The 144,179-nt window shown below is 45.9% G+C and overlaps 1 long non-coding RNA gene across 1 annotated transcript; it reads right to left on the minus strand.

The window, feature by feature from the left end:
* Positions 1 to 2,987: 2,987 nt before the first annotated feature.
* On the minus strand, positions 2,988 to 5,021 carry LOC136610614 (uncharacterized). Its single transcript, XR_010790126.1, has 3 exons — positions 4,917 to 5,021; positions 4,643 to 4,699; positions 2,988 to 3,033 (listed from the first exon to the last, which is right to left on the minus strand). It is a non-coding gene; the product is annotated as an uncharacterized lncRNA (long non-coding RNA).
* Positions 5,022 to 144,179: the final 139,158 nt, after the last annotated feature.

The raw sequence follows: 144,179 nt of genomic DNA on the forward strand, positions 1-144,179 counted from the left end.
AGAAAAAAAATGTTTTCACATTGTTAAAATATCTGTCACTATTACCCTATTTTTAAATGCTTAATTAAAAAAATAGCATGGAGTAATTATTTATATGCATACATACCTTTCCTTTCATGAACATGCAGAGCAATTCTTGGAGTTTCACAAGCGCTTCTGGAACATCAACCTGTTGATAACACTGATCATTAACTGATCAAATTCTACCAAAAAAATTGTCCAATGTGTTATATAATATTAGGTTATTAAGCTGCGATATATTTTAACTATGTTTATAGAACAAATATATTTTCAATTTAACATTTTAGAAATTAGAATAAATAGGTACATGAGAAAAATATAAAATTATTATTTCTTAGATCAAAAATGAATCTTATTTATGAGACTACCTACAAGTATTAACAGCATGACTATTATCCCAGTACTTAAAGTCCTATTCTTCTCTTCTCTAATTTAATTAGTTTTTATAGACTTAGTCGTCAGTTTTGTTAAATTTCTCTTAGTGTATCACCTGAATCAAATCTATTCTTTCATAACTTTTAAAATCTCTTCAAGGCCAGTTTCAGACAAGCATATTTTCACACATCTGTTATACGGATCTGTAGTACACATGTGTTACAGATGACATTACAATTGGATGTCATCAGTAGGGATGAACAAACTTTTGCAAAGTTTGGATCAGCCCATTCGCTGAACGTTTGTAAAGTTTTGTTCAGATGTAATTAGGTTGAACTGAATGGTATGTTCACCAAAACTGTTGTAGAACACTGTCTAAGAGGCATAACACTCTGAGATAGCTATACATGGATTTTATGGTTCTTAGGCAGTGTTATACACCACTGTTCAGCACTAGAGTTGAGCAAACCAAACCAGTAGAACTCTGCTAAAAGCTTGGTTCTGATTTGTGTCACTAGTCATCAGTATTTGATTTGTATTTGCCTCTGTATTTGCTATCATTTTTTGACTTTCTACTTGGCAAATACAGATTAATATTTGTCCAATAGAAAATAACAGATATGAATGCAAAAATGGACAAAAGTAGGTCGTGCTGAGTTTTTGAAACGTGGCTGTGAAAAATAGAGACATGTGAATAGATGCATAGACTTACAATAGCTTTGTATTACAGTCCACTAAATACAGCATTAACCCATTCCCGCTGCAGGGCGTAAGTTTACGTCCTGGGAGCGGTGTACTTCCCGCAACAGGGCGTAAACTTACGTCCTGGAGATAGCGCTGGATCATATGTGATCCAGCGCTATCCCGCAGCGGGAGCCGTCTGTCAGTCACAGCCGGCGTCTCGCTGCAGCAGCGGGGGGACATCAGAGATGCGCCCGCCACTGTTAACCCCTTCCCTGCCGCGATCTAAGTAGATCGCGGCAGGGAAAGAGTTCATAGCGGGAGCGCGGCTCCCTCTGTGTCTCCGGCCGGAACTCGCGATGTCATCGCGAGAGCCCGGCCTGTCACCATGGCAACAGGACGCCAGACACTGGCGTCCTATATTGCCTATGCCTGAGATCGCTGTATGAGCGATTAGGCATGGGAGAGCAGTAGCTCTGCCATGCCTCATGACAGCGATCATCAGGGCAGTGATTAAAGTCCCTCAGAGGGACACAAACAGTGTAAAAAAAAGAAAGATTTAAAAAATGAATTTAAAAAATGTAAAAAAAAAAGAGTAAAAAAACCATTTTTTATGCTTTTTCTCAGATTAGCATAAAAAAAGGTAAAAAAAAAATAAAACCCCACATATTTGGTATTGTCACATCCGTAACGATGCGTACAATAAGTTGCACATGCTTTTGACTGTGCACCGAAAAAAACGCTAAAAAAAAAGCTAAAAAAGTGAGGCAAAATGCTCATTTTTAGCATTTTGCCTCACTAAAAACGCAATAAAAGTGATCAAAAAAGTCGTATGTACGCCAAAATGGTACCAATAAAATCTACAGCTCGTCTCGCAAAAAATAAGCCCTCATAGAGCTCTGTACATCAAAAAATAAAAGTTACGTGACTTTGAATGCAGCAATTTAGAATAGAAAAAAGATTTCCAAAAAAAAGGGTTTTTATTGCAGAAAAGTGGGAAAACCTAAAAAAAATGTTAGAATTTTGTTATCGTTGTAACCGTACCGGTCTGCAGAAAAAATGGAAAGTCTCATTTATGCTGCATGATTAACGGTGTAAAAAAAAAAAAAAAAAATCTATGGCAGAATTGATGCGTTTTCTCTCTCTGCTATCATTAAAAAAAATATTTAAATTTTACAATATAGTCTATGTACCCAAAATTGGCATCGATAAAAACTACAGTTCGCCACGCAAAAAACAAGCCCTTATACGGCCGCGTCCACGAAAAAATAAAAAAGTTATGGCTTTTGAAAAATGGAGATGGAAAAATACCAAAAAATCGCTTGGTCCTCAACGCCAAAATAGGCCATGTCATGAAGGGGTTAAAAGATGATCATTTGAAAGTAGCTTAAGATGAAGCCACTGAGTTGCACTGAGAGCTCAGATTACAGAGGTGCATTCATAATTTTGCAAGTTTTAGAGCTGAAATCGCACAATTTTTTTTCTATACAGTGTCTTCTTAGAGCTTTACCTAATGATTTATTCTGGGAAGTGTCAAATTTGCACCAAAAACTGTACAGTAATATGTTTGAAAAGTTAACTGTTCTCCTGCATTTTATAAGCTTTGCGGGTTTGTCCATGTCCAATGTAAACCAGCAAAATTTTCAGTTTTATAGTTCTAAGATATAACACAGACTGTAGTCCAGAAGCAGTTAAAGATATGCAGTCAATGTTTATAGTTATTCAGCTTTTTATGTATAATTTATCTACAGTATATTTAAACTGTAAAATATTTCTCAAAGTCGAACATACCATAAATCAACATATCTGTCATAACTCCCAAAGGTGTCATAGATAGATAGATAGATAGATAGATAGATAGATAGATAGATAGATAGATAGATAGATAGATAGATAGATCTTGCTGTCTTACCTTAATCAACTTTTCAAGGCAGTCCTTTGGGATGGTGGGTATACCTGTGCAATTGCAATATCAGGAATTAGGAGTAATGGCCCTTTTACACAGGCCAATAGTCTTTTAAATGATTGCATCACTAAAGTTGTCAGCGCAGAGCATTTACAAAGAAAGACTTGCCGCTGGCTCAGAGGTTTTTCATCCTCTGCTCCCTCAGCGCTTCACCTCCTACGTGAAGCGCTGATTGGGTAGCACTTACACAAGATGAGAAACCGGCTAGCCAACAAGTTTTTTTAAGTTGACTGAAAAGTCAGCCTAAACAACCGCGAACGACAAGTGAGCAATTTTTTCACATTCACACTGTGATCATTACATGTAAATGGGCCTTAAGCAATCTAAAATGTTAAATTAGATCAAACTGGATTATACAGCATCAGTCAAGATACTCACAATACTACTATGATCATAAATTGAGTAATAATTATGTTATTTGACAGCTATTATTTTAAATGTTGAAAAGACATTCTGCTGTCCCCATATTTGTATTTAAAACAAATGTTAATCATGACAAGAATTATTTTTTTTCATAAAGGGAAGCTTTTTAAATATGTAACAACTACTCACCTGGATGACCTCCGCCAGTAGTAGTATACCCATTTTTCACAAACTCTGTACAGTATTTGACAAAAAAAATATATACTTTAAATAATCTGTTTTCTTTTACCTTTTTCAAACAGAGTGGGTTAATATCTAGATTAAATTGCATCTATACATTCAATAGGAATGTTCACATTTAGAAATGAGTGAGCATACTCGTTAAGGGCAGATACTCGAGCGAGTATCATCTTTTTTGAGTACCTGCTTGCTCGTCAGAAAAGATTCGGGTGCCAGCGGGGGTTGGCGGGGGAGAGCGGAGGGGAACGGAGGGGAGATCTCTCTCTCTCCCCTTCCCCCACCCCCGCCGGCACCCAAATCTTTTCTGGTGAGCAAGCAGGTACTTGAAAAGGACGATACTCGCTCAAGTATCTGCCCTTAACAAGTATGATCAGTCATCTCTAATTGTGAATATTCCTATTAAATGTATAGATGCAATATAATTTAGATATTAACCCACTCTGTTCGAAAAAGGTAAAAGAAGACAGATTATTTAAAATATTTCTTTTTTGTCAAATACTGTACAGAGTGTGTGAAAAATGGGTATACTACTACTGGCGGAGGTCATCCAGGTGAGTAGTTGTTACATATTTAAAAAGCTTCATACAATCTTAAGCTCAAAAACAGTAAGTAATAAATATATATACAAAGTTATTCAACTTTTATGTCAAATATATCTATAGTATACATAAATTGCGAAATGGTGTTCAAGGGTGAATATATCCTAAAAGTATTACCTATTACTCTATAAAGGTGTTAAAGGTGTGGAAATTATGCATTTAAATTTTTTAGCTTAAGTAACATTTAAACCACCTCTCTGGGATGATAGATTAATCCGCACAACTGCAATATTAAAAGTCAGACAGGAAGCAAATGAAAACATCAAAGTGGATTACATAAATCAAAAACTATACTTGCATGCTAATAAGTCAATTAAAAATAATGTGCTTGAATCTAATGTTGCCAGACATTACTTTAAAGGTTAAAATAAAGAAGTTTATAATAAATGTCCAATACCTTGCTGAGCTCCACCACTAGCAATAGAGCCTCTTTTTCCAAAGACATTGCAATGCACTATATGAAAAGAAAGAAATAATTTGTCATTCATTACCACCTTCAGATAAAGTAGGTCTATGCATTTCAATGTATCTCTGCCTTTGATACAGTTTTGGACAGTAAATCTTAGTAATTCAGTAAATTTAGACATTCAGTAATTTAGTAGTCCCTAATAATATTCTGATTCTAATAGATTTACAGCATTACATTTATTAGCAGCAATATACAAGCTTACCAATGTAGCAGTTTAGAGCCACAAAAAGAAAAGCTATTGCAGCCTTCATGATGGGAGACAATAAAAATGGCTCTTTAGTCAGTTGTGTAGATGCTATGAGATTAGCTGGAGATTTATTAAACTACCTCTAAAACAGTAGTATTTATACCTTAAAATAATGCATTTGTCAATATGTCATTGAAATTAAACATGACCTTAGGGTTGTGAAATGTTTTTCCAATTTAGGCAAACTCAAACATCCCAAAGTTACAAAATAAACCCAACCATTGTATTGTTTTTCATTCACCCAGAGTTTTCTAGATCACCCTGTTGTTTAAATATTTAGCCTCTCATAATTACCTGTCACGTATCACCACTTTATATTTCCTTTTAAGAGATCACTTCCTTACTGACACATATAACTGGAATGTGAGTAATTTTGTCATATGCACAGAAGTCCTTAACCTGTCTCTGATCCAGACATATCCCAAATGATGAAATACAAAAAGGTTAGATTATATAAGCGTATATAATATATATGTCTATATTTATATCCCCCCCTAATGAACTAGCAATTAGTTATCATTAGCCATCGCACGTGCAAAGGTGCCTGCAAAACAAGCAGTTCATATGCTGCACAGAGACATATAGGTAGCGCCCAGAGGTGGCTAAGGCACATGATAGCCAGAGCAGTAACTTACAGCAACTCGGCCCTAAGCAACATTTAAAACTGGGCTCCAAGCTGTAATGCTTTATTTATAGTAGCGGTCTCTTCCTATTGCCATGAAAGACTTTATGAGCTCTCTAAGTTTATAGGACCTGGGTGACCTGCCAGGGCTCACTGGCGACTTCTGGTGCTGTCCCCGGCTCTGTAGCTCTCAGCTATCAGCAGCCGGGGGTTTAAAATCCCCACCTGCTGGTAGATCTGATTGTGATCACAATCAGAACTACCAGCAGGTGGGGATTTTAAATCCCCAGCTGCTGATAGTTCAAAACAGCAGTGCAGAGTCTGGGACAGCGGCAGAAGTCGCCGCTGAGCCATGGCAGCCGTCAATGGCTTTTCAGGGAAGGGCTTCATAAAAGTAATTTAAAAGTAGTGTAAAAAATAAGATTAATACTCACCTGCCGGGGCTCAGCGGCGACTTCTGGCGCTGTCCCTGCTTCTGTAGCTCTCCGCTATCAGCAGCCGGAGATTTAAAATACTCGCCTGCTGGTAGGTCTGATTGTGATTGGCTGAAGGCTTTTAAAATGTGTCTCTTATAATAGCAATACTTTAGTACCATACCTTTTTAGAAGCAAAAAGACATTATGGTGAGTTGACACCCCAGACATTGAATGATGGAAAGCGGATAATATCCATTTCAGCACAATAGGATAAGGACTGGACCAAAACAGACACCAACCTAGACCTCTAGAAAAAGGAAAAGACAATAAAAGTAAATGTGTTAGCTGTGAGAGAAGATAGGGATATGTAGTAGGAAACCTATACACCCTGCACTTCTCAGGGCCTAATTCAGGAAGCTGGGAGGAACTGAGGACAAGTAAAGGGAATAAAGGGGTGAGGGAGGGGGAAAAATAGGGTTAGGGAACAATAGTACAAATAAAAATAAACATTACTATCCCGCAAGACACCCAAGCCAGCTCACTGAAAACTCCGAGACGGTCTGTGTATATGCAAGGATATAGAAATATGGGGGACGCAAACCCTAAGTATAACAAAATTGTTAGAGTATTTTTAAACTAAGCCTGATCAGAAAGGCATCCTTAGGGAGCTCAGTAACCTGGGGAACAATTATAATTCTTTAACAAATGATTAGACAGATTCAAGGTATTTGAACCAAAGACAAAAAAAACTATATCTGAGCAGGTAAACCCGGATATTATGCATGTTGCCCGCCAGACAAACTGGAACAGTGATATCAAAACTGAATCTCAAAACCACCCAACTATTAGTATCACTCAAGCAGCAGTCTCAGTCCAGCATTTCAAGTGCCACCCAGTGAGGCCTCCTACCTCTTTTTCTTATTATTACTCCTGGGTGATTCAGCATTCCCTGCCACCTACCAGCACTCTGGAGTGGATATTTGAGGAAACCTTGGCAGTTCTGGGAGGGGTAACCAGCAGGGGAGGTCAATTGACTCAAGGTCCAAAAGTTGCCAGAGTGAATGTTTAATCTCCTGCCTTTGTAATTAACCCATAGGCCAAAGGGAAACAGCTGAGCATACTTTATATCTCTAGCCCTCAGACCGTCCAGTAACGGTTTCAACATGTGGTGCTTAGCCAGGGTTGATGGTGCCAAATTCTGGTACAGCTGCATGGGTGTGCCAGCATGTTACAGATACCTGTGGTTCCTTGCAGCCACCAAGATTGACAAGACATCAGGGAAGTACAGGAGCTTGCAAACAATGAGGTCTCTCGGCGGTTCTGTGCTAGCAGACAGAGGTCTTAGCACTCTGTGAATGTGCTCAATAGAAATAGAGGCTGCTCTGTCTGCACCCAATAGAGACACAAAAAGCTCCATCACCACATTGCGTAGAGAGTCCACTGTCCAAGATTCTGGCAGACCTTTAATAGGCAAATTACTCTGCCTGATGCAGTTTTCCAGGTCTCCTTGCATTATAAGGGCTTTGTTTAGGTGAGAATGCTGTTCTTTAATCACCCTTGCCATCTCCAGGGAGTGGGTAGTGATGTCGGCTGATGAGAATTCTAAATCCTCAACCCATCTCCCCATGTGTCTGATTTCATCTTTGACTTCAGCTAGGTCTGACATCACGGGGCGCATTGCCCAAGAATTCAGTTCCCTCATGAAATCCTTGGAGATCTGCTTACCTCCTTCACCATCAGTAGAGATCTCTTCCTCCCGCTCTGCACAGAGGGCTGCTGTCGCATCCTGACTCGGCATCAGTCGCATGGGGAGATCGGGCAGTTAATTCTTTCAGGAATATCTAAATCTGATTGACCTCTAACCCAGCAGGGTGGGGGGTTCCCGGATGTTCTCCCCCTTTTTCTCTGCTCGTTTTTCCCATCTTAAGCTGCTGCTTGCCACTACTGAGGTCCTGTAATGGTGCCACTGTAACAGAGCTCTCACATCAGGCTCCCCCACCCTCTCTATTCTCCTTTGACAGTACAGTGGGTGTCACAATATGTTGGGGTGCTGTTAGCTCCTGAAAAAAATGAAATGTCTATTTGTTTGAACTTCTTATGCATTACTATAGACACGGTGGTAATGGAATGTAGCTTAAAGACGGACAAATTGGACTCCTTGCAGCAAGAGGTCATAATGTTTTTGAGATGACCGTATTTCGTTTGTCTTTTGCATTGCCTTTTTTGGGAGTACTACAATTGGGGCAATTCGTTGTGCCCAGCCGACACATGCGCAAAGCAGAGCTGGTGTGTCAGAAGTGAAGTTTTTTATGCGGGCCTCTGCGAGGCTCACACAGTAATAGTACATGCCGTGATTTCTTTAACGCCCGAGTTTTCACGCGGGCAAATCGCGACCGTCTCCATAGGATTGTATAAACTCATGCAATCCTATGGCAGCATGCATGAGTGGAAATTCTGTGGAATATCCCGCTACGGAATTTCCGCCCGTGTATATTTGGCTATACCCTAGCTTTTTCATTGCAAACCTCTTCCCTCTAGAATCACTAAGAAAACAATAGGCATAATCTCTTGGTCTGACCACACTCCAGAGCATGCTTCTATTTCTGGGAAATACAATTCTCCCCATAATTATGTCTGGAGGCTTAGCTCCTTTATTATTTATTTTAGAGTCTGCTAAATATGCCCCTCAAGGTAAATTTTTCACTATAAAACTTTTCAAATTTAATGAGAACAACCGTGTTTCTCCATTTGCTTTTCGGTGTGATCATAAGGCATCCATTTATGAGAGGGCACTTTTATAGGCTTCATCTTATGAAAAGAGAGATACTATTACGCTCTACAAATAGAGATGAGCGAGCACCAAAATGCTCGGGTGCTCGTTGCTCGAGTGAAACTTTTCACGACGCTCGAGAGTTCGTTTCGAGTAACTAACCCCATTGAAGTCAATGGGCGACTCGAGCATTTTTGTATATCGCCGATGCTCCGCTAAGGTTTTTATTTGTGAAAATCTGGAAAACCCAAGAAAGTAATGGAAACGACACAGAAACAGATAGGGCAGACGAGGGGCAACATGCTGGGCTGCATCTCAGGTTCCCAGGTCCCATTATTAAGCCACAATTGCGGCAAGAGTGCCCCCCCCTAACAATTTTTACTTCGGACAAACCCTTATTACCAAGGCACACCTTAGCTAAGCACCACACTACCTCCAACCAAGCACAATCACTGCCTGCGGGACACACCACTGCCTCTTCTCCTAGGTTACATGCTGCCCAACCCCTGCCCCCCCCCCCCCGCGCACGACCCTGCGTCCGCAGTGCACACAAAAGTATCCCTGCGCAGCCTTCAGCTGCCCTCATGCCATACGCTCACTTCATAGCCACACCACGCTTATGTCTATTTATAAGTGCGTCTGCCATGAGGAGGAACCAGAGGCACACACTCTATGGGAAGTCTGTGTGCACCCACAGCATGGGTGGGTCCAAGGAACTTAAAAGACAGTGCACATAAAGAAATCAGAGTGCCCAAACATGGCAGACTCTGCACAAACCCTCAGCAATTGCGGGCATAGAGCGGACTCCGATGCTAGCGTAGCTGTGAATGTGTCATTAGCGCTGTATCGCTCCTCTTGTTTGTCCCAATGCAGTGCCCCGGATAGCTGTGGTAACGCGAGAGAAAATGCATGTTGGCTTCGGCCCACACTCCATGCCCTAGTCAGTCTGGGTTTTTTTTTTTAAGTGCCAGGCAGGTACAACTCTGCTATGGGAAGTCTGTGTGCACCCACAGCATGGGTGGGTCCCAGGAACCCAGAGAAGGTACGTAAAGAAATCCCATTGCAGTGCCCCGGATAGCTGTGGTAATGTGAGAGAAAATACATGTTGGCTACGGCCCACACTCCATGCCCTAGTCAGTCAGTGTTTTTTGGGGGGCCAGATAGGTAGAACACCGCGATGGGAAAACTTAGTGCACCCATAGTATGCACAGACCCCTGTAATATTCCTGTAGCAAAGGTATAAGCTGACCCAAGTAACAGTTATGTTGCAGAAGTCTAGGGAGACCCCAGTAACATTTCAGTAGTAACAGTATAGACAACCCCCAGTAACATTTCTGTGGTAACAGTATAGGCAGACCCCAGTAACATTTGTGTAGCAGCAGTATAGGCAGACCCCTGTAACATTTCTGCAGCTGAAGTATAGGCAGACCCCCGGTAACATTTCTGCAGCTGAAGTATAGGCAGAACGCTGTAACATTTCTGCAGCTGAAGTATAGGCAGACCCTTGTAACATTAATGCAGTTACTCTCCTCTCCTTTGGCCCAAACAAGTTTGTCAGATGCGCATTGCTGATCACCTGACCCCAAGCAGGAGGAGAAGGTGGCCTTACAAGGCCAAGAAACCATGACCAGAGCCCGTTGTAGCCTGTGTGGGAAGGATGTGAGCGGGCCCTTGGCCAGGCTCGGTCCCAGCAAATACCTTGTGAGAACCAAGGTGCTGCAACTGACATAGCAATGGGCAGTCCATGTGCACACACAGTATTCATTCTGTCTAGGTGTCGGATAGCTCTAGCGACACTGCAAGGTGAAAGGCATCTGCACTATGCACCCTACCCAAGTCAGTCAGTCAGTCACTTTGTGCAGGACAGGGAAATCACCGCTATGGGAAGTCTGTGTGTACCCACAGCATAGGCGAGTCGAAGGAACCCAAAGACAGCATTAAATATGAAGGAATCAGACTGCCCAAACATGGCAGACTTAAAGTGCGCTGAGGCCATAGGCCTCTGCCCACACCCTTAGCAATCGCGGGCATAGAGCGGACTTCGATGCTAGTACAGCAGTGAATGTCTCATTAATGCAGTTACGCTCCTCTCCTTTGGCCCAAACAAGTTTCTCAGATAACTGTGGTAACACGAGAGAAAATTCATGATGCGCATTGCTGATTCCCTGACCCCAAGCAGGAGGAGGAGGTGGCCTTACAAGGCCAAGAAACGATGACCAGGGGGCGTGGCCTAGCCAGCAGCGGGAACGGGCGCCATCTCAGAAGCTCCTGAGCTGGACGCGCTGCCGAGTGAGATTGCACCCGACTCAGGTGTAATCCGAGGGCCAGGAGCACACCGCTGACACTGCGGGAGGGAGAGCTCCCGATAGAGACCACCCGGAGCTCTCTGGCCGCATCTGCCGAATCGCGGCCTACTCCTCCAGGAGAATCCCCAGGCTAAATTACAGGCCCCGCCGGACCGGAAGTTGCGGAGGCGATCGCGCGCGGCCGTTTCCAGCGGCCAGAATACACAGCGGACCACAGCAGCACCCAGCCCAGAACCAGAGGAGACCAAGGCTTGCCCTCCTGAGGCTGCAGAGGAGCGGAGGTGAGAGGTACCCGAGAGGGGGGGGCCGCAAGTGCAGGGCCTCTGAACCCCTGCCCAGTGGCACTCAGACCCCACCACAAGCAACACACAGCAGGCTGCGGACCCCAGACTACAGACTGCAGAAGAGCCACAGGGGGACACACTACCCTCCCGCCCCCCCTCGCCCCCCAACAACAACGCTGAGAGCCACCAAAAAAGAGGGGGCCGGCGCCTACAGTGCTACAAAACCCTGCTGAAGAGACCAAAAGACCCCTAAGCATAAGGGCAGACCCCCACATCAGCTCAGCACCTAATACAAGAACATAGAACTGTATAGGGAGACATCCCCCCCCCCTCCTCTCTCATACCACTCATCCACACACCAAACTCCCCGCAGAGGAAGAAAACAGAGAGCCCAGCTCTAATTTTTTCTGGAACTCCTTGAGGTGGAGATCCAAAGTGAACACTGTAGCAAAAACTGGCGAAGCAGAACTAAGATAAAAATCTAACTGAACAAGAGCAGAGCCTGACCGCGGAGAGCGATGGCCGCTTGATTAGCATGCTCCATCGATAAGAGACGAATACAGGCATCTAGAAGCAGCAAACTTATAGGAAAATGGGGAAAATCAACAAGGAGAAAGGAGGTGAGCATCAGGGGACGCCGCGGCCAGTGTGGGGGCAGACGGATCTGCAAAAATATCTAAAAGACCGGAGCTCACGCAAGCAAGACGGCGCCGGCGGCTCAGATTGCTACTGATACAGAGCGGGAGGGGGAATCCTCGTCTGAAGGAGAAGAGGGAGAGCATATCTCCAAAAGATTTATGAGGAATCTTCTCACCCAGACTATGAGACCAGTAATGGCGGAGTTAGCGGAGATTAAAGAAGAAGTCAGACATATGGGAAAACGCGTGGAAGATCTGGAAGGCTCATCAGCAACAATAGCGGCACATGCTCAGGGAATGGCGCTAGCTATCAAAGAACAACACTTCCAACTCAATAGGACTCTCCTCATGCAAGAGGATATCGAAAATCGCAACCGCCGCAGCAACGTCAGAATAAAAGGTATCTTTTAGCTGCTTCAATACTCATCGAGCGCTCACACAGGGCCTTACGTCCCCCACCCCCTGCCGGGGACCCGCCAAGAGACATTATTTGTAAATTGCTTACCTTCCCCGATGCAGTGGCAATCTTGGAGGCCACAAGAAACCGCAGAGACCTGCAATACGCAGGAGCACCTATACAATTATTTCAAGATTTGGCCCCTACAACATTAGCCAAGCGGAGACTCATGCGACCATTACTGGACAAACTAAAAGCCAGAAATATCAAGTATGCGTGGCTATTTCCCTTTGGCCTAGGCATTACTCACAAAGGAAAAAGACTCAACATACGTACGCCTGAGGACCTGCAAAACTGCTGGCAACACCTCGACCTAGAGCCAATAGAAATCCTCAACTGGCAACCTCTCCCCGAAATGCCAAATCTTCCTCAACTACCAACACCGGAAAGCTGGAAAGTGGTGAATTATGCAAAATCACCCAAAAGCAAGCAAAAGAAGAAGCCTAGAGAAGAAGACATGATTGAGGACACTTGAATACCAACTGAAACAATAGTGAACCTCCAGACCAGGAATGGACTCATTGACCTTCCAATTGAAGAAAAGTTACCAATTACATTCCGCCTTAACCACGGGCCATCGTTGACCCTTGGTCGCCTTTCCTTTCCTTTGTGTTCTCTGTTTTCTGCTCCCCTTTACCTTTTTTTTTTTCTCCTCCTATCCTACTGCGACTATTTACTCTCCTCTCAGAGCGAGCTCCGGGATAGAAGCATCATCCGAAAAGGAACCCAGGAACAATCCCCATCTGTTCGCAGAGGACGTTTTGGAATATTCCCTACGCTAGAGATGCCTGTCAGTCTCAACCCGATCAGGACCTGAAAACTTAAGTAAAATTTTGAATTGCTATTTATACTCCTGCTCTATCCTTGCAGGCGTTCCCGACAAATTTTAGTCGAGATCGCCTGTCACTCCCCTCATTAAGAGGGATAATTATTTTGGCGCAGCCAAAATCTATTATACATATATCTGTTTATTATTACTGTTTCAGCCCCCCACCTCCCACCCTTTCCCATACCGATCCAAACAGCACTCCCCTACCTACCTCTCCCCCTCTCCCTAATTACTCTACTATTTCCTTCGCTGAGCCACCAGGTTCTAGTCCAAGGAATTTAGAGTAAAACTAATTTGTATTATCAAAGCTAACAGTTACCAATAGATAAGTCGAATATTGTATAATCTCTAGACAGCTTTCTTTTTGTATTCACTAGCAGCGCTGAATCAACGCCCGTTGTTGCCTATCTCGGTCCCCTGGTAATGCCCTCGGAGGCGATCCGAATTACATCATTTAACATTCGCGGCCTCAATTCACCACAGAAAAGACACAACATTCTTCAACTTTTGAAGAGGTATGGCACCAAAATCATTCTATTACAGGAAGCACATTACAAGGGAAACAAATGCCTGGCCCTCCCAGGAAAACTATTTACCCAGAACTTCCACAGCTCATATCCCTCGTCCGCTTCCAGGGGAGTCTCCATACTCATACACAGCTCCATAAACTTTACATGCAATGCAGAGTATTCAGATGAAATGGGGAGAGCACTCTTCATAAAGGGCATACTTAATAACACCAAAGTAACCATAGCCAATCTATATGCTCCAAATACCAACCAGACCGAATGGCTTATTAAACAAATCAAAATCCTTAAGGAATTTGCTGAAGGCCATATAATATTAGGGGGGGATTGGAACATAACCCTTAATCCTCTATTAGACACCTCAAGGGGTAGATCTCAGATCCCACAGAGGAAAATAACTGCCGTCACTAAAACCCTCCAGGATTTGAATGCAGTGGATGTTTGGCGTCTATTAAACCCGTCCTCAAGGGACTACACCCACTTCTCTACACCACATGCATCATACCAGAGGCTGGATTATATCTGCATCTCAACAGGCCTTCTAAAGAAAGTGGAAGGAGCTGAGGTGGACATAATGACGATCTCTGACCATGCCCCGATCCATGTGGATATTATAGTGGGTAAGAATGACCCCAAAGAATGGAGATGGCGCTTAAATGATTCCCTTTTAGACGCCCAAGAAGAAAAAGAAAAACTGATAGAGAAAATAGAGGAATATTTCAAATTAAATTGTGATACAGATCTTGGGCTTCCAATGATATGGGACGCACACAAGGCCTACACACGAGGGCTCCTTATTGCCCTTGGATCAAGGACAAAAAGAAAGCAACAACAAGAGATAGACAGATTGTTCATGCAAATTGCTAAACTAGAACGAACATCTAAACTATCCATAACAAATACAGTTCTAGAGGATTTAACCGCTAAAAGGAGGGAACTTAAGCGCCTCTTAGAATCAAGATTCAACAAAAACACATCTCACTAAAACAAACTGTCTTTCTCCAAGGACACAAGGGTAGTAGGTTTACGACAGCCCTTCTTAAAAAATCCCGCTCCAAAAACTTCATAAATACCATAAAAGATCAAACGGGGAAGAAGGCCACAACATCCCAAGAAATAGCAGAAGTTTTCCGACACTTCTACACCCAACTATACAATATAAATGAAAACAGGGGAATGGAAAGAGAACAAATTATAAACGAAAAAATAGACTCCTTCTTAAACACATTGACGCTACCAAAGCTAGGGGAAGAAACAACACAAACTCTAACAATCCCGGTAACAGATCAAGAAATAGAAGAATTGATTGATGCGATCCCCCCTGGGAAAAGCCCAGGGCCGGACGGCTTTTCTTCTGCCTATTACAAAGCTTTTAAAACCACACTCGCCCCGAGACTCAAAGATTACTTCAACGCACTCCTACAAGGCGAGAGCCTAACGAAATATTCCCAAGAAGCATTGATCACCCTAATCCATAAAGAGGGCAAAGACCCAGAACTATGCACGAATTACAGACCAATATCCCTAATAAACCTGGACACTAAATTATGGGCAAAACTCCTGGCCAAAAGAATAGAAAACCTCGTTCCATCCTTGATTAATAGAGAACAGACAGGCTTTGTTAAGGGAAGAGAAGGGAGGAACAATTGTATTAGACTTATACACGCCACGAGATATGCACAGCTTCATAGAGTCCCGGCAGTACTAATAGGAACAGACGCAGAAAAAGCGTTTGATCGCATTAACTGGCACTATATGAAAAAGGTCCTATCGCACTTTAACTTCCCCAAACCTTTCATCGAAGTAATTTTCTCGCTATATGACAGCCCATTTGCGAGACTCAGGATCAATAACACATTATCTCCAACTTTTGAAATACGGAACGGAACCCGACAAGGGTGTCCACTTTCCCCGACCCTCTTTGTGCTGGCTCTGGAGCCGCTGTTACAGAGAGTGAGACAGCATCCCGAAATCAAAGGAATTACTGTAGGCAAACATACGCTCTCACTAGCGGCCTTTGCCGACGATATAATGTTTACGGTATGGGGGCGTGGCCAAGCCTGCAGAGTGTGAGGACGCACTGAAACGTGGCTCCGGAGCCATAGAGGTTTTCAAGGCTTCTTTTGGCGTTTTTTAGCCAGCAAGTGCCTCTCACACCATCTGACAGAACCTTCCTGCAGTGCAAGGCACAGTTTGAGCGGTTTCCCCACGAAATCGGGGCACCAGGAGTCCCGGAGCACAGAGCCGGAGCGGAGCCCTGCAGGGGAGCGGGGGTGAGGAGAGGGAGCGATGCGCACGGAGGAGCATTAAAGAATCTGTTCCCTTGAAGCGGAGGATCCCCGGTGAGCTCATACCAGCAGCGCTAGCGGAGAGAAGCTGAGGAGAGCTCGGGGAACAAGAACAGCTGACAGGACGCTCCTCCAGACAGCCCCGCGAGCGGGAGCCGCGGCAACCGGCAGGAAGGAGAGAAACTACGATCTCTAAAGCTGTGAGTACCGGAGACCCTGTTAAGCCTACCCACATACTAGGCAATCTCCCCAGAGCTAAAGGAACATCCATTTTAACTATAACTCCAGCTCCTCTCCAGCAAACCTGTTTCCCGCCTGAATCTCCCGCCTTACCGCCCCCCCCCCCTTCTTCCCCCATCGTGCCTGCGGCCATTAGAGAGAGCAGAGGATCGAGCCCAAAGGGGCTTTCAGCCCAAACAGCACAAGCTAAAGCTAAATAAAATCTGCAAAAGGGCGCTGCCCTAATTTTTTCGGAGCTGGTTTACCCAGCTCCATAACTCCTTCAATTTTTGCAGTCTTCGGACACACGTGGGCTAGCACTGCATCCCGCTAAATAATTTTTCACCACCAACAAGCATATAGCTTACTGGATTACTGAGAAGAAGAATCCCTGCCAAAAGCATTGTTCAAATCCTCTACAGAACTGTAATACACAGATCTACAACACAATTTTTCAGGACTATATATATATAAGTCTGCTAAAACCACAAAATGTAATTTTTCCTCTGTCATCTTGCAACACCATCTTTTCATGGGCTGAAGCTCACCTACAAAGATGACAGGCTGAATTCTAACTAGTGTGGAGGAAGTCGCACCTCGACCTGACCCATAGCGCCAGACACAACAAATTACGGCTAATTCCCGGGGCCCTTCTGACCGTCAGACAAACTTCTATGAACCTCTTACAATCACACAGAATGGTGAAGGGTAGCAGAGATCGCAGCTGCGATCCACCAAATACACCAAAAGGACAAAAAAATCAAGTCGACATGCAGAAATTTCTAAAAAAGAAAAGCTTACAATCTCCAAGTACTTCTGCAAAACCGCTCCCCTTACAAAACCCTTCTGACCAAGCAACCCCAGACTCAGAACTAGACAGTGATATGGAAGAAGAATAGTGTGACCTCAATGCCCAAATTTCCAAATCTTTCCTTCAAAAAGCACTCCTGAAAGTCACCCAACCAATAATGTCAGAACTGGCGGACATCAAAACCGAGTTACAACAAATAGGCCACAGAGTGGAGGACCTGGAAGGCTCATGCTCAGCCATTATAGAACACGCAAAAGCCACCACGCAAGTAGTAGGGGTCCACCGCTCATATCTTGACCGAGCGCTTACTTTAATTGAGGATCAAGAAAATCGCAGCAGGCGCTGTAATGTCCGGATAAAAGGTCTCCCTGAATCCTGGGCAGCAGAATCCTTACGCAAAGTGGCTGAAGAAATTTTCACAGACTTACTGGGAGAAGAGAGAGTCACACAAATCCAAATCGAGAGAATACACAGAGCAATCAGACCCAAACCAAAAAACGGTGACCCGCCAAGAGATGTTATTTGCGGTCTACTATCTTTCACAGACACAAGTGCTATTTTAAATGCCGCCAGATCTCGTCAGAATTTTAAATACAACGACGCGACATTACTCTTCTTCCAAGACATAGCGCCATCCACTCTGGCAAAAAGGCGGATACTGCGACCGCTTCTAGAAGCTCTGAAATCAAAAAGAATCCAATATTCCTGGCTGTTTCCATTTGGCCTAGCAATCAATGATGGAGGACACAGATTGACGGTCAGAACCCTGGAAGATCTCGAGGCGATTTGGCAACAACTGAAAATAGATCCAATAGATATTCCTTCCTGGATGCTGACACAATATGATCTAACTATACCTCCGCTCCCGGAGGGAGAGTCCTGGAAGTCAACAACAAAGTTCAAATCACCTAGAAGCAAAAAACATGGCGCAAAAACCGCATCTTAGGACACTTTAGGGGACTTCTTCTTGTTGTTGGAGTAGTGACGACCTCCCAAAGGAGTGGCGCTGTGGACCAACGAGAGTGAGACTCAGCCACGCGACTTTGGCTTCCTGAGAACTATACGGCCTTCTTCACACTGCCTACTTTACCAGTTACGTTATTACAAAGGAGGTGATGGTGGGCTTCCCCTCGCTTGACTCAAGTACGCATGGAAGAGATCTTGTGATCCCCTCTTTTCGCGCTTCCGGACTAACATAGGAGAAGGGAGTGAGCACTGGACGTTGAGACAGAGGATCTTAAAATCTGCTTTGATGGAGGCGTTTTAGCTCTAAATGATTGTGATTATGCATGAGGGGAGTTCGGAGCGGGGGAGTGGGACCTGGGGCTGGGTGGGGCCTGGGGGTCGTACGGGGGTCGGCCCGCCGGGTTCCTCCCTACCCGGGGATCGCAGCGAGAGAGCTGCCTGATTGGGGTGGCCCACCTACGTGCTCCGGTTATAAGATGTTCCTAGGCAGATTGTGTCATGTTGGCTGCGAAGGAAACAGTTGCACTCATTATGGTTTTAAGTTAACGTGCCTTTTTTTTCCTTCCATCTCTCATCTCGTCTACTTTCTACGGTCCCGATTAGCCTTTCTCCATATCCAGGTTGAGTCAAAACAACAGGACTTTGCCAATGGAGGGAGATGTCCGTCCAGAGGGCGGAGAGAAATTCCCCGGACGTCATAGGCGGAACTGAGAATAACACCTGTCCGCGCGCCACCAGGGGAGGTCGCACACGTGAGTGAACCTACTACACACAGAACTCTAACATCCGCCCTTATTCAGGGGCAGTACCAAGATGAGAAAGACACCGACAACAGAGACCCGCAAGGGGAGGTTGTCGGGGTGCTTCTGATCCACACTAAACAACCACAGACCATATAACAGTAGACTGGACACCTACCCCCCCAGTCAAGAACCCAACGTTAACTACAGTTCTTCTGCTAACAGTCTATCCTGTTTTCCCCACTACCTCCACCCTCCGCGCAAATCTATACGTATACAAAACCCAGAAAGATGTCTGCTAGACATCTTGATAACATTGAAACCCCACAACATAAACGGAAAAAACAACAAAAAAACTCCACATCTCCTCAGACAGGAAGCGTAACATTCACCACCTTCAACGCTAAAGGTTTAAACTCCCCTAACAAAAGACATCATATGATATGGCTACTGAGAAAAAGCAAAACCAAAATCGCATTCCTCCAAGAGACCCATTTTAAAAGTAACAAGATCCCAACCCTCCCAAAAAACTATTTTAAACAATGGTTCCACAGCTGCAACCCTTCCTCAGCCTCTAAGGGGGTTACTATTGCAATTCACAAAGATCTACCCTTTCAGTGCGAAAAACAACTAACAGATACAGAGGGACGCTTTATATTCGTTAAAGGTAAAATAGGGGGAGTCCCGTGCACCCTAGCTAACATCTATGTACCCAATTTGAACCAAACCAAGTGGCTCACGGACACTGCATACACTGAGAGCCTTTGCGGTGGGCCATGTGATTTTGGGCGGGGATCTTAATGTGACATTAAACCTGTTACTAGATACTTCAAGGGGCAAGTCCCAGGTCTCGCAGAGGGCGCTTAAAAAAATTCATTTATCTTTGCAGGAACTAAATTTAACTGACTCTTGGAGATACAGACACCCAGGAGTAAAAGATTTCACATTTTACTCGCACATTCACACCTCTCACCAGAGACTCGATTACATTTTCGTGTCAAACAATCTACTAAAAGCAATCCACAGTTCCCAAATAGACTGCATAACAATTTCAGACCACGCCCCAATGCACACGAGTCTTAGTATATTTTCGAACAACCTAGGGGAATGGAGATGGTCTTTGAACGAGTCGATACTAAGAGAAGAGGAATATAAACAAGAGCTGATAAAAAATCTCTCTGAATTTTTTTAGATTAATTCAGAAGACAACACAAATGCTCCCTTGATATGGGAAACGCACAAGGCTTTCGTGAGAGGCCTGTTCATCTCCCTAGGCTCGAAACTTAAGAAACAGAAACAAAAGAAAATAGATGACCTTTTAACAAAAATTGCTTCCCTAGAGCAAAAAAAAAAACTTGCACTAGTAGAAAAGGTACAATCCGAACTAATTTTCCTCAGGGATCAATTAAAGTCAATTCTGGACAAAAAGTTCACTAAATCCTCTATAAATTACAAACAAAAGCTATATGCTCATGGGGATAAGGGAGGCAAGCTGATGTCAACCCTCATTAAAAAAGCGAGGGAAAAAACTCATATTAAAGAAATCAAAAAAGCCTCGGGTGGGAAGGCTACATCATCCAAGGATATAGCGACAGAATTCCATAACTACTACACAAATCTATACAACATTGAAGGTACACTCACACAAACAGACCTTGAAAGAAAACACAAGGACATGGAGATTTTCCTTAAAAAGCTCTCTCTCCCCAAAATTAACACAGAAGAAGCCACAGATCTTCTGGCCCCTGTGAGTCAAGAAGAACTGACAGAAGTAATAAATAGCTTCCCTAACGGCAAGAGCCCGGGCCCTGATGGCCTCACTACAGGCTACTATAAAACACTACTACAAAGTCTGGAACCCCATCTTAGAACGACGTTAAACGCAATTATGAACGGAGCCACATTCCCCACACAAACGCAGGAAGCCCACATTACCTTAATTCATAAAGAAGGCAAAGACCCAACCCAATGCAACAACTACCGTCCAATCTCTCTACTGAACGTAGATATAAAAATCTGGGCAAAAATAATTGCTAATCGCCTGAGCAGAATTATACCCAAACTAGTTTCTGACGAACAGTCAGGTTTCGTCAAAGGTAGAGAGGGAAAGGACAACGCCGCAATACTACTGCACTCGATACAATATGCTAAGAAAAAGAACATTCCCCTAATTTTCCTGGGGATCGATGCTGAAAAAGCTTTCGATAGGGTAAATTGGTCATTCATGCGAGCGACTTTAGACAAATTTAATTTCCCTCGCCAACTTATCGACGCTATCTTCTCCCTCTATGCAAAACCCTACGCCAGAATAAAAATTAATGATACCTTATCTCAACCATTTAACATAACAAACGGCACGCGCCAGGGATGCCCACTTTCTCCCACACTATTCATACTTACATTGGAAATTCTCCTTCAGGCGGTTAGACAATCTCCCGAAATTCGAGGCTTAGAGGTTGGAGGGGATTGTATACAATCCGCTGCCTTCGCGGATGATGTACTATTCTTAATCACAAACCCGGCACAGGGTCTCAATAGCCTAATTCACCTGCTGGATGAATACGGTAGTTTTTCCAACCTAAAAGTGAATTTTAACAAATCGGTAATTCTTAATATTTCGCTGCCCCCCCACAGGGCAAAAGAAGTGAAGAGATCATCCCCTTTCAAATGGACAGATCACTCATTAGACTATCTTGGTATCAAAATCACAAATAACCTCTCCAAACTCTATGAGAACAACTTGGGACCGGTAATAACAGAAATCACATCACTCCTTACCGCATATAACCTACCCATAATTTCATGGTTCGGGAGGAAAAATCTCATTAAAACATACATTTTACCCAAAATCCTATACAAATTACAAATGCTACCAATACATATACCCAAATCCTTCTTTAAAAAAATCAATTCCCAATTCTCACGTTTCTTCTGGAAATACAAACGCCCGCGCCTGGCATATTCTTTAATGTCTAGAAGAAGACAACACGGAGGAGTGGGTCTCCCTAACATATTGGAATACTACAAGGCAATAAACCTAAATAGATGGCTGGGAATGGTGGCCCCGATCAAAAGCCATAAATTGAGAAAAATCGCGCAACAAACCTATGGAAACAACCTCATAAGAGATCTGTGGCTTCCCTGCCCAAAAACATACCGGGCCAAAGATTTTAGTATCCTGCTGAGAGGCATCTGCGAGACCTGGGACACCCTTTCTCACAAGTTGGCTCCCTCGCCATCGCCATACGCACCGCTAAGTCTTCTCCCCAACACCATCAAACATCCTAAGACCTGGATTCCAGAGAACCTCTGGAACATCTTTGAAGAAAACACAATTCATGACCTTCAAAACATCATGCATGAGGAACCCTCCACTATCATTAACTCTCTAGGCTTACAAAAAAAACTACAAAACCTCCACATTATGCACATTGAGAACACAATCGCTACATTTAAAAAAGATTTCCCCTCTACTAGACCAACAACGGAATTCGAAAGGTTATTAAAATCCCAAAATACAGAATTGAGGAAAATTTCCTCTTTGGCTAAAAATTTCACAACGCCTCACACACTGGGCAGACCAACTTACATCGCCTCGTGGGAGAAGGAGTTGGACATTAAGTTATCTGAAGCAGAAATTAAAACGATATTTAAAGCTTCTTATGGCGTCTCTCCATGCGTCCGTCTCCAAGAAAACAATTATAAATTACTGTCTAGATGGTATAAAACCCCTGAGTGGTTGTATAACTACAAACTGGCGGAATCAAACGGGTGCTGGAGATGCCAGGAGGAGCTGGGTTCTTACTTACACATCTGGTGGAACTGCAAGCTAATTAAACCCTTTTGGGCAGAGATTGAAAGCGAAATGCATAAAATCCTCGGAAAAGCAATTATCTTAACCCCAGACACAATAATATTAAATAGACCAAACAAGTCATTTAATCCCCTAAAGGACAAACTAGCCGCTTTTATGGTAACGGCAGCTAAAGCCTTAATCCCGCTACATTGGAGAAACCCAACACCCCCCTCCATCAAGATGTGGAAAACAAAGATCAACCAGATATACCAGTTTGAGGAGATCCTTAGCTGGACAAACTCGACATACCCAACATTCTTGACCATATGGTCGCCTTGGGTAAACTTTTGCTCTAGCACCACATCACAAGGCTGATTTCCCGGAGAGAACCCCTCTACACCCGAGATGAGGGGCTCCACCAGAGCCTCTATTATATCCTTTCCAGCTGATTCCACTGGAGAAGAGACCAGTTCGCGCTGAAGCAGAGACAAACCCAAGTGGCGAACAAGAAGAGACACTGGCTGGAAATAATTTACCTCACACAACAAATTTAACCCTTAAATGTCATACACCGGAACAACATACTCACATTAGCTCTGAACCCTATCACCCCACCGGATTCGAGACATGACAGATTAACCCCTTAACCCCCTCCCTCTCACAGAGCCACAGAACTTTAAAGTGTCCTGAGATTTACCAAGTTGGAGACATTGGGAGAACGCTGCTCGGGTGCTCGCGTCCCCGCAATCCCCCGGCGGGGGCGTGACCGCCTGCATCCAGGCGTCTTAATCTTAACCTTAACCTTAACCTGAAAAACACCTCAGGGACCTAAGAGATATGTGGAAGTAATATTGTTACTCACAAAAGAATTGAAGTAGGTGACGTGTGGGAGGCACCGGTGTATACACCTCGACCACCTAAGTGGCGTTAAGCGCAGATCCAAAGTCTGAAGTCTAAATACGGAGATTTGACATTGCCCCCCCTCTTCTCCCCCCCCCCCGTCTCCACCCCTCCCCCTTTGTCCCCCCCCCCCCTCTTAGCCTTTAAGCCTTACCTTACTGATAAGTTGTAAAGTTTTTATAATTATAGGTACTTGAATGTGATGACCTATGCCCACTCTGGCCAGATAATTAAGCTTCAGAGTCGGGTGTCTGACCAGGCTGGGCAGCCCAGATATATGTCCGTTTGATAAGGGTTTACAGTCATGACGCTTATACTCGCACACAAATTCTGTTAAATACTCTTTGTATTTCATGTTATTGAATTATGGACAAACAGTTAGTACTTATGTAAGGTTGAATACCCTGTATGAAAATCTTTTTCAATAAAAAGTGAATTAATAAACAAAAATAATGTTTACGGTATCAGACCCAGAGAGGGGAATCCCAAAACTAATAGAATACCTAGACGGATTTGGAGCCATTTCGGGCTTTAAAATCAACTATGCAAAATCGAACATTCTAAATATTTCAGTACCCTACGCTCGCAGCACAATATTAAAAATACAATCCGGGTTTACATGGTCGGAGACGTCGATAGATTACCTAGGGGTGAAGATTACGAAAAAAACAGAGGACCTATACTCTACAAACTTTCTACCACTATTACCTCTTATAAAAAAATTATTACGCTCCTACGATCTACCATATATTTCATGGTTTGGCAGGAAGAACATTCTAAAATCATATGTCCTCCCAATTATATTTTATAAATGACGCATGCTACCGATCTGCATCCCCGGGTCATTCTTTAGCACACTCCGATCTGTTCTCCGGTTATGTTTGGAGACGGAGGAGACCCCGTCTAGCACATAGCCTACTAATCAAAAGAAGATGGGAGGGCGGAATAGACATGCCTTGCGCACACAGCTTATACCGAACAACCCAACTCTGCTATTGGATTGATCTTGTGAGTCCTACAGGAGATCCCCTTCTACAATCCTTTGCCACCAAAATACACGGAGATTCGTTACTTGATGACCTCTGGTTCCCCAACAAGTACACATATAACACAGCTAAATTTAATCCACTGATTAAAGGCCCCTGTGATGCCTGGGATAATCTGAAGAGTCAGCTCGCACCGGATCCATCCCCGGAGACCCCTATATCCACTCTACACAAATTAATAGGCACTCACATGGATAATGCAACTAGAAGTACCTGGGAAAAACTCTCAGGCCTAACGGTGGGGGATGTTCAAACCCAGGCAAATAAAAAAGCTGAAGAAATCCTACAGACACTGAAACCGGAGACATCATTCTCCTTCCTGCAAAAAGCACATATTACCAAGACAATAGATGCCTTTTGCAAATTATTTAAATCCACCAGACCCAGAACACCGTTTGAAAAAATGTTACATGAGGGAGTACCAAAACGCAAACTGATTACTCAACTACACAAGAAATTCATCTGCCCCCCCGTAGACTCAAAACCCGGATTCTTAAGTTCATGGGAGAAGGAACTCGATATATCCCTAACACAAACGGAAATAAAAACTATATTGAGGGTGGCTTATGGTCTGACCCCATGCGTGACGACCCAAGAAAGCCACTACAAACTAATGGCCAGATGGTATAGGACCCCACAATGGTTATTTGCATATAAATTAGCACCACACGACAGATGTTGGAGGTGTGACACAGCAGTGGGGTCCTATAAACACATCTGGTGGGACTGCCACGTCCTTGGTAAATTTTGGAGAGAGGTAGAAAAGGTGTTGAAAAATATAAAACCAGACCTCAAATTAACAGCTGACAAAGTATTTCTCTGGAGACCCTCCAAAGACTTTCATCCATTTAGAGACACACCAGTTGCTACTCTGATAGATGTGGCTAAAACACTAATCCCCTTTCTTTGGCTGCAAAAAACTCCTCCTACCCTCAACCAATGGAGGGAACTAGTGGACATGCTATATAATCTAGAAGAATTATCTAGTTGGAAAACGGGCACACACGATAGATTCGTAGAGAGATGGAACCCCTGGAAGCGGATACCCTAAAAACGTATTCAAATGGGAATGAGTGGAGAATACTAATTAATAGGGGAGAGGTCCAGAAAAACCTGGGTTACTCGGGCGAAAGACCCCAAAATCAGACCACTGGGTTGACATGGGAAGGACCCCATGGATAACTTGACACAGATGAACAGAGAATGGGCAGGACAACAAATAAGGCGAATGGGCCCCCCCCCCCCCCACCCAATACTTCATCACACGAAAAGACCCAGGGGACCGAGATGGCAACAGTTCAGCGAAAAATCTGCTCCACCACCGTGCCTCTACCCAGGTACATCGGTAGCCTACTTTCTCTCATTTTACCTTTAATCGCTCCCCCCCCTTCCCTTACTCCCCTCCCACCCCCCCCTCTTCCCCTCTCATACACTTCCCCTGTTCTTTACCCTGTCCCAGGGGAAGCACAATGTTAACTATTTAATTAGAAATAAAGTGAGATCCAGATGTGCAGGGACAACATCAAGAAGACCCAAAAAAGAGCGGATTTTTGCAAATATGGGGGGAAAAAAAACCCAAAAATCTGGCTTATACTGTACTGAACGGTATACATCGCAAGATAATGAATCCTGTCATACTGTACAGCTGGAATACCTAGTGCAAATGTTATATATAGAAAAACTCAAAAAATAAAAAATAAAAGACTGATTGCTAAAAATGCATGAGCAGGGCAGCGCTCCGCTCCGCCATGCTGGGCCCCTACGGCTCTCCTGGGTCTGATGCGTTCTGAGATACCGCAAACCAATCACTCTCGAGGACGGCTGCCCCTCTGTTCTCCCCTGGTAGTAGAAGGTGACCCGCCTACCTTCTTTAAGAGCGCCTCTGCCTAGTCAGGACACCATACAAACTCTGAGAGAGAAAATAGGAGTATCCAGTTAGCGGGCTTACCCCTGAGAGTACGGAGCCACGAGAAGAAGTAAACGTGGCTGATCGGAGTTCAGCTCTTGCAGCTAGTTAACTTAAGTGCACCCTTCTCCCCCCTTCCCTCCTCTCCCATCCCCTCCCAGCGTTACTATTCTATTTACAATTTATAAGTTCTATAAGATTTTTAAGATACATAATCCACCTTCATGTGAAGATCGCCTCCACCCATCCTGAACCAGAGAATAAAGCCTCTAAGCACAAGTGTCGTGTTTGGGGAGGGGGGATCGCGATCAATAATTGGATTTAATCTTTATGTACCGTCATGTTTGTATCCAAAATGTAATTTCTAAACAATCCTTTTTTCATTGTTCAAAGTTTACAGCCAACCGGCATAATGCACTTACTACCTTGCTATTACACTGTAAAAGAAAAACTTCAATAAAAAGTGATTTGTTAAAAAAAAAAAGAAACCATGACCAGGGCCCGCTGTAGCCTGTGTGGGAAGGATGTGAGCGGGCCCTTGGCCAGGCTCGGTTCAAGCAAACACCTTGTGAGATCCAAGGTGCCACGACTGACATAGCAATAAGAAGTCCATGTGCCCACACCGTATTCATTCTGTCTAGGTGTCTGATAGCTCTATCCACACCGCAAGTGGAAAGCCATCTGCACTATGCACCCTACCCAAGTCAGTCAGTGACTTTGTGCCGAACAGGTAAATCACCGCTATGGGAAGTCTTTGTGCACTCACAGCATAGGCGAGCCGAAGGAACCCAAAGACAGTAATAAACATGAAGAAATGATAGTGCCCAAACATGCCAGACTTTCACTGTGCCGAGTACATAGGCCTCTGCACACACCCTCAGCAATCGTGGGCATAGAGCAGACTCCAATGCTAGTACAGCTGTGAAGGTCTCATCAAAGCAGGAACGCTCCTCTTATTTGGTCCAAACCAGTGTCTCAGATAACTGTGGTAACACGGGAGAAAATACATGATGCCCAGTGCTGATCCCCTGACCCCAAGCAGGAGGAGGAGGTGGCATTACAAGCCCAAGACACCATGACCAGGACCCGCTATAGTCTGTGTGGGAAGCACATTAGTGGGCCCAGGGTCAGGCTCGGTTCCAAGCCTCCACCTTTGTTACCCAAGGTGCCCTGAGTTACATAGCAACGGGAAATCCATGTGTCGCAACATAGATAGCTCAACACTGGAAGGGGCAGTCTTTAAATTGCTTGGCCTAGCCTATGCTGTAAGTGCACAAAGATGGTATTACACAGGAAGAAATCAGAGTGCCCAACCATGGCAGAGTTTCGCCCCGCCAAGCAACTTGGCCTCGGACAGCAATTCTGGCCTAGTCAGTCACTGTATTATTTGTGCCACATAGGTAAAACACAGCGATGGGAAGACTTAGTGCACCCATAGTATAGACAGACCGCTGTAACATTCCTGTAGCAAAGGTATAAACAGACCCCAGGAACATTTCTGTACCAGCAGTATAGGCAGAACCCTGTAACATTTTTGTAGCTGCAGTATAGGCAGACCCCAGTACCATTTCTGTAGTGGAAGTAGAGGCAGACCCCAGGAACATTTCTCTAGCAGCAGTATACGCAGACCCCTGTAACATTTCTGTAGCAGCAGTATCAGCAGACCACTGTAACATTTATGTGGCAGAAGCATATGCAGACCCCAATACCATTTTTGTAGCAGCAGTATAGGCTGAGAGGAAGGAGGAGGAGCAGCCAGAGGATTCAGAGTTTCAGCAGTGGATTGCGTAGAAGACTGGGTGCCCGATACATTGCTGGATGTATTTTCTGCCATCCACGACAGGACCTGCTCACACTGCTCTGTTTGAAATAAAGGTCTACCACGTGGACCCATAAATTGTGATATGAAGCTGGGGACCCCAGAAACTTGCCTCTCTCCTAATCCCGCAGCAGCCGGCTGGGATACACCTGGACCAGGAACTCGGCCTGTGCCCACACCTTCGGTTGGAACTCCGCATCCTCGCCTGCGTCCACATCCTCGACCCCTACCCCTACCCCTCAGCATGATGGATTACAAATAGAGCAGACACAGACTGCTGTAAATAATTATGCAATTATATGCGTACACTTTCACACAGAGAGTGGAATCGTAACGCTAACTTCAGGCAGAAAAAATGGAAGTAAGGCCACAAACAGGCCTAGCAATGCAATAGTGATGCACCAAAACTCCCACCAGGCACCCAGTAAAATGCAGATGGTCAGAGGTAGCCCAACGAAGGAGCTTTTGGGGGTTTTTTTGCAAAAGGAAACAGGCTATATACTGTGTATATCACTTTCCCTCTATAAGTAGCTGTGTTGGCCGTACGCTGAGCGTTAAATTCACTGCAGACACAGGCTGGTGTAAATAATCTTGGAATTATGTGCGTAGACTTTGTCGCTGAGAGCGTTATAGTAAGGCAAACTCCAGGCAGAAAAAAATAGTCAGGAAGTCCGCAAACAGGCCTAAGTGCAATAGTGATGGACTAAAACTCCCACCAGACAACCAGTGAAATTTAATCAGTCAAAGGTAGCCCAAATGAGGAGCTTTTAGTTTTTTTTGGTCAAAAAATACAGGCTTTATAGTGTGTATATCACTTTCCCTCTATCAGTCGCTGTGGCCATATGCAGTGCGTCTCTAATTCACTGCAGACACAGGCCGGTGTAAATAATCCTGGAATTATGTGTGTAGAGTTTGTCGCTGAGAGCAGTATAGTAAGGCAAACTTCAGGCAGAAAAAAATAGTCAGGAAGGCCGCAAACAGGCCTAAGTGCAATAGTACTGGACTACAACTCCCATTAGACAACCTGTAAAATGCACACAGTCACAGGTAGCCATAAGAAGGAGCTTTTATTTAAAAATTTTTTGGAAAAAAGAATACCGGCTATATAGCATGTATATGACTTGCCCTCTATCAGGGGCTGTCGACCGTACGCTGTGCGTGAAGTTGAAGGCAGACACAGAGCGGTGTAAAAACTTTTGGAATTATTGGCGTACAGTTGGAGGCTGACAGCGGTTATGTAACGCTAACTGCAGCCAGAAAAAAATTATACAGAAGAATGCAAACAGGCCTAGCTGTGCAATAGTGATGGACTACAACTCTCATCAGACAACCTGTAAAATGCACACTGTCCCAGGTAGCCTTAAGATGGACTGTTGGGGTTCTTGTACACAGGATCCTACACTACCACTCTCCCTATCTCAGCAATGCTGTCCCTATACTATGTAGTACAGATTGTAGCCTGAGAACTAGAGATGAGCGAGCACCAAAATGCTCGGGTGCTCGTTACTCGAGACGAATTTTTCGCGATGCTCGAGGGTTCGTTTCGAGTAACGAACCCCATTGAAGTCAATGGGCGACTCGAGCACTTTTGTATATCGCCGATGCTCGCTAAGGTTTTCATTTGTGAAAATCTGGGCAATTCAAGAAAGTGATGGGAACGACACAGAAACGGATAGGGCAGGCGAGGGGCTACATGTTGGGCTGCATCTCAAGTTCCCAGGTCCCACTATTAAGCCACAATAGCAGCAAGAGTGGGCCCCCCCCCAACAACTTTTACATCTGAAAAGCCCTCATTAGCAATGCATACCTTAGTTAAGCACCACACTACCTCCAACAAAGCACAATCACTGCCTGCATGACACTCCGCTGCCACTTCTCCTGTGTTACATGCTGCCAACCCCCCCCCCCCCCCGACCCAGTGTCCACAGCGCACACCAAACTGTCCCTGCCCAGCCTTCAGCTGCCCTCATGCCACGCCACCCTCATGTCTATTTATAAGTGTGTCTGCCACAGGAAAAGCAGGCACACACTGCAGAGGGTTGGCACGGCTAGGCAGCGACCCTCTTTAAAAGGGGCGGGGCGATAGCCCACAATGCTGTACAGAAGCAATGAGAAATCCAATCCTGTGCCACCTCCATCAGGAGCTGCACACGTGGGCATAGCAATGGGGAACCTATGTGCCACACACTATTCATTCTGTCAAGGTGTCTGCATGCCCCAGTCAGACCGCGTTTTTTATATATATAGTCACAGGCAGGTACAACTCCGCAATGGGAATTCCGTGTGCACCCACAGCATGGGTGGCTCCCTGGAACCCACCAGCGGTACATAAATATATCCCATTGCAGTGCCCAACACAGCTGATGTAATGTCGTGCTTAATGCAGGTGGGCTTCGGCCCACACTGCATGCCCCAGTCAGACTGGGGTTCTTTAGAAGTGGACACATGTAGTTACAACTCCCTGTGGACCCACAGCATGGGTGGCTCCCTGGAACCCACCGGCGGTACATAAATATATCCCATTGCAGTGCCCATCACAGCTGATGTAATGTCGTGCTTAATGCAGGTGGGCTTCGGCCCACACTGCATGCCCCAGTCAGACTGGGGTTCTTTAGAAGTGGAAACAGATGCATTTACAACTGCCTGTGGACCCACAGCATGGGTGGGTGCCAGGAAGCCACCGGCGGTGCATAACAATATCCCATTGCATTGCCCATCACAGCTGAGGTAGTAATGTCATGTTTAATGCAGGTAGGCTTCGGCCCACACTGCATGCCCCAGTCAGACTGGGGTTCTTTAGAAGTGGAAACAGATGCATTTACAACTCCCTGTGGACCCACAGCATGGGTGGGTGCCAGGAAGCCACCGGCGGTACATAACAATATCCCATTGCATTGCCCATCACAGCTGAAGTAGTAATGTCATGTTTAATGCAGGTGGGCTTCGGCCCACATTGCATGCCCCAGTCAGACTGGGGTTCTTTAGAAGTGGAAACAGATGCATTTACAACTCCTTGTGGACCCACAGCATGGGTGGGTGCCAGGAAGCCACCGGCGGTACATAACAATATCCCATTGCATTGCCCATCACAGCTGAGGTAATAATGTCATGTTTAATGCAGGTAGGCTTCGGCCCACACTGCATGCCCCAGTCAGACTGGGGTTCTTTAGAAGTGGAAACAGATGCATTTACAATTCCCTGTGGACCCACAGCATGGGTGGGTGCCAGGAAGCCACCGGCGGTACATAACAATATCCCATTGCATTGCCCATCACAGCTGAGGTAGTAATGTCATGTTTAATGCAGGTGGGCTTCGGCCCACACTGCATGCCCCAGTCAGACTGGGGTTCTTTAGAAGTGGACACATGTAGTTACAACTCCCTGTGGACCCACAGCATGGGTGGCTCCCTGGAACCCACCGGCGGTACATAAATATATCCCACTGCATTGCCCATCACAGCTGATGTTATGTCAGCTGTAATGCAGGTGGGCCAAAAATTTATTGGATTACACTGTAGGCGAGGGCCCACAAAAATTGGTGTACCAACAGTACTAATGTACCTGAGAAAAATTGCCCATGCCCAACCGAGAGGGCAGGTGAAACCCATTAATGGCTTTGGTTAATGTGGCTTAATTGGTAACTAGGCCTGGAGGCAGCCCAGTTAAAATAAAAATTGGTTGAGGTGAAAGTTTCAACGCTTTAATGAGCATTGAAACGTATAAAAATTGTTTCGAAAAATTATATGACTGAGCCTTGTGGGCCTAAGAAAAATTGCACGTTCGGCGTGATTACGTGAGGTTTCAGGAGGAGGAGCAGGAGGAGGAGGATGAATATTATACACAGATTGATGAAGCAAAAAGGTCCACGTTTTGGATGGTGATAGAGAACGATGCTTCCATCCGCGGGTGCAGCCTACGTATTGCTTAGGTATCGCTGCTGTCCGCTGGTGGAGAAGAGAAGTCTGGGGAAATCCAGGCTTTGTTCATCTTGATGAGTGTAAGCCTGTTGGCACTGTCGGTTGACAGGTGGGTACGCTTATCCGTGATGATTCCCCCAGCCACACTAAACACACTCTCTGACAAGACGCTAGCAGCAGGACAAGCAAGCACCTCCAGGGCATACAGCGCGAGTTCAGGCCACGTGTCCAGCTTCAACACCCAGTAGTTGTAGGGGGCAGAGGCGTCACCGAGGACGGTGCTGCAATCGGCTACGTACTCCCTCACCATCCTTTTACAGTGCTCCCGCCAACTCAGCCTTGACTGGGGACCGGTGACACAGTCTTGCTGGGGAGCCATAAAGCTGTCAAAGGCCTTAGAGAGTGTTCCCCTGCCTGCGCTGTACATGCTGCCTGATCTCTGCGCCTCCCCTGCTACCTGGGCCGCGGAAATGCGCCTTCGGCCACTAGCGCTGTCGGATGGGAAGTTTACCATCAGTTTGTCCACCAGCGCCCTGTGGTATAGCATCATTCTCGAACCCCTTTCCTCTTCGGGAATGAGAGTGCAAAGGCTCTCCTTATACCGTGGATCGAGCAGTGTGTACGCCCAGTAATCCGTAGTGGCCAGAATGCGTGTAACGCGAGGGTCACGAGAAAGGCATCCTAACATGAAGTCAGCCATGTGTGCCAGGGTACCTGTACGCAACACATGGCTGTCCTCACTCGGAAGATCACTTTCAGAATCCTCCTCCTCCTCCTCTGGCCATACACGCTGAAAGGATGACAGGCAAGCTGCATCTGTACCCTCAGCAGTGGGCCAAGCTGTCTCTTCCCCCTCCTCCTCATGCTCCTCCCCCTCCTCCTCAATGCGCTGAGATATAAACATGAGGTTGCTCTGACTATCCAGCGACATACTGTCTTCCCCCGCCTCCGTTTCCGAGCGCAAAGCGTCTGCCTTTATGCTTTGCAGGGAACTTCTCAAGAGGCATAGCAGAATAATACAAAAAGCAAAAAACTTTTCTATTCACTGCGCTACACTCCCAACCCAAATCGTCCTGTGGGAATAAGCTACTAAAAACATACGTCAATAGTAAGCTATAATTTTATTCCCCATATTCCACATGACAGATATATTAAAAGCAACACGTTTCTGCGTCCACTGACGCCTTTATCAAGAGGCATAGCAGAGGAATGGTGACGCTAATGATTGCAGCATCCCCGCTCACCATCTGGGTAGACTCCTCAAATTTTCCAAGGACCTGGCAGATGGCTGCCAACCAGGCCCACTCTTCTGTAAATAATTAAGGAGGCTGACTCCCACTGCGCCGCGCAAGTTGGAGTTGGTATTCCACTATAGCTCTACGCTGCTCATAGAGTCTGGCCAACATGTGGAGTGTAGAGTTCCACTGTGTGGGCACGTCGCACAGCAGTCGGTGCACTGGCAGGTTAAACTGATGTTGCAGGGTCCGCAGGGTGGCAGCGTGCGTGTGGGATTTGCGGAAATGTGCGCAGAGCTGGCGCACTTTTCCGAGCAGCTATGACAAGTGGGGGTAGCTTTTCAGAAAGCGCTGAACCACCAAATTAAAGACATGGGCCAGGCATGGCACGTGCGTGAGGCTGCCGAGCTGCAGAGCCGCCACCAGGTTACGGCCGTTGTCACACATGACCATGCCCGGTTGGAGGCTCAGCGGCGCAAGTCAGCGGTCGGTCTGCTCTGTCAGACCCTGCAGCAGTTCGTGGGCCGTGTGGCTCTTCTCTGCTAAGCTGAGTAGTTTCAGCACGGCCTGCTGACGCTTGCCCACCGCTGTGCTGCTACGCCGCGTGACACCGACTGCTGGCGACGCGCTGCTGCTGACACATCTTGATTGCGAGACAGAGGTTGCGTAGGAGGAGGAGGAGGGTGGTTTAGTGGAGGAAGCATACACCCCTGCAGATACCACCACCGAGCTGGGGCACGCAATTCTGGGGGTGGGTAGGACGTGAGCGGTCCCAGGCTCTGACTCTGTCCCAGCCTCCACTAAATTCACCCAATGTGCCGTCAGGGAGATATAGTGGCCCCGCCCGCCTGTGCTTGTCCACGTGTCTGTTGTTAAGTGGACCTTGGCAGTAACCGCGTTGGTGAGGGCGCGTACAATGTTGCGGGAGACGTGGTCGTGCAGGCCTGGGACGGCACATCGGGAAAAGTAGTGGCGACTGGGAACCGAGTAGCGCAGGGCCGCCGCCATCATGCTTTTGAAAGCCTCCGTTTCCACAAGCCTATACGGCAGCATCTCTAGGCTGATCAATTTTGCAATGTGCACGTTTAACGCTTGAGCGTGCAGGTGCGTGGCGTCGTACTTGCGCTTGCGCTCAAACTGTGGCGCTAGCGACGTCTGGACGCTACGCTGAGAGACATTGCTGAATGGGGCCGAGTACAGCGGAGGTGAGGGTGTGGGTGCAGGCCAGGAGACGGTACTGCCTGTGTCCTCAGAGGGGATTAGATCTCAGTGGCAGGTTGGGGCACAGGGGGAGAGGCAGTGGTGCAAACCGGAGGCGGTGAACGGGCATCGTCCCACCTTGTGGGGTGCTTGGCCATCATATGCCTGCGCATGCTGGTGGTGGTGCCTCCCCAGCTGATCTGGCGCGACAAAGGTTGCACACCACTGTTCGTCGGTCGTCAGGCGTCTCTGTGAAAAACTGCCACACCGTAGAGCACCTTGACCTCTGCAGGGTGGCATGGCGCGAGGGGGTGCTTTGGGAACCAGTTGATGGATTATTCGGTCTGGCCCTGCCTCTACCTCTGGACACCGCACTGGCTCAGCCTGTGCCCACACCCTGACTTGGGCCTCCGCGTCCTCGCCCGCGTCCACGTCCTATAGGCCTACCCCTACCCCTCAGCATGGTGTATTACCAGTAGTGCAGAAACAGAACGCTGTAATTAAATGTGCCGCTTATTGGCCTGTGGTTGGAGGCTGACTTCGTTTACGGAACCCCAGAAAATAATTTGGCGCAAGCCTGCTGTAACACTTAGCTGGCTGCGTATTTATTTGGAGAACTACTACCCCCAGCAGACACGGACCCAGAACACTGAGCAGATTGACAGGCAGGCCAAATAGATTTTTTTCAAATATTTTTTTCAAAAGGACCACTGCGTATATTCAATCTATAATATATGTCTTCTGTCCCTGCCTACACAATTCTGTCCCTGATGTGTGTGTCACGGAACTGTAGTGTTGCACTGTTATTAACTGCAACAGACCGGTGATTTCAGAGCCAGGAAATAATTTGGCGCAAGCCTGCTGTAACACTTAGATGGCTGCGTATTTACTTGGAGAGCTACTACCCCCAGCAGACATGGACCCAGAACACTGAGCAGAGTGACAGGCAGGCCAAATAGATTTTTTTCAAATATTTTTTTCAAAAGGACCACTGCGTATATTCAATCTATAATATGTCTTCGGTCCCTGCCTACACAATTCTGTCCCTGATGTGTGTGTCACGGAACTGTAGTGTTGCACTGTTATTAACTGCAACAGACCGGTGATTTCAGAGCCAGGAAATAATTTGGCGCAAGCCTGCTGTAACACTTAGCTGGCTGCGTATTTATTTGGAGAACTACTACCCCCAGCAGACACGGACCCAGAACACTGAGCAGAGTGACAGGCAGGCCAAATAGATTTTTTTCAAATATTTTTTTCAGAAGGACCACTGCGTATATTCAATCTATAATATATGTCTTCTGTCCCTGCCTACACAATTCTGTCCCTGATGTGTGTGTCACGGAACTGCAGTGTTGCACTGTTATTAACTGCAACAGACCGGTGATTTCAGAGCCAGGAAATAATTTGGCGCAAGCCTGCTGTAACACTTAGCTGGCTGCGTATTTATTTGGAGAACTACTACCCCCAGCAGACACGGACCCAGAACACTGAGCAGAGTGACAGGCAGGCCAAATAGATTTTTTTCAAATATTTTTTTTCAAAAGGACCACTGCGTATATTCAATCTATAATATATGTCTTCTGTCCCTGCCTACACAATTCTGTCCCTGATGTGTGTGTCACGGAACTGTAGTGTTGCACTGTTATTAACTGCAACAGACCGGTGATTTCAGAGCCAGGAAATAATTTGGCGCAAGCCTGCTGTAACACTTAGCTGGCTGCGTATTTATTTGGAGAACTACTACCCCCAGCAGACACGGACCCAGAACACTGAGCAGAGTGACAGGCAGGCCAAATAGATTTTTTCCAAATATCTTTTTCAAAAGGACCACTGCCTATATTCAATCTATAATATATGTCTTCTGTCCCTGCCTACACAATTCTGTCCCTGATGTGTGTGTCACGGAACTGTAGTGTTGCACTGTTATTAACTGCAACAGACCGGTGATTTAAGAGCCAGAAAATAATTTGGCGCAAGCCTGCTGTAACACTTAGCTGGCTGCGTATTTATTTGGAGAACTACTACCCCCAGCAGACACGGACCCAGAACACTGAGCAGAGTGACAGGCAGGCCAAATAGATTTTTTCCAAATATCTTTTTCAAAAGGACCACTGCCTATATTCAATCTATAATATATGTCTTCTGGCCCTGCCTACACAATTCTCTCGCTGGAGTATTACTGCAGGGCGCAATGCTCTGCACGGCCGATATACCAAAAAAAAAAAAAAAGTGCAACACTGCTAAAAGCAGCCTCCACACTACTGCACACGGTTAGATGTGGCCCTAAGAAGGACCGTTGGGGTTCTTGAAGCCTACAGTAACTCCTAACGCTCTCCCTGCCTCCACACTTCTGTCCCTGGACTATTACTGCAGGGCGCAATGCTCTGCACGGCCGATATACCAAAAAAAAAAAAAGTGCAACACTGCTAAAAGCAGCCTCCACACTACTGCACACGGTTAGATGTGGCCCTAAGAAGGACCGTTGGGGTTCTTGAAGCCTACACTAACTCCTAACACTCTCCCTACAGCAGCTCCAACACGATACCACTGTCCCTCAGCTATCTCACAACGCATCTGAGGCGAGCCGCGGGAGGGGCCGATTTTTATACTCGGGTGACACCTGATCTCCCCAGCCACTCACTGCAGGGGGGTGGTATAGGGCTTGAACGTCGCAGGGGGAAGTTGTAATGCCTTTCCTGTCTTTCAATTGGCCAGAAAAGCGCGCTAACGTCTCAGAGAGGAAAGTGAAAGTAACCCGAACATCGCGTAGTACTCGTTACAAGTAACGAGCATCTCGAACACGCTAATACTCGAACGAGTATCAAGCTCGGACGAGTACGTTCGCTCATCTCTACTGAGAACGCTACAGCTGTAATGGGGCTGCACGCCCGATATACAAAAAAAAAAAATATTTGCAAAACTGCTACCAGCAGCCACAACAGTAATGCACATGGTCAGATTTGGCCCTAAGAAGGACCGTTGTGGTTCTTGTACACAGGATCCTACCCTGACACTTTCCCTATAGCAGCACCAGCACTGTCCCTGATCTCTCCCAGTGTGTGACTGTGGTGAGCTGCGGGCGGCCCCACTTTAACCCCTTAACGACTTAATCCTAGAGGACGTAGTTTTATGCATCCTCTTAGGATTAATGCCCACTTGCCTGAGGACGTGACAGCTACATGCTGTCGGTGCCCGCAGGTAGCCGACAGCATGGAGCTGTCATCCCAGGATGCGGGCAGTCACCCCCAGCATTGCGATCGGCGCTATCCAGTGGATAGCGCCGATCGCAATATAGTAAATAAAAGTGTAAAAAAAGTCAGATATTCAGATGCCCTGATGGATCGGATCCATCAGGGCAGCTAAAAATACTCACCCGGCTTGTCTGCGGTGTCCCCCCTCCAGGACCCACCACCGGCCTTCTGCACATGCACGCCAGACGATGACGTGAGGCGCATGCGCAGAAGCCCGGGAGCACCCGGCAAATTTGAAATCTCTTGGCTCCCAGCTCCTGAAGGTAGCTGGGAACCAGGAGGCGTTACCGGGGCCGCTGTGAGCGGTCCCTGGGCATGCGATCGCCGCTATACATTGGATAGCGGCGATCGCGAAAAAGTTTAAAAAGTAAAAAAAGAAGTGTCAGTTTCACCTCCCCTCATGGATCGGATCCATGAGGAGAGGTGAAAATACTCACCTAAGTCCTCCCTGATGTCCCGATGTCCCGGGACCTGAAGTCCCCGTCTGCGCATGTGCGCCGGATGTCAGTCATCGGCCGCGTGCACAGAGGGACTCGAGCCCCGGGAAATTTAAAATCCCTCTGCTCCTGGCTGCCATGTGTAGCCAGGAGCAGAGAGATTATACAATGGATAGCAGTGATCATGTAAAGTAATAAAAAGTGTAAAAGTAAAAAAAAAAATGTAAAAAAGTTTAAAAAAAGTTAAAAAAGGTTGCGCTTCATCTCCCCCCATGGATCATATCCATGAGGGAGGATGAAATGACGTACCTAAGGCTTGCGGATTTATCCACGGACCTTACCCCAGCTTCTGCGCATGCGCCCGTCGCCACAATGGCAGGCGCATGCGCAAAAGCCGTGGATTGCCAGGATAATTTAAAATCTCCCTGCTCCTGGCTGCAAAACTTAGCCGAGAGCCTGGAGATTTCACGGGGGGGTGGGGGGGGGGGGGGCGCGGTGAGCGGTTCCTGATCACGTAAAAGTAAAAAAAAGGTGAAGGTTCATCTCCCCTCACGATGCGATCAGTGAGAGGAGATGACACTTTTTACGGGAGGCCTCTGTATTTGCACCCTGACGCGATCTTCCTCCGTAAACTTTCCCGGATTCTGCACATGCGACCCCCGGTAAAACACCAGACACATGTGCAGGAGTCGGGGAGCCCAGGAAATTTAAAATCTCCTTGCTCCCAGCGACCAAGGGTCGCCGAGAGCCTGGAGCAGTGACTGGTGGCCTCGTTGAGCGCTCCCCGGTCACGTGAAAAAAAGGTAGCGATCTACCTTTGGCCGGTCTCACATGACCGGATAGGAATTACGGATTCCGCATGTTTCTGATCCGCGGTAATACGCAGATCAATCGCATTGGATTACACAATTCCGCTCACATTAGTGGGTCGAAATTGCGTAATCCACTCGCAGAAAAGAGAATGCAGCAGGTTCTATTTTACTGCGGATATCCGCAATATAGAGCCCATTGTACTTCATGGTCACGGATATACCCGCTGCCCATACGCAACTACCTTGTATACGGGCTGCTGGTACCCGTGTCATCGCTAAGCGACAGAGCGGGAAATGCAAACAAGAAAAAAGTACTGCGCATGACCGCCTGTGTGAGTAGGCCGTTATGCGCAGTACACTACGCGGCCGTTAGCAGGGTCACAGCCGGGCTCACAGCTGGGATCCGCTGCGGGCCTCCACAAGCGGATTCCACCTACGGCTGCGTGAGCCCGGCGTTATTCAGACCGCTACCTGTAATACGCAATTTACAAGAAGCCCCGGGAACGTTTGCCTTCCTGCAGTTCCAGGAGTACCTTGTTGAGCGTCTTCTGTTCGAGACCGCCGTACCTCATCAAGCTTACGGAGACCCACAGTGCGCCACTTTTTACCCCCCATACCCTCTACTAAGGTCACGAAATACCCCCAAAAAGCATGAGAGGAGGGGGGATACACGGTTTTATTGCCCAATGTACCCATCCCTGCCAGCCTAAGTAATTACCCCTGTCTTCGGAAATACCACACAGTTCACATTATTATTTTTATCTAAGATTTGAGGAACGCCGAAAAGGGCGCGGAGGGGGTGGGGGATATTTTTAGGGAGGCAATTTTTATTCCGTTCAAATGAACAATGGGGCCTGGGATTTATTCAGTTGTGCCCTGCAATCCAACGGGTGTTCCCTGCATTACAGGCCTTGCCATGTGTCCTTTAAGTAGATTAGGGCCACAAGGGGTATGTTTTTGAACACGGGACAAACGGGGGTATCCATTTTGGGGTGAAGGTCTTCTTTCCTATGTACACTGTACAAAAAAACCCCCAGTTTTTAAATTGACAAAATAGCCAAAAAAATGAAAATCGCAATTTTTTCCTTCTGCTTTGCTTAGATTTATTCAAATACTGTGGGGTCAAAATACGCAATACACCCCTAGATTAATTCATTAAGGGGTCTAGTTTTTAAAATGGGGTCATTTGTGGGGGTTCTTTATCGTTTTGGATGCTCAATGGCTCTACAAGTGGGCAATGGGGCCTGGAATTTATTCCGTTGTACCCTGAAATCCAACGGGTGCTCCTTCCATTATAGGCCTAGCCATGTGTCCTTTAAGTAGATTAGGGCCACAAGGGGTATGGTTCTGAACACGGAACAAACAGGGGTATCCATTTTGGGGTGAAAGTCTTCATTCCTATGTGTGCTGTACAAAAAAATCAGTTTTTAAATTGATACAACTGTCAAAAAAATTAAAATTGTAATTTTTTTCCCCTACTGCTTTGCTTAGATTTATTCAAAAATTGTAGGGTAAAAATACACAGTACACGATGAATTCATTAAGGGGTCTAGTTTTCAAAATGGGGTCATTTGTGGGGGTTCTCTGTCGTTTTGGCCGCTCAAGGGCTCTACAAGTGGGCAATGGGGCCTAAATCACCTTCTTGCTAAATTTCTGTTCTGAAAGCCACCGACTACTCCTTTCATTTTGGGCCCCGTTGTGCATCCACACATAAGATTAGGGCCACAATGGGTATGTCTCTAAACATGGGACAAACAGGAATATCCATTTTGGGGTGCAAGTCTTCATTCATGTGTGTGCTGTACAAAAAAAGCAGTTTTTGAAAACGACAGAATTGCCAAAAAATCGAAAATCAAATTTTTTCCTTTTGCTTTGCTTGAATTCATTCAAAAACTGTGGGGTCAAAATGGGCAGTACACCCCTAGATAAATTCGTTAAGGGGGTCTAGTTTTCAAAATGGGGTCACTTGTGGGGGTTCTCTTTGGTTTTGTCCGCTCAAGAGCTCTACAAATGTGCTATGGGGCCTAAAACGCCTTCAAGGAAAATTTATGTTCTGAAAACCATTGGCTACTCCTTTCATTTTGGGCCCCGTTGTGCATCCACACATAAGACGAAGGCCACAATGGCTATGTCTCTGAACACGGGACAAACAGGGGTATCCATTTTGGGATGTAAATCCTCATTTTCATGGGCACTATAGGAAAACAAATATGTCTTTAAAATGACATATTTGCAAAAATATGACATTTTATTTTTTCTCCTCTAAATTGAATTAATTCCTGAAAAAAATTGGTGGGGTCAAAATAATCATGACACCCCTCAGTGAATACATTAAGGGGTGTAGTTTTTAAAATGGGGTATTTGGGGGGGTATCTATTATTCTGACACTCATGAGCCTTTGCAAACTTGGCTTGGTGCAGGAAAACAAAGTGTTTCTCAAAATGCTGAAAAGTTATGTTAAATTTGTACGTCCTATAAATGGTTAAAAAAACACACAAAAGTTTTTCAAGTGTGCATTCAAAATAAAGTAAACAGATGGAAATATATATCTTATCAAAAATGTGTACAGTGTGTTTGGACATATTTGAGATATTACAGTTGAAAATGTGTAAAAAGGACAATTTTATTCACAATTTTTCCAATATTGGTACTTTTAATAAATATACACAAATTATATCGGTCTCTTTTTACAACCAAAATGAAGTACAACATGTGGTGAAAAACAATGTCAGAATCACTTGGATATGTAAAGTTTTTACGGAGTTATTCTACGTTGAACGATGCATGTCAGATTTCCAAAATTTGGCTCCGGCACTAATGCGCAAACAGGCTTCGTCACTAAGGGGTTAAATACTCGGAGGTCACTTGATCTCGCTAGCCACTCACTGCAGGGAGGTGGGATAGGGCTGGAATATCACAGGAGGAAGTTGTGATGCCTTCCCTGCGTTTCTATTGTCCAGAAAATGGCGCAAGGAAATGGAATTGACTCGAACATCGCGTGGTGCTCGCCTCGAGTAACGAGCATCTCGAGTACCATAATACTCAAACGAGCATCAAGCTCGGACGAATACGCTCGCTTATCTCTATCTACAAACCAACTATTCCAAACCTTGCTACACAGTCCAAATAAACTTTACTTCTCCTAGCATATGGCAGTAGAGATCTCATCTCTTCAATTAAAGCTACATGGCCTTAACTCATATAAATTTGATCTGACATTGAAATGTCTTAGGGCTCCTTGTTTGTGGTGAGCGCATATTACATAAATGGGTTTTGCATGTGCAATATGCTGTACCAATCTGTCATGGGCTCCAAAGTTGCTCACTTAGGCTTTAGTCAGACGGGCATTTTTAGCCGCGATTTGCGCATGTGCATGCGTCCGGCGATTTTATAAAACCATTGCTTTGCAATGGTATCAGACACATGAGCGCTTTTTATGCGCTCGTCCGATAAATTATAGAACAAAAAATCGCAGATGGCACCTATCTGCGATTCCTGTTCTCTTCTCTATATGCGCTCATTGGGGCCGGCGGCAGCAGCGCCGACCCCATTGAGAACATATAGAAGACAAATCATTCTTCTCTGCCACAGCTGTGACAGAGAAGAACGATGTTTGCCCATTGAAATCAATGGAGCCGGCAATACAGCCGCTCCATTGAAAGCAATGGGCTGCCGGCGTGCGCGGGGTGAATTGTCGGGAAGGGCTTAAATATATAAGCCCTTCCCTGCAATTCATCCTAAAATGTGTTAAAATAAAAAAAATTGTTTACTCACCTTTCCACTGCAGCCGGAGTCCAGCCGCGGCCGCTGCAGTTCTCCTGAACTGCTTCTCGGCACTATTCAGCCGGCGGGGCTTTAAAATCCCCGCCTGCTGAATGATCTGCCTCTGATTGGTCACAGCCCTGACCAATCAGAGGCAGGTTTCACTCACACACCCATTCATGAATTCATGAATGGGTGAGTGACTGCTGCCTCTCAGCGCTGAGCCAATCAGGGGGCAGGTCTGACTCACACCCCCTTCACACCCACTGCAGGACGGCCGCGCGGAGCTCCGGCTGCAGGGAGAAGGTGAGTATATATATATTTTTTATTTTTACACATTTTAGGATGAATTGCAGGGAAGGGCTTATATATTTAAGCCCTTCCCGACAATTCATCCCGGGCTCGCCCGCAGAGCATTGGTTTAAATGGAGCCGGCTCTATTGCCGTCTCCATTGAATGCAATGCGCTGGACAGCTCCGGCCCGTTTCTAATGAAATGCGGCTAGGAGCAGATTTTCGGGCGATTTGCGGGCGACTTGTGCGCACTGGTCACGCGATTTGTGGATGCGCATCCGTCATGCGATCCGCAAATCGCGCGAAAAAACGCCCGTCTGACTAAGGCCAAATATTGCGCAAAATGCTCATGCAAGAAAATGCGAATACATGCCAATATAGTGCACAGCAATTGACGGCACGCAACAAGTTCACAATGACATAGCATACATGCTCTCGCGGGCAGCATGCAGCGAATTTTGCTTACATGAGACCATACAAACAACCTGTATAAGCTTATGGGCTTTAAATCTGGTAGGCCTATGTGTTTTAATTCGATTTTTTTGCTAGGTGTGCTTTCATCCGTTTTTCTGGTAATCTAGGAAAAATAGTTACAAAGGATAGGGCCAAAGGTGTAACTGTAGTGGGTGGAGAGTATGCGGGCTTGCTTGGGCCTTTAGACTTTAGGGATCCCTTCACCTCTCCCATCCACTTAGTAACAGACCAGCAGTATGTGAGGTACACAGCGCATGCCCTATTGTCATTCATGAATATGTTTGAAAGTATGGGCTCATTTAGATGAGCATATGGGTAAATAAGTTCGCCGTAATGGAACATATTTTTGTATCAAAGTTAGGAGATGACAAGAAGCGAACTGATGCATCAGTGCTTGCAGATCGATCTTTTTTTGTTTGTGTGATTGAAATGCCTGTTCACACGCTTATGTTTTACATCATTCCCATGGAATAGAATGGCAATTAAATGGCTAATTAGAGCGAGCTATCTTCTTTTTCCTGCGTTGTTTGCTTGGTATCTCCCCCACCCTCCCCCTTCCTCATTTCGAGCTGCCATTTAAGTCTATGGCAGATTTCTGCATTAGAAGCACAGAGAGAGCCGGACCTCATCTTTTTGCAGATGAAGATTTTGCAAGGAAAAAACATGCTCTTCTCAATGAATCTATTGGAATCGAAGGCAATCGCTTTGTCACGTTCTGCGGGCGAGAGATTTACAAGCTGATGTCTCTTTGCAAATACGTTTGTCTGAATCCGTCCTAGGACATACAGCAATTATTGTTTCCCATGTGATAACTTGCATTGAGTATAGCCTGCATAGAGTAAAATAGTTCCGTGTGCTGCCCGCAAAATACACAGACAATACACGGACAGCGTGGAGTCTTTGTGATTTTGGTTCATGGTCTCTGCAATTTGTGAATTGCTTCATTACCACCTTCACTTACATTAGGTTGTGTTCACTGTTTAGCCCTAGCCTAATGGGCATACCACTTTGAGACTAAGGCTCAGTTGACATCAAGTTTATAGGACATCTTTGGTGTATCCATAGGCCCCGTGTCAGTATAGTTTTTTTAAAGGGGTATTTCCATCTCATACTTTTATGGTATATCCATGGGGTATGCTCTAAAAGTCAGATTCATGCAGGACCCACAACTAGGTACTGCACCTATCTATATTCTTGACCCACATCACTCCTGGCCTAGCCTTATGAGGTGGTTGAGGTGGTGCGGATTACAGAAACAGCCCAAGCAAGTGTTCTTTGCTAAGCTGTTTATGGAAATTTCACAGAAGTCGATGGGAGCTATGCAAACAGTGATGAATACACTATAATTCCTTTAATACCTTGGGGGTGCTGTGGATTCTTTGGATTATTTACTTGGACCTGAGAGTTTTGTTTGTTGGCATGCTAGTATTTATTTCTACTACTATGCAGCACTGCTCTTTATCTTCAACTATTTATTTTTAAGGACCACTCTGGTAAAAACTCATTTTTCTATCCCTGTTCCCACCACCTGATTGCCCATCACACTCTGGAGGTGTCCTCTGTGTACTGCAGCCACTTCCATAAATTGCAGCCTCCTGTCTAATACTTATCCGAAACAATCTTAAGAGTGAAAACTTTTACTTATAAACATATCCTATGAAGCATCAGCACAGCATGTCGGCAGCGTTTCCCAACCCGAGTCCTCATGGACCCCCACAGGTTATGTTTTCTGAATTTCCTCAGTATTTCACAGGTGATGTAATTACTGTCAGTGCCTCAGACATTGCCACAAGTATTCTTACTATAAAGTATCCTAAAACATGACCTGTGGGGGCCAAGTGAACTGAAGTTTGGAAAACACTGGCTGTACCATTCTGCCTGCTGGGAGGACCTTAATTATCATTACCTTCTATAGCCACCTAAATAAGCTACAGCCCATAAATATACAGTCAGAAGGATGAGCTGTGATCTCCTCTATTACAACTGTGAACAGGAGCTGTGTGATCATCATTAGTAGCTATGATAGGAGTGCCTGTATCCCCATCTAGATAGTTTATGGGGTAGGAGTCTTGCAATAGTGTCACTCAGACTGTGAAACTGGGTAGTATCTGACAGCATAAATCCAAGTAGATCTGAGCAGGTCAAAAATGAGATCACATGACCATCTGAGCAGAAAGAAGCCAGTTAGAAAGGAATAACTAACACCAAGGTAACACTAGCCCACTTATATGTACTGGGGGGGGGGGGGGGTAGTTACACAATAAATGGAAAACAAAAATCACTGGCGTGGCTCTTTAACCCCTTAAGGATATGGCCTATTTTGGGCTTTAGGATGCAACAGTTTTTGGCAGATTTTAATCTCCATTTTTCAAAAGCTATTACTTTTTTATTTTGCCATCAACATGGCCATATAAGTTTTTTGCGTGGCGAACTGTAGTTTTTATCAGTGCCATTTTTGGATACATCCCATGTGTCAAACACAAGGCCCGCGGGCCGAACCTGGCCCGCTGCCTCGTGTTATGTGGCCCGTGGCGTGCCGACGCCGCTCACCACTGACGCGATTACCAGCTGGGGTGCCGCAGCTCCCTGCTGGTACTCGCGCTATTACCGCTGTTCCCGACTCACACTGACGTCAGTGTGCAGCCAGGATTCTCCTCCCCGAGTCCCCTGCTCTTCAGTTCCGCAGGAGAGGACTCGGGGAGGAAGCATGCCAAGCGCACACACTGTTGTCAGAGTGTAGCCGGGATCAGCACGAGCAGAAGGAGAGCGGCGCTGACTGCAGGGAGCAGGTAAGTATAAGGCAGAGGTGTCAAACTCTTCAGTTCCGCAGGAGAGGACTCAGGCAGGAAGCGTGCCGTGCACCCGGGCGCATATGAACTTTTTCCACAAGACTTCTGCACTATTCAGCAATTCCAGCAACGTGATTGGTTGTCTGGGTTGGCTGATTCACAGTGATTGATTGTTTTGATTCGCTGATTCACCAAACAACCAATCAGGTTGCTGGAATTGCTCAATAGTGCAGAAGTCTTGTGGAAAAAGTTAATATGCCACCCGCGATCCGAGGAGGAGCGGCGCTGACAGCAAGGAGGAGGTAAGCATATGGCTGGGGAAGGGGGAAGTTAATATTGCTGCTGGGGGGTTAATATTGTTGTTGCTGGGAGGAGGTTAATATTGCTAATTGCTGCCGGGGGTGAGGGGGTTAATATTGCTGGTGTGTTGGGGGGGGGGTAGGGGGTTAATATTGCTGCTGGGAGGGGTTAATATTGTTGCTGGCACAGGGGTTAATATTGCTGCTGGGTTGGGGAGGGTTAATATTGCTGGGAGGTGGTTAATATTGCTGTGGGGGTGGGGTTTAATATTGCTGCTGGGTGGGTGGCGGTTAATACTGTTGCTGGGAGTGGGTTAATATTGCTGCTGGCAGCTGGTTAATATTGTTGCTGGCAGGGGGTTAATATTGCTGCTGGGTGGGGGGTGGGGGTTAATATTGTTGCGGGGGTCGGGTGAGGTGGTAATATTGCTTGTGAGGTTGGGGGTTAATATTGCTGGTGGGTGGGGGTTAATATTGCTGCGGGGGGAGGGGTTAATATTGCTGGAGGGGGGTTAATATTGCTGCTGGGAGGGGGTTAATATTGTTGCTGGCAGGGGGTTAATATTGCTACCGGGTTGGGAAGGGGAGGGGGGGGGTTAATAATGCTGCTGGGAGAGGGTTAATATTGCTGGGGGGTGGGGGTGGGGGTGGGGGTGGTAATATTGCTGGTGGGGGTAGGGGTTAATATTGCTGTGGGGGTGGGGTGGTAATATTGCTGGTGGTGGTAGGGGTTAATATTGCTGCTGGGTGGGTGGGGGTTAATACTGTTGCTGGGAGGGGGTTAATATTGGTGCAAGGGGGAGGGGTTACTATTGCTGGTGGGGGTTAATATTACTGTGGGGGTCGCTATTACTACTGGGGCTACTGTGGGGTACCCTGTTAGTACTGGGGCCACTGTGGGGTACCCTGTTAGTACTGGGGCCACTGTGGGGTACCCTGTTAGTACTGGGGCCACTATGGGGTACCCTGTTAGTACTGGGGCTACTGTGGGGTACCCTGTTACTACTTGGGCCACTATGGGGTACCCTGTTCCTAATGGGGCCACTGTGGGGTACCCTGTTAGTACTGGGGCCACTATGGGGTACCCTGTTCCTAGTGGGGCCACTGTGGGGTACCCTGTTAGTACTGGGGCCACTATGGGGTACCCTGTTAGTGCTGGGGCCTCTGTGGGGGTCAATATTTTTACTGGGGCCATTATGAGAGTTACTATTATTACTGTGACCACTATAGGGGTCACTATTTTTACTGGGGCCACTGTAGGGGTCACTATTGTTGCTCGTTCACACGGACGTAATTGCACTTCGGTAGCACAAATACGCTGCGTATTTGCGCAATCGAAAATCGCTTATGCCTGCATATTTGGGCACGCAAAAAAGAACGCAGATGGGCCCACTGAGATGGTGCGCAAATATGCAGTGAATACATCGGTTTCCTGCACATTCACCACGTATTTGCACGGCCCATTCACTCCAATGGCCTATCGGGGTGCGCAGCACGCAACAAAATAGTTCATGCTGTGTGAAAATATACATCATGTGAATGAACTCAGTGAAACCAATGGCTTCTATTCACTGCATATTATGTACGCAAATACGCTGGTGTGAACGAACCATCACTATACTGTCTTTCTATCGGCCCTTTGAAAGTCACCATAAGCCTGATGTGGCCCTCAGTGAAAAGGAGTTTGACACCCCTGCTGTAGACTATATTAGGAAGTGCTGTATATCATATAGGTAGGTGCTGTACATCTGTAACCACTTAGTGTTAGGATACTGTACAAGTCAAGACTATATGTTATAAAAAGAGGAGTAGGAGACCATATAGATGGCTGCTGTTTATGGTATAGGTAGGTACTTTCTCAGTTTATATACATTATCATGATAGCTATCTATGGGTGCTATAAGGCCACTCCCACACAGGCGCTTGTTACAGCGTTTTAGCAGTTCTGAGTCTCCATTGATATCAATGGGGCTTCTTAGCAGTACGTTCTATTTCAGTGCGTTGCAGCGCTTTTTAATGCACCACATCACCAATGATGGGGTGTTTTAAAAATGTGGTCAACCGCGTTTACCAGCGCCGCTCTAAAACGCTGTGAAATGCCTGTGTGAGACTTGCCTAAGGACAATGCTGCATTACTATATAAACTTTGTGCCCTGCAATTTTAGTGCCAGAAATGTGTTTTTGCAAGGTGCTAATTACTAGTTTCCAGCACCATATGGATGGCGATAAGGTTACAAGATGAAAGCTAAGTTCTGATTGGTGGCTATGGACAAGGTCAGTTTTGGTTTTAGACTGTTGGTCAATTGAACTGCCCCAAAATGTACATTTCCTCACATTTAGGGCTCAGTCACATGGGCGTTTTTTGAAAGATTTGCAGATGCGCTTGCGATCTGCATCTATATATTCCCAATGCTTTCCAATGGGATCGGTCACATGTCCGTTTTTTATGCGGATGTGGCAAAAATTATATGACACAAAGATTTGCAGAACACATGTAACTGCGTTCTGCGCAAATCGTTGTTCTTGTATATACGCTCAATGGGGCCGGCGGCAGCAGCGCTGACCCCATTGAGAACATATACTAAAGATCGTTCTCCTCTGCCACAGCTGTAACAGCTGTGACAGAGAAGAACTACAGTATGTTCTCGCATTGAATTCAAGGGAGCCGGCAATACAGACAGCTCCATTGAAAGCAATGGGCTGCCGGCGAGCGCTGTATTAATTTTAAGTAAAAGTATGACCAGCATCTTTTCACTATACGCCATAGAAGAGCTTCAAGCGGTGATCCTGGATGGCTCTGCAGGAAAAGCGCCCCCTGTTTGGCACGTAAGGATCATTTCAGTGTTGTATGCTCCTCTGTAGGGCCCCATTCACATCTGCGTTGGAGGCTTCGTTAGGAATCTCCGGCGCAGATCCAGCGGAAAATCCGTGATGAAATATTGAAGCTACATTGGATAAGTGCTGATTAGAATACCAGAGGCAGGATGGACCCCATTATAGTCAATGGGTTCTGTTCGGTGCTATTTGGGTGCTGTACTGTATATTTGGCTTATGTTGTATAAAAACGCACTGCCCCATATGGGGTGTAACAATACTGGTCCCGCACCTTCAGCCAATAGCTACATAGCACTATACAGATGGACTAATAAAATATGATATTCTGGGAATATCCCTTTAAATAACACATTGGGCTCTGCTTTATCTGTCTATGTAGTGCACTACAGTGGGATTTGGCTGAGCAGGGGTTAATGTTACCTTATAATGAATACATCTATATGAGAAATATTTGGGTTTGTGAGTTATTGCAGGTTACTGTATGGCGGCAGGATGGGCGACGCGCCTGAGAATACATAGTATATACAAGCATTACATATCATGGCAGCCATGCTTGTGGCTACCTGCTGCACTGAGCTTCCTTTTCCAGGGACTGTAATTCCTGAGAAATTATTGATAATCAACAAAAATATGGTGAATATTTAAGATACCTCAGTTATCAGAACAAAAAAAAGCAGGCCTGGTCGCCCATGGCAACCAATCAGAGCTCAGCTTACATTTCTGAAGCTGCTGTGGAGAAATGCAAGCTGCTCTGTGATTGGTTGCTATGGGTGACAGGGCCTGCTGTGGGAATATGTCACCTGGTAACGACAACATGATTAGATGGGCTTTGTATTAGCCGCATGAGGGTGGCAGTATATTCCTATCCAGGCGACAGAATGTATGTAGTCACCAGAAGGTGAGCGTTATAGCGGGGATTTGTGTTATAATGGCCAATTTGGCAGTTAAAGTCAGATTGGACAAGATGGCTGCCGGACAGAGATAGCGGTGACCAGCCTGGTTTATATATGGTTTTCTTTTAAGATAAAAGATGTTAATGTTTGTGTTGTTTTTTCTAAACTACAACCCTAGTATTTAGGGAGTGGGGAGGCAAACTGGGCAGTTGCTCAGGGCCCCCACCCCAAGATGACCCCACTATAGCAATGCTGTTCGACAGCCCATCTGTGAAAACGAGCAGAGGGCCAACCGAACAGCAGTGATGGCGGTCATGTATTTAATGACTTTCAGGTCCCGCTGAGCCGCTGTCACCACACGGCAGTTTTTATTCACATGCCAGCTCCTCCTCCTGCTCTCCGTCCGTTGCTTCAGAGCAGAAAGCGGAGTTGGGTATGGGGAAGCACATTGTCCGCTGGGACAGTCGCTCGGCGATAGAGATTTCTGTTCCTCTATAGCGTTTTTGGAGCAGAAAAAAGGAATTAAACGTTGACATTTTTTGCCCCATTCATTTCAATGGGTTTTATTAATAATGTTTCCCTTTTGCTTCCGTTTAGTTTCCATTTCCTAAACAGTACAAAGAGCGCCGCAGACCGCACTGTTTGTTCTGTTTAAAAAACGAAAATTGAACGTAAACAAAAGAAACATTTCCGTTAATTGAAAACCCAGAGAAAGAATGAAATGTTTAATTCCATTTTAATTCAATTTCCCTGTTCCAAAAACAGAGAAAATCGCTAATGGGTGCTAACGCTGCTGTGAACGGCCTTTACTTTGTACATATACAGACAAATGGCACTATTATCTTGTGGCGCCATAGGGGGTATTACCTATGGAAGCATACACAGCGGGCACTATTACTTTGTGAGGACGCAGGGCACACTGGGACACTATAACTTTGTGGGAGCACAGAAGAGTACAGTGACTTTGTGGGAGCACAGAAGACTAGAGTGACTTTGTGAGAGCACAGAAGAGTAGAGTGACTTTGTGGGAGCACAGAAGAGTACAGTGACTTTGTGGGAGCACAGGGGGCACTATTACTTTGTGGAGGCGCACACTGGGCACTTACTTTAGTGGACATAGGAGGTCTATTATTTTCAGGTTTATTATGGGACTTTCATTACCTTTTAGGGGAAAAGAGGGATGATTAAGGCACAGAGGAAGGCACTATTAGTTTTGTGGTGGGCACTATTACTGTGTGAGGCACTGATTAGAGCAGCAGAAGCTGAATTCTGATTGGTGGCTATGGACAAGACTGTTTTGATCAATTGAACTGCCCCAAAATGTACATTTCTTCACATTTAGGAAACATAATGGCCTGCTCTGAGAGCGCTCTAAGTGATGAACTGTTCCTGCTCAGCTCTATCACTCTCAGGCTTCTCCCTTCAGTTGGCGGATGAATCACTGACTAACATGTTACAAGAATGACACCTGGTATGACAATTATTTTGATGCAATTACTGATGTTATGTTTTAAACCTTTGTTAATTAGGGCAATAGATAATTTATATATATAGTGGGCCCTACTAGTGATATCTGGTGTACAGTGAAGTATGTCTCCCTTCAGTCGGTGACATCATAGGGTTCTGTTTAATGACATCACAGGTGGCTCATTTGTGACAGTGCTCTTCATTCCATCAGATAACTCTCAGCCCACAAGACCAGCATCTTCTCACTATACGCCATGGAAGAGCTTCAAGCAGTGATCCTGGATGGCTCTGCAGGAGAAGCGTCCCCTGCGTGGCACGTAAGGATCATTTCAGTGTTGTATGCTCCTCTGTACGGCCCCATTCACATCTGCGTTGGAGGCTTCGTTAGGAATCTCCGGCGCAGATCCAGCGGAAAATCCGTGATGAAATATTGAAGCTACATTGGATAAGTGCTGATTAGAATACCAGAAGCAGGATGGGCCCCATTATAGTCAATGGGTTCTGTTCGGTGCTATTTGGGTGCTGTACTGTATATTTGGCTTATGTTATATAAAAACGCACTGCCCCATATGGGGTGTAACAATACTGGTCCCGCACCTTCAGCCAATAGCTACATAGCACTATACAGATGGACTAATAAAATATGATATTCTGGGAATATCCCTTTAAATAACACATTGGGCTCTGCTTTATCTGTCTATGTAGTGCACTACAGTGGGATTTGGCTGAGCAGGGGTTAATGTTACCTTATAATGAATACATCTATATGAGAAATATTTGGGTTTGTGAGTTATTGCAGGTTACTGTATGGCGGCAGGATGGGCGACGCGCCTGAGAATACATAGTATATACAAGCATTACATATCATGGCAGCCATGCTTGTGGCTACCTGCTGCACTGAGCTTCCTTTTCCAGGGACTGTAATTCCTGAGAAATTATTGATAATCAACAAAAATATGGTGAATATTTAAGATACTTCAGTTATCAGAACAAAAAAAAGCAGGCCTGGTTGCCCATGGCAACCAATCAGAGCTCAGCTTACATTTCTGAAGCTGCTGTGGAGAAATGCAAGCTGCTCTGTGATTGGTTGCTATGGGTGACAGGGCCTGCTGTGGGAATATGTCACCTGGTAACAACAACATGATTAGATGGGCTTTGTATTAGCCGCATGAGGGTGGCAGTATATTCCTATCCAGGCGACAGAATGTATGTAGTTCCCAGAAGGTGAGCGTTATAGCGGGGATTTGTGTTATAATGGCCAATTTGGCAGTTAAAGTCAGATTGGACAAGATGGCTGCCGGACAGAGATAGCGGTGACCAGCCTGGTTTATATATGGTTTTCTTTTAAGATAAAAGATGTTAATGTTTGTGTTGTTTTTTCTAAACTACAACCCTAGTATTTAGGGAGTGGGGAGGCAAACTGGGCAGTTGCTCAGGGCTCCCATCCCCAAAAAGGCCCCACTATAGCACTGCTGTTCGACAGCCCATCTGTGAAAACGAGCAGAGGGCCAACCGAACAGCAGTGATGGCGGTCATGTATTTAATGACTTTCAGGTCCCGCTGAGCCGCTGTCACCGCGCGGCAGTTTTTATTCACATGCCAGCTCCTCCTCCTGCTCTCCGTCCGTTGCTTCAGAGCAGAAAGCAGAGTTGGGTATGGGGAAGCACATTGTCCGCTGGGACAGTCGCTCGGCGATAGAGATTTCTGTTCCTCTATAGCGTTTTTGGAGCAGAAAAAAGGAATTAAATGTTGACATTTTTTGCCCCATTCATTTCAATGGGTTTTATTAATAATGTTTCCCTTTTGCTTCCGTTTAGTTTCCATTTCCTAAACAGTACAAAGAGCGCCGCAGACCGCACTGTTTGTTCTGTTTAAAAATCGAAAATTGAACGTAAACAAAAGAAACATTTCCGTTAATTGAAAACCCAGAGAAAGAATGAAATGTTTAATTCCATTTTAATTCAATTTCCCTGTTCCAAAAACAGAGAAAATCGCTAATGGGTGCTAACGCTGCTGTGAACGGCCTTTACTTTGTACATATACAGACAAATGGCACTATTATCTTGTGGCGCCATAGGGGGTATTACCTATGGAGGCATACACAGCGGGCACTATTACTTTGTGAGGACGCAGGGCACACTGGGACACTATAACTTTGTGGGAGCACAGAAGAGTACAGTGACTTTGTGGGAGCACAGAAGAGTACAGTGACTTTGTGGGAGCACAGAAGAGTACAGTGACTTTGGTGGAGCACAGGGGGCACTATTACTTTGTGGAGGCGCACACTGGGCACTTACTTTAGTGGACATAGGAGGTCTATTATTTTCAGGTTTATTATGGGACTTTCATTACCTTTTAGGGGGAAAAGAGGGATGATTAAGGCACAGAGGAAGGCACTATTAGTTTTGTGGTGGGCACTATTACTGTGTGAGGCACTGAGTAGAGCAGCAGAAGCTGAATTCTGATTGGTGGCTATGGACTAGACTGTTTTGATCAATTGAACTGCCCCAAAATGTACATTTCTTCACATTTAGGAAACATAATGGCCTGCTCTGAGAGCGCTCTAAGTGATGAACTGTTCCTGCTCAGCTCTATCACTCTCAGGCTTCTCCCTTCAGTTGGCAGATGAATCACTGACTAACATGTTACAAGAATGACACCTGGTATGACAATTATTTTGATGCAATTAATGAAGTTATGTTTTAAACCTTTGTTAATTAGAGAAATAGATAATTTATATATAGTGGGCCCTACTAGTGATATCTGGTGTACAGTGAAGTATGTCTCCCTTCAGTCGGTGACATCATAGGGTTCTGTTTAATGACATCACAGGTGAATCATTTGTGACAGTGCTCTTCATTCCATCAGATAACTCTCAGCCCACAAGACCAGCATCTTCTCATTATACACCATGGAAGAGCTTCAAGCAGTGATCCCGGATGGCTCTGCAGGAAAAGCGCCCCCTGCGTGGCACGTAAGGATCATTTCAGTGTTGTATGCTCCTCTGTACGGCCCCATTCACATCTGCGTTGGAGGCTTCGTTAGGAATCTCCGGCACAGATCCAGCGGAAAATTCTTGATGAAATATTAAAACTACGTTGGGAAATACCAGGAGCTGCATGGCCCCCATTATAGTCAATGGGTTCTGTTGGGTGCTATTTGGGGGCTGTACTGTATATTTGGCTTATGTTATATATAATCGCACTACCCCATACAAGGTGTAATGATACTGGTCCCGCGCCTTCAGCCAATAGCTACATAGCACGTGGTTCAGCTACTGGCGACCCTCTTGTAGTTCTTATTGTATAGGGGTCTGGAAAATTTGAGAACTATACTTTCAAAGACGCACTCATAAAAAATTGCACATCTACTACATTGTTTTTCTTGCTTAATCTCTTTTATCTACTTTTATTCAATTTTTAATTGGTGAAAAAAAAAGCGCAATTCTAGCATTGTGGGTTTTTTTTAATGACGGCGTTCATTCTGCTGAATAAATATAATAAATAATGCTTTTTTTTTTTTTTTAAACTGTCAATAGATTTTAATGTGCACATAATTAGAAAAATGTTATTCGTCTTATTTTTAATTCTTTTAGTCCCCGTATGGGACTTTAACTAGTGATTATCGGATCTCATGTACAATATACTGCAATACATCATCATTAGGGTGCATCTACACGGAGAAATGCACAGAAATCACACTGGAAAAAATCCAGTACGATGTGAAAGAGAAATTGTAGCATGTCATATTTTTAGGTGATACTGTTGAAGAATCAGGGGCTGATTCAGGAGACACAGGGGCGGGAGATGAGGCATGGGGGAGTACAAAAACTGTGCGAAAATTACATATGGTATTTAATTATAAGGAAACAGAACAGGGTGGGGGTGATAAAGAGGTACAGGGGCAGAAGATGTAGACAATAGGCAAAGTAGAAGGTGTGGGGAGCCATAGGGAAGGCCCAGGGGGCATGTTATGTATGTGTGGGCTGGGGGATTGGAATAGGAGATTTGGTGTGCCTCCCAAAAAGGAAGTGTGAAAGAAGAGGGTCGATAGCGCAGGTGGTGAGCAAGTAGCGAAAAGCAGTCTGGAGACTTCCTTCCCTGTGGTTGGTTCTAGTATAGAGAGTGAGTTATGGATTCATTGCCAGAGAGAGCAGGATCAGGGCTCCCCATGCAGATTTTGGAGATTTTTTTTTGGAAGGTTTTTGATTTTTTCTAGCTCTCCAGCACTGATACGTCATGGGGCCTGTTCTTTGGGGCTGCGGGAGTGGAATGTATCGAAAAGTCGTTTGGGGTTGTGGGATAGTGAGGAGACTTATAAACAGATCGGCAGTATAGATAGAGAATTATAATTGAAGGCCCAGTCAGAAACTTTGTATAGTTGGCCAGTAGATAAAAGTTACAAGTTTACATAATTTTAATGCACGTTGCTGCTACGCAGCATGGTACTGGCTCACAATCTAATCCTTTTCTTGCAACAGGCTAAGGTGAGTATAGCGTTAATAGGTCTTGCACCTCGGTCTTATGTTAGTGTCAGCTGCCACACAACTGAGACTACTTTTGCGAGTAACGGCTTGGGGACCCCGCAGCGAAGACCAATTGCCATTTTGAGGTGCAAGCGGTGAAAACCGGGGTATCCTAAGTGCTGCCTCCAGATTTAGCCCAAAGCCAAATCAGTTTGTGGCAAAGCGGGTCCACATCCGCTTGCTGACCTAACGGTGCCCAGTTCTCTGGATTAGCGCAGTTTTCAGGCACCGACCACATTAATGTGAGCCTTTACCTCTGAACTGTGAAGCACTTGTTGTTTTTATTCAAAACGTAAAATTACATTTAGGATTACGCTAAATATTGGAATCTAGGCCGGTCTGTTTATGCAATATTAAGGAGCTATTCTAGATGGTCCTTCTTTCTGTTTCTCCTAGATAGTCAGCAAATTGAGTGAACATTTTTTCTACCTACCTTTAATGGTAGAAAGCACACCATGTTTGGTGATGGAAAGCTGGGCTAGAGGGGTTATGGAGGAGGCCTATGCATTTTAATTCAATTTTCTTGCTAGGTGTGCTTTCATCTGTTTGCTGGCAATCTATGAAAAATAGCTACAAAGTGCAGGGCCAAAGGTATAACTGTAGTGGGTGGAGAGTATGGGATCTTACTTGGGCCTTTAGACGTTAGGGATCCCTTGATAATAATAATAAAAGAATAATAATCTTTATTTGTGTAGCGCCAACTTATTCCGCAGCGCTTTCAAAGCACGGGGGAACACAAAACCAGATGACAATTACATGTGGTATACAATTATTTGGGGAGAGACGGGGTGGGGTTGATTCCGGAGGTACAGGGGCAGGAGACGAGGCACGGTGGAGTACAAAATAGTGCGAAAATTACATATGATATTTAATTATAAGAAAACAGAACGGGGTTGGGGGTGATAAGGAGGTACAGGACAGAAGATGTAGACGATAGGCAAAGTAGAAGGTGTGGGGAGCCAAAGGAAGGAGCAGGGGACATGTTCTAGGGGTGTGTGGGCTGGGGGATTGGATAAGGAGATGTGGTATGCCTCCCTGAAGAGGAGGTATGTAAGAAGAGGGTCGTTAGCGCAGATGGTGGGTGAGTAGCGAAGAGCAGTCTGGAGACTTCCTTCTCTGTGGTTGGTTCAAGTATAGATAGTGAGTGAGTTATGGATTCATTGCCAGAGACACCAGGATCAGGGCTCCCCGTGCAGATTTCCAAGATTTTTGTTGGATGTTTTTGATTCTTTCTTTGAAATGGGCGGCTAGCTCTCCAGCCCTGAGATACGTCACGGGGCCTGTTCTTTGGGCCTGCGGGAGTGGAATGTATCGAAAAGTCGTTTGCGGTGGGGGGATAGTGAGGAGACTTATAAACAGATCGGCAGTATAGATAGAGAATTATAATTGAAGGCCCAGTCAGAAACTTTGTATAGTTGGCCAGTAGATAAAAGTTACAAGTTTACATAATTGTAATGCACTTTGCTGCTACGCAGCATGGTACTAGCTCACAATCTAATCCTTTTCTTGCAACAGGCTAAGGTGAGTATAGCGTTAATAGGTCTTGCACCTCGGTCTTATGTTAGTGTCAGCTGCCACACAACTGAGACTACTTTTGCGAGTAACGGCTTGGGGTCCCCGCAGCGAAGACCAATTGCCATTTTGAGGTGCAAGCGGTGAAAACCGGGGTATCCTAAGTGCTGCCTCCAGATTTAGCCCAAAGCCAAATCAGTTTGTGGCAAAGCGGGTCCACATCCGCTTGCTGACCTAACGGTGCCCAGTTCTCTGGATTAGCGCAGTTTTCAGGCACCGACCACATTAATGTGAGCCTTTACCTCTGAACTGTGAAGCACTTGTTGTTTTTTTTATTCAAAATGTAAAATTACATTTAGGATTACGCTAAATATTGGAATCTAGGCCGGTCTGTGTATGCAATATTAAGGAGCTATTCTAGATGGTCCTTCTTTCTGTTTCTCCTAGATAGTCAGCAAATTGAGTGAACATTTTTTCTACCTACCTTTAATGGTAAAAAGCACACCATGTTTGGTGATGGAAAGGTGGGCTAGAGGGGTTATGGAGGAGGCCTATGCATTTTAATTCTATTTTCTTGCTAGGTGTGCTTTCATCTGTTTGCTGGCAATCTAGGAAAAATAGCTACAAAGTGCAGGGCCAAAGGTGTAACTGTAGTGGGGGGAGAGTATGGGATCTTACTTGGGCCTTTAGACGTTAGGGATCCCTTGATAATAATAATAAAACAATAATAATCTTTATTTGTGTAGCGCCAACTTATTCCGCAGCGCTTTCAAAGCACGGGGGAACACAAAACCAGATGACAATTACATGTGGTATACAATTATTTGGGGAGAGACGGGGTGGGGTTGATTCCGGAGGTACAGGGGCAGGAGACGAGGCACGGTGGAGCACAAAACAGTGGGAAAATTACATATGATATTTAATTATAAGGAAACAGAACGGGGTTGGGGGTGATAAGGAGGTACAGGACAGAAGATGTAGACGATAGGCAAAGTAGAAGGTGTGGGGATCCAAAGGAAGGAGCAGGGGACATGTTCTAGGGGTGTGTGGGCTGGGGGATTGGATTAGGAGATTTGGTATGCCTCCCTGAAGAGGAGGTATGAAAGAAGAGCGTTGTTAGCGCAGATGGTGGGTGAGTAGCGAAAAGCAGTCTGGAGACTTCCTTCTCTGTGGTTGGTTCAAGTATAGATAGTGAGTGAGTTATGGATTCATTGCCAGAGAGACCAGGATCAGGGCTCCCCGTGCAGATTTCCGAGATTTTTGTTGGATGTTTTTGACTTTTTTTTTTAAATTGGCGACTAGCTCTCCAGCCCTGAGATACGTCACGGGGCCTGTTCTTTGGGGCTGCGGGAATGGAATGTATTGAAAAGTCGTTTGGGGTTGTGGGATAGTGAGGAGACCTATAAACAGATCGGCAGTATAGATAGAGAATTATAATTGAAGGCCCAGTCAGAAACTTTGTATAGTTGGCCAGTAGATAAAAGTTACAAGTTTATATAATTGTAAAGCACGTTGTTGCTACGCAGCATGGTACTGGCTCACAATCTAATCCTTTTCTTGCAACAGGCTAAGGTGAGTATAGCGTTAGTAGGTCTTGCACCTCGGTCTTATGTTAGTGTCAGCTGCCACACAACTGAGACTACTTTTGCGAGTAACGGCTTGGGGTCCCCGCAGCGAAGACCAATTGCCATTTTGAGGTGCAAGCGGTGAAAACCGGGGTATCCTAAGTGCTGCCTCCAGATTTAGCCCAAAGCCAAATCAGTTTGTGGCAAAGCGGGTCCACATCCGCTTGCTGACCTAACGGTGCCCAGTTCTCTGGATTAGCGCAGTTTTCAGGCACCGACCACATTAATGTGAGCCTTTACTTCTGAACTGTGAAGCACTTGTTGTTTTTTTTATTCAAAACGTAAAATTACATTTAGGATTACGCTAAATATTGGAATCTAGGCCGGTCTGTGTATGCAATATTAAGGAGCTATTCTAGATGGTCCTTCTTTCTGTTTCTCCTAGATAGTCAGCAAATTGAGTGAACATTTTTTCTACCTACCTTTAATGGTAGAAAGCACACCATGTTTGGTGATGGAAAGGTGGGCTAGAGGGGTTATGGAGGAGGCCTATGCATTTTAATTCTATTTTCTTGCTAGGTGTGCTTTCATCTGTTTGCTGGCAATCTAGGAAAAATAGCTACAAAGTGCAGGGCCAAAGGTGTAACTGTAGTGGGGGGAGAGTATGGGATCTTACTTGGGCCTTTAGACGTTAGGGATCCCTTGATAATAATAATAAAACAATAATAATCTTTATTTGTGTAGCGCCAACTTATTCCGCAGCGCTTTCAAAGCACAGGGGAACACAAAACCAGATGACAATTACATGTGGTATACAATTATTTGGGGAGAGACGGGGTGGGGTTGATTCAGGAGGTACAGGGGCAGGAGACGAGGCACGGTGGAGCACAAAACAGTGCGAAAATTACATATGATATTTAATTATAAGGAAACAGAACGGGGTTGGGGGTGATAAGGAGGTACAGGACAGAAGATGTAGACGATAGGCAAAGTAGAAGGTGTGGGGAGCCAAAGGAAGGAGCAGGGGACATGTTCTAGGGGTGTGTGGGCTGGGGGATTGGATTAGGAGATTTGGTATGCCTCCCTGAAGAGGAGGTATGAAAGAAGAGCGTTGTTAGCGCAGATGGTGGGTGAGTAGCGAAAAGCAGTCTGGAGACTTCCTTCTCTGTGGTTGGTTCTAGTATAGATAGTGAGTGAGTTATGGATTCATTGCCAGAGAGACCAGGATCAGGGCTCCTCGTGCAGATTTCCGAGATTTTTGTTGGATGTTTTTGACTTTTTCTTTGAAATTGGCGACTAGCTCTCCCGCCCTGAGATACGTCACGGGGCCTGTTCTTTGGGGCTGCGGGAGTGGAATGTATTGAAAAGTCGTTTGGGGTTGTGGGATAGTGAGGAGACCTATAAACAGATCGGCAGTATAGATAGAGAATTATAATTGAAGGCCCAGTCAGAAACTTTGTATAGTTGGCCAGTAGATAAAAGTTACAACTTTACATAATTGTAATGCACTTTGCTGCTACGCAGCATGGTACTGGCTCACAATCTAATCCTTTTCTTGCAACAGGCTAAGGTGAGTATAGCGTTAGTAGGTCTTGCACCTCGGTCTTATGTTAGTGTCAGCTGCCACACAACTGAGACTACTTTTGCGAGTAACGGCTTGGGGTCCCCGCAGCGAAGACCAATTGCCATTTTGAGGTGCAAGGGGTGAAAACCGGGGTATCCTAAGTGCTGCCTCCAGATTTAGCCCAAAGCCAAATCAGTTTGTGGCAAAGCGGGTCCACATCCGCTTGCTGACCTGACGGTGCCCAGTTCTCTGGATTAGCGCAGTTTTCAGGCACCGACCACATTATTGTGAGCCTTTACCTCTGAACTGTGAAGCACTTGTTGTTTTTTTTATTCAAAACGAAAAATTACATTTAGGATTACGCTAAATATTGGAATCTAGGCCGGTCTGTGTATGCAATATTAAGGAGCTATTCTAGATGGTCCTTCTTTCTGTTTCTCCTAGATAGCCAGCAAATTGAGTGAACATTTTTTCTACCTACCTTTAATGGTAGAAAGCACACCATGTTTGGTGATGGAAAGGTGGGCTAGAGGGGTTATGGAGGAGGCCTATACATTTTAATTCGATTTTCTTGCTAGGTGTGCTTTCATCTGTTTGCTGGCAATCTAGGAAAAATAGCTACAAAGTGCAGGGCCAAAGGTGTAACTGTAGTGGGGGGAGAGTATGGGATCTTACTTGGGCCTTTAGACGTTAGGGATCCCTTGATAATAATAATAAAACAATAATAATCTTTATTTGTGTAGCGCCAACTTATTCCGCAGCGCTTTCAAAGCACGGGGGAACACAAAACCAGATGACAATTACATGTGGTATACAATTATTTGGGGAGAGACGGGGTGGGGTTGATTCAGGAGGTACAGGGGCAGGAGACGAGGCACGGAGGAGCACAAAACAGTGGGAAAATGACATATGATATTTAATTATAAGGAAACAGAACGGGGTTGGGGGTGATAAGGAGGTACAGGACAGAAGATGTAGATGATAGCCAAAGTAGAAGGTCTGGGGAGCCATAGGGAGGGGCAGGGGACATGTTCTAGGGGTGTGCGGGCTGGGGGATTGGATTAGGAGATTTGGTATGCCTCCCTGAAGAGGAGGTATGAAAGAAGAGGGTCGTTAGCGCAGATGGTGGGTGAGTAGCGAAGAGCAGTCTGGAGACTTCCTTCTCTGTGGTTGGTTCTAGTATAGATAGTGAGTGAGTTATGGATTGATTGCCAGAGAGACCAGGATCAGGGCTCCTCGTGCAGATTTCCGAGATTTTTGTTGGATGTTTTTGACTTTTTCTTTGAAATTGGCGACTAGCTCTCCCGCCCTGGGATACGTCACGGGGCCTGTTCTTTGGGGCTGCGGGAGTGGAATGTATTGAAAAGTCGTTTGGGGTTGTGGGATAGTGAGGAGACCTATAAACAGATCGGCAGTATAGATAGAGAATTATAATTGAAGGCCCAGTCAGAAACTTTGTATAGTTGGCCAGTAGATAAAAGTTACAAGTTTACATAATTTTAATGCACGTTGCTGCTACGCAGCATGGTACTGGCTCACAATCTAATCCTTTTCTTGCAACAGGCTAAGGTGAGTATAGCGTTAATAGGTCTTGCACCTCGGTCTTATGTTAGTGTCAGCTGCCACACAACTGAGACTACTTTTGCGAGTAACGGCTTGGGGTCCCCGCAGCGAAGACCAATTGCCATTTTGAGGTGCAAGCGGTGAAAACCGGGGTATCCTAAGTGCTGCCTCCAGATTTAGCCCAAAGCCAAATCAGTTTGTGGCAAAGCGGGTCCACATCCGCTTGCTGACCTAACGGTGCCCAGTTCTCTGGATTAGCGCAGTTTTCAGGCACCGACCACATTAATGTGAGCCTTTACCTCTGAACTGTGAAGCACTTGTTGTTTTTTTTATTCAAAACGTAAAATTACATTTAGGATTACGCTAAATATTGGAATCTAGGCCGGTCTGTGTATGCAATATTAAGGAGCTATTCTAGATGGTCCTTCTTTCTGTTTCTCCTAGATAGTCAGCAAATTGAGTGAACATTTTTTCTACCTACCTTTAATGGTAGAAAGCACACCATGTTTGGTGATGGAAAGGTGGGCTAGAGGGGTTATGGAGGAGGCCTATGCATTTTAATTCGATTTTCTTGCTAGGTGTGCTTTCATCTGTTTGCTGGCAATCTAGGAAAAATAGCTACAAAGTGCAGGGCCAAAGGTGTAACTGTAGTGGGGGGAGAGTATGGGATCTTACTTGGGCCTTTAGACGTTAGGGATCCCTTGATAATAATAATAAAACAATAATAATCTTTATTTGTGTAGCGCCAACTTATTCCGCAGCGCTTTCAAAGCACGGGGGAACACAAAACCAGATGACAATTACATGTGGTATACAATTATTTGGGGAGAGACGGGGTGGGGTTGATTCCGGAGGTACAGGGGCAGGAGACGAGGCACGGTGGAGCACAAAACAGTGCGAAAATTACATATGATATTTAATTATAAGGAAACAGAACGGGGTTGGGGGTGATAAGGAGGTACAGGACAGAAGATGTAGACGATAGGCAAAGTAGAAGGTGTGGGGAGCCATAGGGAGGGGCAGGGGACAAGTTCTAGGGGTGTGTGGGCTGGGGGATTGGATTAGGAGATTTGGTATGCCTCCCTGAAGAGGAGGTATGAAAGAAGAGGGTCATTAGCGCAGATGGTGGGTGAGTAGCGAAGAGCAGTCTGGAGACTTCCTTCTCTGTGGTTGGTTCAAGTATAGATAGTGAGTGAGTTATGGATTCATTGCCAGAGAGACCAGGATCAGGGCTCCCCGTGCAGATTTCCAAGATTTTTGTTGGATGTTTTTGATTTTTTCTTTGAAATGGGCGGCTATCTCTCCAGCCCTGAGATACGTCATGGGGCCTGTTCTTTGGGCCTGCGGGAGTGGAATGTATCGAAAAGTCGTTTGCGGTTGTGGGATAGTGAGGAGACTTATAAACAGATCGGCAGTATAGATAGAGAATTATAATTGAAGGCCCAGTCAGAAACTTTGTATAGTTGGCCAGTAGATAAAAGTTACAAGTTTACATAATTTTAATGCACGTTGCTGCTACGCAGCATGGTACTGGCTCACAATCTAATCCTTTTCTTGCAACAGGCTAAGGTGAGTATAGCGTTAATAGGTCTTGCACCTCGGTCTTATGTTAGTGTCAGCTGCCACACAACTGAGACTACTTTTGCGAGTAACGGCTTGGGGACCCCGCAGCGAAGACCAATTGCCATTTTGAGGTGCAAGCGGTGAAAACCGGGGTATCCTAAGTGCTGCCTCCAGATTTAGCCCAAAGCCAAATCAGTTTGTGGCAAAGCGGGTCCACATCCGCTTGCTGACCTAACGGTGCCCAGTTCTCTGGATTAGCGCAGTTTTCAGGCACCGACCACATTAATGTGAGCCTTTACCTCTGAACTGTGAAGCACTTGTTGTTTTTTTTATTCAAAACGTAAAATTACATTTAGGATTACGCTAAATATTGTAATCTAGGCCGGTCTGTGTATGCAATATTAAGGAGCTATTCTAGATGGTCCTTCTTTCTGTTTCTCCTAGATAGTCAGCAAATTGAGTGAACATTTTTTCTACCTACCTTTAATGGTAGAAAGCACACCATGTTTGGTGATGGAAAGGTGGGCTAGAGGGGTTATGGAGGAGGCCTATGCATTTTAATTCGATTTTCTTGCTAGGTGTGCTTTCATCTGTTTGCTGGCAATCTAGGAAAAATAGCTACAAAGTGCAGGGCCAAAGGTGTAACTGTAGTGGGGGGAGAGTATGGGATCTTACTTGGGCCTTTAGACGTTAGGGATCCCTTGATAATAATAATAAAACAATAATAATCTTTATTTGTGTAGCGCCAACTTATTCCGCAGCGCTTTCAAAGCACGGGGGAACACAAAACCAGATGACAATTACATGTGGTATACAATTATTTGGGGAGAGACGGGGTGGGGTTGATTCCGGAGGTACAGGGGCAGGAGACGAGGCACGGTGGAGCACAAAACAGTGCGAAAATTACATATGATATTTAATTATAAGGAAACAGAACGGGGTTGGGGGTGATAAGGAGGTACAGGACAGAAGATGTAGACGATAGGCAAAGTAGAAGGTGTGGGGAGCCATAGGGAGGGGCAGGGGACAAGTTCTAGGGGTGTGTGGGCTGGGGAATTGGATTAGGAGATTTGGTATGCCTCCCTGAAGAGGAGGTATGAAAGAAGAGGGTCATTAGCGCAGATGGTGGGTGAGTAGCGAAGAGCAGTCTGGAGACTTCCTTCTCTGTGGTTGGTTCAAGTATAGATAGTGAGTGAGTTATGGATTCATTGCCAGAGAGACCAGGATCAGGGCTCCCCGTGCAGATTTCCAAGATTTTTGTTGGATGTTTTTGATTTTTTCTTTGAAATGGGCGGCTATCTCTCCAGCCCTGAGATACGTCACGGGGCCTGTTCTTTGGGCCTGCGGGAGTGGAATGTATCGAAAAGTCGTTTGCGGTTGTGGGATAGTGAGGAGACTTATAAACAGATCGGCAGTATAGATAGAGAATTATAATTGAAGGCCCAGTCAGAAACTTTGTATAGTTGGCCAGTAGATAAAAGTTACAAGTTTACATAATTTTAATGCACGTTGCTGCTACGCAGCATGGTACTGGCTCACAATCTAATCCTTTTCTTGCAACAGGCTAAGGTGAGTATAGCGTTAATAGGTCTTGCACCTCGGTCTTATGTTAGTGTCAGCTGCCACACAACTGAGACTACTTTTGCGAGTAACGGCTTGGGGACCCCGCAGCGAAGACCAATTGCCATTTTGAGGTGCAAGCGGTGAAAACCGGGGTATCCTAAGTGCTGCCTCCAGATTTAGCCCAAAGCCAAATCAGTTTGTGGCAAAGCGGGTCCACATCCGCTTGCTGACCTAACGGTGCCCAGTTCTCTGGATTAGCGCAGTTTTCAGGCACCGACCACATTAATGTGAGCCTTTACCTCTGAACTGTGAAGCACTTGTTTTTTTTATTCAAAACGTAAAATTACATTTAGGATTACGCTAAATATTGGAATCTAGGCCGGTCTGTGTATGCAATATTAAGGACCTATTCTAGATGGTCCTTCTTTCTGTTTCTCCTAGATAGTCAGCAAATTAAGTGAACATTTTTTCTACCTACCTTTAATGGTAGAAAGCACACCATGTTTGGTGATGGAAAGGTGGGCTAGAGGGGTTATGGAGGAGGCCTATGCATTTTAATTCGATTTTCTTGCTAGGTGTGCTTTCATCTGTTTGCTGGCAATCTAGGAAAAATAGCTACAAAGTGCAGGGCCAAAGGTGTAACTGTAGTGGGGGGAGAGTATGGGATCTTACTTGGGCCTTTAGACGTTAGGGATCCCTTGATAATAATAATAAAACAATAATAATCTTTATTTGTGTAGCGCCAACTTATTCCGCAGCGCTTTCAAAGCACGGGGGAACACAAAACCAGATGACAATTACATGTGGTATACAATTATTTGGGGAGAGACGGGGTGGGGTTGATTCCGGAGGAACAGGGGCAGGAGACGAGGCACGGTGGAGCACAAAACAGTGCGAAAATTACATATGATATTTAATTATAAGGAAACAGAACGGGGTTGGGGGTGATAAGGAGGTACAGGACAGAAGATGTAGACGATAGGCAAAGTAGAAGGTGTGGGGAGCCATAGGAAGGAGCAGGGGACATGTTCTAGGGGTGTGTGGGCTGGGGAATTGGATTAGGAGATTTGGTATGCCTCCCTGAAGAGGAGGTATGAAAGAAGAGGGTCGTTAGCGCAGATGGTGGGTGAGTAGCGAAGAGCAGTCTGGAGACTTCCTTCTCTGTGGTTGGTTCAAGTATAGATAGTGAGTGAGTTATGGATTCATTGCCAGAGAGACCAGGATCAGGGCTCCCCGTGCAGATTTCCAAGATTTTTGTTGGATGTTTTTGATTTTTTCTTTGAAATGGGCGGCTAGCTCTCCAGCCCTGAGATACGTCACGGGGCCTGTTCTTTGGGCCTGCGGGAGAGGAATGTATCGAAAAGTCGTTTGCGGTTGTGGGATAGTGAGGAGACTTATAAACAGATCGGCAGTATAGATAGAGAATTATAATTGAAGGCCCAGTCAGAAACTTTGTATAGTTGGCCAGTAGATAAAAGTTACAAGTTTACATAATTTTAATGCACGTTGCTGCTACGCAGCATGGTACTGGCTCACAATCTAATCCTTTTCTTGCAACAGGCTAAGGTGAGTACAGCGTTAATAGGTCTTGCACCTCGGTCTTATGTTAGTGTCAGCTGCCACACAACTGAGACTACTTTTGCGAGTAACGGCTTGGGGACCCCGCAGCGAAGACCAATTGCCATTTTGAGGTGCAAGCGGTGAAAACCGGGGTATCCTAAGTGCTGCCTCCAGATTTAGCCCAAAGCCAAATCAGTTTGTGGCAAAGCGGGTCCACATCCGCTTGCTGACCTAACGGTGCCCAGTTCTCTGGATTAGCGCAGTTTTCAGGCACCGACCACATTAATGTGAGCCTTTACCTCTGAACTGTGAAGCACTTGTTTTTTTTATTCAAAACGTAAAATTACATTTAGGATTACGCTAAATATTGGAATCTAGGCCGGTCTGTGTATGCAATATTAAGGAGCTATTCTAGATGGTCCTTCTTTCTGTTTCTCCTAGATAGTCAGCAAATTAAGTGAACATTTTTTCTACCTACCTTTAATGGTAGAAAGCACACCATGTTTGGTGATGGAAAGGTGGGCTAGAGGGGTTATGGAGGAGGCCTATGCATTTTAATTCGATTTTCTTGCTAGGTGTGCTTTCATCTGTTTGCTGGCAATCTAGGAAAAATAGCTACAAAGTGCAGGGCCAAAGGTGTAACTGTAGTGGGGGGAGAGTATGGGATCTTACTTGGGCCTTTAGACGTTAGGGATCCCTTGATAATAATAATAAAACAATAATAATCTTTATTTGTGTAGCGCCAACTTATTCCGCAGCGCTTTCAAAGCACGGGGGAACACAAAACCAGATGACAATTACATGTGGTATACAATTATTTGGGGAGAGACGGGGTGGGGTTGATTCCGGAGGTACAGGGGCAGGAGACGAGGCACGGTGGAGCACAAAACAGTGCGAAAATTACATATGATATTTAATTATAAGGAAACAGAACGGGGTTGGGGGTGATAAGGAGGTACAGGACAGAAGATGTAGACGATAGGCAAAGTAGAAGGTGTGGGGAGCCATAGGAAGGAGCAGGGGACATGTTCTAGGGGTGTGTGGGCTGGGGAATTGGATTAGGAGATTTGGTATGCCTCCCTGAAGAGGAGGTATGAAAGAAGAGGGTCGTTAGCGCAGATGGTGGGTGAGTAGCGAAGAGCAGTCTGGAGACTTCCTTCTCTGTGGTTGGTTCAAGTATAGATAGTGAGTGAGTTATGGATTCATTGCCAGAGAGACCAGGATCAGGGCTCCCCGTGCAGATTTCCAAGATTTTTGTTGGATGTTTTTGATTTTTTCTTTGAAATGGGCGGCTAGCTCTCCAGCCCTGAGATACGTCACGGGGCCTGTTCTTTGGGCCTGCGGGAGAGGAATGTATCGAAAAGTCGTTTGGGGTTGTGGGATAGTGAGGAGACTTATAAACAGATCAGCAGTATAGATAGAGAATTATAATTGAAGGCCCAGTCAGAAACTTTGTATAGTTGGCCAGTAGATAAAAGTTACAAGTTTACATAATTTTAATGCACGTTGCTGCTACGCAGCATGGTACTGGCTCACAATCTAATCCTTTTCTTGCAACAGGCTAAGGTGAGTACAGCGTTAATAGGTCTTGCACCTCGGTCTTATGTTAGTGTCAGCTGCCACACAACTGAGACTACTTTTGCGAGTAACGGCTTGGGGACCCCGCAGCGAAGACCAATTGCCATTTTGAGGTGCAAGCGGTGAAAACCGGGGTATCCTAAGTGCTGCCTCCAGATTTAGCCCAAAGCCAAATCAGTTTGTGGCAAAGCGGGTCCACATCCGCTTGCTGACCTAACGGTGCCCAGTTCTCTGGATTAGCGCAGTTTTCAGGCACCGACCACATTAATGTGAGCCTTTACCTCTGAACTGTGAAGCACTTGTTTTTTTTATTCAAAACGTAAAATTACATTTAGGATTACGCTAAATATTGGAATCTAGGCCGGTCTGTGTATGCAATATTAAGGAGCTATTCTAGATGGTCCTTCTTTCTGTTTCTCCTAGATAGTCAGCAAATTGAGTGAACATTTTTTTCTACCTACCTTTAATGGTAGAAAGCACACCATGTTTGGTGATGGAAAGGTGGGCTAGAGGGGTTATGGAGGAGGCCTATGCATTTTAATTCAATCTTTTTGCTAGGTGTGCTTTCAACTGTTTGCTGGCAATCAAGGAAAAATAGCTACAAAGTGCAGGGCCAAAGGTGTAACTGTAGTGGGGGGAGAGTATGGGATCTTACTTGGGCCTTTAGACGTTAGGGATCCCTTGATAATAATAATAAAACAATAATAATCTTTATTTGTGTAGCGCCAACTTATTCCGCAGCGCTTTCAAAGCACGGGGGAACACAAAACCAGATGACAATTACATGTGGTATACAATTATTTGGGGAGAGACGGGGTGGGGTTGATTCCGGAGGTACAGGGGCAGGAGACGAGGCACGGTGGAGCACAAAACAGTGCGAAAATTACATATGATATTAATTATAAGGAAACAGAACGGGGTTGGTGGTGATAAGGAGGTACAGGACAGAAGATGTAGACGATAGGCAAAGTAGAAGGTGTGGGGAGCCATAGGGAGGGGCAGGGGACATGTTCTAGGGGTGTGTGGGCTGGGGGATTGGATTAGGAGATTTGGTATGCCTCCCTGAAGAGGAGGTATGAAAGAAGAGGGTCGTTAGCGCAGATGGTGGGTGACCAGCGAAGAGCAGTCTGGAGACTTCCTTCTCTGTGGTTGGTTCAAGTATAGATAGTGAGTGAGTTATGGATTCATTGCCAGAGAGACCAGGATCAGGACTCCCCGTGCAGATTTCCAAGATTTTTGTTGGATGTTTTTGATTTTTTCTTTGAAATGGGCGGCTAGCTCTCCAGCCCTGAGATACGTCACGGGGCCTGTTCTTTGGGCCTGCGGGAGTGGAATGTATCGAAAAGTCGTTTGCGGTTGTGGGATAGTGAGGAGACTTATAAACAGATCGGCAGTATAGATAGAGAATTATAATTGAAGGCCCAGTCAGAAACTTTGTATAGTTGGCCAGTAGATAAAAGTTACAACTTTACATAATTTTAATGCACGTTGCTGCTACGCAGCATGGTACTGGCTCACAATCTAACCCTTTTCTTTACAACAGGCTAAGGTGAGTATAGCGTTAATAGGTCTTGCACCTCGGTCTTATGTTAGTGTCAGCTGCCACACAACTGAGACTACTTTTGCGAGTAACGGCTTGGGGACCCCGCAGCGAAGACCAATTGCCATTTTGAGGTGCAAGCGGTGAAAACCGGGGTATCCTAAGTGCTGCCTCCAGATTTAGCCCAAAGCCAAATCAGTTTGTGGCAAAGCGGGTCCACATCCGCTTGCTGACCTAACGGTGCCCAGTTCTCTGGATTAGCGCAGTTTTCAGGCACCGACCACATTAATGTGAGCCTTTACCTCTGAACTGTGAAGCACTTGTTGTTTTTTTTATTCAAAACGTAAAATTACATTTAGGATTACGCTAAATTTTGGAATCTAGGCCGGTCTGTGTATGCAATATTAAGGAGCTATTCTAGATGGTCCTTCTTTCTGTTTCTCCTAGATAGTCAGCAAATTGAGTGAACATTTTTTCTACCTACCTTTAATGGTAGAAAGCACACCATGTTTGGTGATGGAAAGGTGGGCTAGAGGGGTTATGGAGGAGGCCTATGCATTTTAATTCGATTTTCTTGCTAGGTGTGCTTTCATCTGTTTGCTGGCAATCTATGAAAAATAGCTACAAAGTGCAGGGCCAAAGGTGTAACTGTAGTGGGGGGAGAGTATGGGATCTTACTTGGGCCTTTAGACGTTAGGGATCCCTTGATAATAATAATAAAACAATAATAATCTTTATTTGTGTAGCGCCAACTTATTCCGCAGCGCTTTCAAAGCACGGGGGAACACAAAACCAGATGACAATTACATGTGGTATACAATTATTTGGGGAGAGACGGGGTGGGGTTGATTCCGGAGGTACAGGGGCAGGAGACGAGGCACGGTGGAGCACAAAACAGTGCGAAAATTACATATGATATTTAATTATAAGGAAACAGAACGGGGTTGGGGGTGATAAGGAGGTACAGGACAGAAGATGTAGACGATAGGCAAAGTAGAAGGTGTGGGGAGCCATAGGGAGGGGCAGGGGACATGTTCTAGGGGTGTGTGGGCTGGGGAATTGGATTAGGAGATTTGGTATGCCTCCCTGAAGAGGAGGTATGAAAGAAGAGGGTCGTTAGCGCAGATGGTGGGTGAGTAGCGAAGAGCAGTCTGGAGACTTCCTTCTCTGTGGTTGGTTCAAGTATAGATAGTGAGTGAGTTATGGATTCATTGCCAGAGAGACCAGGATCAGGGCTCCCCGTGCAGATTTCCAAGATTTTTGTTGGATGTTCTTGATTTTTTCTTTGAAATGGGCGGCTAGCTCTCCAGCCCTGAGATACGTCACGGGGCCTGTTCTTTGGGCCTGCGGGAGTGGAATGTATCGAAAAGTCGTTTGTGGTTGTGGGATAGTGAGGAGACTTATAAACAGATCGGCAGTATAGATAGAGAATTATAATTGAAGGCCCAGTCAGAAACTTTGTATAGTTGGCCAGTAGATAAAAGTTACAAGTTTACATAATTTTAATGCACGTTGCTGCTACGCAGCATGGTACTGGCTCACAATCTAACCCTTTTCTTTACAACAGGCTAAGGTGAGTATAGCGTTAATAGGTCTTGCACCTCGGTCTTATGTTAGTGTCAGCTGCCACACAACTGAGACTACTTTTGCGAGTAACGGCTTGGGGACCCCGCAGCGAAGACCAATTGCCATTTTGAGGTGCAAGCGGTGAAAACCGTGGTATCCTAAGTGCTGCCTCCAGATTTAGCCCAAAGCCAAATCAGTTTGTGGCAAAGCGGGTCCACATCCGCTTGCTGACCTAACGGTGCCCAGTTCTCTGGATTAGCGCAGTTTTCAGGCACCGACCACATTAATGTGAGCCATTACCTCTGAACTGTGAAGCACTTGTTGTTTTTTTTATTCAAAACGTAAAATTACATTTAGGATTACGCTAAATATTGGAATCTAGGCCGGTCTGTGTATGCAATATTAAGGAGCTATTCTAGATGGTCCTTCTTTCTGTTTCTCCTAGATAGTCAGCAAATTGAGTGAACATTTTTTCTACCTACCTTTAATGGTAGAAAGCACACCATGTTTGGTGATGGAAAGGTGGGCTAGAGGGGTTATGGAGGAGGCCTATGCATTTTAATTCTATTTTCTTGCTAGGTGTGCTTTCATCTGTTTGCTGGCAATCTAGGAAAAATAGCTACAAAGTGCAGGGCCAAAGGTGTAACTGTAGTGGGGGGAGAGTATGGGATCTTACTTGGGCCTTTAGACGTTAGGGATCCCTTGATAATAATAATAAAACAATAATAATCTTTATTTGTGTAGCGTCAACTTATTCCGCAGCGCTTTCAAAGCACGGGGGAACACAAAACCAGATGACAATTACATGTGGTATACAATTATTTGGGGAGAGACGGGGTGGGGTTGATTCCGGAGGTACAGGGGCAGGAGACGAGGCACGGTGGAGCACAAAACAGTGCGAAAATTACATATGATATTTAATTATAAGGAAACAGAACGGGGTTGGGGGTGATAAGGAGGTACAGGACAGAAGATGTAGACGATAGGCAAAGTAGAAGGTGTGGGGAGCCAAAGGAAGGAGCAGGGGACATGTTCTAGGGGTGTGTGGGCTGGGGAATTGGATCAGGAGATTTGGTATGCCTCCCTGAAGAGGAGGTATGAAAGAAGAGGGTCGTTAGCGCAGATGGTGGGTGAGCAGCGAAGAGCAGTCTGGAGACTTCCTTCTCTGTGGTTGGTTCAAGTATAGATAGTGAGTGAGTTATGGATTCATTGCCAGAGAGACCAGGATCAGGGCCCCCCGTGCAGATTTCCAAGATTTTTGTTGGATGTTTTTGATTTTTTCTTTGAAATGGGCGGCTAGCTCTCCAGCCCTGAGATACGTCACGGGGCCTGTTCTTTGGGGCTGCGGGAGTGGAATGTATCGAAGAGTCGTTTGTGGTTGTGGGATAGTGAGGAGACTTATAAACAGATCAGCAGTATAGATAGAGAATTATAATTGAAGGCCCAGTCAGAAACTTTGTATAGTTGGCCAGTAGATAAAAGTTACAAGTTTACATAATTGTAATGCACGTTGCTGCTACGCAGCATGGTACTGGCTCACAATCTAACCCTTTTCTTTACAACAGGCTAAGGTGAGTATAGCGTTAATAGGTCTTGCACCTCGGTCTTATGTTAGTGTCAGCTGCCACACAACTGAGACTACTTTTGCGAGTAACGGCTTGGGGACCCCGCAGCGAAGACCAATTGCCATTTTGAGGTGCAAGCGGTGAAAACCGGGGTATCCTAAGTGCTGCCTCCAGATTTAGCCCAAAGCCAAATCAGTTTGTGGCAAAGCGGGTCCACATCCGCTTGCTGACCTAACGGTGCCCAGTTCTCTGGATTAGCGCAGTTTTCAGGCACCGACCACATTAATGTGAGCCTTTACCTCTGAACTGTGAAGCACTTGTTATTTTTTTTATTCAAAACGTAAAATTACATTTAGGATTACGCTAAATATTGGAATCTAGGCCGGTCTGTGTATGCAATATTAAGGAGCTATTCTAGATGGTCCTTCTTTCTGTTTCTCCTAGATAGTCAGCAAATTGAGTGAACATTTTTTCTACCTACCTTTAATGGTAGAAAGCACACCATGTTTGGTGATGGAAAGGTGGGCTAGAGGGGTTATGGAGGAGGCCTATGCATTTTAATTCGATTTTCTTGCTAGGTGTGCTTTCATCTGTTTGCTGGCAATCTAGGAAAAATAGCTACAAAGTGCAGAGCCAAAGGTGTAACTGTAGTGGGGGGAGAGTATGGGATCTTACTTGGGCCTTTAGACGTTAGGGATCCCTTGATAATAATAATAAAACAATAATAATCTTTATTTGTGTAGCGCCAACTTATTCCGCAGCGCTTTCAAAGCACGGGGGAACACAAAACCAGATGACAATTACATGTGGTATACAATTATTTGGGGAGAGACGGGGTGGGGTTGATTCCGGAGGTACAGGGGCAGGAGACGAGGCACGGTGGAGCACAAAACAGTGCGAAAATTACATATGATATTTAATTATAAGGAAACAGAACGGGGTTGGGGGTGATAAGGAGGTACAGGACAGAAGATGTAGACGATAGGCAAAGTAGAAGGTGTGGGGAGCCATAGGGAGGGGCAGGGGACATGTTCTAGGGGTGTGTGGGCTGGGGGATTGGATTAGGAGATTTGGTATGCCTCCCTGAAGAGGAGGTATGAAAGAAGAGGGTCGTTAGCGCAGATGGTGGGTGAGTAGCGAAGAGCAGTCTGGAGACTTCCTTCTCTGTGGTTGGTTCAAGTATAGATAGTGAGTGAGTTATGGATTCATTGCCAGAGAGACCAGGATCAGGGCTCCCCGTGCAGATTTCCAAGATTTTTGTTGGATGTTTTTGATTTTTTCTTTGAAATGGGCGGCTAGCTCTCCAGCCCTGAGATACGTCACGGGGCCTGTTCTTTGGGCCTGCGGGAGTGGAATGTATCGAAAAGTCGTTTGCGGTTGTTGGATAGTGAGGAGACTTATAAACAGATCGGCAGTATAGATAGAGAATTATAATTGAAGGCCCAGTCAGAAACTTTGTATAGTTGGCCCGTAGATAAAAGTTACAAGTTTACATAATTGTAATGCACTTTGCTGCTACGCAGCATGGTACTGGCTCACAATCTAACCCTTTTCTTTACAACAGGCTAAGGTGAGTATAGCGTTAATAGGTCTTGCACCTCGGTCTTATGTTAGTGTCAGCTGCCACACAACTGAGACTACTTTTGCGAGTAACGGCTTGGGGACCCCGCAGCGAAGACCAATTGCCATTTTGAGGTGCAAGCGGTGAAAACCGGGGTATCCTAAGTGCTGCCTCCAGATTTAGCCCAAAGCCAAATCAGTTTGTGGCAAAGCGGGTTCACATCCGCTTGCTGACCTAACGGTGCCCAGTTCTCTGGATTAGCGCAGTTTTCAGGCACCGACCACATTAATGTGAGCCTTTACCTCTGAACTGTGAAGCACTTGTTGTTTTTTTTTATTCAAAACGTAAAATTACATTTAGGATTACGCTAAATATTGGAATCTAGGCCGGTCTGTGTATGCAATATTAAGGAGCTATTCTAGATGGTCCTTCTTTCTGTTTCTCCTAGATAGTCAGCAAATTGAGTGAACATTTTTTTCTACCTACCTTTAATGGTAGAAAGCACACCATGTTTGGTGATGGAAAGGTGGGCTAGAGGGGTTATGGAGGAGGCCTATGCATTTTAATTCTATTTTCTTGCTAGGTGTGCTTTCATCTGTTTGCTGGCAATCTAGGAAAAATAGCTACAAAGTGCAGGGCCAAAGGTGTAACTGTAGTGGGGGGAGAGTATGGGATCTTACTTGGGCCTTTAGACGTTAGGGATCCCTTGATAATAATAATAAAACAATAATAATCTTTATTTGTGTAGCGCCAACTTATTCCGCAGCGCTTTCAAAGCACGGGGGAACACAAAACCAGATGACAATTACATGTGGTATACAATTATTTGGGGAGAGACGGGGTGGGGTTGATTCCGGAGGTACAGGGGCAGGAGACGAGGCACGGTGGAGCACAAAACAGTGCGAAAATTACATATGATATTTAATTATAAGGAAACAGAACGGGGTTGGGGGTGATAAGGAGGTACAGGACAGAAGATGTAGACGATAGGCAAAGTAGAAGGTGTGGGGAGCCAAAGGAAGGAGCAGGGGACATGTTCTAGGGGTGTGTGGGCTGGGGAATTGGATCAGGAGATTTGGTATGCCTCCCTGAAGAGGAGGTATGAAAGAAGAGGGTCGTTAGCGCAGATGGTGGGTGAGTAGCGAAGAGCAGTCTGGAGACTTCCTTCTCTGTGGTTGGTTCAAGTATAGATAGTGAGTGAGTTATGGATTCATTGCCAGAGAGACCAGGATCAGGGCTCCCCGTGCAGATTTCCAAGATTTTTGTTGGATGTTTTTGATTTTTTCTTTGAAATGGGCGGCTAGCTCTCCAGCCCTGAGATACGTCACGGGGCCTGTTCTTTGGGGCTGCGGGAGTGGAATGTATCGAAGAGTCGTTTGTGGTTGTGGGATAGTGAGGAGACTTATAAACAGATCAGCAGTATAGATAGAGAATTATAATTGAAGGCCCAGTCAGAAACTTTGTATAGTTGGCCAGTAGATAAAAGTTACAAGTATACATAATTTTAATGCACGTTGCTGCTACGCAGCATGGTACTGGCTCACAATCTAATCCTTTTCTTGCAACAGGCTAAGGTGAGTATAGCGTTAATAGGTCTTGCACCTCGGTCTTATGTTAGTGTCAGCTGCCACACAACTGAGACTACTTTTGCGAGTAACGGCTTGGGGACCCCGCAGCGAAGACCAATTGCCATTTTGAGGTGCAAGCGGTGAAAACCGAGGTATCCTAAGTGCTGCCTCCAGATTTAGCCCAAAGCCAAATCAGTTTGTGGCAAAGCGGGTCCACATCCGCTTGCTGACCTAACGGTGCCCAGTTCTCTGGATTAGCGCAGTTTTCAGGCACCGACCACATTAATGTGAGCCTTTACCTCTGAACTGTGAAGCACTTGTTGTTTTTTTTATTCAAAACGTAAAATTACATTTAGGATTACGCTAAATTTTGGAATCTAGGCCGGTCTGTGTATGCAATATTAAGGAGCTATTCTAGATGGTCCTTCTTTCTGTTTCTCCTAGATAGTCAGCAAATTGAGTGAACATTTTTTCTACCTACCTTTAATGGTAGAAAGCACACCATGTTTGGTGATGGAAAGGTGGGCTAGAGGGGTTATGGAGGAGGCCTATGCATTTTAATTCGATTTTCTTGCTAGGTGTGCTTTCATCTGTTTGCTGGCAATCTAGGAAAAATAGCTACAAAGTGCAGGGCCAAAGGTGTAACTGTAGTGGGGGGAGAGTATGGGATCTTACTTGGGCCTTTAGACGTTAGGGATCCCTTGATAATAATAATAAAACAATAATAATCTTTATTTGTGTAGCGCCAACTTATTCCGCAGCGCTTTCAAAGCACGGGGGAACACAAAACCAGATGACAATTACATGTGGTATACAATTATTTGGGGAGAGACGGGTGGGGTTGATTCCGGAGGTACAGGGGCAGGAGACGAGGCACGGTGGAGCACAAAACAGTGCGAAAATTACATATGATATTTAATTATAAGGAAACAGAACGGGGTTGGGGGTGATAAGGAGGTACAGGACAGAAGATGTAGACGATAGGCAAAGTAGAAGGTGTGGGGAGCCATAGGGAGGGGCAGGGGACATGTTCTAGGGGTGTGTGGGCTGGGGAATTGGATTAGGAGATTTGGTATGCCTCCCTGAAGAGGAGGTATGAAAGAAGAGGGTCGTTAGCGCAGATGGTGGGTGAGTAGCGAAGAGCAGTCTGGAGACTTCCTTCTCTGTGGTTGGTTCTAGTATAGATAGTGAGTGAGTTATGGATTCATTGCCAGAGAGACCAGGATCAGGGCTCCCCATGCAGATTTCCAAGATTTTTGTTGGATGTTTTTGATTTTTTCTTTGAAATGGGCGGCTAGCTCTCCAGCCCTGAGATACGTCACGGGGCCTGTTCTTTGGGGCTGCGGGAGTGGAATGTATCGAAAAGTCGTTTGGGGTTGTGGGATAGTGAGGAGACTTATAAACAGATCGGCAGTATAGATAGAGAATTATAATTGAAGGCCCAGTCAGAAACTTTGTATAGTTGGCCAGTAGATAAAAGTTACAAGTTTACATAATTTTAATGCACGTTGCTGCTACGCAGCATGGTACTGGCTCACAATCTAACCCTTTTCTTTACAACAGGCTAAGGTGAGTATAGCGTTAATAGGTCTTGCACCTCGGTCTTATGTTAGTGTCAGCTGCCACACAACTGAGACTACTTTTGCGAGTAACGGCTTGGGGACCCCGCAGCGAAGACCAATTGCCATTTTGAGGTGCAAGCGGTGAAAACCGGGGTATCCTAAGTGCTGCCTCCAGATTTAGCCCAAAGCCAAATCAGTTTGTGGCAAAGCGGGTCCACATCCGCTTGCTGACCTAACGGTGCCCAGTTCTCTGGATTAGCGCAGTTTTCAGGCACCGACCACATTAATGTGAGCCTTTACCTCTGAACTGTGAAGCACTTGTTGTTTTTTTTATTCAAAACGTAAAATTACATTTAGGATTACGCTAAATTTTGGAATCTAGGCCGGTCTGTGTATGCAATATTAAGGAGCTATTCTAGATGGTCCTTCTTTCTGTTTCTCCTAGATAGTCAGCAAATTGAGTGAACATTTTTTCTACCTACCTTTAATGGTAGAAAGCACACCATGTTTGGTGATGGAAAGGTGGGCTAGAGGGGTTATGGAGGAGGCCTATGCATTTTAATTCTATTTTCTTGCTAGGTGTGCTTTCATCTGTTTGCTGGCAATCTAGGAAAAATAGCTACAAAGTGCAGGGCCAAAGGTGTAACTGTAGTGGGGGGAGAGTATGGGATCTTACTTGGGCCTTTAGACGTTAGGGATCCCTTGATAATAATAATAAAACAATAATAATCTTTATTTGTGTAGCGCCAACTTATTCCGCAACGCTTTCAAAGCACGGGGGAACACAAAACCAGATGACAATTACATGTGGTATACAATTATTTGGGGAGAGACGGGTGGGGTTGATTCCGGAGGTACAGGGGCAGGAGACGAGGCACGGTGGAGCACAAAACAGTGCGAAAATTACATATGATATTTAATTATAAGGAAACAGAACGGGGTTGGGGGTGATAAGGAGGTACAGGACAGAAAATGTAGACGATAGGCAAAGTAGAAGGTGTGGGGAGCCAAAGGAAGGAGCAGGGGACATGTTCTAGGGGTGTGTGGGCTGGGGAATTGGATCAGGAGATTTGGTATGCCTCCCTGAAGAGGAGGTATGAAAGAAGAGGGTCGTTAGCGCAGATGGTGGGTGAGCAGCGAAGAGCAGTCTGGAGACTTCCTTCTCTGTGGTTGGTTCAAGTATAGATAGTGAGTGAGTTATGGATTCATTGCCAGAGAGACCAGGATCAGGGCTCCCCGTGCAGATTTCCAAGATTTTTGTTGGATGTTTTTGATTTTTTCTTTGAAATGGGCGGCTAGCTCTCCAGCCCTGAGATACGTCACGGGGCCTGTTCTTTGGGGCTGCGGGAGTGGAATGTATCGAAGAGTCGTTTGTGGTTGTGGGATAGTGAGGAGACTTATAAACAGATCAGCAGTATAGATAGAGAATTATAATTGAAGGCCCAGTCAGAAACTTTGTATAGTTGGCCAGTAGATAAAAGTTACAAGTTTACATAATTGTAATGCACGTTGCTGCTACGCAGCATGGTACTGGCTCACAATCTAACCCTTTTCTTTACAACAGGCTAAGGTGAGTATAGCGTTAATAGGTCTTGCACCTCGGTCTTATGTTAGTGTCAGCTGCCACACAACTGAGACTACTTTTGCGAGTAACGGCTTGGGGACCCCGCAGCGAAGACCAATTGCCATTTTGAGGTGCAAGCGGTGAAAACCGGGGTATCCTAAGTGCTGCCTCCAGATTTAGCCCAAAGCCAAATCAGTTTGTGGCAAAGCGGGTCCACATCCGCTTGCTGACCTAACGGTGCCCAGTTCTCTGGATTAGCGCAGTTTTCAGGCACCGACCACATTAATGTGAGCCTTTACCTCTGAACTGTGAAGCACTTGTTGTTTTTTTTATTCAAAACGTAAAATTACATTTAGGATTACGCTAAATATTGGAATCTAGGCCGGTCTGTGTATGCAATATTAAGGAGCTATTCTAGATGGTCCTTCTTTCTGTTTCTCCTAGATAGTCAGCAAATTGAGTGAACATTTTTTCTACCTACCTTTAATGGTAGAAAGCACACCATGTTTGGTGATGGAAAGGTGGGCTACAGGGGTTATGGAGGAGGCCTATGCATTTTAATTCGATTTTCTTGCTAGGTGTGCTTTCATCTGTTTGCTGGCAATCTAGGAAAAATAGCTACAAAGTGCAGAGCCAAAGGTGTAACTGTAGTGGGGGGAGAGTATGGGATCTTACTTGGGCCTTTAGACGTTAGGGATCCCTTGATAATAATAATAAAACAATAATAATCTTTATTTGTGTAGCGCCAACTTATTCCGCAGCGCTTTCAAAGCACGGGGGAACACAAAACCAGATGACAATTACATGTGGTATACAATTATTTGGGGAGAGACGGGGTGGGGTTGATTCCGGAGGTACAGGGGCAGGAGACGAGGCACGGTGGAGCACAAAACAGTGCGAAAATTACATATGATATTTAATTATAAGGAAACAGAACGGGGTTGGGGGTGATAAGGAGGTACAGGACAGAAGATGTAGACGATAGGCAAAGTAGAAGGTGTGGGGAGCCATAGGGAGGGGCAGGGGACATGTTCTAGGGGTGTGTGGGCTGGGGGATTGGATTAGGAGATTTGGTATGCCTCCCTGAAGAGGAGGTATGAAAGAAGAGGGTCGTTAGCGCAGATGGTGGGTGAGTAGCGAAGAGCAGTCTGGAGACTTCCTTCTCTGTGGTTGGTTCAAGTATAGATAGTGAGTGAGTTATGGATTCATTGCCAGAGAGACCAGGATCAGGGCTCCCCGTGCAGATTTCCAAGATTTTTGTTGGATGTTTTTGATTTTTTCTTTGAAATGGGCGGCTAGCTCTCCAGCCCTGAGATACGTCACGGGGCCTGTTCTTTGGGCCTGCGGGAGTGGAATGTATCGAAAAGTCGTTTGCGGTTGTTGGATAGTGAGGAGACTTATAAACAGATCAGCAGTATAGATAGAGAATTATAATTGAAGGCCCAGTCAGAAACTTTGTATAGTTGGCCAGTAGATAAAAGTTACAACTTTACATAATTGTAATGCACGTTGCTGCTACGCAGCATGGTACTGGCTCACAATCTAACCCTTTTCTTTACAACAGGCTAAGGTGAGTATAGCGTTAATAGGTCTTGCACCTCGGTCTTATGTTAGTGTCAGCTGCCACACAACTGAGACTACTTTTGCGAGTAACGGCTTGGGGTCCCCGCAGCGAAGACCAATTGCCATTTTGAGGTGCAAGCGGTGAAAACCAGGGTATCCTAAGTGCTGCCTCCAGATTTAGCCCAAAGCCAAATCAGTTTGTGGCAAAGCGGGTCCACATCCGCTTGCTGACCTAACGGTGCCCAGTTCTCTGGATTAGCGCAGTTTTCAGGCACCGACCACATTAATGTGAGCCTTTACCTCTGAACTGTGAAGCACTTGTTGTTTTTTTTTATTCAAAACGTAAAATTACATTTAGGATTACGCTAAATATTGGAATCTAGGCCGGTCTGTGTATGCAATATTAAGGAGCTATTCTAGATGGTCCTTCTTTCTGTTTCTCCTAGATAGTCAGCAAATTGAGTGAACATTTTTTTCTACCTACCTTTAATGGTAGAAAGCACACCATGTTTGGTGATGGAAAGGTGGGCTAGAGGGGTTATGGAGGAGGCCTATGCATTTTAATTCTATTTTCTTGCTAGGTGTGCTTTCATCTGTTTGCTGGCAATCTAGGAAAAATAGCTACAAAGTGCAGGGCCAAAGGTGTAACTGTAGTGGGGGGAGAGTATGGGATCTTACTTGGGCCTTTAGACGTTAGGGATCCCTTGATAATAATAATAAAACAATAATAATCTTTATTTGTGTAGCGCCAACTTATTCCGCAGCGCTTTCAAAGCACGGGGGAACACAAAACCAGATGACAATTACATGTGGTATACAATTATTTGGGGAGAGACGGGGTGGGGTTGATTCCGGAGGTACAGGGGCAGGAGACGAGGCACGGTGGAGCACAAAACAGTGCGAAAATTACATATGATATTTAATTATAAGGAAACAGAACGGGGTTGGGGGTGATAAGGAGGTACAGGACAGAAGATGTAGACGATAGGCAAAGTAGAAGGTGTGGGGAGCCAAAGGAAGGAGCAGGGGACATGTTCTAGGGGTGTGTGGGCTGGGGAATTGGATCAGGAGATTTGGTATGCCTCCCTGAAGAGGAGGTATGAAAGAAGAGGGTCGTTAGCGCAGATGGTGGGTGAGTAGCGAAGAGCAGTCTGGAGACTTCCTTCTCTGTGGTTGGTTCAAGTATAGATAGTGAGTGAGTTATGGATTCATTGCCAGAGAGACCAGGATCAGGGCTCCCCGTGCAGATTTCCAAGATTTTTGTTGGATGTTTTTGATTTTTTCTTTGAAATGGGCGGCTAGCTCTCCAGCCCTGAGATACGTCACGGGGCCTGTTCTTTGGGGCTGCGGGAGTGGAATGTATCGAAGAGTCGTTTGTGGTTGTGGGATAGTGAGGAGACTTATAAACAGATCGGCAGTATAGATAGAGAATTATAATTGAAGGCCCAGTCAGAAACTTTGTATAGTTGGCCAGTAGATAAAAGTTACAACTTTACATAATTGTAATGCACGTTGCTGCTACGCAGCATGGTACTGGCTCACAATCTAACCCTTTTCTTTACAACAGGCTAAGGTGAGTATAGCGTTAATAGGTCTTGCACCTCGGTCTTATGTTAGTGTCAGCTGCCACACAACTGAGACTACTTTTGCGAGTAACGGCTTGGGGACCCCGCAGCGAAGACCAATTGCCATTTTGAGGTGCAAGCGGTGAAAACCGGGGTATCCTAAGTGCTGCCTCCAGATTTAGCCCAAAGCCAAATCAGTTTGTGGCAAAGCGGGTCCACATCCGCTTGCTGACCTAACGGTGCCCAGTTCTCTGGATTAGCGCAGTTTTCAGGCACCGACCACATTAATGTGAGCCTTTACCTCTGAACTGTGAAGCACTTGTTGTTTTTTTTATTCAAAACGTAAAATTACATTTAGGATTACGCTAAATATTGGAATCTAGGCCGGTCTGTGTATGCAATATTAAGGAGCTATTCTAGATGGTCCTTCTTTCTGTTTCTCCTAGATAGTCAGCAAATTGAGTGAACATTTTTTCTACCTACCTTTAATGGTAGAAAGCACACCATGTTTGGTGATGGAAAGGTGGGCTAGAGGGGTTATGGAGGAGGCCTATGCATTTTAATTCGATTTTCTTGCTAGGTGTGCTTTCATCTGTTTGCTGGCAATCAAGGAAAAATAGCTACAAAGTGCAGGGCCAAAGGTGTAACTGTAGTGGGGGGAGAGTATGGGATCTTACTTGGGCCTTTAGACGTTAGGGATCCCTTGATAATAATAATAAAACAATAATAATCTTTATTTGTGTAGCGCCAACTTATTCCGCAGCGCTTTCAAAGCACAGGGGAACACAAAACCAGATGACAATTACATGTGGTATACAATTATTTGGGGAGAGACGGGGTGGGGTTGATTCCGGAGGTACAGGGGCAGGAGACGAGGCACGGTGGAGCACAAAACAGTGCGAAAATTACATATGATATTTAATTATAAGGAAACAGAACGGGGTTGGGGGTGATAAGGAGGTACAGGACAGAAGATGTAGACGATAGGCAAAGTAGAAGGTGTGGGGAGCCAAAGGAAGGAGCAGGGGACATGTTCTAGGGGTGTGTGGGCTGGGGGATTGGATTAGGAGATTTGGTATGCCTCCCTGAAGAGGAGGTATGAAAGAAGAGGGTCGTTAGCGCAGATGGTGGGTGAGTAGCGAAGAGCAGTCTGGAGACTTCCTTCTCTGTGGTTGGTTCAAGTATAGATAGTGAGTGAGTTATGGATTCATTGCCAGAGAGACCAGGATCAGGGCTCCCCGTGCAGATTTCCAAGATTTTTGTTGGATGTTTTTGATTTTTTCTTTGAAATGGGCGGCTAGCTCTCCAGCCCTGAGATACGTCACGGGGCCTGTTCTTTCGGCCTGCGGGAGTGGAATGTATCGAAAGGTCGTTTATGGTTGTGGGATAGTGAGGAGACTTATAAACAGATCGGCAGTATAGATAGAGAATTATAATTGAAGGCCCAGTCAGAAACTTTGTATAGTTGGCCAGTAGATAAAAGTTACAAGTTTACATAACTTTAATGCACGTTGCTGCTACGCAGCATGGTACTGGCTCACAATCTAACCCTTTTCTTTACAACAGGCTAAGGTGAGTATAGCGTTAATAGGTCTTGCACCTCGGTCTTATGTTAGTGTCAGCTGCCACACAACTGAGACTACTTTTGCGAGTAACGGCTTGGGGTCCCCGCAGCGAAGACCAATTGCCATTTTGAGGTGCAAGCGGTGAAAACCGGGGTATCCTAAGTGCTGCCTCCAGATTTAGCCCAAAGCCAAATCAGTTTGTGGCAAAGCGGGTCCACATCCGCTTGCTGACCTAACGGTGCCCAGTTCTCTGGATTAGCGCAGTTTTCAGGCACCGACCACATTAATGTGAGCCTTTACCTCTGAACTGTGAAGCACTTGTTGTTTTTTTTATTCAAAACGTAAAATTACATTTAGGATTACGCTAAATATTGGAATCTAGGCCGGTCTGTGTATGCAATATTAAGGAGCTATTCTAGATGGTCCTTCTTTCTGTTTCTCCTAGATAGTCAGCAAATTGAGTGAACATTTTTTTCTACCTACCTTTAATGGTAGAAAGCACACCATGTTTGGTGATGGAAAGGTGGGCTAGAGGGGTTATGGAGGAGGCCTATGCATTTTAATTCAATCTTTTTGCTAGGTGTACTTTCAACTGTTTGCTGGCAATCAAGGAAAAATAGCTACAAAGTGCAGGGCCAAAGGTGTAACTGTAGTGGGGGGAGAGTATGGGATCTTACTTGGGCCTTTAGACGTTAGGGATCCCTTGATAATAATAATAAAACAATAATAATCTTTATTTGTGTAGCGCCAACTTATTCCGCAGCGCTTTCAAAGCACGGGGGAACACAAAACCAGATGACAATTACATGTGGTATACAATTATTTGGGGAGAGACGGGGTGGGGTTGATTCAGGAGGTACAGGGGCAGGAGACGAGGCACGGTGGAGCACAAAACAGTGCGAAAATTACATATGATATTTAATTATAAGGAAACAGAACGGGGTTGGGGGTGATAAGGAGGTACAGGACAGAAGATGTAGACGATAGGCAAAGTAGAAGGTGTGGGGAGCCAAAGGAAGGAGCAGGGGACATGTTCTAGGGGTGTGTGGGCTGGGGGATTGGATTAGGAGATTGGTATGCCTCCCTGAAGAGGAGGTATGAAAGAAGAGGGTCGTTAGCGCAGATGGTGGGTGAGTAGCGAAGAGCAGTCTGGAGACTTCCTTCTCTGTGGTTGGTTCAAGTATAGATAGTGAGTGAGTTATGGATTCATTGCCAGAGAGACCAGGATCAGGGCTCCCCGTGCAGATTTCCAAGATTTTTGTTGGATGTTTTTGATTTTTTCTTTGAAATGGGCGGCTAGCTCTCCAGCCCTGAGATACGTCACGGGGCCTGTTCTTTGGGCCTGCGGGAGTGGAATGTATCGAAAAGTCGTTTGTGGTTGTGGGATAGTGAGGAGACTTATAAACAGATCGGCAGTATAGATAGAGAATTATAATTGAAGGCCCAGTCAGAAACTTTGTATAGTTGGCCAGTAGATAAAAGTTACAACTTTACATAATTGTAATGCACGTTGCTGCTACGCAGCATGGTACTGGCTCACAATCTAACCCTTTTCTTTACAACAGGCTAAGGTGAGTATAGCATTAATAGGTCTTGCACCTCGGTCTTATGTTAGTGTCAGCTGCCACACAACTGAGACTACTTTTGCGAGTAACGGCTTGGGGACCCCGCAGCGAAGACCAATTGCCATTTTGAGGTGCAAGCGGTGAAAACCGGGGTATCCTAAGTGCTGCCTCCAGATTTAGCCCAAAGCCAAATCAGTTTGTGGCAAAGCGGGTCCACATCCGCTTGCTGACCTAACGGTGCCCAGTTCTCTGGATTAGCGCAGTTTTCAGGCACCGACCACATTAATGTGAGCCTTTACCTCTGAACTGTGAAGCACTTGTTGTTTTTTTTATTCAAAACGTAAAATTACATTTAGGATTACGCTAAATATTGGAATCTAGGCCGGTCTGTGTATGCAATATTAAGGAGCTATTCTAGATGGTCCTTCTTTCTGTTTCTCCTAGATAGTCAGCAAATTGAGTGAACATTTTTTCTACCTACCTTTAATGGTAGAAAGCACACCATGTTTGGTGATGGAAAGGTGGGCTAGAGGGGTTATGGAGGAGGCCTATGCATTTTAATTCGATTTTCTTGCTAGGTGTGCTTTCATCTGTTTGCTGGCAATCAAGGAAAAATAGCTACAAAGTGCAGGGCCAAAGGTGTAACTGTAGTGGGGGGAGAGTATGGGATCTTACTTGGGCCTTTAGACGTTAGGGATCCCTTGATAATAATAATAAAACAATAATAATCTTTATTTGTGTAGCGCCAACTTATTCCGCAGCGCTTTCAAAGCACAGGGGAACACAAAACCAGATGACAATTACATGTGGTATACAATTATTTGGGGAGAGACGGGGTGGGGTTGATTCCGGAGGTACAGGGGCAGGAGACGAGGCACGGTGGAGCACAAAACAGTGCGAAAATTACATATGATATTTAATTATAAGGAAACAGAACGGGGTTGGGGGTGATAAGGAGGTACAGGACAGAAGATGTAGACGATAGGCAAAGTAGAAGGTGTGGGGAGCCAAAGGAAGGAGCAGGGGACATGTTCTAGGGGTGTGTGGGCTGGGGGATTGGATTAGGAGATTTGGTATGCCTCCCTGAAGAGGAGGTATGAAAGAAGAGGGTCGTTAGCGCAGATGGTGGGTGAGTAGCGAAGAGCAGTCTGGAGACTTCCTTCTCTGTGGTTGGTTCAAGTATAGATAGTGAGTGAGTTATGGATTCATTGCCAGAGAGACCAGGATCAGGGCTCCCCGTGCAGATTTCCAAGATTTTTGTTGGATGTTTTTGATTTTTTCTTTGAAATGGGCGGCTAGCTCTCCAGCCCTGAGATACGTCACGGGGCCTGTTCTTTCGGCCTGCGGGAGTGGAATGTATCGAAAGGTCGTTTGTGGTTGTGGGATAGTGAGGAGACTTATAAACAGATCGGCAGTATAGATAGAGAATTATAATTGAAGGCCCAGTCAGAAACTTTGTATAGTTGGCCAGTAGATAAAAGTTACAAGTTTACATAACTTTAATGCACGTTGCTGCTACGCAGCATGGTACTGGCTCACAATCTAACCCTTTTCTTTACAACAGGCTAAGGTGAGTATAGCGTTAATAGGTCTTGCACCTCGGTCTTATGTTAGTGTCAGCTGCCACACAACTGAGACTACTTTTGCGAGTAACGGCTTGGGGTCCCCGCAGCGAAGACCAATTGCCATTTTGAGGTGCAAGCTGTGAAAACCAGGGTATCCTAAGTGCTGCCTCCAGATTTAGCCCAAAGCCAAATCAGTTTGTGGCAAAGCGGGTCCACATCCGCTTGCTGACCTAACGGTGCCCAGTTCTCTGGATTAGCGCAGTTTTCAGGCACCGACCACATTAATGTGAGCCTTTACCTCTGAACTGTGAAGCACTTGTTGTTTTTTTTATTCAAAACGTAAAATTACATTTAGGATTACGCTAAATATTGGAATCTAGGCCGGTCTGTGTATGCAATATTAAGGAGCTATTCTAGATGGTCCTTCTTTCTGTTTCTCCTAGATAGTCAGCAAATTGAGTGAACATTTTTTTCTACCTACCTTTAATGGTAGAAAGCACACCATGTTTGGTGATGGAAAGGTGGGCTAGAGGGGTTATGGAGGAGGCCTATGCATTTTAATTCAATCTTTTTGCTAGGTGTACTTTCAACTGTTTGCTGGCAATCAAGGAAAAATAGCTACAAAGTGCAGGGCCAAAGGTGTAACTGTAGTGGGGGGAGAGTATGGGATCTTACTTGGGCCTTTAGACGTTAGGGATCCCTTGATAATAATAATAAAACAATAATAATCTTTATTTGTGTAGCGCCAACTTATTCCGCAGCGCTTTCAAAGCACGGGGGAACACAAAACCAGATGACAATTACATGTGGTATACAATTATTTGGGGAGAGACGGGGTGGGGTTGATTCAGGAGGTACAGGGGCAGGAGACGAGGCACGGTGGAGCACAAAACAGTGCGAAAATTACATATGATATTTAATTATAAGGAAACAGAACGGGGTTGGGGGTGATAAGGAGGTACAGGACAGAAGATGTAGACGATAGGCAAAGTAGAAGGTGTGGGGAGCCAAAGGAAGGAGCAGGGGACATGTTCTAGGGGTGTGTGGGCTGGGGGATTGGATTAGGAGATTGGTATGCCTCCCTGAAGAGGAGGTATGAAAGAAGAGGGTCGTTAGCGCAGATGGTGGGTGAGTAGCGAAGAGCAGTCTGGAGACTTCCTTCTCTGTGGTTGGTTCAAGTATAGATAGTGAGTGAGTTATGGATTCATTGCCAGAGAGACCAGGATCAGGGCTCCCCGTGCAGATTTCCAAGATTTTTGTTGGATGTTTTTGATTTTTTCTTTGAAATGGGCGGCTAGCTCTCCAGCCCTGAGATACGTCACGGGGCCTGTTCTTTGGGCCTGCGGGAGTGGAATGTATCGAAAAGTCGTTTGTGGTTGTGGGATAGTGAGGAGACTTATAAACAGATCGGCAGTATAGATAGAGAATTATAATTGAAGGCCCAGTCAGAAACTTTGTATAGTTGGCCAGTAGATAAAAGTTACAACTTTACATAATTGTAATGCACGTTGCTGCTACGCAGCATGGTACTGGCTCACAATCTAACCCTTTTCTTTACAACAGGCTAAGGTGAGTATAGCATTAATAGGTCTTGCACCTCGGTCTTATGTTAGTGTCAGCTGCCACACAACTGAGACTACTTTTGCGAGTAACGGCTTGGGGACCCCGCAGCGAAGACCAATTGCCATTTTGAGGTGCAAGCGGTGAAAACCGGGGTATCCTAAGTGCTGCCTCCAGATTTAGCCCAAAGCCAAATCAGTTTGTGGCAAAGCGGGTCCACATCCGCTTGCTGACCTAACGGTGCCCAGTTCTCTGGATTAGCGCAGTTTTCAGGCACCGACCACATTAATGTGAGCCTTTACCTCTGAACTGTGAAGCACTTGTTGTTTTTTTTATTCAAAACGTAAAATTACATTTAGGATTACGCTAAATATTGGAATCTAGGCCGGTCTGTGTATGCAATATTAAGGAGCTATTCTAGATGGTCCTTCTTTCTGTTTCTCCTAGATAGTCAGCAAATTGAGTGAACATTTTTTCTACCTACCTTTAATGGTAGAAAGCACACCATGTTTGGTGATGGAAAGGTGGGCTAGAGGGGTTATGGAGGAGGCCTATGCATTTTAATTCGATTTTCTTGCTAGGTGTGCTTTCATCTGTTTGCTGGCAATCAAGGAAAAATAGCTACAAAGTGCAGGGCCAAAGGTGTAACTGTAGTGGGGGGAGAGTATGGGATCTTACTTGGGCCTTTAGACGTTAGGGATCCCTTGATAATAATAATAAAACAATAATAATCTTTATTTGTGTAGCGCCAACTTATTCTGCAGCGCTTTCAAAGCACAGGGGAACACAAAACCAGATGACAATTACATGTGGTATACAATTATTTGGGGAGAGACGGGGTGGGGTTGATTCCGGAGGTACAGGGGCAGGAGACGAGGCACGGTGGAGCACAAAACAGTGCGAAAATTACATATGATATTTAATTATAAGGAAACAGAACGGGGTTGGGGGTGATAAGGAGGTACAGGACAGAAGATGTAGACGATAGGCAAAGTAGAAGGTGTGGGGAGCCAAAGGAAGGAGCAGGGGACATGTTCTAGGGGTCTGTGGGCTGGGGGATTGGATTAGGAGATTTGGTATGCCTCCCTGAAGAGGAGGTATGAAAGAAGAGGGTCGTTAGCGCAGATGGTGGGTGAGTAGCGAAGAGCAGTCTGGAGACTTCCTTCTCTGTGGTTGGTTCAAGTATAGATAGTGAGTGAGTTATGGATTCATTGCCAGAGAGACCAGGATCAGGGCTCCCCGTGCAGATTTCCAAGATTTTTGTTGGATGTTTTTGATTTTTTCTTTGAAATGGGCGGCTAGCTCTCCAGCCCTGAGATACGTCACGGGGCCTGTTCTTTCGGCCTGCGGGAGTGGAATGTATCGAAAGGTCGTTTGTGGTTGTGGGATAGTGAGGAGACTTATAAACAGATCGGCAGTATAGATAGAGAATTATAATTGAAGGCCCAGTCAGAAACTTTGTATAGTTGGCCAGTAGATAAAAGTTACAACTTTACATAATTGTATTGCACTTTGCTGCTACGCAGCATGGTACTGGCTCACAATCTAACCCTTTTCTTTACAACAGGCTAAGGTGAGTATAGCGTTAATAGGTCTTGCACCTCGGTCTTATGTTAGTGTCAGCTGCCACACAACTGAGACTACTTTTGCGAGTAACGGCTTGGGGTCCCCGCAGCGAAGACCAATTGCCATTTTGAGGTGCAAGCGGTGAAAACCAGGGTATCCTAAGTGCTGCCTCCAGATTTAGCCCAAAGCCAAATCAGTTTGTGGCAAAGCGGGTCCACATCCGCTTGCTGACCTAACGGTGCCCAGTTCTCTGGATTAGCGCAGTTTTCAGGCACCGACCACATTAATGTGAGCCTTTACCTCTGAACTGTGAAGCACTTGTTGTTTTTTTTATTCAAAACGTAAAATTACATTTAGGATTACGCTAAATATTGGAATCTAGGCCGGTCTGTGTATGCAATATTAAGGAGCTATTCTAGATGGTCCTTCTTTCTGTTTCTCCTAGATAGTCAGCAAATTGAGTGAACATTTTTTTCTACCTACCTTTAATGGTAGAAAGCACACCATGTTTGGTGATGGAAAGGTGGGCTAGAGGGGTTATGGAGGAGGCCTATGCATTTTAATTCAATCTTTTTGCTAGGTTTACTTTCAACTGTTTGCTGGCAATCTAGGAAAAATAGCTACAAAGTGCAGGGCCAAAGGTGTAACTGTAGTGGGGGGAGAGTATGGGATCTTACTTGGGCCTTTAGACGTTAGGGATCCCTTGATAATAATAATAAAACAATAATAATCTTTATTTGTGTAGCGCCAACTTATTCCGCAGCGCTTTCAAAGCACGGGGGAACACAAAACCAGATGACAATTACATGTGGTATACAATTATTTGGGGAGAGACGGGGTGGGGTTGATTCAGGAGGTACAGGGGCAGGAGACGAGGCACGGTGGAGCACAAAACAGTGCGAAAATTACATATGATATTTAATTATAAGGAAACAGAACGGGGTTGGGGGTGATAAGGAGGTACAGGACAGAAGATGTAGACGATAGGCAAAGTAGAAGGTGTGGGGAGCCAAAGGAAGGAGCAGGGGACATGTTCTAGGGGTGTGTGGGCTGGGGGATTGGATTAGGAGATTGGTATGCCTCCCTGAAGAGGAGGTATGAAAGAAGAGGGTCGTTAGCGCAGATGGTGGGTGAGTAGCGAAGAGCAGTCTGGAGACTTCCTTCTCTGTGGTTGGTTCAAGTATAGATAGTGAGTGAGTTATGGATTCATTGCCAGAGAGACCAGGATCAGGGCTCCCCGTGCAGATTTCCAAGATTTTTGTTGGATGTTTTTGATTTTTTCTTTGAAATGGGCGGCTAGCTCTCCAGCCCTGAGATACGTCACGGGGCCTGTTCTTTGGGCCTGCGGGAGTGGAATGTATCGAAAAGTCGTTTGTGGTTGTGGGATAGTGAGGAGACTTATAAACAGATCGGCAGTATAGATAGAGAATTATAATTGAAGGCCCAGTCAGAAACTTTGTATAGTTGGCCAGTAGATAAAAGTTACAACTTTACATAATTTTAATGCACGTTGCTGCTACGCAGCATGGTACTGGCTCACAATCTAACCCTTTTCTTTACAACAGGCTAAGGTGAGTATAGCGTTAATAGGTCTTGCACCTCGGTCTTATGTTAGTGTCAGCTGCCACACAACTGAGACTACTTTTGCGAGTAACGGCTTGGGGACCCCGCAGCGAAGACCAATTGCCATTTTGAGGTGCAAGCGGTGAAAACCGGGGTATCCTAAGTGCTGCCTCCAGATTTAGCCCAAAGCCAAATCAGTTTGTGGCAAAGCGGGTCCACATCCGCTTGCTGACCTAACGGTGCCCAGTTCTCTGGATTAGCGCAGTTTTCAGGCACCGACCACATTAATGTGAGCCTTTACCTCTGAACTGTGAAGCACTTGTTGTTTTTTTTATTCAAAACGTAAAATTACATTTAGGATTACGCTAAATATTGGAATCTAGGCCGGTCTGTGTATGCAATATTAAGGAGCTATTCTAGATGGTCCTTCTTTCTGTTTCTCCTAGATAGTCAGCAAATTGAGTGAACATTTTTTTCTACCTACCTTTAATGGTAGAAAGCACACCATGTTTGGTGATGGAAAGGTGGGCTAGAGGGGTTATGGAGGAGGCCTATGCATTTTAATTCGATTTTCTTGCTAGGTGTGCTTTCATCTGTTTGCTGGCAATCAAGGAAAAATAGCTACAAAGTGCAGGGCCAAAGGTGTAACTGTAGTGGGGGGAGAGTATGGGATCTTACTTGGGCCTTTAGACGTTAGGGATCCCTTGATAATAATAATAAAACAATAATAATCTTTATTTGTGTAGCGCCAACTTATTCCGCAGCGCTTTCAAAGCACGGGGGAACACAAAACCAGATGACAATTACATGTGGTATACAATTATTTGGGGAGAGACGGGGTGGGGTTGATTCAGGAGGTACAGGGGCAGGAGACGAGGCACGGTGGAGCACAAAACAGTGCGAAAATTACATATGATATTTAATTATAAGGAAACAGAACGGGGTTGGGGGTGATAAGGAGGTACAGGACAGAAGATGTAGACGATAGGCAAAGTAGAAGGTGTGGGGAGCCAAAGGAAGGAGCAGGGGACATGTTCTAGGGGTGTGTGGGCTGGGGGATTGGATTAGGAGATTTGGTATGCCTCCCTGAAGAGGAGGTATGAAAGAAGAGGGTCGTTAGCGCAGATGGTGGGTGAGTAGCGAAGAGCAGTCTGGAGACTTCCTTCTCTGTGGTTGGTTCAAGTATAGATAGTGAGTGAGTTATGGATTCATTGCCAGAGAGACCAGGATCAGGGCTCCCCGTGCAGATTTCCAAGATTTTTGTTGGATGTTTTTGATTTTTTCTTTGAAATGGGCGACTAGCTCTCCAGCCCTGAGATACGTCACGGGGCCTGTTCTTTGGGCCTGCGGGAGTGGAATGTATCGAAAAGTCGTTTGCGGTTGTTGGATAGTGAGGAGACTTATAAACAGATCGGCAGTATAGATAGAGAATTATAATTGAAGGCCCAGTCAGAAACTTTGTATAGTTGGCCAGTAGATAAAAGTTACAAGTTTACATAATTTTAATGCACGTTGCTGCTACGCAGCATGGTACTGGCTCACAATCTAACCCTTTTCTTTACAACAGGCTAAGGTGAGTATAGCGTTAATAGGTCTTGCACCTCGGTCTTATGTTAGTGTCAGCTGCCACACAACTGAGACTACTTTTGCGAGTAACGGCTTGGGGACCCCGCAGCGAAGACCAATTGCCATTTTGAGGTGCAAGCGGTGAAAACCGGGGTATCCTAAGTGCTGCCTCCAGATTTAGCCCAAAGCCAAATCAGTTTGTGGCAAAGCGGGTCCACATCCGCTTGCTGACCTAACGGTGCCCAGTTCTCTGGATTAGCGCAGTTTTCAGGCACCGACCACATTAATGTGAGCCTTTACCTCTGAACTGTGAAGCACTTGTTGTTTTTTTTATTCAAAACGTAAAATTACATTTAGGATTACGCTAAATATTGGAATCTAGGCCGGTCTGTGTATGCAGTATTAAGGAGCTATTCTAGATGGTCCTTCTTTCTGTTTCTCCTAGATAGTCAGCAAATTGAGTGAACATTTTTTCTACCTACCTTTAATGGTAGAAAGCACACCATGTTTGGTGATGGAAAGGTGGGCTAGAGGGGTTATGGAGGAGGCCTATGCATTTTAATTCGATTTTCTTGCTAGGTGTGCTTTCATCTGTTTGCTGGCAATCTAGGAAAAATAGCTACAAAGTGCAGGGCCAAAGGTGTAACTGTAGTGGGGGGGGGAGTATGGGATCTTACTTGGGCCTTTAGACGTTAGGGATCCCTTGATAAAAATAATAAAACAATAATAATCTTTATTTGTGTAGCGCCAACTTATTCCGCAGCGCTTTCAAAGCACGGGGGAACACAAAACCAGATGACAATTACATGTGGTATACAATTATTTTGAGAGAGACGGGGTGTGGTTGATTCAGGAGGTACAGGGGCAGGAGACGAGGCATGGAGGAGCACAAAACAATGGGAAAATTACATTTGATATTTAATTATAAGGAAACAGAACGGGGTTGGGGGTGATAAGGAGGTACAGGACAGAAGATGTAGATGATAGCCAAAGTAGAAGGTGTGGGGAGCCAAAGGGAGGGGCAGGGGACATGTTCTAGGGGTGTGTGGGCTGGGGGATTGGATTAGGAGATTTGGTATGCCTCCCTGAAGAGGAGGTATGAAAGAAAAGATTTCTATAGCGCAGATGGTGGGTGAGTAGCGAAGAGCAGTCTGGAGACTTCCTTCTCTGTGGTTGGTTCTAGTATAGATAGTGAGTGAGTTATGGATTCATTGCCAGAGAGACCAGGATCAGGGCTCCCTGTGCAGATTTCCGAGAGTTTTGTTGGATGTTTTTGACTTTTTTTTTTTAATTGGCGACTAGCTCTCCCGCCCTGAGATACGTCACGGGGCCTGTTCTTTGGGGCTGCGGCAGTGGAATGTATTGAAAAGTCGTTTGGGGTTGTGGGATAGTGAGGAGACCTGTAAACAGATCGGCAGTATAGATAGAGAATTATAATTGAAGGCCCAGTCAGAAACTTTGTATAGTTGGCCAGTAGATAAAAGTTACAAGTTTACATAATTGTAATGCACGTTGCTGCTACGCAGCATGGTACTGGCTCACAATCTAACCCTTTTCTTTACAACAGGCTAAGGTGAGTATAGCGTTAATAGGTCTTGCACCTCGGTCTTATGTTAGTGTCAGCTGCCACACAACTGAGACTACTTTTGCGAGTAACGGCTTGTGGACCCCGCAGCGAAGACCAATTGCCATTTTGAGGTGCAAGCGGTGAAAACCGGGGTATCCTAAGTGCTGCCTCCAGATTTAGCCCAAAGCCAAATCAGTTTGTGGCAAAGCGGGTCCACATCCGCTTGCTGACCTAACGGTGCCCAGTTCTCTGGATTAGCGCAGTTTTCAGGCACCGACCACATTAATGTGAGCCTTTATCTCTGAACTGTGAAGCACTTGTTGTTTTTTTTATTCAAAACGTAAAATTACATTTAGGATTACGCTAAATATTGGAATCTAGGCCGGTCTGTGTATGCAATATTAAGGAGCTATTCTAGATGGTCCTTCTTTCTGTTTCTCCTAGATAGTCAGCAAATTGAGTGAACATTTTTTTCTACCTACCTTTAATGGTAGAAAGCACACCATGTTTGGTGATGGAAAGGTGGGCTAGAGGGGTTATGGAGGAGGCCTATGCATTTTAATTCGATTTTCTTGCTAGGTGTGCTTTCATCTGTTTGCTGGCAATGTAGGAAAAATAGCTACAAAGTGCAGGGCCAAAGGTGTAACTGTAGTGGGGGGAGAGTATGGGATCTTACTTGGGCCTTTAGACGTTAGGGATCCCTTGATAATAATAATAAAACAATAATAATCTTTATTTGTGTAGCGCCAACTTATTCCGCAGCGCTTTCAAAGCACGGGGGAACACAAAACCAGATGACAATTACATGTGGTATACAATTATTTGGGGAGAGACGGGGTGGGGTTGATTCCGGAGGTACAGGGGCAGGAGACGAGGCACGGTGGAGCACAAAACAGTGCGAAAATTACATATGATATTTAATTATAAGAAAACAGAACGGGGTTGGGGGTGATAAGGAGGTACAGGACAGAAGATGTAGACGATAGGCAAAGTAGAAGGTGTGGGGAGCCAAAGGAAGGAGCAGGGGACATGTTCTAGGGCTGTGTGGGCTGGGGGATTGGATTAGGAGATTTGGTATGCCTCCCTGAAGAGGAGGTATGAAAGAAGAGGGTTGTTAGCGCAGATGGTGGGTGAGTAGCGAAGAGCAGTCTGGAGACTTCCTTCTCTGTGGTTGGTTCAAGTATAGATAGTGAGTGAGTTATGGATTCATTGCCAGAGAGACCAGGATCAGGGCTCCCCGTGCAGATTTCCAAGATTTTTGTTGGATGTTTTTGATTTTTTCTTTGAAATGGGCGGCTAGCTCTCCAGCCCTGAGATACGTCACGGGGCCTGTTCTTTGGGGCTGCGGGAGTGGAATGTATTGAAAAGTCGTTTGGGGTTGTGGGATAGTGAGGAGACCTATAAACAGATCGGCAGCATAGATAGAGAATTATAATTGAAGGCCCAGTCAGAAACTTTGTATAGTTGGCCAGTAGATAAAAGTTACAAGTTTACATAATTGTAATGCACTTTGCTGCTACGCAGCATGGTACTGGCTCACAATCTAATCCTTTTCTTGCAACAGGCTAAGGTGAGTATAGCGTTAATAGGTCTTGCACCTCGGTCTTATGTTAGTGTCAGCTGCCACACAACTGAGACTACTTTTGCGAGTAACGGCTTGTGGACCCCGCAGCGAAGACCAATTGCCATTTTGAGGTGCAAGCGGTGAAAACCGGGGTATCCTAAGTGCTGCCTCCAGATTTAGCCCAAAGCCAAATCAGTTTGTGGCAAAGCGGGTCCATATCCGCTTGCTGACCTAACGGTGCCCAGTTCCCTGGATTAGCGCAGTTTTCAGGCACCGACCACATTAATGTGAGCCTTTACCTCTGAACTGTGAAGCACTTGTTGTTTTTTTTATTCAAAACGTAAAATTACATTTAGGATTACGCTAAATATTGGAATCTAGGCCGGTCTGTGTATGCAATATTAAGGAGCTATTCTAGATGGTCCTTCTTTCTGTTTCTCCTAGATAGTCAGCAAATTGAGTGAACATTTTTTCTACCTACCTTTAATGGTAGAAAGCACACCATGTTTGGTGATGGAAAGGTGGGCTAGAGGGGTTATGGAGGAGGCCTATGCATTTTAATTCTATTTTCTTGCTAGGTGTGCTTTCATCTGTTTGCTGGCAATCTAGGAAAAATAGCTACAAAGTGCAGGGCCAAAGGTGTAACTGTAGTGGGGGGGGAGTATGGGATCTTACTTGGGCCTTTAGACGTTAGGGATCCCTTGATAATAATAATAAAACAATAATAATCTTTATTTGTGTAGCGCCAACTTATTCCGCAGCGCTTTCAAAGCACAGGGGAACACAAAACCAGATGACAATTACATGTGGTATACAATTATTTGGAGAGAGACGGGGTGGGGTTGATTCCGGAGGTACAGGGGCAGGAGACGAGGCACGGTGGAGCACAAAACAGTGCGAAAATTACATATGATATTTAATTATAAGGAAACAGAACGGGGTTGGGGGTGATAAGGAGGTACAGGACAGAAGATGTAGACGATAGGCAAAGTAGAAGGTGTGGGGAGCCATAGGAAGGAGCAGGGGACATGTTCTAGGGGTGTGTGGGCTGGGGGATTGGATTAGGAGATTTGGTATGCCTCCCTGAAGAGGAGGTATGAAAGAAGAGGGTCGTTAGCGCAGATCGTGGGTGAGTAGCGAAGAGCAGTCTGGAGACTTCCTTCTCTGTGGTTGGTTCAAGTATAGATAGTGAGTGAGTTATGGATTCATTGCCAGAGAGACCAGGATCAGGGCTCCCCGTGCAGATTTCCAAGATTTTTGTTGGATGTTTTTGATTTTTTCTTTGAAATGGGCGGCTAGCTCTCCAGCCCTGAGATACGTCACGGGGCCTGTTCTTTGGGGCTGCGGGAGTGGAATGTATCGAAAAGTCGTTTGTGGTTGTGGGATAGTGAGGAGACTTCTAAACAGATCGGCAGTATAGATAGAGAATTATAATTGAAGGCCCAGTCAGAAACTTTGTATAGTTGGCCAGTAGATAAAAGTTACAAGTTTACATAATTTTAATGCACGTTGCTGCTACGCAGCATGGTACTGGCTCACAATCTAATCCTTTTCTTGCAACAGGCTAAGGTGAGTATAGCGTTAATAGGTCTTGCACCTCGGTCTTATGTTAGTGTCAGCTGCCACACAACTGAGACTACTTTTGCGAGTAACGGCTTGGGGACCCCGCAGCGAAGACCAATTGCCATTTTGAGGTGCAAGCGGTGAAAACCGGGGTATCCTAAGTGCTGCCTCCAGATTTAGCCCAAAGCCAAATCAGTTTGTGGCAAAGCGGGTCCACATCCGCTTGCTGACCTAACGGTGCCCAGTTCTCTGGATTAGCGCAGTTTTCAGGCACCGACCACATTAATGTGAGCCTTTACCTCTGAACTGTGAAGCACTTGTTTTATTCAAAACGTAAAATTACATTTAGGATTACGCTAAATATTGGAATCTAGGCCGGTCTGTGTATGCAATATTAAGGAGCTATTCTAGATGGTCCTTCTTTCTGTTTCTCCTAGATAGTCAGCAAATTGAGTGAACATTTTTTTCTACCTACCTTTAATGGTAGAAAGCACACCATGTTTGGTGATGGAAAGGTGGGCTAGAGGGGTTATGGAGGAGGCCTATGCATTTTAATTCAATTTTTTTGCTAGGTGTGCTTTCATCTGTTTGCTGGCAATCTAGGCAAAATAGCTACAAAGTGCAGGGCCAAAGGTGTAACTGTAGTGGGGGGAGAGTATGGGATCTTACTTGGGCCTTTAGACATTAGGGATCCCTTGATAATAATAATAAAACAATAATAATCTTTATTTGTGTAGCGCCAACTTATTCCGCAGCGCTTTCAAAGCACGGGGGAGCACAAAACCAGATGACAATTACATGTGGTATACAATTATTTGGGGAGAGACGGGGTGGGGTTGATTCCGGAGGTACAGGGGCAGGAGACGAGGCACGGTGGAGCACAAAACAGTGCGAAAATTACATATGATATTTAATTATAAGGAAACAGAACGGGGTTGGGGGTGATAAGGAGGTACAGGACAGAAGATGTAGACGATAGGCAAAGTAGAAGGTGTGGGTAGCCAAAGAAGGAGCAGGGGACATGTTCTAGGGGTGTGTGGGCTGGGGGATTGGATTAGGAGATTTGGTATGCCTCCCTGAAGAGGAGGGATGAAAGAAGAGCGTTGTTAGCGCAGATGGTGGGTGAGTAGCGAAGAGCAGTCTGGAGACTTCCTTCTCTGTGGTTGGTTCAAGTATAGATAGTGAGTGAGTTATGGATTCATTGCCAGAGAGACCAGGATCAGGGCTCCCCGTGCAGATTTCCAAGATTTTTGTTGGATGTTTTTGATTTTTTCTTTGAAATGGGCGGCTAGCTCTCCAGCCCTGAGATACGTCACGGGGCCTGTTCTTTGGGCCTGCGGGAGTGGAATGTATCGAAAAGTCGTTTGCGGTTGTGGGATAGTGAGGAGACTTATAAACAGATCGGCAGTATAGATAGAGAATTATAATTGAAGGCCCAGTCAGAAACTTTGTATAGTTGGCCAGTAGATAAAAGTTACAAGTTTACATAATTTTAATGCACGTTGCTGCTACGCAGCATGGTACTGGCTCACAATCTAATCCTTTTCTTGCAACAGGCTAAGGTGAGTATAGCGTTAATAGGTCTTGCACCTCGGTCTTATGTTAGTGTCAGCTGCCACACAACTGAGACTACTTTTGCGAGTAACGGCTTGGGGACCCCGCAGCGAAGACCAATTGCCATTTTGAGGTGCAAGCGGTGAAAACCGGGGTATCCTAAGTGCTGCCTCCAGATTTAGCCCAAAGCCAAATCAGTTTGTGGCAAAGCGGGTCCACATCCGCTTGCTGACCTAACGGTGCCCAGTTCTCTGGATTAGCGCAGTTTTCAGGCACCGACCACATTAATGTGAGCCTTTACCTCTGAACTGTGAAGCACTTGTTGTTTTTTTATTCAAAACGTAAAATTACATTTAGGATTACGCTAAATATTGGAATCTAGGCCGGTCTGTGTATGCAATATTAAGGAGCTATTCTAGATGGTCCTTCTTTCTGTTTCTCCTAGATAGTCAGCAAATTGAGTGAACATTTTTTTCTACCTACCTTTAATGGTAGAAAGCACACCATGTTTGGTGATGGAAAGGTGGGCTAGAGGGGTTATGGAGGAGGCCTATGCATTTTTATTCGATTTTTTTGCTAGGTGTGCTTTCAACTGTTTGCTGGCAATGTAGGAAAAATAGCTACAAAGTGCAGGGCCAAAGGTGTAACTGTAGTGGGGGGAGAGTATGGGATCTTACTTGGGCCTTTAGACGTTAGGGATCCCTTGATAATAATAATAAAACAATAATAATCTTTATTTGTGTAGCGCCAACTTATTCCGCAGCGCTTTCAAAGCACGGGGGAACACAAAACCAGATGACAATTACATGTGGTATACAATTATTTGGGGAGAGACGGGGTGGGGTTGATTCCGGAGGTACAGGGGCAGAAGACGAGGCACGGTGGAGCACAAAACAGTGCGAAAATTACATATGATATTTAATTATAAGGAAACAGAACGGGGTTGGGGGTGATAAGGAGGTACAGGACAGAAGATGTAGACGATAGGCAAAGTAGAAGGTGTGGGTAGCCAAAGAAGGAGCAGGGGACATGTTCTAGGGGTGTGTGGGCTGGGGGATTGGATTAGGAGATTTGGTATGCCTCCCTGAAGAGGAGGTATGAAAGAAGAGGGTCGTTAGCGCAGATGGTGGGTGAGTAGCGAAAAGCAGTCTGGAGACTTCCTTCTCTGTGGTTGGTTCAAGTATAGATAGTGAGTGAGTTATGGATTCATTGCCAGAGAGACCAGGATCAGGGCTCCCTGTGCAGATTTCCAAGATTTTTGTTGGATGTTTTTGATTTTTTCTTTGAAATGGGCGGCTAGCTCTCCAGCCCTGAGATACGTCACGGGGCCTGTTCTTTGGGCCTGCGGGAGTGGAATGTATCGAAAAGTCGTTTGCGGTTGTGGGATAGTGAGGAGACTTATAAACAGATCGGCAGTATAGATAGAGAATTATAATTGAAGGCCCAGTCAGAAACTTTGTATAGTTGGCCAGTAGATAAAAGTTACAAGTTTACATAATTTTAATGCACGTTGCTGCTACGCAGCATGGTACTGGCTCACAATCTAATCCTTTTCTTGCAACAGGCTAAGGTGAGTATAGCGTTAATAGGTCTTGCACCTTGGTCTTATGTTAGTGTCAGCTGCCACACAACTGAGACTACTTTTGCGAGTAACGGCTTGGGGACCCTGCAGCGAAGACCAATTGCCATTTTGAGGTGCAAGCGGTGAAAACCGGGGTATCCTAAGTGCTGCCTCCAGATTTAGCCCAAAGCCAAATCAGTTTGTGGCAAAGCGGGTCCACATCCGCTTGCTGACCTAACGGTGCCCAGTTCTCTGGATTAGCGCAGTTTTCAGGCACCGACCACATTAATGTGAGCCTTTACCTCTGAACTGTGAAGCACTTGTAATTTTTTTTATTCAAAACGTAAAATTACATTTAGGATTACGCTAAATATTGGAATCTAGGCCGGTCTGTGTATGCAATATTAAGGAGCTATTCTAGATGGTCCTTCTTTCTGTTTCTCCTAGATAGTCAGCAAATTGAGTGAACATTTTTTTCTACCTACCTTTAATGGTAGAAAGCACACCATGTTTGGTGATGGAAAGGTGGGCTAGAGGGGTTATGGAGGAGGCCTATGCATTTTTATTCGATTTTTTTGCTAGGTGTGCTTTCAACTGTTTGCTGGCAATGTAGGAAAAATAGCTACAAAGTGCAGGGCCAAAGGTGTAACTGTAGTGGGGGGAGAGTATGGGATCTTACTTGGGCCTTTAGACGTTAGGGATCCCTTGATAATAATAATAAAACAATAATAATCTTTATTTGTGTAGCGCCAACTTATTCCGCAGCGCTTTCAAAGCACGGGGGAACACAAAACCAGATGACAATTACATGTGGTATACAATTATTTGGGGAGAGACGGGGTGGGGTTGATTCCGGAGGTACAGGGGCAGAAGACGAGGCACGGTGGAGCACAAAACAGTGCGAAAATTACATATGATATTTAATTATAAGGAAACAGAACGGGGTTGGGGGTGATAAGGAGGTACAGGACAGAAGATGTAGACGATAGGCAAAGTAGAAGGTGTGGGTAGCCAAAGGAAGGAGCAGGGGACATGTTCTAGGGGTGTGTGGGCTGGGGGATTGGATTAGGAGATTTGGTATGCCTCCCTGAAGAGGAGGTATGAAAGAAGAGGGTCGTTAGCGCAGATGGTGGGTGAGTAGCGAAAAGCAGTCTGGAGACTTCCTTCTCTGTGGTTGGTTCAAGTATAGATAGTGAGTGAGTTATGGATTCATTGCCAGAGAGACCAGGATCAGGGCTCCCTGTGCAGATTTCCAAGATTTTTGTTGGATGTTTTTGATTTTTTCTTTGAAATGGGCGGCTAGCTCTCCAGCCCTGAGATACGTCACGGGGCCTGTTCTTTGGGGCTGCAGGAGTGGAATGTATCGAAAAGTCGTTTGCGGTTGTGGGATAGTGAGGAGACTTATAAACAGATCGGCAGTATAGATAGAGAATAGAGATGAGCGAACACCAAAATGTTCGGGTGTTCGTTATTCGTAACGAACTTTCCGTGATGCTCGAGGGTTCGTTTCGAACAACGAACCCCATTGAAGTCAATGGGCGACCAGAACATTTTTGTATTTCGCCGATGCTCGCTAAGGTTTTCATGTGTGAAAATCTGGGCAATTCAGGAAAGTGATGGGAATGACACAGTGACGGATAGGGCAGGCGAGGGGCTACATGTTGGGCTGCATCTCAAGTTCCCAGGTCCCACTATTAAGCCACAATACCGGCAAGAGTGGCCCCCCCCCCCCTCCCAACAACTTTTACTTCTGAAAAGCCCTCATTAGCATGGCATACCTTTGCTAAGCACCACACTACCTCCAACAAAGCACAATCACTGCCTGCATGACACTCCGCTGCCACTTCTCCTGGGTTACATGCTGCCCAACCGCCCCCCCTCCCCCCCACAGCGCACACCAAAGTGTCCCTGCGCAGCCTTCAGCTGCCCTCATGCCACACCACGCTCATGTCTATTTAGAATTGCGTCTGCCATGACGAGGGACCGCAGGCACACACTGCAGAGGTTGGCACGGCTAGGCAGCGACCCTCTTTAAAAGTGGCGGAGCGATAGCCCACAATGCTGTACAGAAGCAATGAGAAATAGAATCCTGTGCCACCGCCATCAGGAGCTGCACACGTGGGCATAGCAATGGGGAACCTATGTGCCACACACTATTCATTCTGTCAAGGTGTCTGCATGCCCCAGTCAGACCGGGCTTTTTAATTCATAGACACAGGCAGGTACAACTCCCTATTGTGAAGTCCCTGTCGACCCACAGCATGGGTGGCTCCCTGGAACCCACTGGCGGTACACAGAAATATCCCATTGCATTGCCCAACACAGCTGAGGTAGTAATGTCGTGCTTAATGCAGGTGGGCTTCGGCCCACACTGCATGCCCCAGTCTGACTGGGGTTCTTTATAAGTGTACAGATGTAGTAAAAACTCCGTGTGCACCTACAGCATGGGTGGGTGCCAGGAAGCCACCGGCGGTACATAGAAATATCCCATTGCATTGCCCAACACAGCTGAGGTAGTAATGTTGTGCTTAACCCTTTCCAATCCAATTTGTATATGGTTTTCCTAGGGGGCTTACTCTTTTTCTGCTGTTATACAACGGCGCTATATGCTGGCTAAAGCCAGTACTGCATGAGCTGACACGTAGGATAGGCTCCGACAGCAGAGAGGCTGGCAATATACAGTAAGAGAACCCCGACGGACGTCTACCAACAACGGAGCTGTACAGCCTTAAACCCTAATGTCTTCACAGGTCACACAGTGGACTGGAAAGGGTTAATGCAGGTGGGCTTCGGCCCACACTGCATGCCCCAGTCAGACTGGGGTTCTTTACAAGTGGACACATGTAGGTTTAACTCCCTGTGGACCCACTGCCTGGGTGGGTGCCAGGAAGCCACCGGCGGTACATAGAAATATCCCATTGCATTGCCCAACACAGCTGAGGTAGTAATGTCGTGCGTAATACAGGTGGGCTTCGGCCCACACTGCATGCCCCAGTCAGACGGGTTCTTTAGAAGTGTACAGAAGTATTAAAAACTCAGTGTGCACCTACAGCATGGGTGGCTCCCTGGAACCCACCGGCGGTACACAAAAATATCCCATTGCATTGCCCAACACAGCTGAGGTAGTAATGTCGTGCGTAATGCAGGTGGGCTTCGGCCCACACTGCATGCCCCAGTCAGACTGGGGTTCTTTACAAGTGGACACATGTAGGTTTAACTCCCTGTGGACCCACTGCCTGGGTGGGTGCCAGGAAGCCACCGGCGGTACATAGAAATATCCCATTGCATTGCCCAACACAGCTGAGGTAGTAATGTCGTGCGTAATACAGGTGGGCTTCGGCCCACACTGCATGCCCCAGTCAGACGGGTTCTTTAGAAGTGTACAGAAGTATTAAAAACTCAGTGTGCACCTACAGCATGGGTGGCTCCCTGGAACCCACCGGCGGTACACAAAAATATCCCATTGCATTGCCCAACACAGCTGAGGTAGTAATGTCGTGCGTAATGCAGGTGGGCTTCGGCCCACACTGCATGCCCCAGTCAGACTGGGGTTCTTTACAAGTGGACACATGTAGGTTTAACTCCCTGTGGACCCACTGCCTGGGTGGGTGCCAGGAAGCCACCGGCGGTACATAGAAATATCCCATTGCATTGCCCAACACAGCTGAGGTAGTAATGTCGTGCGTAATACAGGTGGGCTTCGGCCCACACTGCATGCCCCAGTCAGACGGGTTCTTTAGAAGTGTACAGAAGTATTAAAAACTCAGTGTGCACCTACAGCATGGGTGGCTCCCTGGAACCCACCGGCGGTACACAAAAATATCCCATTGCATTGCCCAACACAGCTGAGGTAGTAATGTCGTGCGTAATGCAGGTGGGCTTCGGCCCACACTGCATGCCCCAGTCAGACTGGGGTTCTTTACAAGTGGACACATGTAGGTTTAACTCCCTGTGGACCCACTGCCTGGGTGGGTGCCAGGAAGCCACCGGCGGTACATAGAAATATCCCATTGCATTGCCCAACACAGCTGAGGTAGTAATGTCGTGCGTAATACAGGTGGGCTTCGGCCCACACTGCATGCCCCAGTCAGACGGGTTCTTTAGAAGTGTACAGAAGTATTAAAAACTCAGTGTGCACCTACAGCATGGGTGGCTCCCTGGAACCCACCGGCGGTACACAAAAATATCCCATTGCATTGCCCAACACAGCTGAGGTAGTAATGTCGTGCGTAATGCAGGTGGGCTTCGGCCCACACTGCATGCCCCAGTCAGACTGGGGTTCTTTACAAGTGGACACATGTAGGTTTAACTCCCTGTGGACCCACTGCCTGGGTGGGTGCCAGGAAGCCACCGGCGGTACATAGAAATATCCCATTGCATTGCCCAACACAGCTGAGGTAGTAATGTCGTGCGTAATACAGGTGGGCTTCGGCCCACACTGCATGCCCCAGTCAGACGGGTTCTTTAGAAGTGTACAGAAGTATTAAAAACTCAGTGTGCACCTACAGCATGGGTGGCTCCCTGGAACCCACCGGCGGTACACAAAAATATCCCATTGCATTGCCCAACACAGCTGAGGTAGTAATGTCGTGCGTAATGCAGGTGGGCTTCGGCCCACACTGCATGCCCCAGTCAGACTGGGGTTCTTTACAAGTGGACACATGTAGGTTTAACTCCCTGTGGACCCACTGCCTGGGTGGGTGCCAGGAAGCCACCGGCGGTACATAGAAATATCCCATTGCATTGCCCAACACAGCTGAGGTAGTAATGTCGTGCGTAATACAGGTGGGCTTCGGCCCACACTGCATGCCCCAGTCAGACGGGTTCTTTAGAAGTGTACAGAAGTATTAAAAACTCAGTGTGCACCTACAGCATGGGTGGCTCCCTGGAACCCACCGGCGGTACACAAAAATATCCCATTGCATTGCCCAACACAGCTGAGGTAGTAATGTCGTGCGTAATGCAGGTGGGCTTCGGCCCACACTGCATGCCCCAGTCAGACTGGGGTTCTTTACAAGTGGACACATGTAGGTTTAACTCCCTGTGGACCCACTGCCTGGGTGGGTGCCAGGAAGCCACCGGCGGTACATAGAAATATCCCATTGCATTGCCCAACACAGCTGAGGTAGTAATGTCGTGCGTAATACAGGTGGGCTTCGGCCCACACTGCATGCCCCAGTCAGACGGGTTCTTTAGAAGTGTACAGAAGTATTAAAAACTCAGTGTGCACCTACAGCATGGGTGGCTCCCTGGAACCCACCGGCGGTACACAAAAATATCCCATTGCATTGCCCAACACAGCTGAGGTAACGTCAGCTGTGATGCAGGTGGGCTAAAAATTAATTTGATTACACTGTAGGCGAGGGCCCACAAAAATTGCTGTATCAACAGTACTAATGTACATCCCAAAAATTGGCCATGGCCAGCCAAGAGGGCAGGTGAAACCCATTAATCGCTTTGGTTAATGTGGCTTAAGTGGTAACTAGGCCTGGAGGCAGCCCAGTGTAACGAAAAATTGGTTCAAGTTAAAGTTCCAATGCTTTTAAGCGCATTGAAACTTATAAAAATTGTTCAGAAAAATTATTTGAGTGAGCCTTGTGGCCCTAAGAAAAATTGCCCGTTCAGCGTGATTACGTGAGGTTTCAGGAGGAGGAGCAGGAGGAGGAGGAGGAGGAATATTAGACACAGATTGATGAAGCAGAAATGTCCCCGTTTTGGATGGTGAGAGAGAACGTAGCTTCCATCCGCGGGTGCAGCCTACGTATTGCTTACGTATCGCTGCTGTCCGCTGGTGGAGAACAGAAGTCTGGGGAAATCCAGCCTTTGTTCATCTTGATGAGTGTTAGCCTGTCGGCACTGTCGGTTGACAAGCGGCTACGCTTATCTGTGATGATTCCCCCAGCCGCACTAAACACCCTCTCCGACAACACGCTAGCCGCAGGACAAGCAAGCACCTCAAGGGCATACAGGGCTAGTTCAGGCCACGTGTCCAGCTTCGACACCCAGTAGTTGTAGGGGGCAGAGGCGTCACCAAGGATGGTCGTGCGATCCGCTACGTACTCCCTCACCATCCTTTTGCAGTGCTCCCGCCGACTCAGCCGTGACTGGGGAGCGGTGACACAGTCTTGGTGGGGAGCCATAAAGCTGGCCAGGCCCTTAAAGACTGTTGCACTGCCTGGGATGTACATGCTGCTCGATCTACGCACATCCCCTGCAACATGGCCCTCGGAACTGCGCCTTCTGCCACTAGCGCTGTCGGCTGGGAATTTTACCATCAGCTTGTCCGCAAGGGTCCTGTGGTATAGCAACACTCTCGAACCCCTTTCCTCTTCGGGAATCAGAGTGGGCAGGTTCTCCTTATACCGTGGATCGAGCAGTGTGTACACCCAGTAATCCGTAGTGGCCAGAATGCGTGCAACGCGAGGGTCACGAGAAAGGCATCCTAACATGAAGTCAGCCATGTGTGCCAGGGTACCTGTACGCAACACATGGCTGTCTTCACTAGGAAGATCACTTTCAGGATCCTCCTCCTCCTCCTCCTCCTCCTCCTCAGGCCATACACGCTGAAAGGATGACAGGCAATCAGCCGGTGTACCGTCAGCAGCGGGCCAAGCTGTCTCTTCCCCCTCCTCCTCATCCTCCTCATGCTCCTCCTCCTCCTCCTGTACGCGCTGAGAAATAGACAGGAGGGTGCCCTGACTATCCAGCGGCATACTGTCTTCCCCCGCCCCCGTTTCCGAGCGCAAAGCAGCTGCCTTTATGGTTTGCAGGGAATTTCTCAAGATGCATAGCAGAGGAATGGTGACGCTAATGATTGTAGCATCGCCGCTCACCACCTGGGTAGACTCCTCAAAATTACCAAGGACATGGCAGATGTCTGCCAACCAGGCCCACTCTTCTGAAAGGAATTGAGGAGGCTGACTCCCACTGCGCCGCCCATGTTGGAGTTGGTATTCGACTATAGCTCTACGCTGTTCATAGAGCCTGGCCAACATGTGGAGCGTAGAGTTCCACCGTGTGGGCACGTCGCACAGCAGTCGGTGCACTGGCAGCTTAAAGTGATGTTGCAGGGTGCGCAGGGTGGCAGCGTCCGTGTGGGACTTGCGGAAATGTGCGCAGAGCCGGCGCGCCTTTACGAGCAGGTCTGACAAGCGTGGGTAGCTTTTCAGAAAGCGCTGAACCACCAAATTAAAGACGTGGGCCAGGCATGGCACGTGCGTGAGGCTGCCGAGCTGCAGAGCCGCCACCAGGTTACGGCCGTTGTCACACACGACCATGCCCGGTTGGAGGCTCAGCGGCGCAAGCCAGCGGTCGGTCTGCTGTGTCAGACCCTGCAGCAGTTCGTGGGCCGTGTGCCTCTTATCGCCTAAGCTGAGTAGTTTCAGCACGGCCTGCTGACGCTTGCCCACCGCTGTGCTGCCACACCGCGCGACACCGACTGCTGGCGACATGCTGCTGCTAACACATCTTGATTGTGAGACAGAGGAGGAGGAGGAGGAGGAGGGTGCTTTAGTGGAGGAAGCATACACCTCCGCAGATACCAGCACCGAGCTGGGGCCCGCAATTCTGGGGGTGGGTAGGACGTGAGCGGTCCCAGGCTCTGACTCTGTCCCAGCCTCCACTAAATTCACCCAATGTGCCGTCAGGGAGATGTAGTGGCCCTGCCCGCCTGTGCTTGTCCACGTGTCCGTAGTTAAGTGGACCGTGGCAGTAACCGCGTTGGTGAGGGCGCGCACAATGTTGCGGGAGACGTGGTCGTGCAGGGCTGGGACGGCACATCGGGAAAAGTAGTGGCGACTGGGAACTGAGTAGCGCGGGGCCGCCGCCTCCATGATACTTTTGAAGGACTCCGTTTCCACAACCCTATACGGCAGCATCTCAAGGCTGATGAATTTTGCGATGCGGACGGTTAACGTTTGAGCGTGCGGGTGCGTGGCGGCGTACTTGCGCTTGCGCTCGAACACTTGCGCAAGCGACGGCTGAACGGTGCGCTGAACTACACTGCTGGATGGGGCCGAGGACAGCGGAGATGAGGGTGTGGGTGCAGGCCATGAGGCGGTAGTGCCTGTGTCCTGAGAGGGGGGTTGCATCTCAGTGGCAGGTTGGGGCACAGGGGGAGAGGCAGGGGTGCAAACCGGAGGCGGTGAACGGCCTTCATCCCACCTTGTGGGGTGCTTGGCCATCATATGTCTGCGCATGCTGGTGGTGGTGAGGCTGTTGGTGTTGGCTCCCCGGCTGAGCTTTGCGCAACAAAGGTTGCACACCACTGTTCGTCGGTCGTCAGGCGTCTCTGTGAAAAACTGCCAGACCTTAGAGCACCTCGGCCTCTGCAGGGTGGCATGGCGCGACGGGGCGCTTTGGGAAACACTTGGTGGATTATTCGGTCTGGCCCTGCCTCTACCCCTGGCCACCGCACTGCCTCTTGCAACCTGCCCTGCTGATGCCCTTGACTCCCCCTCTGAAGACCTGTCCTCCTGAGTAAGCGTTGCACACCAGGTGGGGTCAGTCACCTCATCGTCCTGCTGCTCTTCCTCCGAATCCTCTGTGCGCTGCTCCCTCGGACTTACTGCCCTTACTACTACCTCACTGCAAGACAACTGTGTCTGATCGTCATCGTCCTCCACAGAAAGTTGTTGAGACAGTTGGCGGAAGTCCCCAGCCTCTTCCCCCGGACCCCGGGAACTTTCGAATGGTTGGGCATCAGTGACGATAAACTCCTCTGGTGGGAGAGGAACCGCTGCTGCCCAATCTAAGCAGGGGCCCGAGAACAGTTCCTGGGAGTGTTCCCGCTCCTGAGCAGGTGTTATTGTAGTGGAGTGAGGAGGCTGGGAGGAAGGAGGAGCAGCAGACAGAGGATTCGGATTGGCAGCAGTGGACGGCGCAGAACTGCGGGTAGACGATAGGTTGCTCGAAGCACTTTCTGCCATCCAGGACAGGACCTGCTCACACTGCTCATTTTCTAATAACCGTCTCCCGCGTGGACCCATTAATTGGGCGATGAATGTGGGGACGCCAGAAACGTGCCTCTCTCCTAATCGCGCAGCAGTCGGCTGCGACACACCTGGATCAGGAGCTTGGCCTGTGCCCACACCCTGACTTGGCCCTCCGCGTCCTCGGCCACGTCCACGTCCACGTCCTCTAGGCTTACCCCTACCCCTCAGCATGCTGTATTACCAGTGATTAGATTTCCCAGGCAGGAAATAAATTGGCGCAAGACTGCAGGCCAAATATAATTTTTGCCCTTTTTGGAAAACGAAAGGCCCCACTGCCTCTAGTGAATGAATAATCTAAGTTTAATAACTGTGCTGTGTCCCTGCTTATGTGTCACAGAACGTGAGGGTAGCAGAGTTATTATAACTCTTGGAGAGCAGGTATTTTTTTTCCCAATTAAGGAAAGCAAATGGCGAACCCAGCAGTAAAGCGTAGCTGGCTGCGTATGATTTAGCAATGTTTTTCACGCAGCTCACACGTCTCCACAGGCGTAAGGACGGACACAGGCTGGACAAATAGATTTCTTTTCAGTTTTTTCCCACCAACAGGCAGCACTGCGTATATTCAATGAACCTGAGAAGTTTAATAACTGTGCTGTGTCCCTGCTTATGTGTCACAGAACGTGAGGGTAGCAGAGTTATTATAACTCTTGGAGAGCAGGTATTTTTTTTCCCAATTAAGGAAAGCAAATGGCGAACCCAGCAGTAAAGCGTAGCTGGCTGCGTATGATTTAGCAATGTTTTTCACGCAGCTCACACGTCTCCACAGGCGTAAGGACGGACACAGGCTGGACAAATAGATTTCTTTTCAGTTTTTTTCCCACCAACAGGCAGCACTGCGTATATTCAATGAACCTGAGAAGTTTAATAACTGCGCTGTGTCCCTGCTTATGTGTCACAGAACGTGAGGGTAGCAGAGTTATTATAACTCTTGGAGAGCAGGTATTTTTTTTCCCAATTAAGGAAAGCAAATGGCGAAGCCAGCAGTAAAGCGTAGCTGGCTGCGTATGATTTAGCAATGTTTTTCACGCAGCTCACACGTCTCCACAGGCGTAAGGACGGACACAGGCTGGACAAATAGATTTCTTTTCAGTTTTTTCCCACCAACAGGCAGCACTGCGTATATTCAATGAACCTGAGAAGTTTAATAACTGTGCTGTGTCCCTGCTTATGTGTCACAGAACGTGAGGGTAGCAGAGTTATTATAACTCTTGGAGAGCAGGTATTTTTTTTCCCAATTAAGGAAAGCAAATGGCGAACCCAGCAGTAAAGCGTAGCTGGCTGCGTATGATTTAGCAATGTTTTTCACGCAGCTCACACGTCTCCACAGGCGTAAGGACGGACACAGGCTGGACAAATAGATTTCTTTTCAGTTTTTTTCCCACCAACAGGCAGCACTGCGTATATTCAATGAACCTGAGAAGTTTAATAACTGCGCTGTGTCCCTGCTTATGTGTCACAGAACGTGAGGGTAGCAGAGTTATTATAACTCTTGGAGAGCAGGTATTTTTTTTCCCAATTAAGGAAAGCAAATGGCGAACCCAGCAGTAAAGCGTAGCTGGCTGCGTATGATTTAGCAATGTTTTTCACGCAGCTCACACGTCTCCATAGGCGTAAGGACGGACACAGGCTGGACAAATAGATTTCTTTTCAGTTTTTTTCCCACCAACAGGCAGCACTGCGTATATTCAATGAACCTGAGAAGTTTAATAACTGCGCTGTGTCCCTGCTTATGTGTCACAGAACGTGAGGGTAGCAGAGTTATTATAACTCTTGGAGAGCAGGTATTTTTTTTCCCAATTAAGGAAAGCAAATGGCGAACCCAGCAGTAAAGCGTAGCTGGCTGCGTATGATTTAGCAATGTTTTTCACGCAGCTCACACGTCTCCACAGGCGTAAGGACGGACACAGGCTGGACAAATAGATTTCTTTTCAGTTTTTTCCCACCAACAGGCAGCACTGCGTATATTCAATGAACCTGCGAAGTTTAATAACTGTGCTGTGTCCCTGCTTATGTGTCACAGAACGTGAGGGTAGCAGAGTTATTAACTGTGGCAGAGCAGGTATTTTTTTTCCCAATTAAGGAAAGCAAATGGCGAAGCCAGCAGTAAAGCGTAGCTGGCTGCGTATGATTTAGCAATGTTTTTCACGCAGCTCACACGTCTCCACAGGCGTAAGGACGGACACAGGCTGGACAAATAGATTTCTTTTCAGTTTTTTCCCACCAACAGGCAGCACTGCGTATATTCAATGAACCTGAGAAGTTTAATAACTGTGCTGTGTCCCTGCTTATGTGTCACAGAACGTGAGGGTAGCAGAGTTATTATAACTCTTGGAGAGCAGGTATTTTTTTTCCCAATTAAGGAAAGCAAATGGCGAACCCAGCAGTAAAGCGTAGCTGGCTGCGTATGATTTAGCAATGTTTTTCACGCAGCTCACACGTGTCCACCGCCCGTAAGGACGGACAGAGGCTGGACAAATAGATTTGTTTTCAGTTTTTTCCCACCAACAGGCAGCACTGCGTATATTCTATGAATAATAACTGTGTTGTGGCCCTGCCTATACAATTCTTTCCCTGCAGTATCAATGGAGGGTGGAATGCTCTGCAGAGGCGATTTTGAGAAGCCCAAAAAAAATGCAGCACAGCCAACAGCAGCCTGGACAGTACTGCACACGGATAAATATGGCCCTAGAAAGGACCGTTGAGGTTCTTGAAGGCTACACTCACTCCTAACACTCTCCCTGCCTATGCAGCACTTCTGTCCCTAATGCCAGGTGCAACGGTCTGCAGAGGCGATTTTGAGAAAAAAAAAATCCCACTGCTAACAGCAGCCAACACACAGCTATCAGTGGCCCTAATAAGGACCTTTGGGGGGTCTTGAAGCCTACACTAACTACCAATTCTTTCCCTACAGCAGCTCCGGTATAAACAGCACTGTCCCTCATCTAACTCACACCGCATCTGAGGCGAGCCGCGGGAGGGGCCGACTTTTATATTAGGCGAACACCTGATCTCGCCAGCCACTCACAGCAGGGGGGTGGTATAGGGCTTAAACGTTGCAGGGGGAAGTTGTAATGCCTTCCCTGTCTTTCAATTGGCCAGAAAAGCGCGCTAACGTCTCAGGGAAGGAAGTGAAAGTAACCAGAACACCGCATGGTGTTCGTCACGAATAACGAACATCCCGAACACCCTAATATTCGCACGAATATCAAGCTCGGACGAACGCGTTCGCTCATCTCTAATAGAGAATTATAATTGAAGGCCCAGTCAGAAACTTTGTATAGTTGGCCAGTAGATAAAAGTTACAAGTTTACATAATTTTAATGCACGTTGCTGCTACGCAGCATGGTACTGGCTCACAATCTAACCCTTTTCTTTACAACAGGCTAAGGTGAGTATAGCGTTAATAGGTCTTGCACCTCGGTCTTATGTTAGTGTCAGCTGCCACACAACTGAGACTACTTTTGCGAGTAACGGCTTGGGGACCCCGCAGCGAAGACCAATTGCCATTTTGAGGTGCAAGCGGTGAAAACCGGGGTATCCTAAGTGCTGCCTCCAGATTTAGCCCAAAGCCAAATCAGTTTGTGGCAAAGCGGGTCCACATCCGCTTGCTGACCTAACGGTGCCCAGTTCTCTGGATTAGCGCAGTTTTCAGGCACCGACCACATTAATGTGAGCCTTTACCTCTGAACTGTGAAGCACTTGTTGTTTTTTTTATTCAAAACGTAAAATTACATTTAGGATTACGCTAAATATTGGAATCTAGGCCGGTCTGTGTATGCAATATTAAGGAGCTATTCTAGATGGTCCTTCTTTCTGTTTCTCCTAGATAGTCAGCAAATTGAGTGAACATTTTTTTCTACCTACCTTTAATGGTAGAAAGCACACCATGTTTGGTGATGGAAAGGTGGGCTAGAGGGGTTATGGAGGAGGCCTATGCATTTTAATTCGATTTTCTTGCTAGGTGTGCTTTCATCTGTTTGCTGGCAATGTAGGAAAAATAGCTACAAAGTGCAGGGCCAAAGGTGTAACTGTAGTGGGGGGAGAGTATGGGATCTTACTTGGGCCTTTAGACGTTAGGGATCCCTTGATAATAATAATAAAACAATAATAATCTTTATTTGTGTAGCGCCAACTTATTCCGCAGCGCTTTCAAAGCACGGGGGAACACAAAACCAGATGACAATTACTTGTGGTATACAATTATTTGGGGAGAGACGGGGTGGGGTTGATTCCGGAGGTACAGGGGCAGGAGACGAGGCATGGTGGAGCACAAAACAGTGCGAAAATTACATATGATATTTAATTATAAGGAAACAGAACGGGGTTGGGGGTGATAAGGAGGTACAGGACAGAAGATGTAGAGGATAGGCAAAGTAGAAGGTGTGGGGAGCCATAGGGAGGGGCAGGGGACATGTTCTAGGGGTGTGTGGGCTGGGGGATTGGATTAGGAGATTTGGTATGCCTCCCTGAAGAGGAGGTATGAAAGAAGAGGGTCGTTAGCGCAGATGGTGGGTGAGTAGCGAAGAGCAGTCTGGAGACTTCCTTCTCTGTGGTTGGTTCAAGTATAGATAGTGAGTGAGTTATGGATTCATTGCCAGAGAGACCAGGATCAGGGCTCCCCGTGCAGATTTCCAAGATTTTTGTTGGATGTTTTTGATTTTTTCTTTGAAATGGGCGGCTAGCTCTCCAGCCCTGAGATACGTCACGGGGCCTGTTCTTTGGGCCTGCGGGAGTGGAATGTATCGAAGAGTCGTTTGCGGTTGTGGGATAGTGAGGAGACTTATAAACAGATCGGCAGTATAGATAGAGAATTATAATTGAAGGCCCAGTCAGAAACTTTGTATAGTTGGCCAGTAGATAAAAGTTACAAGTTTACATAATTTTAATGCACGTTGCTGCTACGCAGCATGGTACTGGCTCACAATCTAATCCTTTTCTTGCAACAGGCTAAGGTGAGTATAGCGTTAATAGGTCTTGCACCTCGGTCTTATGTTAGTGTCAGCTGCCACACAACTGAGACTACTTTTGCGAGTAACGGCTTGGGGACCCCGCAGCGAAGACCAATTGCCATTTTGAGGTGCAAGCGGTGAAAACCGGGGTATCCTAAGTGCTGCCTCCAGATTTAGCCCAAAGCCAAATCAGTTTGTGGCAAAGCGGGTCCACATCCGCTTGCTGACCTAACGGTGCCCAGTTCTCTGGATTATCGCAATTTTCAGGCACCGACCACATTAATGTGAGCCTTTATCTCTGAACTGTGAAGCACTTGTTTTTTTTATTCAAAACGTTAAATTACATTTAGGATTACGCTAAATATTGGAATCTAGGCCGGTCTGTGTATGCAATATTAAGGAGCTATTCTAGATGGTCCTTCTTTCTGTTTCTCCTAGATAGTCAGCAAATTGAGTGAACATTTTTTTCTACCTACCTTTAATGGTAGAAAGCACACCATGTTTGGTGATGGAAAGGTGGGCTAGAGGGGTTATGGAGGAGGCCTATGCATTTTAATTCGATTTTCTTGCTAGGTGTGCTTTCATCTGTTTGCTGGCAATGTAGGAAAAATAGCTACAAAGTGCAGGGCCAAAGGTGTAACTGTAGTGGGGGGAGAGTATGGGATCTTACTTGGGCCTTTAGACGTTAGGGATCCCTTGATAATAATAATAAAACAATAATAATCTTTATTTGTGTAGCGCCAACTTATTCCGCAGCGCTTTCAAAGCACGGGGGAACACAAAACCAGATGACAATTACATGTGGTATACAATTATTTGGGGAGAGACGGGGTGGGGTTGATTCCGGAGGTACAGGGGCAGGAGACGAGGCACGGTGGAGCACAAAACAGTGCGAAAATTACATATGATATTTAATTATAAGGAAACAGAACGGGGTTGGGGGTGATAAGGAGGTACAGGACAGACGATGTAGAAGATAGGCAAAGTAGAAGGTGTGGGGAGCCAAAGGAAGGAGCAGGGGACATGTTCTAGGGGTGTGTGGGCTGGGGGATTGGATTAGGAGATTTGGTATGCCTCCCTGAAGAGGAGGTATGAAAGAAGAGGGTCGTTAGCGCAGATGGTGGGTGAGTAGCGAAGAGCAGTCTGGAGACTTCCTTCTCTGTGGTTGGTTCAAGTATAGATAGTGAGTGAGTTATGGATTCATTGCCAGAGAGACCAGGATCAGGGCTCCCCGTGCAGATTTCCGAGATTTTTGTTGGATGTTTTTGATTTTTTCTTTGAAATGGGCGGCTAGCTCTCTAGCCCTGAGATACGTCACGGGGCCTGTTCTTTGGGCCTGCGGGAGTGGAATGTATCGAAAAGTCGTTTGGGGTTGTGGGATAGTGAGGAGACTTATAAACAGATCGGCAGTATAGATAGAGAATTATAATTGAAGGCCCAGTCAGAAACTTTGTATAGTTGGCCAGTAGATAAAAGTTACAACTTTACATAATTTTAATGCACGTTGCTGCTACGCAGCATGGTACTGGCTCACAATCTAATCCTTTTCTTGCAACAGGCTAAGGTGAGTATAGCGTTAATAGCTCTTGCACCTCGGTCTTATGTTAGTGTCAGCTGCCACACAACTGAGACTACTTTTGCGAGTAACGGCTTGGGGACCCCGCAGCGAAGACCAATTGCCATTTTGAGGTGCAAGCGGTGAAAACCGGGGTATCCTAAGTGCTGCCTCCAGATTTAGCCCAAAGCCAAATCAGTTTGTGGCAAAGCGGGTCCACATCCGCTTGCTGACCTAACGGTGCCCAGTTCTCTGGATTAGCGCAGTTTTCAGGCACCGACCACATTATTGTGAGCCTTTACCTCTGAACTGTGAAGCACTTGTTGTTTTTTTTATTCAAAACGTAAAATTACATTTAGGATTACGCTAAATATTGGAATCTAGGCCGGTCTGTGTATGCAATATTAAGGAGCTATTCTAGATGGTCCTTCTTTCTGTTTCTCCTAGATAGTCAGCAAATTGAGTGAACATTTTTTTCTACCTACCTTTAATGGTAGAAAGCACACCATGTTTGGTGATGGAAAGGTGGGCTAGAGGCGTTATGGAGGAGGCCTATGCATTTTAATTCGATTTTTTTTGCTAGGTGTGCTTTCATCTGTTTGCTGGCAATCTAGGAAAAATAGCTACAAAGTGCAGGGCCAAAGGTGTAACTGTAGTGGGGGGAGAGTATGGGATCTTACTTGGGCCTTTAGACGTTAGGGATCCCTTGATAATAATAATAAAACAATAATAATCTTTATTTGTGTAACGCCAACTTATTCCGCAGCGCTTTCAAAGCACGGGGTGTTAAGGACCGTTACACATGACCGGTCACATTAACCTTTCAAGCCTTGGGTTCCAAATTAGTTCATACCTGGATGCATCAGAGAGGCCAAAAACTATGATGTATAGTAATTAGCTCTCACAGATATGTCGAGATGAGCCGCGGCAAGTATATACAGCCCACTCTGCTTAAGGCGCGTACACACTGAAAAGTTTATTGACTGACTATAGTTCTAATACAGAAAATGAATACGTCATTAGTCACGGGGGTTAATCTCATTGGGTTAGAAAAAACATTGGAATCATGCACTGTTTAGTGAGAATATATTTATGTTCTCAAGCTTCAGCGTTATCTCGTCCTCCCTGGTCCTCCCTTTGTTATTCAGCTCGCTGTAGTACAGTCAGTTCCCTTGTCCAAGTTTTTCTGAAAGTGTGGGAGGACTTTTTCCTGATAAGAACTGTTGTCCAGACTTGGTTCTCATGAAAAAGAACAGAGAGAGACACATCATTACGCATTGCACCGAATCTCCTGCTGTAAAGTTATTTCTGCTTGAATAATTGTTTCACTACACACAAGCTTATTTACATCTTATAATGCTCCATTTTGTATCTAACGACCATTTTGAGACAGATTCTTCCATTTTATGAACCTGTACTTTCTCAATTCCCCCTAGAAACTGTCTCAAAATAAACGATACTTTATAACTTCTACTGGGCGGGGTAAGGTTTGCTTTCCCTATCTCTAGCTTATGATCTATGCCCTACCTATCATTGTTGGTCAGCTGTCCAAGGGCTAATCCCTTCCCCGACAACTAATCCTAACTAACTAAACGCGAAGACCTGATGGACACAGAAGGGATCTACAACATACATACTACTCTATTCTAATGGCTGGGAGACTAGAGTGGTCACCCCTGTTTCTGCTGAGACAGATCCATAAGAGGACAAATCGCTCTGTTGTATTATAGGCATATAGCCATCGCCTGGGGTCTCTATATCTACGTATACGGGGGCGATAGGTACCATCTGATCTGTAAGCTTAGCACAAGAGCGTCTCATGCAGGGCACAATACAGACAGAAAGTAGCAGGAGTAGGATAAGAGTAACCAGAATCCCTATTCCTATCTGCATTAAGAATTGTTTCCATTGTCCGGTCCGTACAAACCACTCATCCCAGGAGTTAGTTATCCCAGAATTACGCTTCAGCTCTTCTGACAATGTGGCCAATTTCTTTATTGCGATAGTCACTTTACCTGTAGGGCCCTGTGTTATCTGGAATATATGTACAGCAAGTTTTCACCAATCATTTTACAAACACCACCTTTCTCGGCTAGCATCATATCCAGAGCCACTCGGTTCCGGAAAGCCATGGTGGCCGTGGGGCCCAACTGATCAGCAGGCCCCTAAAGTGCATCTCTTGTATAGCTCACAAACCTTTGTTAGTTGTAATATATATACAAACATTCTTATTGATGGTTACTATTCCAAACAGGGACTCAAATCCGGCTTTAACTTGATCCCTGGCTTTAAACTCATCTGGCACCCCCCCTTGGCAATCTGATTGCATCTATATATATATACACATGTGGATCAAACCTGCCACCTGGTTTCAGATTGTGACGCTCGTCTGTAGGACCTGAGAGAGAAACAGAGACCACAGAATGCGTTATTGACAATTCCTTGGAGAGACCTATGACAACATTAACAAGAGAATAATTTCCCAAACTTGGCTACTGTGGCATGTATCCTCCTGGAAAAAAGAAAAACTAATGAAAGACACTCAATTCAAAATTTACCCGTTTCCTTCATTGCCCATGGATCTACTTTCCCACTACTCCGTGGACGGTAGGGTGTGTGAAAAGCCTGGAATATACCCAAAGCAGACATGATTTGTTGCATTATTTCACCTGTGAAGTGTGTACCTTTGTTTGACTCAATCACTTCCGGTACCCTGTATCTGCGGATTACCTCATTCATGAGCTTCTGTGCAGTTACCTGCTTATTTACTTTGGTAACAGGGTAGGTCTCCAACCTGAAAAGAAATCAACAACAAGCACATATTCATGCTTCCCAACAAGTGGGGGCTGAATGTAGCCAATTTGCAATCTCTGAAATGGGTAGAGTGGTCTAGGCAAGTGTTATGTGGCAAATTTACTTCTGCCCTGTTGCTGACGGCAAAGATCATGCAAAATTGGACAAGTGATGATGCAGCAACTACAGGAAACCCAGGAGCCACCCGTCCTTGTTCAAGCGTCGACATCATTGCTGCTTTGAACAGGGTGCTGGATGAGGCAAGCATCGCCACCATGCTGAAGGAGGTGCTAGAAGGTCTGGAGTACCTGCATAAGAACGGCCAGATCTACAGGGATGTTAAGGCTGGAAACATCCCCCTGGGTGAAGACGGCTCCGTGCAGATCGCAGATTTCGGCGTCAGTGCGTTTCTAGCCACAGGAGGCAACATTATCAGGAATAAAGTCAGAAAGACCCTTGTGGGCACGTCATGCCGGACGGCACCGGAGGCGACGGAGCAGGCCAGAGGACACGACCTCAAGGCGGACTTCTGGACCCCCGGTAGGTGTGTCTTTCCGTGCATTCGCTGGGCCATCATGGGGCACAGGGACCGTGGTGGGCAAGTTCTGTTGACTGTTCGCCATTCACCGTCCCATTTCTGCTGCTCCCCTATTTAGTCCATTTGTCTTTTTCTTCATTGCTGGCTTGTAACTGTAAAGTCTTTAGCATATCAAAGTAATTCAAAGTCCAAGTTCATATCAAAGTAATCAAAGTCCAAGGTTTATATCAAAGTCCAAAATTATTGTTAAATTCTTCTTTTCTTCTTTTCTTCTTTTCTTCCACGGCTTAAGGGCCGCTGCCTTTGCTGTGTGATCTGTGATGGCGTTGCCACTTGTTTCTCTGCTGTAGGAATTGGTGTGAGCTTTCCACTTTGTCACCGCTGCACCATTCTTAATTGGCTGTCCTGCTGAGGTAACAAGCTGTCTGGCCTTCCATGTTAGGCCGTAGTCATGAGCTATGCCAAATGCATACCGGGAGTCAGTGTAAATGTTTGCCGTCTTACCTGTGGCCACTCCACACGCCTCCGTGAGTGCTTTTAATTCCGCTTCTTGTACTGCGACATGCGGAGACATTCTGCTTTTTAGGACATCTTGTTGTGTAACCACTGTATATCCAGTGTGGAGTCGTCAATCACCCTGGGTACCATCTATAAAAAACAACTCAAAATATGCATTATTAACAAAAACTTTCAGTTAACATAAAGAAGAGACAGTGTCTGCAATTGCATCTTCCTGGACATGTGCCAGGGGGTACTGACGGACCAAAGGGGCTAAGAGCTTGTTCCTCTGCGTACGTAAGAGTGAGGACGGGTAGAGGTGTCGCTTGGTCTGCTGCCATCCGACATAGGGTCGGGTGACTTTTCAGACCCGGGGTGTATACGAGCCTCACCAGACAGGTGAAGTTTGATACAACCTCCCAAGGGTCCCATCACGCAATTCTCAATATGCTTTCAGGACCTTCCAGCATAAGGAAGCGCGTGAGGTATCGTGACCCTTTAAACATTACCTCAAGCGGTTCAGTTTCCGCCAGCTGAATTGGCACTTCTGAACCCCTTGCACCGATTACCGCTAGACAATCAGGCTGGTATTCTATTTCGAATAGATTAGAACCTTATTGTAAAAAGGAAAAAGAAAAAAAAAATTAAAAATTTAAAAATAGCTGACCTGCAACACCTAGATCACCTATATCTTCTCCCCCCCCCTTTGAACTAGGGTACTTAACTGGGAGAGTAACCGAGTTCAAGGTAGTAGCTGGATTTGACGGGCCAGAAATAAGTGCTTGGGTTGCACTTGCGTGTATACACTCCGGATATCATGGGGAGGGGGTTAGTTCAATACCAACTCCGAAGATTTGTTAACCATTGCCTGTACTGCTGCCACCGCACAAACACACGAGGGAGCTGCTTCAGAGGTGAGAGAGAAAAGAATAATTGAAAGACAGTCATGGAGTGGTTGCATAAGTAGGGAAACCGAGTGCATTCATGGTCGGCAGTATGAAACAAGGCCCAGAAAGGTGCGGGGTTTGGCAACGCATATAGGTACAGGTATGGCCGGGACAGCAGCCTTTTGTTCCTATGTCAGATGTCCAGTTCCTTGGCCTAAACAGTGACCCAGGAGAGTTTGTCTTTAGAGGCTTTACAGACATTTTCTGCAAGAAAAATTAACAGTGAAATTGTGGCCTGTTGGCAGGCTTCCAGATTATCAGCACACAGCACCTTCATGCGGTAGGTGGCTGACTGACCCTTCAGCGTCTTTTCTGGACTGGAAAAAGAGGGGTGTTTGTTGGAGCAGTTAGTTTACAAAACTCTTCTGAACCGGCACCGTAAGATATCAGTGCCAATAATAAAGACATGAATATTCTACAAACATCTATCCACATTGAAAATTTTACAGTCTGCATATGCAGAAAGGGGGGAGAAAAACTTGTATCCCCAGTCAATATCTGCATCACACATCTTACATTTATCATAGTCTGAACATGGGTCATTAACTCTCATCCATCCATGCGGTCAAGTCTGTCTCTCTCATTCAAATGTTAGTAAGAGTTCACACAGGACGTAACGCGTATGATGCAACTGTCCTTATCTTGCAAACAAATGCATTCAATCACTACCACCTCTCTTGTCTGTAATACCAGAGAAGTATACCAGATTCCACAGCACTAATATTTCCCATAAAAGGAACACACATTTAGCAATTATGCACACGTCCGACCAGTCACAGAACTGACATTTACACAAAGAACAGCAAAAACTGGATTCATTTTGGGTTCTATTCTAGTCAAGCAAACTTAATTAATTGTCCAGTGTTCTCCGCTCTAACTCTCAAGGCCTAAGACTAGATCGAAGAGAAAAACAAAGGGAAGGGGGGAGATTGGAGACCTGCTCCGGCCTAGCTGCGGCTTCTAATAGATCAAGCATTAACCCTCTATGTACTCCTATATATTTATATATCTATATATATTATCACATATTGACCCTCTCCTTCGTTCTGTAAGCTTTCCTACTGCCGTCTGCGATCCTAGCACCTATAGTGGCCTTTCTTCTCAGCAGTATCTGACTTATGAGGAATGGACAACACGTACAGCAATGACACAATGTTATGACATTAAAACATACAGGACAGACAGCACGGTGGTTAATTGCACATAATTGTCTGCAAACTCTGCATGAACTTGCTTCATGTCATAGGGGGACACAGACTAGAGGATTCCCTTTCTCCTCCATTTTTCCCCCTTGCAAAGTGGAAAAGTTTTTTCCAGCAACAACTACATTCATGGGAAATTTTAAGCACAGACCTACTTGGGACGGGGGTGCTAAACACAGACTGCAGAACAGATAATCGGGAGGAGGCTGTTTGCAGGTGGGATGAGGGGACTTGAATGTTTCTATGCAAAATTCAGAAAAGGCACTCGTCATTGCAGTGCGCAGAATTGGTATGCCAGGTAAAAACATACATAGATGGGAGGTCAGAGGCCAGCTCATTTCTGCTGCGGAGCTAAGATGACGTCTGAGCGGCAGCTGAAGGTATTGTTACAACAGATGCTAAAATGGCCGCTGGGCTGTGGCTGGCACTGAAATGGCCACCGAAGGCGTGGCCTAACTGGGCGATGGTGACGGGAGGGTCCAGGAATACTACATACTAGACACGTATCAAGATATATCGACTGGTATTGGCCCCAATAACAACACGGCCATCTAGGGGCAGGACAAAGGGAGAAAAACATCGTCCATGACACGGCCGGGGCGGTGCCCTCAGATGGTGAAGAAAGGCTGCCTTTCTTTGTCTTCAACTCAAAGCATATGAATAATCGCCATCTTGAATCTGCAACTTTCTTACTTCAACTGTACGTCACTTACTGAAACATCTTTCTCTGCAAACTTGAGCAAACGTCTATTAACTACAATTCCTTCATTATCAGCTGACACACTTTTCACATAACTTCTTAACTTTTTTTTTTTTTTTTTTTTTTGCCTGCTCTACATGACACCAAGTGGACAGAATCAAACAGACCACTGTCAGGTACCTTAATTTAAACATGTTCCGAAACTAAACTCTGAGCCGTCTCTCAACCGGGATCTGCAGTCCCTGAGAAGTTCGTCTCTCAACCGGGATCTGCAGTCCCTGAGAAGTTCGTCTCTCAACCGGGAGTCCGAAGCCGTATGCTCAATCACGTGATCGTACTTGTCACGTCCGATGCCGTCTGCTCAATCACTCCCTGAGAAGTATGCTCAATAAACTAAACCTCGAAGCCGTCTCTCAACCGGGATCTGCAGTCCCTGAGAAGTCCGTCTCTCAACCGGGATCTGCAGTCCCTGAGAAGTATGCTCGATAATACAATTTATAACGTCCTAAAAGATTCTGTCCCCTGGTGTCATAGACCACCCAAGACCTGAGGTAAACTTCTTTACCGATGACAACTATGATGTCAAACATCAAACATCCGACTGACCTAGGAGTCTGTCAATCAACTGAGCCAAAACAGACCAACGGCAGGCATCATATGATAAATATGACACTTACCGGGCTGTGTGTGAGGTTGATCAGTCCTCTGGTTTGGCACAGTGGATATATGTTCTCCCAGTCCGATGTCGTCGTCCGATGAGTGACACAAGAGTCAATCAATCAGTAAATCCTGCCGACTACGCCAACTGTTAAGGACCGTTACACATGACCGGTCACATTAACCTTTCAAGCCTTGGGTTCCAAATTAGTTCATACCTGGATGCATCAGAGAGGCCAAAAACTATGATGTATAGTAATTAGCTCTCACAGATATGTCGAGATGAGCCGCGGCAAGTATATACAGCCCACTCTGCTTAAGGCGCGTACACACTGAAAAGTTTATTGACTGACTATAGTTCTAATACAGAAAATGAATACGTCATTAGTCACGGGGGTTAATCTCATTGGGTTAGAAAAAACATTGGAATCATGCACTGTTTAGTGAGAATATATTTATGTTCTCAAGCTTCAGCGTTATCTCGTCCTCCCTGGTCCTCCCTTTGTTATTCAGCTCGCTGTAGTACAGTCAGTTCCTTTGTCCAAGTTTTTCTGAAAGTGTGGGAGGACTTTTTCCTGATAAGAACTGTTGTCCAGACTTGGTTCTCATGAAAAAGAACAGAGAGAGACACATCATTACGCATTGCACCGAATCTCCTGCTGTAAAGTTATTTCTGCTTGAATAATTGTTTCACTACACACAAGCTTATTTACATCTTATAATGCTCCATTTTGTATCTAACGACCATTTTGAGACAGATTCTTCCATTTTATGAACCTGTACTTTCTCAGGGGGAACACAAAACCAGATGACAATTACATGTGGTATACAATTATTTGGGGAGAGACGGGGTGGGGTTGATTCCGGAGGTACAGGGGCAGGAGACGAGGCACGGTGGAGCACAAAACAGTGCGAAAATTACATTTAATTATAAGGAAACAGAACGGGGTTGGGGGTGATAAGGAGGTACAGGACAGAAGATGTAGATGATAGGCAAAGTAGAAGGTGTGGGGAGCCATAGGGAGGGGCAGGGGACATGTTCTAGGGGTGTGTGGGCTGGGGGATTGGATTAGGAGATTTGGTATGCCTCCCTGAAGAGGAGGTATGAAAGAAGAGGGTCGTTAGCGCAGATGGTGGGTGAGTAGCGAAAAGCAGTCTGGAGACTTCCTTCTCTGTGGTTGTTCTAGTATAGATAGTGAGTGAGTTATGGATTCATTGCCAGAGAGACCAGGATCAGGGCTCCCCGTGCAGATTTCCGAGATTTTTGTTGGATGTTTTTTTTTTTTTGTTTTTTTTTTTTTAATTGGTGGCTAGCTCTCCAGCATTGAGATACGTCACGGGGCCTGTTCTTTGGGGCTACGGGAGTGGAATGTATCGAAAAGTCGTTTGGGGTTGTGGGATAGTCAGGAGACTTATAAACAGATGGGCAGTATAGATAGAGAATTATAATTGAAGGCCCAGTCAGAAACTTTGTATAGTTGGCCAGTAGATAAAAGTTACAAGTTTACATAATTTTAATGCACGTTGCTGCTACGCAGCATGGTACTGGCTCACAATCTAATCCTTTTCTTACAACAGGCTAAGGTGAGTATAGCGTTAATAGGTCTTGCACCTCGGTCTTATGTTAGTGTCAGCTGCCACACAACTGAGACTACTTTTGCGACCATGGCCTTAAGATAACATACTATTGCCAAGACAACAAACTAGTTCACTATTAGCGAATTCCTTAAAGCTCAAATGGTTAATAACAATCAAAATACCTGCTGATCCTTCCATCACTCAACTTTCCCATGTAGATATTGGAAGGTTCCATAAAGAAATTTCCCTACCTCTTCTTTCTCCAACAGTCAGTGACTAGTGTCATTTATGCACTAGTTCACTTGGTCATATTGGTTTCTGTGACGCAGTGTGCATGAGCCATTGTGCTTAAGTCGGTGCAGTGAGCGCAGCTCCACCATTCCTAATTAAATGTAAGTATACCCAATGTATTTAGTGAGGCGGGTAGTTTATATGTCCGGACTCTTTGAATCTGTACAGCATATCTGTCCTTTTTATATCTTTTTTGAGGCAAAATTTAATGTGATCAATAAAACTTTCCTTTTTAGGGGATCCACTCAGGGTTGTTGCTTTTGGCAAATATATTGGTATTGGTTTTGGTATTGAAGCATGTTCTCACATCTTTACCTTCCAGCAAGTTTAATCACTCAGTAGTGGAAATGAACCTCAAATTAGGTGTCAGGAGTGATTGGTCTTAAGTCTCTAGAGTAATACATTAGCAGAAGAGCTTGCATACAAGACCATTAGGATTCTTTATGTACCACAACTTGCAATTTAAAATACTGACCGAGGACACATATCTGAGTTGACCACAAGGTGGCAACAGAAGCTTAATCTCCACATTGCAAAAGAGCATTAAAGTATAAACAAACAGTGCAACATGGAACTGTAACTTGAGCAAAGATAAGGGCTCATTCACATGACTGTGATTTCAGCCCATATTACGGCTGCGATGCACAGCCATGTGACACGGAGTGAATGGATGCAATGAAAGTAAATAGACTTTCATTATTCCGTTCACATTAGCATGTAAATACTGTGTGTCAATACACATGAGAAATAGATTGCAGCATGCTCTTTAACTCTTTAAGGACATGGCCTATTTTGGCATTTAGAACGCAACGATTTTTGGGGGATTTTCATCTCCACTTTTCAAAAGCCATAACTTTTTTATTTTTCTGTTGACAGCTGTGACAGAGAAGAACGATGTTTGCCCATTGAATTCAATGGAGCGGCAATATAGCCGCTCCATTGAAAGCAATGGGCTGCCGGCGTGCGCGGGGTGAATTGTCGGGAAGGGGTTAAATATATAAACCCTTCCCTGCAATTCATTCTAAAATGTGTTAAAATAAAAAAAAATTGTATACTCACCTTTCCGCTGCAGCCGGAGTCCAGCCGTGGCTGCTGTCAGTTCTCCTGAACTGCTTCTCGGCACTATTCAGCCGGCGGGGCTTTAAAATCCCCGCCTGCTGAATGATCTGCCTCTGATTGGTCACAGCCCTGACCAATCAGAGGCTGAAAACACTCACACACCCATTCATGAATTCATGAATGGGTGAGTGACTGCTGCCTCTCAGCGCTGAGCCAATCAGGGGGAAGGTCTGACTCACACCCCCTTCACACCCACTGCAGGACGGCCGCGCGGAGCTCCGGCTGCCGGCAGAAGGTGAGTATACAATTTTTTTTTATTTTAACACATTTTAGGATGGATTGCAGGGAAGGGCTTATATATTTAAGCCCTTACCGACAATTCATCCGGGGCTCGCCCGCAGCGCATTGCTTTCAATGGAGACGGCTGTATTGCCGTCTCCATTGAATGCAATGCGCTGGACAGCTCCGGCCCGTTTCTAATGAAACGCGGCTAGGAGCAGATTTGCCGGCGATTTGCGGGCGACTTGCGTGCACCGGTCACGCGATTTGCGAATGCGCATCCGTCATGCGATCCGCAAATCGCGCAAAAAATCGCCCGTCTGACTAAGGCCTTAAGCATAAATGGCAAAATACATTATTTCTGCAGGTCGATACGATTACAAGGATACCAAAATTCATATTTTTTTTTTAGATTTTTGCACTTTTTTTGCAAACCTTTTCTTTGGAAATGATTTGTTTTTATAAATTGTTGCATTAAAAGTCCATTAACTTTTTTATTTTTCCATGGACAGAGCTCTGTGTTTTTTTGTGTAACAAGCTGTAGTTTTTACAGGTACCATTTTGGCGTATATATGAATTTTTGGATCACTTTTATTGCTTTTTTGGGAGGCAAAATGCAAAAAAAATAAGCATTATGCATAAGTTTTTTAGGGGGGGTTTTACGCTTTTTGCGTGCAGGATAAAAAGTGTGTTCAGTTTGTTGTGCGAATTGTTATGGATACGACGATACCAAACGTGGGATTTTAATTTAATTTTTTTTATACTAGTGAGGGAAAAAACACAAAAAGGGTTTTTTAAAACTTTTCTTTACTTTTTTTTTATTTTGACACTGTTCTGATCTTGTTTTTACACTATTTGTGTCCCAGTGGGGGACTTGTACCATAGCTGTTATGATCGCTATTAGAGATGAGCGAACGTACTCGTCTGAGCTTGATACTCGTTCGAGTATTAGCGTGTTCGAGATGCTCGTTACTCGTGACGAGTACCACGCGATGTTCGGGTTACTTTCACTTTCATCTCTGAGACGTTAGCGCGCTTTTCTGGCCAATAGAAAGACAGGGAAGGCATTACAACTTCCCCCTGCGACGTTCAAGCCCTATACCACCCCCCTGCAGTGAGTGGCTGGCGAGATCAAGTGTCACCCGAGTATATAAATCGGGCTTTCCCGCTGCTCGCCACAGATGCATTCTGACATAGTTCAGGGACAGTGCTGCTGGTGCCGGAGCTGCTATAGGGAGAGCGTTAGGAGTTATTTTAGGCTTCAAGAACCCCAACGGTCCTTCTTAGGGCCACATCTAACCATGTGCAGTAGTGTGGAGGCTGCTTTTTGCAGTGTTGCACATTTTTTTTTTTGTATATCAGCCGTGCAGAGCATTGCGTCCTGCAGTAATTTTACATTGTCCAGGGCCAGTAGTGGTGAGGCAGGGACAGAAGACATATTTAGTGTATATAGGCAGTGGGCCTTTCCAAATACATTTGGGGAAAAAAATCTATTTGGGCTGCCTGTGACCGTCCTCAGTGTACTGGGTCTCTGCTGGGAGTAGTTGTCCTAATTCGTAGGCAGCCAGCTAAGTGTTACAGCAGGCTTGCGCAAAATTCTTTCCTGCCTCTGTGTTGCCTCTTACATCACCGCTGTATTCCTGTCCACAAGTGTACTGGGTCTCTGCTGGGGGTAGTTGTCCTAATTCATACGCAGCCAGCTAAGTGTTACAGCAGGCTTGCGCAAAATTCTTTCCTGCCTCTGTGTTGCCTCTTACATCACCGCTGTATTCCTGTCCACAAGTGTACTGGGTCTCTGCTGGGGGTAGTTGTCCTAATTCATACGCAGCCAGCTAAGTGTTACAGCAGGTTTGCGCAAATTTCTTTCCTGCCTCTGCTGTGCGTTCCGTAAGCGAAGTCAGCCTCCAACCACAGGCCAATAAGCGGCACATTTAATTATAGCATTCTGTTTCTGCACTACTGGTAATACAGCATGCTGAGGGGTAGGGGTAGGCCTAGAGGACGTGGACGCGGGCGAGGACGCGGAGGCCCAAGTCAACGTGTGGGCACAGGCCGAGCCAGTGCGGTGGCCAGGGGTAGAGGCAGGGCCAGACCGAATAATCCACCAACTGTTTCCCAATACGCCCCCTCGTGCCATGCCACCCTGCAGAGGCCAAGGTGCTCTAAGGTGTGGCAGTTTTTCACAGAGACGCCTGACGACCGACGAACAGTGGTGTGCAACCTTTGTCGCGCCAAGATCAGCTGGGGAGCCACCACCACCAGCATGCGCAGGCATATGATGGCCAAGCACCCCACAAGGTGGGACGAAGGCCGTTCACCGCCTCCGGTTTGCACCACTGCCTCTCCCCCTGTGCCCCAACCTGCCACTGAGAACCAACCCCCTTCTCAGGACACAGTCACCAGTGCCTACCGGCCTGCACCCACACCCTCACCTCCGCTGTCCTCGGCCCCATCCAGCAATGTCTCTCAGCGCAGCGTCCAGACGTCGCTAGCGCAACTGTTTGAGCGCAAGTACGCCGCCACGCACCCGCACGCTCAAGCGTTAAATGTGCACATAGCCAAATTGATCAGCCTGGAGATGCTGCCGTATAGGCTTGTGGAAACGGAGGCTTTCAAAAGCATGATGGCGGCGGCGGCCCCGCGCTACTTGGTTCCCAGTCGCCACTACTTTTCCCGATGTGCCGTCCCAGCCCTGCACGACCACATCTCCCACAACATTGTACGCGCCCTCACCAACGCGGTTACTGCCAAGGTCCACGGACACGTGGACAAGTACAGGCGGGCAGGGCCACTATATCTCCCTGACGGCACATTGGGTGAATTTAGCGGAGGCTGGGACAGAGTCAGAGCCTGGGACCGCTCACGTCCTACCCACCCCCAGAATTGCGGGCCCCAGCTCGGTGCTGGTATCTGCGGCGGTGTATGTATCCTCCACTAAACCACCCTCCTCCTCCTCCTCCAACGCAACCTCTGTCTCGCAATCAAGATGTGTCAGCAGCAGCACGTCGCCAGCAGTCGGTGTCGCGCGGCGTGGCAGCACAGCGGTGGGCAAGCGTCAGCAGGCCGTGCTGAAACTACTCAGCTTAGGAGAGAAGAGGCACACGGGCCACGAACTGCTGCAGGGTCTGACAGAGCAGACCGACCGCTGGCTTTCGCCGCTGAGCCTCCAACCGGGCGTGGTCGTGTGTGACAATGGCCGTAACCTGGTGGCGGCTCTGCAGCTTGGCAGCCTCACGCACGTGCCATGCCTGGCCCATGTCTTTAATTTGGTGGTTCAGCGCTTTCTGAAAAGCTACCCACACTTGTCATACCTGCTCGGAAAGGTGCGCCGAGTCAGCGCACATTTCCGCAAGTCCAAGACGGACGCTGCCACCCTGCGGACCCTGCAACATCGGTTTAATCTGCCAGTGCACCAACTGCTGTGCGACGTGCCCACACGGTGGAACTCTACGCTCCACATGTTGGCCAGACTCTATGAGCAGTGTAGAGCTATAGTGGAATACCAACTCCAACAAGGGCGGCGCAGTGGGAGTCAGCCTCCTCAATTCTTTACAGAAGAGTGGGCCTGGTTGGCAGCCATCTGCCAGGTCCTTGGAAACTTTGAGGAGTCTACCCAGATGGTGAGCGGGGATGCTGCAATCATTAGCGTCACCATTCCTCTGCTATGCCTCTTGAGAAGTTCCCTGCAAAGCATAAAGGCAGACGCTTTGCGCTTGGAAACGGAGGCGGGGGAAGACAGTATGTCACTGGATAGTCAGAGCACCCTCATGTCTATATCTCAGCGCGTTGAGGAGGAGGGGGAGGAGCATGAGGAGGAGGGGGAAGAGACAGCTTGGCCCACTGCTGAGGGTACCCATACTGCTTGCCTGTCATCATTTCAGCGTGTATGGCCGGAGGAGGAGGAGGAGGAGGGTCCTGAAAGTGATCTTCCTGGTGAGGACAGCCATGTGTTGCGTACAGGTACCCTGGCACACATGGCTGACTTCATGTTAGGATGCCTTTCTCGTGACCCTCGCGTTACACGCATTCTGGCCACTACAGATTACTGGGTGTACACACTGCTCGACCCACGGTATAAGGAGAACCTTTCCACTCTCATACCCGAAGAGGAAAGGGGTTCGAGAGTGATGCTATACCACAGGACCCTGGCGGACAAACTGATGGTAACATTCCCATCCGACAGCGCTAGTGGCAGAAGGTGCAGTTCCGAGGGCCAGGTAGCAGGGGAGGCGCAGAGATCAGGCAGCATGTACAGCGCAGGCAGGGGAACATTTTCCAAGGCCTTTGCCAGCTTTATGGCTCCCCAGCAAGACTGTGTCACCGCTCCCCAGTCAAGGCTGAGTTGGCGGGAGCACTGTAAAAGGATGGTGAGGGAGTACGTAGCCGATCGCACGACCGTCCTCGGTGACGCCTTTGCCCCCTACAACTACTGGGTGTCGAAGCTGGACACGTGGCCTGAACTCGCGCTGTATGCCCTGGAGGTGCTTGCTTGTCCTGCGGCTAGCGTCTTGTCAGAGAGGGTGTTTAGTGCGGCTGGGGGAATCATCACGGATAAGCGTACCCGCCCGTAAACTAACAGTGCCGACAGGCTTACACTCATCAAGATGAACAAAGCCTGGATTTCCCCAGACTTCTCTTCTCCACCAGCGGACAGCAGCAATACCTAAGCAATACGTAGGCTGCACCCGCGGATGGAAGCATCGTTCTCTATCACCATCAAAAACAGGGACCTTTTTGCTTCATCAATCTGTGTATTCTATTCATCCTCCTCCTCCTGCTCCTCCTCCTGAAACCTCACGTAATCATGCCGAACGGGCAATTTTTCTTAGGCCCACAAGGCTCAGTCATATCATTTTTGTAAACAATTTTTATACGTTTCAATGCTCATTAAAGCGTTGAAACTTTCACCTGAACCAATTTTTATTTTAACTGGGCTGCCTCGAGGCCTAGTTACCAATTAAGCCACATTAACCAAAGTGATTAATGGGTTTCACCTGCCCTCTTGGTTGGGCATGGGCAATTTTTCTGAGGTACATTAGTACTGTTGGTACACTAATTTTTTGGCGCCCTCACCTACAGTGTAATCCAATTAATTGTTTGCCCACCTGCATTAAAGCTGACGTTACATCAGCTGTGATGGGCAATGCAATGGGATATATTTATGTACCGCCGGTGGCTTCCTGGCACGCACCAATACTGTGGGTCCACAGGGAGTTATAACTGCATGTGTCCACTTCTAAAGAACCCCAGTCTGACTGGGGCATGCAGTGTGGGCCGAAGCCCACCTGCATTTAACATGACATTACCTCAGCTGTGATGGGCAATGCAATGGGATATATTTATGTACCGCCGGTGGCTTCCTGGCACCCACCCATGCTGTGGGTTCACAGGGAGTTGTAACTGCATGTGTCCACTTCTAAAGAACCGCAGTGTGACTGGGGCATGCAGTGTGGGCCGAAGCCCACCTGCATTTAATCGGACGTTACCTCAGCTGTGATGGGCACTGCAATGGGATACATTTATGTACAGCCGGTGGGTTCCAGGGAGCCACCCATGCTGTGGGTGCACACGGAATTCCCATTGTGGAGTTGTACCTGCCTGTGACTATTTATAAAAAAACGCCGTCTGACTGGGGCATGCAGACACCTTGACAGAATGAATAGTGTGTGGCACATATGTTCCCCATTGCTATGCCCACGTGTGCAGCTCCTGATGGCGGTGGCATAGGATTATATTTCTCATTGCTTCTGTACAGCATTGTGGGCTATCGCCCCACCCCTTTTAAAGAGGGTCGCTGAATAGCCGTGCCAACCCTCTGCAGTGTGTGCCTGCGGTTCCTCCTCATGGCAGATGCACTTAGAAATAGACATGAGGGTGGTGTGGCTATGAGGCCAGCGTGTGGCATGAGTGCAGCTGAAGGCTGCGCAGGGACACTTTGGTGTGTGCTGTGGACACCGGGTCGTGCGGGGGGGAGGGGGGGTTGGGCAGCATGTAACCCAGGAGAAGTGGCAGCGGAGTGTCATGCAGGCAGTGATTGTGCTTTGTTGGAGGTAGTGTGGTGCTTAGCTAAGGTATGCATTGCTAATGAGGGCTTTTCAGAAGTAAAAGTTGTTGGGAGGCGGGGGGGGCCCACTCTTGCCACTATTGTGGCTTAATAGTGGGACCTGGGAACTTGAGTTGTAGCCCAACATGTAGCCCCTCGCCTGCCCTATCCGTTGCTGTGTCGTTCCCATCACTTTCTTGAATTGCCCAGATTTTCACAAATGAAAACCTTAGCGAGCATCGGCGATATACAAAAATGCTCGGGTCGCCCATTGACTTCAATGGGGTTCGTTACTCGAAGCGAACCCTCGAGCATCGCAATAATTTCGTCCCGAGTAACGAGCACCCGAGCATTTTGGTGCTCGCTCATCTCTAATTGCTATGATAAAGCATTGCAGGACTTCTGTCCTGCAATGCCTTATTGCTTGTTATAGCGATCATAGGCAGTGGCAATGCAGGACGCCTGTATCTCGTGTCCTGTTGCCATGGTAAGCCGACAGCCCTCTGCGATTCCATAGTGAAGGGTCCGATGGCATCACAGAAGGAGCCCGCTCCCCCTGTGAACCCTTTACATGCCACAATCTACATAGATTGTGGCAGGGAAGAGGCTAACAGCTTTTTCTCCATTTGTTTCAATTCCTACAAAAACATGTGGAACTTAGAAAACCCTCCTAGTTTGAAAAAAAACATACTTGCTCCTCTCCATTTACCCCAAACCATCTCTAAACTTACATCAGCTGTACATATATACTTATGTACAGGAGATGCCCAGGCTATACTAGCATGCTCCGTATCACTATATACAGGAAGATGTATAATTTATACCAGCTGTACATATATAATTATATACAGGAGATACCTATGGTATACCAGCATGCTCCATATCACTATATACAGTATATGTATTTTCATCTCCATTACATAGTGATATGGAGCATGCTGGTATAACCTGGGTATCTCCTGTAAATAATTATATATGCACAGCCAGTGTAAGTTATACATCCTGCATATTGTATATAGTGGTGTGGAGCATGCTAGTATAATATGGGTAACTTTGGTATATAATTATATATGTACAGCTCCATCAGCTGTACATATATAATACAGAAGGTACCCAGGTGCACCAGCATGGTCTATTTCACGATATACAGGATGTAGAACATGAGCTATTGTCACATCTACATCGGAACCTCTGGCCAGAGGTTCTGTCGCAGATCTGGCTCAGAATACTGGATGATAAAGCGCTACATGCAGCACTTTTTCTTCTGTCCAAAAGCTGGGTAGCGGGGCAAAAAGCGGATGGAACCCATTATAGTCAACAGGATCTGTCTCGCGCTGTTCAGTTCTGTACAGAGATGGAGCCGTTCAGCAGCGAAGATTTCCCTCTCCTGCTCCCCAAATGGAGAGGGAAGGCAGAACCCTGAGTGCAGATTTGAAAACACCTTTACACCAGCTGTACATATATAATTTTATACAGGAGATACCCAGGTTATGCTAGCATTGTCTACATTACCAAATACAGCTGATGTGTAACTTATACTAGCTGTACATTTATAATTATATAAGGGAGATATCCAGGTTACGCCAGCATGCTCCATTTCACTATATTCACATATATATATATATATATATATATATATATATATATATATCTCTTTGTATATAGTGATTATTTAATTATATATGTACAGCTGGTATAAATTATACAGTAAAACTTATACCAACTACATGTATATAATTATATATAGAACATAACTACATTACACCAGCATGCTTCATATCACATCTCGCACACCACTGCATGCATCAGAATCCCCTTCCCTTCCTCCATCGCAAACACCACTGGCTGGACCAATCATGAGGCCGGCAGTGCACTGACGGGCTGCAGTTGTGACAAATCACAACTGCAGTTTCTCCATTGTAGGAGGACTGTGCTGTGGAAGTCTGCATCCCTCGCCAACTAGTTAAGAGTCGCAGTGGTAAATAAAATGTGCTGCTGTGCACAACAGTATATGGCGGGGGCCCATGGGCCTGCTAGATAAGGGGCCAGGTTGCATTTGTGATTCCTGCGACCCCTAGCGGCACACTAGTGCCCATAGATATTTTTGTTCCTAGACAGTGGTCAGCTTGGGTTCTGAAACTTTTCTATCATTGCCATCATTAACTTTTTAAGCAATTCATGCTATGGTAGCTTTTCAGTGGGATTGGACTGCACATGTTAGCCTTTGCGCCCTACCTGCATCAATGAGCCTCTAGTGTCTGTGCACCTATTGACAGTTCATTTTTTGGATGAACCACTCTTGGTATGTACAGCACTAACCACTGCATTCCAGAAACACACCACAATGATACATTTACTAATACTGTCTAAGGCCTTAGTCAGACGGGCGATTTTAGCCGCGATTTGCGCATGCGCATGCGTCCGGCGATTTTATAAAACCATTGCTTTGCAATGGTATCGGACACATGAGCGCTTTTTATGCGCTCGTCCGATAAATTATAGAACAGAAATCGCAGATCGCACCTATCTGCGATCTGCGATTCCTGTTCTCTTCTCTATAGGCGCTCAATGGGGCCGGCGGCAGCAGCGCCGACCCCATTGAGAACATATAGAAGACAAATCATTATTCTCTGCCACAGCTGTAACAACTGTGACAGAGAAGAACGATGTTTGCCCATTGAATTCAATGGAGCCGGCAATACAGCCGCTCCATTGAAAGCAATGCGCTGCCAGCGTGCGCGGGGTGAATTGTCGGGAAGGGCTTAAATATATAAGCCCTTCCCTGCAATTCATCCTAAAATGAGTTAAAATAAAAAAAAATTGTATACTCACCTTTCCGCTGCAGCCAGAGTCCAGCCGCGGCCGCTGTCAGTTCTCCTGAACTGCTTCTCATCACTAAACAGCCGGCGGGGCTTTAAAATCCCCGCCTGCTGAATGATCTGCCTCTGATTGGTCACAGCCCTGACCAATCAGAGGCAGGTTTCACTCACACACCCATTCATGAATTCATGAATGGGTGAGTGACTGCTGCCTCTCAGCGCTGAGCCAATCAGGGGCAGGTCTGACTCACATCCATTCATGAATTCATGAATGGGTGTGAGTGAGACATGCCTCTGATTGGCTCAGCGCTGAGCCAATCAGGGGGCAGGTCTGACTCACACCCCCTTCACACCCACTGCAGGACGGCCGCGCGGAGCTCCGGCTGCCGGGAGAAGGTGAGTATATATATATTTTTTATTTTTACACATTTTAGGATCAATTGCAGTGAAGGGCTTATATATTTAAGCCCTTCCCGACAATTCATCCCGGGCTCGCCCGCAGCGCATTGCTTTAAATGGAGTCGGCCCTATTGCCGTCTCCATTGAATGCAATGCGCTGGACAGCTCCGGCCCGTTTCTAATGAAACGCGGCTAGGAGTAGATTTTCGGGCGATTTGCGGGCGACTTGCGCGCACCGGTCACGCGATTTGCGGATGCGCATCCGTCATGCGATCCTCGTGAAAAAACGCCCGTGTGACTAAAGCCTAAAAGTTACACAGTGCAAAGTAAGACAGACAGTCTTAAAAGCCATCAGATTCATCACAGTGACTCATGCTAGATGGTGGATCTGTCGAATGTTAAGAATGTCTCGTCTAAGTTTATACCACCAATTATTGGCTTAGTTTATGCCAAACATTCTGTCAAAATTCTGACCACACCACCTTTTCATGAATCCCCTCCTTTTTTTTCAGACAAATTAGATGTGTTGGAAAGTGTCTAAAAACACATAGTAAATGTGGTGCAAAGCATGTAAGACACTTGTTTTGCCGTTGTTGTGGGATCTGTTGTACATCTCTAGTATTACAGACAGTTAAAGTTTGACTGGTTCCAGGGAGAGGTGGTAGTGATTGAATGTATTTGTTTGCAAGATGAGGACAAAAGTGTCTTTTTGCAATAATGAAAAAATTATCTCACCTATAGAAGAGCTTTGCGGTACTTGTAGTTTGTCTGCCCAAAGGAAAAACAACCTTAGATCCGTTGAGCCATCCGGTCCTATGGCTTGTTCATTAGCAAAAAAAAGGTGTGGGAATCCGGACACATGGATAAAATTTTTCCTTTGCTTTATTTCCATATGAGGCTTGCATAGTCAGGTACATGGTTTCACAGGTACATGGTTTTACAAGTACAAGAACGCGTATCGGCGTAAAGCCTTGTTCACCTCAATGTACAAAACATAAGACTGCTTATTTATAGGTTAAAAACAATCACTGCTGATACCAAATGTCTGACATGTTAACTCCTTCATTACTTGCTGGTTGTCTGCTGGTTTCCTTCCCTCAGACCTGCAGCTCAAACCATATTCATTAATTGACTTTTACAAATTGTTATTAAACCTTATGGTACTAGTTAAACTAGGACTTTTAGGCATGTCATAATCTTAAAAAGATTCCTTTTATATGATATAATAGTGAGAGAAGTATCAAAGAAATAGAAGTTAATCTGGTTGCATTAGTCAGTAATGAAGATTATGTACAAATAAATAAAAAAATGAAGGAAAATCTCAACAAAATGGAGGAAGCAATTCTGAATGTGAAAAGTAACAAATTACAGCGGGATGAAACCGACTATAAAGAAAAGGAGGTATATAATTGGAAAAGAAAATATAGAAACACTAGATCTATACTGAAGAGTAAACCACGCTATAGAAAACACAGCAGAGTGACTTTTTCCACTACTGACACGGAGGATTATGCAACTGAAAAGGATTCCTCCAGCTGCACAGCATCTAGTCCAGATTCAGTAACGCAACCAAACCGCAGAAAGAGATATCAACAACAAAAAAACGGAGGAGCTTACCAACAAGTCCGGAGGTATCCAGACAGAAGACAGAGACATTAGGTAATAATGTTATAGTACTATCCCCCCTTATAATCTCTGACAGCCAATTGAAAATTTTAGGAAAAGGACTGAGCTTCGTACCAAAGAACAACTTTAATGTATTTGAAACTATCCTAGATATCAATCGCTTCATAAGGTCCCTCACTGTTAAGAGACATTTCCATATAAAGAAAGAACTAGGATTTTATGAGGAGAAACAATCAAGTATAAAACAAGATACAATAAATATATTTGTGGGAAAGAGTGTGAATGAAACCATAGCCTTAATAGATTTAACAGACCTGGAAAAGGAAAGTGAACACACATGCGCAATACAACCATGTGAAAGGAATAAAATGGACATTAAGACCCCAAATCCAAGGTTTTATCCTATTGAGTCTAGATCGGATTATATGAGTGACTTTCAATTCATATTAGAACAAGAACTTTTGGAATTAAAAAATAAAGAAGAAAAAATTGCTAAGAATAAGGATAATTTAACATCTAAAGAAAGAAAAGAATTAAAAGCACTCACAGATAATAAGAATATAACCATAAAAAAATCAGATAAAGGAGGTAACATCGTTATTATGGACTCTGCATTCTATGCCACACAGATGAATAAAATCCTAACCAATGAGATGGTGTATAAAAAAATGGTAATGGATCCAACAGATGATTGTTTGAAGAAATTAAAAAATCTTATATCTAAAGGTCTTAATATGGGCATATTGGAAGAAAAAGAAGCCAGTTTCCTGGTCCCGGAAAATCCTTCTATGGCTGTGATGTATGGATTACCTAAAGTCCATAAAAAAAATTTTCCCCCTCCCTTCCGACCGATTGTAGCAGGGATCGGTTCACCCTGTGAGCGCCTTAGCTCATGGGTGGACCGATCCCTGCAGGCTTTGGTCGAAAGAGTGCCAGGTTATTTACGTGATAGCAAAATGGTTATACAACAGCTAGAAAAATATGATTGGAATTGTGATTTTTGTTGGATTACGTGCGATGTGGTAGATTTGTACTCGAGCATACCACACCATGTGGCCCTATCAGCTGTCAAATATCATTTAGATTTTCATAGTGATTATACAATGGCATTAAAAGAATTTATTTTACTTTCCATTGAATTTCTTCTCACACATAATTTTTTTATGTTTGATAGCAAATATTATTTACAGATATCGGGAGCTCCTATGGGCTCCCGTTTTTCCCCAACTATAGCAAATTTAACAATGAGTTTTTGGGAAACGAAGTTTATTTTTTGCTATGATAATCCATTTAGGGGCCGCATGGTGTGGTATGCTCGCTATATAGATGATATTATTGTCATTTGGAACAATGAATTGAAAGAGGATATGAACATCACCTTAGAAAAATTTGGAGCGTATATTAATAAGAACAGCTACAACTTAAAATTCACTAGTGAATGGAAAGAAAATACAGTATCTTTTTTGGATCTGACTATAATAGGATCCAAAATTAACAATAAAATCGTCTTTAAACCTTTCAGAAAAGAAACCGCGGGTAACACTATATTACATGCACGTAGTGCACACCCACAACATGTAATTAATGCTATACCGTTAGGTGAAATGATTAGGGCTAAACGATCTTGTTCTTCCAACGAAGATTATGAGAAAACGGAAGTTGAAATAATCAATAGATTAAGGGAGAGGGGTTACAAAAAACGTTTACTTAAAAATGTATCCCGCAAAATGAAAAATAAAGGAAGAAGTCAACTGTTAGAAGATACACACAATAGTGAAAACAGTGACAAGATCAATCCATTAGTTTTCTCTACAAAATATAGTGAACAATTCCATAGCATTAAGAAAATATTTGTGAAATATTTACCTGTATTAAATCAAGACAGGATAACCAAAAACATCTTAGATAGGGGTATAAGGGTAGTAGCCAAAAGAGGCAGAAATTTATATGACACCTTATCTCCCAGTTCTTTTTCCTCTAAAGAGACTAACATCAATAAAAACTGGCTGAAATATAATGGCTTCGTCAAATGCGGTAGCACAAGATGTAGTACATGTGAATACACACACAAATGTAATAGCTTCAGCAATAGCTCAAATGATAAATGTTTCCAAATAAAAGAGTATATGAATTGCAACTCATTTAATGTAATCTACATAATAATGTGCATAGAATGTAAACTGATGTATGTGGGTTGCACTATACGCAAGTTACGCACCCGCATAACGGAACACATCAGAAATATAGAAAAAGGGAACAAACAACATTCGGGAGTAGTAAAACATTTCATTGAAACCCATGGTGGAAATATTAAAAATCTAAGATATTTTGGCATAAAAAAATTAACGAGACATAGAAAACAAAAAGTGGATCGTACGGAAGTGTTCAAGCGTGAGGGTTTTTGGATACTCACCTTGAACACGAGACAACCAGAAGGACTTAATGTTAAAACGGATTTACTATATATATATTGAGTATAAGAATATATTCTCTTATAATCTATTCTTCCTATCTAGTGTAGCATTGATGTAAGATGAATATCATCGCATATACGGGCATATCAAACTTTGATTATGAGTAGAGATGAGCGAACGTGTTCGTCCGAGCTTGATATTCGTGCGGATATTAGGGTGTTCGGGATGTTCGTTATTCGTAACGAACACCATGCGGTGTTCGGGTTACTTTCACTTCCTTCCCTGAGACGTTAGCGCGCTTTTCTGGCCAATTGAAAGACAGGGAAGGCATTACAACTTCCCCCTGTGTTGTTCCAGCCCTATACCACCCCCCTGCTGTGAGTGGCTGGGGTGATCAGGAGTCCGCCGAATATAAAAGTCGTCCCCTCCCGCGGCTCGCCTCAGATGCCGTGTGAGTTAGATGAGGGACAGTGCTGTTTGTACCGGAGCTGCTGTAGGGAAAGAATTGGTAGTTAGTGTAGGCTTCAAGACCCCCAAAGGTCCTTATTAGGGCCACTGATAGCTGTGTGTTGGCTGCTGTTAGCAGTGGCAATTATTTTTTTTCTCAAAATCGCCTCTGCAGAGCGTTGCACCCGGCATTAGGGACAGAAGTGCTGCATAGGCAGGGAGAGTGTTAGGAGTGAGTGTAGCCTTCAAGAACCTCAACGGTCCTTTCCAGGGCCATATTTAACCGTGTGCAGTACTGTGCTGGCTGCTGTTAGCTGTGCTGCATTTTTTTTTTTTTCTCAAAATCGCCTCTGCAGAGCATTGCACCCTCCATTGATACTGCAGGGAAAGAATTGTGTAGGCAGGGCCACAACACAGTTATTATTCATTGAATATACGCAGTGCTGCCTTTTGGTGGAAAAAAACTGAAAATAATTGTATTTTTCCTGCCTCTGTCCGTCCTAAGGGCGGTGGACACGTGTCGGCTGCATGTGCAACGTTTAAAAATCAGACGCACCCAGCTACGTTTTACTCCTGGCTTCACCATTTGCTTTCCTTAATTGGGAAGAAAAATACCTGCTCTGCCAGAGTTAATAACTCTGCTACCCTCACGTTCTGTGCCACATTAGCAGGGCCACAGCACAGTTATTAAACTTCTCATGTTCATTGAATATACGCAGTGCTGCCTTTTGGTGGAAAAAAACTGAAAATAATTGTATTTGTCCTGCCTCTGTCCGTCTTAAGGGCGGTGGACACGTGTCGGCTGCATGTGCAACGTTTAAAAATCAGACGCACCCAGCTACGTTTTACTCCTGGCTTTGCCATTTGCTTTCCTTAATTGGGAAAAAAAATACCTGCTCTGCCAGAGTTAATAACTCTGCTACCCTCACGTTCTGTGACACATTAGCAGGGACACAGCACAGTTATTAAACTTCTCATGTTCATTGAATATACGCAGTGCTGCCTTTAGGTGGAAAAAAACTGAAAATAATTGTATTTGTCCTGCCTCTGTCCGTCCTAAGGGCGGTGGACACGTGTCGGCTGCGTGTGCAACGTTTAAAAATCAGACGCACCCAGCTACGGTTTACTCCTGGCTTCGCCATTTGCTTTCCTTAATTGGGAAAAAAAATACCTGCTCTGCCAGAGTTAATAACTCTGCTACCCTCACGTTCTGTGACACATTAGCAGGGACACAGCACAGTTATTAAACTTCTCATGTTCATTGAATATACGCAGTGCTGCCTTTAGGTGGAAAAAAACTGAAAATAATTGTATTTGTCCTGCCTCTGTCCGTCCTAAGGGCGGTGGACACGTGTCGGCTGCGTGTGCAACGTTTAAAAATCAGACGCACCCAGCTACGGTTTACTCCTGGCTTCGCCATTTGCTTTCCTTAATTGGGAAAAAAAATACCTGCTCTGCCAGAGTTAATAACTCTGCTACCCTCACGTTCTGTGACACATTAGCAGGGACACAGCACAGTTATTAAACTTAGATTATTCATTCACTAGAGGCAGTGGGGCCTTTCGTTTTCAAAAAACGGAAAAAATTATATTTGGCTGCAGTCTTGCGCCAATTTATTTCCTGCCTGTGAAATCAAATCACTGGTAATACAGCATGCTGAGGGGTTGGGGTAGGCCTAGAGGACGTGGACGCGGCCGAGGACGCGGAGGGCCAAGTCAGGGTGTGGGCACAGGCCGAGCTCCTGATCCAGGTGTGTCGCAGCCGACTGCTGCGCGATTAGGAGAGAGGCACGTTTCTGGCGTCCCCACATTCATCGCCCAATTAATGGGTCCACGCGGGAGACGGTTATTAGAAAATGAGCAGTGTGAGCAGGTCCTGTCCTGGATGGCAGAAAGTGCTTCGAGCAACGTATCGTCAACACGCAGTTCTGCGCCGTCCACTGCTGCAAATCCGAATCCTCTGTCTGCTGCTCCTCCTTCCTCCCAGCCTCCTCACTCCACTACAATGACACCTGCTCAGGAGCGGGAACACTCCCAGGAACTGTTCTCGGGCCCCTGCTTAGATTGGGCAGCAGCGGTTCCTCTCCCACCAGAGGAGTTTATCGTCACTGATGCCCAACCATTCGAAAGTTCCCGGGGTCCGAGGGAAGAGGCTGGGGACTTCCGCCAACTGTCTCAACAACTTTCTCTGGGTGAGGAGGACGATGACGATCAGACACAGTTGTCTTGCAGTGAGGTAGTAGTAAGGGCAGTAAGTCCGAGGGAGCAGCGCACAGAGGATTCGGAGGAAGAGCAGCAGGACGATGAGGTGACTGACCCCACCTGGTGTGCAACGCTTACTCAGGAGGACAGGTCTTCAGAGGGGGAGTCAAGGGCATCAGCAGGGCAGGTTGCAAGAGGCAGTGCGGTGGCCAGGGGTAGAGGCAGGGCCAGACCGAATAATCCACCAACTGTTTCCCAAAGCGCCCCCTCGCGCCATGCCACCCTGCAGAGGTCGAGGTGCTCTAAGGTCTGGCAGTTTTTCACAGAGACGCCTGACGACCGACAAACAGTGGTGTGCAACCTTTGTCGCGCAAAGCTCAGCCGGGGAGCCAACACCAACAGCCTCACCACCACCAC

Source organism: Eleutherodactylus coqui, chromosome 2, assembly GCF_035609145.1.
Source record: "Eleutherodactylus coqui strain aEleCoq1 chromosome 2, aEleCoq1.hap1, whole genome shotgun sequence".
Lineage (NCBI taxonomy): Eukaryota > Metazoa > Chordata > Amphibia > Anura > Eleutherodactylidae > Eleutherodactylus > Eleutherodactylus coqui.